At 46.2% G+C, this 106,758-nt stretch overlaps 1 long non-coding RNA gene across 1 annotated transcript; it reads left to right on the forward strand.

The window, feature by feature from the left end:
* Nucleotides 1–29,666: 29,666 nt before the first annotated feature.
* Nucleotides 29,667–88,234, forward strand: LOC115184142 (uncharacterized). The gene is made up of 2 exons (XR_003874202.1): nt 29,667–29,829; nt 87,622–88,234. It is a non-coding gene; the product is annotated as an uncharacterized LOC115184142 (long non-coding RNA).
* Nucleotides 88,235–106,758: the final 18,524 nt, after the last annotated feature.

A 106,758-nucleotide genomic window follows, 5' to 3' on the forward strand; every position in this document is an offset into this window, starting at 1 on the left:
CAATTTTAAATAAAATAAACTGCTGTTCCAATTGCGTCCACTGGATGGCGCAATAGCAATTGTGTTAAGCAAGCAAACTGTTTATACCAGAGCAGAGCAAGTAGGTCAAGCAAGTGCAGCCAGTCCGGATGAGCTACTTTGTTTTGCCCGCGATATTTATTACGGCTTCTACTTTTAACATTTTGTGCTTTGGCACCATCATTGCCCCAATATGTCTCTGGGACGCAGAGTGATCCAAGAAAAATGGTCATCCTCCTATTTATTAACGGAATTGAATGGGAAAGCTGTATGTTTGGTGTGTTCACAGCATGTTGCAGTGCTGAAAGAGTATAACCTTCGTCGCCACTATGTGAGTCTTCATGCCGACAAATATGACAACTTTCAAGGACAGCGGAGAAGAGAGAAGGTGAATGAACTGTTGGCGGGTCTGAAGAAACAGCAGTCTGTGTTTACTCACAGCCGAGACATCAGTGACGCTGCAGTGAAAGCTAGCTACCTCATTGCTAATGAAATCGCAGTGCCTTCAAAACCATTTATCGAGGGTGAATTTGTAAAAACATGCATGATGAAGGCAGCGGAGATTGTGTGCCCTGAAAAGCGCCAGGCTTTTGCAAATATCAGCCTGACAAGAAACACAGTTGCAGACAGGATTTCCGATTTTTCAGTGGATTTGGACAGCCAGTTGAAGCAAAAAGTAAAGTCATTTTATTGGGTTTTCAGTTGCAATTGATGAAAGCACGGACATTACAGATGTTGCACAACTGGCCATTTTCATCCACGGAGTTGATGACACATTGACCGTCACCAAGGAGTTCGTGGAGTTGGTGCCGATGACAGATTCAATGACAGCAGCTGATATTTTCACCGCACTTGTTGGCGCGCTGGACAGGGTCGGAGTGGACTGGTCCCGCGCTGTCAGCCTGGCTACAGATGGTGCGCCCTCAATGATCGGGAAAAAAGCAGGCGTTGTGACAAACTTCAGAGAAAGTGCAATCTGCAAATGGAGTGATTTTTGGACTTTTCACTGTATTTTGCACCAGGAGGCTTTGTGTTGCAAGTCATTAAAGATGGATAACGTCATGGTTCGAGCCCGGGTTGGGGTGAAGAGAGGGACGGAACCTACACTGTTACAGATGCAGGACCTTGCATTTATGGTGGATGTTACAGAGCACCTGAATAACTTGAACAAACAGCTGCAAGGGCGCAACAAAGTCGTCACGCAGTATTATGACAGCATACGTTCTTTCAAGTTGAAGCTGTCATTGTGGGAGACGCAACTCGCCGGTGGTGATGCAGCTCACTTCCCCTGTCTGAAAAATGTGTGCGCGACCCAACATGTGGCAGACATGAAGCGGTTCAAAGATAAAATAACGGGACTGTTACGGGAGTTTGAGCAACGCTTTTCAGATTTTTGGTGAACTGGAGAAAGACTTCAACGTTTTTTGCTCGCCATTCACCGTGAATCCCTCTGATCTGCCCGTCAGCATCCAACTTGAAATAATAGACTTGCAGTGTGACTCGGATATGAAGGGCAAATTTGCCGCAGCTGGCTTGGACACATTTTATCAGAATCCCTTGCCAGGTTACCCCAACTTGACAGCCCTCGCTGCAAAACTGTTGTGCATGTTTGGAACCACATGTCTTTGTGAGCAAGTTTTCTCTGTAATGAGCATAAATAAAACAAAGCTGCGCTCAAGGCTCACGCACAAGCACTTGAATCACATCCTGAAGTTGGCTGCCACTCAGGATGTGACGCCTGATATTGATGGCTGGTGAAAGCTAAAAGATGCCAGGTATCAGGAGTCAAATAAACTATGCAACCCAACTTAAAGTGCTGCATGAGACACCCTGATATAGTTCTGTGATCTGTGATATACTTCTGTGAATCACTGAGGCATTGTGTGTTCTTTTTCTTTAGAATTTTCAAATAAACTTGAGGTGTTTTATGATTAATAGTGATGTTGTGCTTGTACTATTGTGGACACACTGTCCTCAGGCTCCAGCTTTATGTTTTATGTTGATCGTATTAAAACAAAGAAAACAATCTGAAGTTGTTGTTTTTAAGTTATATATATACCATGATTTTACCGGTCCGGCCCACTTGGGAATAGATTTTCCTCCATGTGGCCCCTGAGCTAAAATGAGTTTGACACCCCTGACTTAGACCCTAAACCCACCTCCACTCAGACCCAGTCAGACCCAGTCAGACCCTAACCCACCTCCAGTCAGACCCAGAAAGACCCAGTCAGACCCTAAACCCTGCTCAGATCCCAGCAGCAGTCTTTCCCAGCTCAGAGGAACGACATAGCCTCCAGACCAGAGATTTGTATAGAATGGCTAGATTATCTCCACTGGGGTAGAGAGTTGCCAGGCTAGAGGATCCAAACCAATTCATGTATTTATACGGGTCGAAGATGCCTCCTCGTTTTGACCCAAAACACAGACCCTGAACAAATGTACTGTACACAGGAGAGGGATAATTAATTAATTCATTCATAATTATAACCCGTTCAAGTTTAGCTATAGATTTGACGAATGTAGTTACTCTTCAAAACAAAATATTCACAAATATTTTCTTCAAACTTTTTTTTGGTAGAAATATTTAATTGATATATAATACGTTAGGATTCTCAACAAACGTTCAGGTTTCTGCTTTTAGGAAGATGAAGGAAAAAAGGTTTCTTGCTTTTTAAACATGGGAACTTTTGAAGTAGCAACTAGGAGAACAAACAAACAAACATCAATTTGTTCGTTTACAATCAAAAAGGCGCCGTTTTTCTTCGAGAGACGAAGTCATCAAAAATGGACTCTGCTTTTTTTATTGTTTTTTTTCTTTTGATTAGTTTCTACTGAAGAGAAATTAGGTCACGTCCTGTTTCATTACCAGGTAAAGCTGCTTCATTACCAGGTAAAGCTGCTTCATTACCAGGTAAAGCTGCTTCATTACCAGGTAAAGCTGCTTTATTACCAGGTAAAGCTGCTTCATTACCAGGTAAAGCTGCTTCATTACCAGGTAAAGCTGCTTCATTACCAGGTAAAGCTGCTTTATTACCAGGTAAAGCTGTTTCATTACCAGGTAAAGCTGCTTCATTACCAGGTAAAGCTGCTTCATTACCAGGTAAAGCTGCTTCATTACCAGGTAAAGCTGTTTCATTACCAGGTAAAGCTGCTTCATTACCAGGTAAAGCTGCTTCATTACCAGGTAAAGCTGCTTCATTACCAGGTAAAGCTGCTTCATTACCAGGTAAAGCTGCTTCATTACCAGGTAAAGCTGCTTCATTACCAGGTAAAGCTGCTTCATTACCAGGTAAAGCTGCTTCATTACCAGGTAAAGCTGTTTCATTACCAGGTAAAGCTGCTTCATTACCAGGTAAAGCTGCTTCATTACCAGGTAAAGCTGCTTCATACTCATTACCAGGTAAAGCTGCTTCATACTCATTACCAGGTAAAGCTGCTTCATACTCATTACCAGGTAAAGCTGCTTCATTACCAGGTAAAGCTGCTTCATTACCAGGTAAAGCTGTTTCATTACCAGGTAAAGCTGCTTCATTACCAGGTAAAGCTGTTTCATTACCAGGTAAAGCTGCTTCATTACCAGGTAAAGCTGCTTCATTACCAGGTAAAGCTGCTTCATTACCAGGTAAAGCTGCTTCATTACCAGGTAAAGCTGCTTCATTACCAGGTAAAGCTGCTTCATTACCAGGTAAAGCTGCTTCATTACCAGGTAAAGCTGCTTCATTACCAGGTAAAGCTGTTTCATTACCAGGTAAAGCTGCTTCATTACCAGGTAAAGCTGTTTCATTACCAGGTAAAGCTGTTTCATTACCAGGTAAAGCTGCTTCATTACCAGGTATCAAATCAAATCAAATCAAATTTATTTATATAGCCCTTCGTACATCAGCTGAAATCTCAAAGTGCTGTACAGAAACCCAGCCTAAAACCCCAAACAGCAAGCAACGCATGTGAAAGAAGCACGGTGGCTGGGAAAAACTCCCTAGGAAAAACTCCTGAGAAAGGCCAAAAACCTAGGAAGAAACCTAGAGAGGTAAAGCTGCTTCATTACCAGGTAAAGCTGTTTCATTACCAGGTAAAGCTGTTTCATTACCAGGTAAAGCTGCTTCATTACCAGGTAAAGCTGCTTCATTACCAGGTAAAGCTGCTTCATTACCAGGTAAAGCTGCTTCATTACCAGGTAAAGCTGCTTTATTACCAGGTAAAGCTGCTTCATACTCATTACCAGGTAAAGCTGCTTCATTACCAGGTAAAGCTGTTTCATTACCAGGTAAAGCTGCTTCATTACCAGGTAAAGCTGCTTCATTACCAGGTAAAGCTGCTTCATTACCAGGTAAAGCTGCTTCATTATAAGGTAAAGCTGTTTCATTACCAGGTAAAGCTGTTTCATTACCAGGTAAAGCTGTTTCATTACCAGGTAAAGCTGCTTCATTACCAGGTAAAGCTGCTTCATTACCAGGTAAAGCTGCTTCATTACCAGGTAAAGCTGTTTCATTACCAGGTAAAGCTGTTTCATTACCAGGTAAAGCTGCTTCATTACCAGGTAAAGCTGCTTCATTACCAGGTAAAGCTGCTTCATTACCAGGTAAAGCTGCTTCATTACCAGGTAAAGCTGCTTCATTACCAGGTAAAGCTGCTTTATTACCAGGTAAAGCTGCTTCATACTCATTACCCGGTAAAGCTGCTTCATTACCAGGTAAAGCTGCTTCATTACCAGGTAAAGCTGCTTTATTACCAGGTAAAGCTGCTTCATACTCATTACCAGGTAAAGCTGCTTCATTACCAGGTAAAGCTGCTTCATTACCAGGTAAAGCTGCTTCATTACCAGGTAAAGCTGTTTCATTACCAGGTAAAGCTGCTTCATTACCAGGTAAAGCTGCTTCATTACCAGGTAAAGCTGCTTCATTACCAGGTAAAGCTGCTTCATTACCAGGTAAAGCTGCTTCATTACCAGGTAAAGCTGTTTCAGTGGTTCTCAGTACACGTCACCAGAGAACTTTCAGGGACTAAACAAATCAATTAATACATATTTACATACACGTGTTTGTGTATGGAGCCATATGTTTGGGTGTGGCACCGTTTGGCACCGTGTGTTTGTGTATGGCACCGTATGGCACCGTATGTTTGTGTATGGCACCGTATGGCACCGTGTGTTTGTGTATGGCACCGTGTGTTTGTGTATGGCACCGTGTGTTTGTGTATGGCACCGTATGTTTGTGTATGGCACCGTATGGCACCGTATGTTTGTGTATGGCACCGTGTGTTTGTGTATGGCACCGTGTGTTTGTGTATGGCACCGTATGGCACCGTATGTTTGTGTATGGCACCGTGTGTTTGTGTATGGCACTGTGTGTTTGTGTATGGCACCGTATGTTTGTGTATGGCACCGTGTGTTTGTGTATGGCACCGTGTGTTTGTGTATGGCACCGTATGGCACCGTATGTTTGTGTATGGCACCGTGTGTTTGTGAATGGCACCGTGTGTTTGTGTATGGTACCGTGTGTTTGTGTATGGTAATGTATGGCACTGTTTGTTTGTGTATGGCACTGTGTGTTTGTGTATGGCACCGTGTGTTTGTGTATGGTACCATGTGTTTGTGTATGGTACCATGTGTTTGTGTATGGCACCGTATGTTTGTGTATGGCACCGTATGTTTGTGTATGGCACCGCGTGTTTGTGTATGGCACCGCGTGTTTGTGTATGGCACCGTATGTTTGTGTATGGCACCGTGTGTTTGTGTATGGTACCGTATGGCACCGTGTGTTTGTGTATGGCACTGTATGGTACCGTGTGTTTGTGTATGGCACCGTATGTTTGTGTGTGGAGCCATATGTTTGTGTATGGCACCGTGTGTTTTGTGTATGGCACCGTGTGTTTGTGTTTTGTATGTACCGTATCAGTGTTGTTTACCATCATCCTTTGTCCCACTGGTTTTGTGCTGTTCGGGTTTATTGGTTTTATGTGAATGTATAATTAGATAATGTGAACGTATGGGAGGACTCGACTCTTAATTAGTTCTCCTGTAGCCTTGAGATCTCTGGAAAGGTCCCAGCCTTAATAATATCAGCTGTGTTATGATGCCCTGCTGAGGATGGACAGTTCTTCATGTCAGCTGTGTTATGATGCCCTGCTGAGGATGGACAGTTCTTCATATCAGCTGTGTTATGATGCCCTGCTGAGGATGGACAGTTCTTCATATCAGCTGTGTTATGATGCCCTGCTGAGGATGGACAGTTCTTCATATCAGCTGTGTTATGATGCCCTGCTGAGGATGGACAGTTCTTCATATCAGCTGTGTTATGATGCCCTGCTGAGGATGGACAGTTCTTCATATCAGCTGTGTTATGATGCCCTGCTGAGGATGGACAGTTCTTCATATCAGCTGTGTTATGATGCCCTGCTGAGGATGGACAGTTCTTCATGTCAGCTGTGTTATGATGCCCTGCTGAGGATGGACAGTTCTTCATGTCAGCTGTGTTATGATGCCCTGCTGAGGATGGACAGTTCTTCATATCAGCTGTGTTATGATGCCCTGCTGAGGATGGACAGTTCTTCATATCAGCTGTGTTATGATGTCCTGCTGAGGATGGACAGTTCTTCATATCAGCTGTGTTATGATGCCCTGCTGAGGATGGACAGTTCTTCATATCAGCTGTGTTATGATGCCCTGCTGAGGATGGACAGTTCTTCATATCAGCTGTGTTATGATGCCCTGCTGAGGATGGACAGTTCTTCATATCAGCTGTGTTATGATGCCCTGCTGAGGATGGACAGTTCTTCATATCAGCTGTGTTATGATGCCCTGCTACAAGCCATATGGGCCCTGGTTAAAGGTAGTGCTCTATGTAGGGAATAGGGCACAACGAGCCATATGGGCCCTGGTTAAAGGTAGTGCACTATGTAGGGAATAGGGCACAACAAGCCATATGGGCCCTGGTTAAAGGTAGTGCACTATGTAGGTAATAGGGCACAACGAGCCATATGGGCCCTGGTTAAAGGTAGTGCACTATGTAGGGAATAGGGCGCAACGAGCCATATGGGCCCTGGTTAAAGGTAGTGCTCTATGTAGGGAATAGGGTACAACGAGCCATATGGGCCCTGGTTAAAGGTAGTGCACTATGTAGGGAATAGGGCACAACAAGCCATATGGGCCCTGGTTAAAGGTAGTGCACTATGTAGGGAATAGGGCACAACGAGCCATATGGGCCCTGGTTAAAGGTAGTGCACTATGTAGGGAATAGGGCACAACAAGCCATATGGGCCCTGGTTAAAGGTAGTGCACTATGTAGGGAATAGGGCACAACGAGCCATATGGGCCCTGGTTAAAGGTAGTGCACTATGTAGGGAATAGGGTACAACGAGCCATATGGGCCCTGGTTAAAGGTAGTGCACTATGTAGGGAATAGGGCACAACGAGCCATATGGGCCCTGGTTAAAGGTAGTGCACTATGTAGGGAATAGGGCACAACGAGCCATATGGGCCCTGGTTAAAGGTAGTGCACTATGTAGGGAATAGGGCACAACGAGTCATATGGGCCCTGGTTAAAGGTAGTGAATAGGGTACAACGAGCCATATGGGCCCTGGTTAAAGGTAGGGAATAGGGTCCGAGAGAGAGAGCCTTTTGTTCTCCTGGATACACCCCCTCTCTATCACAACGCTGCATCCCAAACAGCACCCTCATCCCTAGATAACGGAACTACTTTTCACCAGATCCCTGTGGGTTGTCCCTATGGGGCCCTGGTCTAAAAGTAGTGCACTACACAGGGAATAGGGTGCCATTTGGGGACGCCAGCCTATCTGCTGTAATAACACGGATTACAGCAGTACAAAGAGGGACTGGTATCAGAGTCCCCCCCCACGGGAGTCCAAGGCCCCTGGAACTGCCTATCAGGAGATGACAGAGGTGGTTATGGGTAAACGACGGGCTGAAGGGTTTGATCAAGGGGAAAGGAGAATAGCGCGAATGACAGACGATTTGTTTAAAAAAATAAAATAAAATGAAACTAGGAATCTTGTGAAATGTGCTTCAGCGTTATCGCGCTGATAGGAGAGCGAGGGGGAAGAGACAAAGGGAGACTTTCTAAAAAAAAATTCCACTGTTCTCTAAGGGATTTAGGATAAATTAGCAGTCGTCTGTTCAGCAGCAGTGGACTCTATGTCTTGTGTCCCAAACGGCTCCCTTTATTCCCCCTTTATAGGGCACTACTTCCCATAGGGAATAGTTTGGGACACTGACTTCCCATTTAACAGATGTTATTGGTCCATATTTAACAGATGTTATTGGTCCATATTTAACAGATGTTATTGGTCCATATTTAACAGATGTTATTGGTCCATATTTAACAGATGTTATTGGTCCATATTTAACAGATGTTATTGGTCCGTATTTAACAGATGTTATTGGTCCATATTTAACAGATGTTATTGGTCCATATTTAACAGATGTTATTGGTCCATATTTAACAGATGTTATTGGTCCATATTTAACAGATGTTATTGGTCCATATTTAACAGATGTTATTGGTCCATATTTAACAGATGTTATTGGTCCATATTTAACAGATGTTATTGGTCCATATTTAACAGATGTTATTGGTCCATATTTAACAGATGTTATTGGTCCATATTTAACAGATGTTATTGGTCCATATTTAACAGATGTTATTGGTCCATATTTAACAGATGTGATTGGTCCATATTTAACAGATGTGATTGGTCCATATTTAACAAATGTGATTGGTCCATATTTAACAGATGTGATTGGTCTATATTTAACAGATGTTATTGGTCCATACACATATTTATCATATCTACCATCTCTACCATGTAATGTAGAGGCTGTTATCATGTAGCTAGACTGTTATCATGTAGCTAGACTGTTATCATGTAGCTAGACTGTTACCATGTAGCTAGACTGTTATCATGTAGCTAGGCTGTTATCATGTAGCTAGACTGTTATCATGTAGCTAGACTGTTACCATGTAGCTAGACTGTTATCATGTAGCTAGACTGTTATCATGTAGCTAGACAGTTATCATGTAGCTAGACTGTTACCTACTGCAGATCCATCTCTACCATGTAATCTAGAGGCTGTTATCATGTAGCTAGACTGTTATCATGTAGCTAGACTGTTATCATGTAGCTAGACTGTTATCATGTAGCTAGACTGTTACCTACTGCAGATCCATCTCTACCATGTAATGTAGAGGCTGTTATCATGTAGCTAGACTGTTATCATGTAGCTAGACTGTTATCATGTAGCTAGACTGTTATCATGTAGCTAGACAGTTACCACTGCAGATCCATCTCTACCATGTAATGTAGAGGCTGTTATCATGTAGCTAGACTGTTATCATGTAGCTAGACTGTTACCCACTGCAGATCCATCTCTACCATGAAACTGGCATTTCATAGCCAATACAGACAGACCTCAGCCTCCTAGCCAACACAGACAGACCTCGGCCTCCTAGCCAATACAGACAGACCTCAGCCTCCTAGCCAATACAGACCGACCTCGGCCTCCTAGCCGATACAGACAGACCTCGGCCTCCTAGCCAATACAGACAGACCTCGGCCTCCTAGCCAATACAGACAGACCTCGGCCTCCTAGCCAATACAGACAGACCTCAGCCTCCTAGCCGATACAGACAGATCTCAGCCTCCTAGCCGATACAGACAGACCTCAGCCTCCTAGCCAATACAGACAGATCTCGGCCTCCTAGCCAATACAGACAGATCTCGGCCTCCTAGCCAATACAGACAGACCTCGGCCTCCTAGCCGATACAGACAGACCTCAGCCTCCTAGCCGATACAGACAGACCTCAGCCTCCTAGCCAATACAGACAGACCTCAGCCTCCTAGCCAATACAGACAGACCTCAGCCTCCTAGCCGATACAGACAGACCTCGGCCTCCTAGCCAATACAGACAGACCTCGGCCTCCTAGCCAATACAGACAGACCTCGGCCTCCTAGCCAATACAGACAGACCTCAGCCTCCTAGCCAATACAGACAGACCTCGGCCTCCTAGCCAATACAGACAGATCTCGGCCTCCTAGCCAATGCAGACAGATCTCGGCCTCCTAGCCAATACAGACAGACCTCTGCCTCCTAGCCAATACAAACAGATCTCGGCCTCCTAGCCGATACAGACAGATCTCAGCCTCCTAGCCGATACAGACAGACCTCAGCCTCCTAGCCAACACAGACAGACCTCGGCCTCCTAGCCAATACAGACAGACCTCAGCCTCCTAGCCAATACAGACCGACCTCGGCCTCCTAGCCGATACAGACAGACCTCGGCCTCCTAGCCAATACAGACAGACCTCGGCCTCCTAGCCAATACAGACAGACCTCGGCCTCCTAGCCAATACAGACAGACCTCAGCCTCCTAGCCGATACAGACAGATCTCAGCCTCCTAGCCGATACAGACAGACCTCAGCCTCCTAGCCAATACAGACAGATCTCGGCCTCCTAGCCATACAGACAGATCTCGGCCTCCTAGCCAATACAGACAGACCTCGGCCTCCTAGCCGATACAGACAGACCTCAGCCTCCTAGCCGATACAGACAGACCTCAGCCTCCTAGCCAATACAGACAGACCTCAGCCTCCTAGCCAATACAGACAGACCTCAGCCTCCTAGCCGATACAGACAGACCTCGGCCTCCTAGCCAATACAGACAGACCTCGGCCTCCTAGCCAATACAGACAGACCTCGGCCTCCTAGCCAATACAGACAGACCTCAGCCTCCTAGCCAATACAGACAGACCTCGGCCTCCTAGCCAATACAGACAGATCTCGGCCTCCTAGCCAATGCAGACAGATCTCGGCCTCCTAGCCAATACAGACAGACCTCTGCCTCCTAGCCAATACAAACAGATCTCGGCCTCCTAGCCGATACAGACAGATCTCAGCCTCCTAGCCGATACAGACAGATCTCAGCCTCCTAGCCAATACAGACAGACCTCGGCCTCCTAGCCAATACAGACAGACCTCGGCCTCCTAGCCGATACAGACAGACCTCGGCCTCCTAGCCGATACAGACAGATCTCGGCCTCCTAGCCGATACAGACAGATCTCGGCCTCCTAGCCAATACTCCTAGCCAATACAGACAGACCTCAGCCTCCTAGCCGATACAGACAGATCTCAGCCTCCTAGCCAATACAGACAGATCTCAGCCTCCTAGCCAATACAGACAGACCTCGGCCTCCTAGCCAATACAGACAGACCTCAGCCTCCTAGCCGATACAGACAGACCTCAGCCTCCTAGCCGATACAGACAGATCTCAGCCTCCTAGCCAATACAGACAGATCTCGGCCTCCTAGCCAATACAGACAGATCTCGGCCTCCTAGCCAATACAGACAGATCTCGGCCTCCTAGCCAATACAGACAGACCTCGGCCTCCTAGCCAATACAGACAGACCTCGGTCTGCTAAGGGTAGACAGCAGGTCAGACAGACACCCACTAGACAGGCTGGTCTCTCTGGTCCCCCTGATCTCTCTGGTCCCCCTGGTCCCCCTGATCTCTCTGGTCCCCCTGATCTCTCTGGTCCCCCTGATCTCTCTGGTCCCCCTGATCTCTCTGGTCCCCCTGATCTCTCTGGTCCCCCTGATCTCTCTGGTCCCCCTGGTCTCTCTGGTCCCTCTGGTCCCTCTGATCCCCCTGATCTCTCTGGTCCCCCTGATCTCTCTGGTCCCCCTGATCTCTCTGGTCCCCCTGATCTCTCTGGTCCCTCTGATCTCTCTGGTCCCCCTGGTCCCCCTGGTCCCCCTGGTCCCTCTGGTCCCCCTGATCTCTCTGGTCCCCCTGATCTCTCTGGTCCCCCTGGTCTCTCTGGTCTCTCTGGTCCCCCTGGTCTCTCTGGTCCCCCTGGTCTCTCTGGTCCCCCTGATCTCTCTGGTCCCCCTGATCTCTCTGGTCCCCCTGGTCTCTCTGGTCCCCCTGGTCTCTCTGGTCCCCCTGATCTCTCTCGTCCCCCTGATCTCTCTGGTCCCCCTGATCTCTCTGGTCCCCCTGATCTCTCTGGTCCCCCTGATCTCTCTGATCCCCCTGGTCTCTCTGGTCCCCCTGGTCCCCCTGATCTCTCTGGTCCCCCTGGTCCCCCTGGTCCCTCTGGTCCCCCTGGTCCCCCTGGTCCCCCCTGGTCCCTCTGGTCCCCCTGGTCCCTCTGGTCCCCCTGATCCCCCTGGTCCCCCTGGTCCCCCTGGTCCCTCTGGTCCCCCTGATCTCTCTGGTCCCCCTGATCTCTCTGGTCCCCCTGATCTCTCTGGTCCCCCTGATCTCTCTGGTCCCCCTGGTCTCTCTGGTCCTCCTGGTCTCTCTGATCCCCCTGGTCTCTCTGATCCCCCTGGTCTCTCTGATCCCCCTGGTCTCTCTGATCCCCCTGGTCTCTCTGGTCTCTCTGGTCCCCCTGGTCTCTCTGGTCCCCCTGGTCTCTCTGGTCCCCCTGATCTCTCTGGTCCCCCTGATCTCTCTGGTCCCCCTGGTCTCTCTCGTCCCCCTGGTCTCTCTCGTCCCCCTGGTCTCTCTCGTCCCCCTGGTCTCTCTGGTCCCCCTGATATCTCTGGTCCCCCTGATCTCTCTGGTCCCCCTGATCTCTCTGGTCCCCCTGGTCCCCCTGGTCTCTCTGGTCCCCCTGGTCTCTCTGGTCCCCCTGGTCTCTCTGATCTCTCTGGTCCCCCTGGTCTCTCTCGTCCCCCTGGTCTCTCTGGTCCCCCTGGTCTCTCTGGTCCCCCTGGTCTCTCTGGTCCCCCTGATCTCTCTGGTCCCCCTGATCTCTCTGGTCCCCCTGATCTCTCTGATCCCCCTGGTCTCTCTGGTCCCCCTTGTCTCTCTTGTCCCCCTGGTCTCTCTGGTCCCCCTGGTCTCTCTGGTCCCCCTGGTCTCTCTGGTCCCCCTGGTCTCTCTGGTCCCCCTGATCCCTCTGATTCCCCTGATCCCTCTGATCCCCCTGATCTCTCTGGTCCCCCTGATCTCTTATCCCCCTGATCTCTCTGATCCCCCTGGTCTCTCTGGTCCCCCTGATCTCTCTGGTCCCCCTGATCTCTCTTCTCCCTGTTCTCTATTGTTTGGGTATTTATGTGCTAGAGAAGAGCGTTAGCGCAAAAGACAGATACAGTCATTTCTGATCAGTACCTCAGCCTTTATTTAAGACCTGAACCCCTTTTCAGAGTCACATTCAATTATCCATTCCAGGACTCAGCCATGGGCCCTTCTTACTGACAGGTGTGGATGCTTCGCGTGATGTATTGTTGTCTCTACCTGTCACGTCCTGACCATAGTAAGATGTTATTTTCTATGGTAGAATAGGTCAGGGCGTGACGGGGTGTTTTTCTATGTTTTGTATTTCTATGTTGGGGGTTTTGTTTGGGATGATCTCCAATTCGAGGCCGCTGGTCCTCGTTGTCTCTAATTGGAGGTCATACTTAAGTAGTTGTTTTTTCCACCTGGGGATTTGTGAGAGATTATTTTTGAGTGGTGTTTGTTTCACCTCTGCAACACGGTTTGTTGTTTTGTTTATTCAGTTTATTTATGTATTTGCATAGTTTCACAGAGTAAATAAAATGTGGAACGACAAACACGCTGCACTTTGGTCCTCTTCTCCTTTCGACAACCGTGACTCTACCTTCTCGCCCTTTGTGCTGTTGTCTGTGGCCAATAACGTTTAGTACCATGTGTTGTGCTCTTGTCTGTGGCCAATAATGTTTAGTACCATGTTTTGTGCTGTTGTCTGTGGCCAATAATGTTTAGTACCATGTTTTGTGCTCTTGTCTGTGGCCAATAATGTTTAGTACCATGTGTTGTGCTGTTGCCTGTGGCCAATAACGTTTAGTACCATGTGTTGTGCTGTTGTCTGTGGCCAATAATGTTTAGTACCATGTGTTGTGCTGTTGCCTGTGGCCAATAATGTTTAGTACCATGTGTTGTGCTGTTGTCTGTGGCCAATAATGTTTAGTACCATGTTTTGTGCTGTTGTCTGTGGCCAATAATGTTTAGTACCATGTTTTGTGCTGTTGCCTGTGGCCAATAATGTTTAGTACCATGTTTTGTGCTGTTGTCTGTGGCCAATAATGTTTAGTACCATGTGTTGTGCTGTTGCCTGTGGCCAATAATGTTTAGTACAATGTTTTGTGCTGTTGTCTGTGGCCAATAATGTTTAGTACCATGTTTTGTGCTGTTGTCTGTGGCCAATAATGTTTAGTACCATGTGTTGTGCTGTTGCCTGTGGCCAATAATGTTTAGTACCATGTTTTGTGCTGTTGTCTGTGGCCAATAATGTTTAGTACCATGTTTTGTGCTGTTGTCTGTGGCCAATAATGTTTAGTACCATGTGTTGTGCTGTTGCCTGTGGCCAATAATGTTTAGTACCATGTTTTGTGCTGTTGTCTGTGGCCAATAATGTTTCTACCATGTTTTGTGCTGCTACAATGTTGTTGTCATGTTGTGCTGCTGCCTTGCTATGTTGTTGTCTTAGGTCTCTCTTTATGTAGTGTCTCTCTTGTCGTGATGTGTGTTTTGTCGTCCTATATTTTAATTAAACAATTTTTATTTTTAATCCCAGTCCCCCCCCTGTCCCCCCCCGTCCCCGCAGGAGGCCTTTTGCCTTCTGGTAGGCCGTCATTGTAAATAACAATTTGTTCCCGACTTGCCTAGTTGAATAAAGGTTAAATAAAAATAAATGAAATCCACTGTAGCTGAGTCTCAAAAGACACCCTATTCTCTATACGGTCCAATAGGTTTGGACCAGGGCCCGTAAGGTACCATCTGGCATAACGGTTCTTCCAATAATTCAGTTAGCCCGAATTAACGGTGACAGTCAGGATGACGATGTATATGATTTCTATGACGGTTGTGTGTTCTCAGGGCTGAGAAGGAGGAGAGATTAGTAAACAGTTAATATCCAGGTGGCCTTTTAAACGTTGTTAATGAACAGCTCAGTGTTCCAACAGCCTGACAACATGGCCGCCATGGCGAGACATGAAGTGGCTGCAGCTTAGTTTTTTTTATTTTTTTTATTTTAGACAGATATAAAACCGATTTAACCGCGGAATAGTCAACCTTCAAGAAAATGGACGGATTTAACAACTTGTCACTTCATGCTTTTATAATCCGTTATGGTCTAAGGGTTTGTGTCTGTTTGTTAACGCTAAGATGGGATTTCTCCCAAGTAGCATCTAAATGTCTTCAAAATGTTGGATTGTGTTTGGAAATGTCACGCCTTGTTTGGTGGTTTAGTAGAGGTGTAGACCTTGTTAGATGGTTTAGTAGAGGTGTAGACCTTGTTAGATGGTTTAGTAGAGGTGTAGACCTTGTTAGATGGTTTAGTAGAGGTGTAGACCTTGTTAGATGGGTTAGTAGAGGTGTAGACCTTGTTAGATGGTTTAGTAGAGGTGTAGACCTTGTTAGATGGGTTAGTAGAGGTGTAGACCTTGTTAGATGGTCTAGTAGAGGTGTAGACCTTGTTAGATGGTCTAGTAGAGGTGTAGACCTTGTTAGATGGTCTAGTAGAGGTGTAGACCTTGTTAGATGGTCTAGTAGAGGTGTAGACCTTGTTAGATGGTCTAGTAGAGGTGTAGACCTTGTTAGATGGTTTAGTAGAGGTGTAGACCTTGTTTGGTGGTTTAGTAGAGGTGTAGACCTTGTTAGATGGTTTAGTAGAGGTGTAGACCTTGTTAGATGGTTTAGTAGAGGTGTAGACCTTGTTAGATGGTTTAGTAGAGGTGTAGACCTTGTTAGATGGGTTAGTAGAGGTGTAGACCTTGTTAGATGGTCTAGTAGAGGTGTAGACCTTGTTAGATGGTTTAGTAGAGGTGTAGACCTTGTTAGATGGGTTAGTAGAGGTGTAGACCTTGTTAGATGGTCTAGTAGAGGTGTAGACCTTGTTAGATGGTTTAGTAGAGGTGTAGACCTTGTTAGATGGTTTAGTAGAGGTGTAGACCTTGTTAGATGGGTTAGTAGAGGTAGAAGACCTTGTTAGATGGTTTAGTAGAGGTAGAAGACCTTGTTAGATGGTTTAGTAGAGGTGTAGACCTTGTTAGATGGTTTAGTAGAGGTAGAAGACCTCGTTAGATGGTTTAGTAGAGGACCTTGTTAGATGGTTTAGTAGAGGTAGAAGACCTCGTTAGATGGTTTAGTAGAGGTGTAGACCTTGTCATATGGTTTAGTAGAGGTGTAGACCTTGTTAGATGGTTTAGTAGAGGTGTAGACCTTGTTAGATGGTTTAGTAGAGGTGTAGACCTTGTTTGGTGGTTTAGTAGAGGTAGAAGACCTTGTTAGATGGTTTAGTAGAGGTGTAGACCTTGTTAGATGGTTTAGTAGAGGTGTAGACCTTGTTAGATGGTTTAGTAGAGGTGTAGACCTTGTTAGATGGGTTAGTAGAGGTGTAGACCTTGTTAGATGGTCTAGTAGAGGTGTAGACCTTGTTAGATGGTTTAGTAGAGGTGTAGACCTTGTTAGATGGTTTAGTAGAGGTGTAGACCTTGTTTGGTGGTTTAGTAGAGATAGAAGACCTTGTTAGATGGTCTAGTAGAGGTGTAGACCTTGTTAGATGGTCTAGTAGAGGTGTAGACCTTGTTAGATGGTCTAGTAGAGGTGTAGACCTTGTTAGATGGTCTAGTAGAGGTGTAGACCTTGTTAGATGGTCTAGTAGAGGTGTAGACCTTGTTAGATGGTCTAGTAGAGGTGTAGACCTTGTTAGATGGTTTAGTAGAGGTGTAGACCTTGTTTGGTGGTTTAGTAGAGGTGTAGACCTTGTTAGATGGTTTAGTAGAGGTGTAGACCTTGTTAGATGGTTTAGTAGAGGACCTTGTTAGATGGTTTAGTAGAGGACCTTGTTAGATGGTTTAGTAGAGGTGTAGACCTTGTTAGATGGTTTAGTAGAGGTGTAGACCTTGTTTGGTGGTTTAGTAGAGGTGGAAGACCTTGTTAGATGGTTTAGTAGAGGTGTAGACCTTGTTAGGTGGGTTAGTAGAGGTGTAGACCTTGTTAGATGGTTTAGTAGAGGTGTAGACCTTGTTAGGTGGGTTAGTAGAGGTGTAGACCTTGTTAGATGGTTTAGTAGAGGTGTAGACCTTGTTAGGTGGGTTAGTAGAGGTGTAGACCTTGTTAGATGGTTTAGTAAAGGTGTAGACCTTGTTAGATGGTTTAGTAGAGGTGTAGACCTTGTTAGATGGTCTAGTAGAGGTAGAAGACCTTGTTAGATGGTTTAGTAGAGGTGTAGACCTTGTTAGATGGTTTAGTAGAGGTAGAATACCTTGTTAGATGGTCTAGTAGAGGTGTAGAATACCTTGTTAGATGGTCTAGTAGAGGTGTAGACCTTGTTAGATGGTCTAGTAGAGGTGTAGACCTTGTTAGATGGTCTAGTAGAGGTGTAGACCTTGTTAGATGGTCTAGTAGAGGTGTAGACCTTGTTAGATGGTTTAGTAGAGGTGTAGACCTTGTTAGATGGTTTAGTAGAGGTGTAGACCTTGTTAGATGGTTTAGTAGAGGTGTAGACCTTGTTAGATGGTTTAGTAGAGGTGTAGACCTTGTTTGGTGGTTTAGTAGAGGTGGAAGACCTTGTTAGATGGTTGTTTCCTGTAGGGATTCAGTGCCTGTAGTCTCTGGTGCCATTTAAAGTCCTGATAATGTTATGTCCATTTATGTTACGCTAAAAGATTTACCAAGTGTTGTACCAGTCTAAATGTCTTCAAAATGTTGTTTCCTGTTTGGGAATGTCACTCTAGTTGCCTGCTTCCTGTAGGGTTTCAGTGCCTGTAGTCTCTGGTGCCATTTAGACTCCTGATAAACCTCAATCATCTTTGTTCAATGATGCTCTCAGCGTCATGCTGCGGTAATGTGATTATAATGTCTTTATGGTGACTGTCATTTTAGAAGGCTGGGCTCTGAACTGTTGTCAAAGACATTGGTCATGGTAGAATGAGGATGGGTATAATGGGCGGATGGATGCTGAGTTTAATCTCACACATTAACAATTTGCTCTCTCTCTCCTGCACCTTCTCAGCTGTGTTACTGAGCTCTCTCTGTCTCTCTCTCTCTCTCTCTGTCTCTCTCTGTCTCTGTCTCTCTCTGTCTCTCTCTCTCTGTCTCTGTCTCTGTCTCTGTCTCTCTCTGTCTCTGTCTCTCTCTGTCTCTCTCTCTGTCTGTCTCTCTCTGTCTCTGTCTCTCTCCCTCTGTCTCTCTCTCTCTCTCTCCCTCTGTCTCTCTGTCTCTCTGTCTGTCTCTGTCTGTCTCTCTCTGTCTCTCTCTGTCTCTCTCTGTCTCTCTGTCTGTCTCTCTCTGTCTCTCTCTCTCTCTGTCTCTCTCTCTCTCTCTCTCTCTCTCTCTCTCTGTCTCTCTCTCTGTCTCTCTCTGTCTCTCTCTCTCTCTCTCTCTCTGCCTCTCTCTCTCCCCCCTTCATCTGTACCCTCTCAGCCATGTTACAAATGTCAATTTAAGGGGCTTTATTGGCTTGAGAAACGTATGTTTATATTTCCAAAGCAAATGGACCTTTATTGGAACACAATCTCTCTCTCTCTCCTTCAACCTCTCAGCCATGTGACAGATCTCTCTCTCTTCTCCTTCAACCTCTCAGCCATGTGGCAGATCTCTCTTTCTACTCCTTCAAACTCTCAGCCATGTTACAGATCTCTCTCTCTCTCCTTCAACCTCTCAGCCATGTGGCAGATCTCTCTCTCTCTCTCCTTCAACCTCTCAGCCATGTGGCAGATCTCTCTCTCTTCTCCTTCAACCTCTCAGCCATGTGGCAGATCTCTCTCTCCTTCTGCCTCTCGGGCGTGTTACAGAACTCTGTATTTTGATGTCAAATTAAATTGTATTTGTCACATGCGCCGAATACAACAGGTGTAGTAGACCTTACAGTGAAATGCTGAATACAACAGGTGTAGTAGACCTCACAGTGAAATGCTGAATACAACAGGTGTAGTAGACCTTACAGTGAAATGCTGAATACAACAGGTGTAGTAGACCTTACAGTGAAATGCTGAATACAGCAGGTGTAGTAGACCTCACAGTGAAATGCTGAATACAACAGGTGTAGTAGACCTTACAGTGAAATGCTGAATACAACAGGTGTAGTAGACCTCACAGTGAAATGCTGAATACAACAGGTGTAGTAGACCTCACAGTGAAATGCTGAATAAAACAGGTGTAGTAGACCTCACAGTGAAATGCTGAATACAACAGGTGTAGTAGACCTCACAGTGAAATGCTGAATACAACAGGTGTAGTAGACCTCACAGTGAAATGCTGAGTACAACAGGTGTAGTAGACCTCACAGTGAAATGCTGAATACAACAGGTGTAGTAGACCTCACAGTGAAATGCTGAATACAACAGGTGTAGTAGACCTCACAGTGAAATGCTGAATACAACAGGTGTAGTAGACCTCACAGTGAAATGCTGAATACAACAGGTGTAGTAGACCTTACAGTGAAATGCTGAATACAACAGGTGTAGTAGACCTCACAGTGAAATGCTGAATACAACAGGTGTAGTAGACCTCACAGTGAAATGCTGAATACAACAGGTGTAGTAGACCTCACAGTGAAATGCTGAATACAACAGGTGTAGTAGACCTTACAGTGAAATGCTGAATACAACAGGTGTAGTAGACCTTACAGTGAAATGCTGAATACAACAGGTGTAGTAGACCTCACAGTGAAATGCTGAATACAACAGGTGTAGTAGACCTCACAGTGAAATGCTGAAGCCCTTAACCAACAATGCAGTTTTATGAAAATACCCCCCAAAAAGTACGAGATAAAAATAACAAATAATTAGAGAGCAGCAGTAAAATAACAATAGCGAAGCTATATACAGGGTATTACGGTACAGAGTCAATGTGGAGGCTATATACAGGGTATTACGGTACAGAGTCAATGTGGAGGCTATATACAGGGGGTACCGGTACAGAGTCAATGTGGAGGCTATATACAGGGGGTACCGGTACAGAGTCAATGTGGAGGCTATATACAGGGGGGTACCGGTACAGAGTCAATGTGGAGGCTATATACAGGGGGTACCGGCACAGAGTCAATGTGGAGGCTATATACAGGGGGTACCGGCACAGAGTCAATGTGGAGGCTATATACAGGGGGTACCGGTACAGAGTCAATGTGGAGGCTATATACAGGGGGTTACGGTACAGAGTCAATGTGGAGGCTATATACAGGGGGTACCGGCACAGAGTCAATGTGGAGGCTATATACAGGGGGTACCGGCACAGAGTCAATGTGGAGGCTATATACAGGGGGTTACGGTACAGAGTCAATGTGCGGGGGCACCGGTGTCGAGGTAATTGAGGTAGTATGTACATGTAGGTAGAGTTATTACAGTGACTGTGCATAGATAATAACAGAGAGTGGCAGCAGCGTAAAAGAGGAGGCGGGGGGGGGGGGACGACAATGCAAATAGTCTGGGTAGCCATTTGATTAGCTGTTCAGGAGTCTTATGGCTTGGGGTAGAAGCTGTTTAGAAGCCTCTTGGACCTAGACTTGGTGCTCCGGGTACCGCTTGCCGTGCGGTAGCAGAGAGAACAGTCTATGACTAGGGTGGCTGGAATCTTTGACAATTTTTAGGGCCTTCCTCTGACTCCGCCTGGTATAGAGGTCCTGGATGGCAGGAAGCTTGGCCCCAGTGGTGTACTGGGCCGTTCGCACTACCCTCTGTAGTGCCTTGCGGTCGGAGGCCCGAGCAGTTACCATACCAGGTGGTGATGCAACCGGTCAGGATGCTCTCGATGGTGCAGCTGTAAAACCTTTTGAGGATCTGAGGACCCATGCCAAATCTTTTCAGTCTCCTGAGGGGGAATAGGTTTTGTCGTGCCCTCTTCACGACTGTCTTGGTGTGTTTTGGATCATTGTAGTTTGTTGGTGATGTGGACACCAAGGAACTTGAAGCTCTCAACCTGCTCCACTGCAGCCCCGTCGATGAGAATGGGGGCGTGCTCGGTCCTCCTCTTCCTGTCGTCCACAATCACTTTCTAGATGTCTTTTCTATTTCCTCAATGAATTCTGATTTCAAGTCGAGTTGTTGTGATCAGAACTTTCTCCTGATTTAATCAGGAATTCAGCCGTTGTTGCTGTTTAACAGCTGGACTGGAGGATGTTACAGCCAGCTAGACTGGAGGATGTTACAGCCAGCTAGACTGGAGGATGTTACAGCCAGCTAGACTGGAGGATGTTACAGCCAGCTAGACTGGAGGATGTTACAGCCAGCTAGACTGGAGGATGTTACAGCCAGCTAGACTGGAGGATGTTAAAACCAGCTAGACTGGAGGATGTTACAGCCAGCTAGACTGGAGGATGTTACAGCCAGCTAGACTGGAGGATGTTACAGCCAGCTAGACTGGAGGATGTTACAGCCAGCTAGACTGGAGGATGTTAAAACCAGCTAGACTGGAGGATGTTACAGCCAGCTAGACTGGAGGATGTTACAACCAGCTAGACTGGAGGACGTTACAGCCAGCTAGACTGGAGGACGTTACAGCCAGCTAGGCTGGAGGACGTTACAGCCAGCTAGACTGGAGGACGTTACAGCCAGCTAGACTGGAGGACGTTACAGCCAGCTAGACTGGAGGACGTTACAGCCAGCTAGACTGGAGGACGTTACAGCCAGCTAGACTGGAGGACGTTACAGCCAGCTAGACTGGAGGCCGTTACAGCCAGCTAGACTGGAGGCCGTTACAGCCAGCTGGACTGGAGGATGTTACAGCCAGCTGGACTGGAGGATGTTACAGCCAGCTGGACTGGAGGATGTTACAGCCAGCTAGACTGGAGGATGTTACAGCCAGCTAGACTGGAGGATGTTACAGCCAGCTAGACTGGAGGATGTTACAGCCAGCTAGACTGGAGGATGTTACAGCCAGCTAGACTGGAGGATGTTACAGCCAGCTAGACTGGAGGATGTTACAGCCAGCTAGACTGGAGGATGTTACAGCCAGCTAGACTGGAGGATGTTAAAACCAGCTAGACTGGAGGCTGTTACAGCCAGCTAGACTGGAGGATGTTACAGCCAGCTAGACTGGAGGATGTTACAGCCAGCTAGACTGGAGGATGTTACAGCCAGCTAGACTGGAGGATGTTACAGCCAGCTAGACTGGAGGATGTTACAACCAGCTAGACTGGAGGATGTTACAGCCAGCTAGACTGGAGGATGTTACAACCAGCTAGACTGGAGGATGTTACAGCCAGCTAGACTGGAGGACGTTACAGCCAGCTAGACTGGAGGATGTTACAGCCAGCTAGACTGGAGGATGTTACAGCCAGCTAGACTGGAGGATAGACTGGAGGACGTTACAGCCAGCTAGACTGGAGGACGCTACAGCCAGCTAGACTGGTTATAATCATTACATAGTAAGACATTAATTTATGACAGCTGGTTATAATCATGACATAGGAATACATTAATTTATGACAGCTGGTTATAATCATGACATAGCAAGACATTAATTTATAACAACTTAATTATAATCATGACATAGCAAGACATTAATTTATGACAGCTGGTTATAATCATGACATAGCAAGACATTAATTTATAACAACTTAATTATAATCATGACATAGCAAGACATTAATTTATGACAACTTAGTTATCATGACATAGCAAGACATTAATTTATGGCAGCTGGTTATAATCATGACATAGCAAGACATTCATTTATGACAGCCGGTTATAATCATGACATAGCAATACATTAATTTATGTCAGCCGGTCAGCTGGTTATAATCATGACATAGCAATACATTAATTTATGACAGCTGCTTATAATCATGACATAGCAAGACATTAATTTATGACAGCTGGTTATAATCATGACATAGCAAGACATTAATTCATGACATCTGGTTATAATCATGACATAGCAAGACATTAATTTCTTATATTCCCGTCATGTCTTCTGGACATTTCATCTTTGTTTTCAACAAGAATACATGTCTTTTTTATCAAATGAATGTAATTATGGACTCAGATATCAGCGTGTCTTCAGAGTGCTGCTAATGTCCTCCACACTGCTAATGTCCTCCACACTGCTAATGTCCTCCACACTGCTAATGTCCTCCACACTGCTAATGTCCTCCACACTGCTAATGTCCTCCACACTGTCTCTCGTTGTCTGTTTTATATGGCTGTGAACCAAACACTATCGTGGCACATAAAGAAGCCCAAAAACAAACAACTCTCTCCATGTACCTTTCCCTGGTTAGCCAGAGATAGGCCTCTGCCAGTCCCATACCTGCCAGACCCATAGATTTAACTAGAACACTATAGTGTGTCCCACCTTTAGGAAATAGGATTCTATTTGAAAAAAAGCACTTAGCAAGTATAGTGGTGTAGTTTATTCTATGGATCTGACTGGTGTGGACTGGCAGCCTGTTATCATGTATCTCTAAGGCCAGCTCTATAGTGGGTATATCTCTCTCCCCCCTTTCTCTCTCTCTCCCCCTCCCTCCCTTTCTCTCTCTCTCTCCCCCCTTTCTCTCTCTCTCCCCCTCCCTCCCTCCCTGGTGTGGACTGGCAGCCTGTTATCATGTATCTCTAAGGCCAGCTCTATAGTGGGTATATCTCTCTCTCTCTCCCCCCTCCCTCCCTTTCTCTCTCTCTCCCCCTCCCTCCCTTTCTCTCTCTCTCTCCCCCTCCCTCCCTTTCTCTCTCTCTCTCTCTCTCTCTCTCTCTCTCTCCCCTCCCTCCCTCCCTTTCTCTCTCTCTCTCTCCCCCCTCCCTCCCTCCCTCCCTCCCTCCCTCCCTCCCTCCCTCCCTCCCTTTCACTCTCTCTCCCCCGTTCTCTCTCTCTCTCCCCCTCCCTCCCTTTCTCTCTCTCTCCCCCTCCCTCCCTTTCTCTCTCTCCCCCCTCCCTCCCTTTCGCTCTCTCTCCTCCCTTTCTCTCTCTCTCTCCCCCTCCCTCCCTCTCTCTATCTTCCCCTCTCAGCCTTGAGATAATATCCCGTTCTGCTACTTCATCTGAAAATATTTAACCACTACAGTAACTAATTAGCATAGACAATTACAGCAGCAGCTCACCCAACCAGCTCCTCTCCTCTCCCCTCCTCGCCCCTCCCCTCCCCTCTCCGCTCTACCTGTCTGATAAACACTAAGCACTAATCCTCTCTCTTTCTCTCTCTCTCTCTCTCTGGGGGTCTGTCTCTCTCTCTCTCTCTCTCTCTCTCTCTCTCTCTCTCTCTCTCTCTCTCTCTCTCTCTCTCTCTCTCTCTCTCTCTGTCTCTGTCTCTGTCTCTCTCTCTCTCTGTGTCTCTCTGTGTCTCTCTGTGTCTCTCTTGTCTGTCTTTCTCTGGATGTCTGTCTCTCTCTCTCTCTCTCTCTCTCTGGGTGTCTCTCTCTGGGTGTCTCTCTTGTCTCTCTCTGTCTCTCATCTCTCTCTCTCATCTCCATGCATTTAAATGATTCAGTTAAGTGGGATTTGTTTCCCCTGATACAGATGAAGTTCAAAGTTCTTTGATTGGGGCTCTACTGCAGAGGAATATATGCATTATACACTGGTGTAATGTACTTAAGGAAAAATACTTGAAAGTACTACTTAAATAGTTTTTTTGGAGTATCTGTACTTTATTTACTATTTATATTTTGGACAAATTTTACTTCACTACATTCCTAAAGACAATAATGTACTTTTTACTCCGTACATTTTCCCCTGACACCCAAAAGTACTCGTTCCATTTTTAATGTTTAGCAGGACAAGAAAATGGTTCAATTCACACACTTATCAAGAGAACATCCCTGGTCATCCCTACTGCCTCTGATCTGGAGGACTCACTAAACAGAGAACATCCCTGGTCATCCCTACTGCCTCTGATCTGGAGGACTCACTAAACAGAGAACATCCCTGGTCATCCCTACTGCCTCTGATCTGGAGGACTCACTAAACAGAGAACATCCCTGGTCATCCCTACTGCCTCTGATCTGTCAGACTCACTAAACAGAGAACATCCCTGGTCATCCCTACTGCCTCTGATCTGGAGGACTCACTAAACAGAGAACATCCCTGGTCATCCCTACTGCCTCTGATCTGGAGGACTCACTAAACAGAGAACATCCCTGGTCATCCCTACTGCCTCTGATCTGGAGGACTCACTAAACAGAGAACATCCCTGGTCATCCCTACTGCCTCTGATCTGGAGGACTCACTAAACAGAGAACATCCCTGGTCATCCCTACTGCCTCTGATCTGTCAGACTCACTAAACAGAGAACATCCCTGGTCATCCCTACTGCCTCTGATCTGGAGGACTCACTAAACAGAGAACATCCCTGGTCATCCCTACTGCCTCTGATCTGGAGGACTCACTAAACAGAGAACATCCCTGGTCATCCCTACTGTCTCTGATCTGGAGGACTCACTAAACAGAGAACATCCCTGGTCGTCCCTACTGCCTCTGATCTGGAGGACTCACTAAACAGAGAACATCCCTGGTCGTCTCTACTGCCTCTGATCTGGAGGACTCACTAAACAGAGAACAACCCTGGTCCTCCCTACTGCCTCTGATCTGGAGGACTCACTAAACAGAGAACATCCCTGGTCATCCCTACTGCCTCTGATCTGGAGGACTCACTAAACAGAGAACATCCCTGGTCATCCCTACTGCCTCTGATCTGGAGGACTCACTAAACAGAGAACATCCCTGGTCCTCCCTACTGCCTCTGATCTGGAGGACTCACTAAACAGAGAACATCCCTGGTCATCCCTACTGCCTCTGATCTGGAGGACTCACTAAACACGTGGTTTGTTTGTAAATTATGTCTTAGTGTTGGAGTCTCTATCCGTAAATAAAACATTTAAATATAAAAAGGTGCCGTCTGATTTGCTTAATATATTTACTATATAGGGAATAGGGTTCTATAGGGCCCTGGTCTAAAGTAGTGCACTATATAGGGAATAGGGTTCTATAGGGCCCTGGTCTAAAGTAGTGCACTATATAGGGAATAGGGTTCTATAGGGCCCTGGTCTAAAGTAGTGCACTATATAGGGAATAGGGTTCTATAGGGCCCTGGTCTAAAGTAGTGCACTATATAGGGAATAGGGTTCTATAGGGCCCTGGTCTAAAGTAGTGCACTACATAGGGAATAGGGTTCTATAGGGCCCTGGTCTAAAGTAGTGTACTATATAGGGAATAGGGTTCTATAGGGCCCTGGTCTAAAGTAGTGCACTATATAGGGAATAGGGTTCTATAGGGCCCTGGTCTAAAGTAGTGCACTATATAGGGAATAGGGTTCCATAGGGCCCTGGTCTAAAGTAGTGCACTATATAGGGAATAGGGTCCCATAGGGCCCTGGTCTAAAGTAGTGCACTATATAGGGAATAGGGTTCTATAGGGCCCTGGTCTAAAGTAGTGCACTATATAGGGAATAGGGTTCTATAGGGCCCTGGTCTAAAGTAGTGCACTATATAGGGAATAGGGTTATATAGGGCCCTGGTCTATAGTAGTGCACTATATAGGGAATAGGGGTCTATAGGGCCCTGGTCTAAAGTAGTGCACTATATAGGGAATAGGGTTCTATAGGGCCCTGGTCTATAGTAGTGCACTATATAGGGAATAGGGTTCTATAGGGCCCTGGTCTAAAGTAGTGCACTATATAGGGAATAGGGTTCTATAGGGCCCTGGTCTAAAGTAGTGCACTATATAGGGAATAGGGTTCTATAGGGCCCTGGTCTAAAGTAGTGCACTATATAGGGAATAGGGTTCTATAGGGCCCTGGTCTAAAGTAGTGCACTATATAGGGAATATGGTTCTATAGGGCCCTGGTCTAAAGTAGTACACTATATAGGGAATAGGGTTCTATAGGGCCCTGGTCTAAAGTAGTGCACTATATAGGGAATAGGGTTCTATAGGGCCCTGGTCTAAAGTAGTGTACTATATAGGGAATAGGGTTCTATAGGGCTCTGGTCTAAAGTAGTGCACTATATAGGGAATAGGGTTCTATAGGGCCCTGGTCTAAAGTAGTGCACTATATAGGGAATAGGGTTCTATAGGGCCCTGGTCTAAAGTAGTGCACTATATAGGGAATAGGGTTCTATAGGGCCCTGGTCTAAAGTAGTGCACTATATAGGGAATAGGGTTCTATAGGGCCCTGGTCTAAAGTAGTGCACTATATAGGGAATAGGGTTCCATAGGGCCCTGGTCTAAAGTAGTGCACTATATAGGGAATAGGGTCCCATAGGGCCCTGGTCTAAAGTAGTGCACTATATAGGGAATAGGGTTCTATAGGGCCCTGGTCTAAAGTAGTGCACTATATAGGGAATAGGGTTCTATAGGGCCCTGGTCTAAAGTAGTGCACTATATAGGGAATAGGGTTCTATAGGGCCCTGGTCTAAAGTAGTGCACTATATAGGGAATAGGGTTCTATAGGGCCCTGGTCTAAAGTAGTGCACTATATAGGGAATAGGGTTCTATAGGGCCCTGGTCTAAAGTAGTGCACTATATAGGGAATATGGTTCTATAGGGCCCTGGTCTAAAGTAGTACACTATATAGGGAATAGGGTTCTATAGGGCCCTGGTCTAAAGTAGTGCACTATATAGGGAATAGGGTTCTATAGGGCCCTGGTCTAAAGTAGTGTACTATATAGGGAATAGGGTTCTATAGGGCTCTGGTCTAAAGTAGTGCACTATATAGGGAATAGGGTTCTATAGGGCCCTGGTCTAAAGTAGTGCACTATATAGGGAATAGGGTTCTATAGGGCCCTGGTCTAAAGTAGTGCACTATATAGGGAATAGGGTTCTATAGGGCCCTGGTCTAAAGTAGTGCACTATATAGGGAATAGGGTTCTATAGGGCCCTGGTCTAAAGTAGTGCACTATATAGGGAATAGGGTTCCATAGGGCCCTGGTCTAAAGTAGTGCACTATATAGGGAATAGGGTTCTATAGGGCCCTGGTCTAAAGTAGTGCACTATATAGGGAATAGGGTTCTATAGGGCCCTGGTCTAAAGTAGTGCACTATATAGGGAATAGGGTTCTATAGGGCCCTGGTCTAAAGTAGTGCACTAAATAGGGAATAGGGTTCTATAGGGCCCTGGTCTAAAGTAGTGTACTATATAGGGAATAGGGTTCTATAGGGCCCTGGTCTAAAGTAGTGCACTATATAGGGAATAGGGTTCTATAGTGCCCTAGTCTAAAGTAGTGCACTATATAGGGAATAGGGCCTGGTCTAAAGTAGTGCACTATATAGGGAATAGGGTTCTATAGGGCCCTGGTCTAAAGTAGTGCACTATATAGGGAATAGGGTTCTATAGTGCCCTGGTCTAAAGTAGTGCACTATATAGGGAATAGGGTTCTATAGGGCTCTGGTCTAAAGTAGTGCACTATATAGGGAATAGGGTTCTATAGGGCCCTGGTCTAAAGTAGTGCACTATATAGGGAATAGGGTTCTATAGGGCCCTGGTCTAAAGTAGTGCACTATATAGGGAATAGGGTTCTATAGGGCCCTGGTCTAAAGTAGTGCACTACATAGGGAATAGGGTTCTATAGGGCCCTGGTCTAAAGTAGTGCACTATATAGGGAATAGGGTTCAATAGTGCCCTGGTCTAAAGTAGTGCACTATATAGGGAATAGGGCTCTGGTCTAAAGTAGTGCACTATATAGGGAATAGGGTTCTATAGGGTCCTGGTCTAAAGTAGTACACTATATAGGGAATAGGGTTCTATAGGGTCCTGGTCTAAAGTAGTACACTATATAGGGAATAGGGTTCTATAGGGCCCTGGTCTATAGTAGTGCACTATATAGGGAATAGGGTTCTATAGGGCTCTGGTCTAAAGTAGTGCACTATATAGGGAATAGGGTTCTATAGGGCCCTGGTCTAAAGTAGTGCACTATATAGGGAATAGGGTTCTATAGGGCCCTGGTCTATAGTAGTGCACTATATAGGGAATAGGGTTCTATAGGGCCCTGGTCTAAAGTAGTGCCCTATATAGGGAATAGGGTTCTATAGGGCCCTGGTCTAAAGTAGTGCACTATATAGGGAATAGGGTTCTATAGGGCCTTGGTCTAAAGTAGTGCACTATATAGGGAATAGGGTTCTATAGGGCCCTGGTCTAAAGTAGTGCACTATATAGGGAATAGGGTTCTATAGTGCCCTGGTCTAAAGTAGTGCACTATATAGGGAATAGGGTTCTATAGGGCCCTGGTCTAAAGTAGTGCACTATATAGGGAATAGGGTTCTATAGGGCCCTGGTCTAAAGTAGTGCACTATATAGGGAATAGGGTTCCATAGGGCCCTGGTCTAAAGTAGTGCACTATATAGGGAATAGGGTTCTATAGGGCCCTGGTCTAAAGTAGTGCACTATATAGGGAATAGGGTTCTATTGGGCCCTGGTCTAAAGTAGTGCACTATATATAGTGAATATGGTTCTATAGGGCCCTGGTCTAAAGTAGTGCACTATATAGGGAATAGGGTTCTATAGGGCCCTGGTCTAAAGTAGTGTACTATATATAGGGAATAGGGTTCTATAGGGCCCTGGTCTATAGTAGTGTACTATATATAGGGAATAGGGTTCTATAGGGCCCTGGTCTATAGTAGTGTACTATATATAGTGAATATGGTTCTATAGGGCTCTGGTCTAAAGTAGTGCACTATATAGGGAATAGGGTGTTTTTTGGGGAGGCAGACTAAGTGTTCAGTCTCTTCCTGTTCCAGCTGCTGCAGGGGAAGTCCATCCCCAAGTTTGGAACGTTGGATCTGATCGAAACAGGAAGCGGCAATGGTGAGGGGCGTGGCTACAGCGGAGACTGTGACGACGAGGATGGGTGTGGCGGATCAGGGGGTGGAGAGGTCAAGAGGAAGGTCATGACGGCCTCTAAACGTAAGTCTCCTCTGACCTTCCACTACTACAGGTTTCAGCCTCGTTCATTCACTTGTCTGTTTACGGCAACCCTCTGTCTCTCTCTGTTTCCTCCCTCACGTCCTCTGTCTCTCTCTGTTTCCTCCCTCACGTCCTCTGTCTCTCTCTCTGTTTCCTCCCTCACGTCCTCTGTCTCTCTCTGTTTCCTTCCTCACGTCCTCTGTCTGTCTGTCTCTCTCTGTAACAGCTAATCTCAGGTCAGATTACAGAAGACAACTTGACAGATAGATATCTCAGCTGTCTCAGCTGATCTCAGGTCAGATTACAGAAGACCGTTATAACAGCGTAGCTCTTGTAGCTGTGGAACGATCATCAGAGACGATTTGAAGGCTGAATGTGATTTAACGAGGATCGCTGATGCAGTGCAGAAGAAGAACGTCCCCTTGTAAATATCAGCCCCTTCCCAGCAGTCCGTGCGGCAATAATCTCTTTCTCTCTCAGGGAGTCTCCGGTATGTCAACATCCGTCCGTCGCTACAATCACACGCTTTGTCGCGCTTTGTCAACCTCCGTCCCAAACGGTATCCTATCCTACGTAGTGCCCTACTTCGACCAGGGGCCCGTTGGGGACACAGCCTCTGTCACACTAAACAGACCAGGCTGGTGGCCTTCCTTCCTCTCTATCTGTCCTGGTGTATATCTATCTGCCCTGGTGTATATCTATCTGTCATGGTGTATATCTATCTGTCATGGTGTATATCTATCTGCCCTGGTGTATATCTATCTGCCCTGGTGTATATCTATCTGTCCTGGTGTATATCTATCTGCCCTGGTTCACTGTATATCTATCTGCCCTGGTTCACTGTATATCTATCTGCCCTGGTGTATATCTATCTGTCCTGGTTCACTGTATATCTGTCTGTCCTGGTGTATATCTATCTGCCCTGGTGTATATCTATCTGTCCTGGTTCACTGTATATCTGTCTGTCCTGGTTCACTGTATATCTATCTGTCCTGGTGTATATCTATCTGTCCTGGTTCACTGTATATCTATCTGCCCTGGTGTATATATATCTGCCCTGGTGTATATCTATCTGTCCTGGTGTATATCTATCTGTCCTGGTTCACTGTATATCTATCTGTCCTGGTTCACTGTATATCTGTCTGTCCTGGTTCACTGTATATCTATCTGTCCTGGTGTATATCTATCTGTCCTGGTTCACTGTATATCTATCTGTCCTGGTTCACTGTATATCTATCTGCCCTGGTTCACTGTATATCTATCTGTCCTGGTGTATATCTATCTGTCCTGGTGTATATCTATCTGCCAGTGTGTATATCTATCTGTCCTGGTGTAAATCTATCTGTCCTGGTTCACTGTATATCTATCTGCAGTGTGTATATCTATCTGTCCTGGTGTATATCTATCTGTCCTGGTTCACTGTATATCTATCTGCCAGTGTGTATATCTATCTGCCCTGGTTCACTGTATATCTATCTGCAGTGTGTATATCTATCTGCCCTGGTTCACTGTATATCTATCTGTCCTGGTGTATATCTATCTGCCAGTGTGAATATCTATCTGTCCTGGTTCACTGTATATCTATCTGGTTCACTGTATATCTATCTGCCCTGGTTCACTGTATATCTATCTGCCCTGGTGTATATCTATCTGTCCTGGTTCACTGTATATCTATCTGGTTCACTGTATATCTATCTGTCCTGGTGTATATCTATCTGTCCTGGTTCACTGTATATCTATCTGCAGTGTGTATATCTATCTGTCCTGGTGCATATCTATCTGTCCTGGTTCACTGTATATCTCTCTGCCCTGGTTCACTGTATATCTATCTGCAGTGTGTATATCTATCTGTCCTGGTTCACTCTATCTGCCAGTGAGTGTGATGTCTGTCTGTGTGACAGACAGTAGCTTCAATCACCCCCCCCCCCCCATTCTGATCCCAAACCAATAAGACCCACTGCAGTGTATTCAATCTAACTGTGCTGTGGGGAAAATATGTTACTGTGACAGAAACATGGAAGTGTTAAGGGTTCCTATTGGTTAGGCTTTGTTTCCTGGTTCCTATTGGTTAGGCCATGTTTCCTGGTTCCTATTGGTTAGGCCGTGTTTCCTGGTTTCAATTGGTTAGGCCGTGTTTCCTGGTTCCTATTGGTTAGGCCGTGTTTCCTGGTTCCTATTGGTTAGGCCGTGTTTCCTGGTTCCTATTGGTTAGGCCGTGTTTCCTGGTTCCTATTGGTTAGGCCGTGTTTCCTGGTTCCTATTGGTTAGGCCGTGTTTCCTGGTTCCTATTGGTTAGGCCGTGTTTCCTGGTTCCTATTGGTTCGGCCGTGTTTCCTGGTTCCTATTGGTTCGGCCGTGTTTCCTGGTTCCTATTGGTTCGGCCGTGTTTCCTGGTTCCTATTAGTTAGGCCATGTTTCCTGGTTCCTATTGGTTAGGACGTGTTTCCTGGTTCCTATTGGTTAGGCCATGTTTCTTGGTGAAAATCCTGATTCGATCTCAAAGCATCATAATCACATATAGAAATATTCCTTTTGTGTTTTTCTCTTCTTTCTTCCTTAATCCTCCCAATCATGTCCTGATGCTCTCAGATCAGAGTTAATAGGATGAGATTACCATAGATTATAGATCACGTTGTTGGGGAAAGATTAAGATATGGTTTTAACACACGTCCTAAGGGAATCGGATCTTATCAGCCCTCCTCTGAATCTGAAACAGGGTTTAACAGGATTATGTTTTGGTACAATACAAGGATATCTGCCCAGTGATTGTTGTGGTGATAGGATCATTACCTCTGTGTCGGTTGAAATTGCGAGTCCTCTTTTTGGTGCTGTGGTTGAGGAGGCAGTTTTATCCCTTAACGTTGAAGGGATTTAACTGTTTTATGCGGAAATACATTTACATTTTACATTTTAGTCATTTAGCAGACGCTCTTATCCAGAGCGATTTACAGTAGTGAATGCATACATTTCATTTCATGCATTATTTTTTATTTTATTTTTTATTTTTTTATTTTTTTGTACTGACCCCCCGTGGGAATCGAACCCACAACCCTGGCGTTGCAAACACCATGCTCTACCAACTGAACCACAGGGAAGGCCAAATACTGCGGTGATTGGTCAAATTTGCAAGCCCCCGCATAATATGAAGGGAATTTTGCAATACAAAAATCCTAGAGGCACTGCCTATTCCCTATATAGGGTCCATAGGGTCCTGGTTAAATGTAGTGCACTACGTAGGGAATAGGGGGCAATTTGGGACGCATCCTCTGTCAGTTTTGCACAGAAACTGATGTTCCATACGTTCTGTGTTGTGATGGGAAGCCATACGTTCTGTGTTGTGATGGGAAGCCATACGTTCTGTGTTGTGATGGGGAAGCCATACGTTCTGTGTTGTGATGGCAGGCCATACGTTCTGTGTTGTGATGGGAAGCCATACGTTCTGTGTTGTGATGGCAGGCCATACGTTCTGTGTTGTGATGGGAAGCCATACGTTCTGTGTTGTGATGGGAAGCCATACGTTCTGTGTTGTGATGGCAGGCCATACGTTCTGTGTTGTGATGGGAAGCCATACGTTCTGTGTTGTGATGGCAGGCCATACGTTCTGTGTTGTGATGGGAAGCCATACGTTCTGTGTTGTGATGGCAGGCCATACGTTCTGTGTTGTGATGGGAAGCCATACGTTCTGTGTTGTGATGGGAAGCCATACGTTCTGTGTTGTGATGGGAAGCCATACGTTCTGTGTTGTGATGGCAAGCCATACGTTCTGTGTTGTGATGGCAGGCCATACGTTCTGTGTTGTGATGGCAGGCCATACGTTCTGTGTTGTGATGGCAAGCCATACGTTCCGTGTTGTGATGGGAAGCCATACGTTCTGTGTTGTGATGGGAAGCCATACGTTCTGTGTTGTGATGGGAAGCCATACGTTCTGTGTTGTGATGGGGAAGCCATATGTTCTGTGTTGTGATGGGAAGCCATATGTTCTGTGTTGTGATGGGAAGCCATACGTTCTGTGTTGTGATGGGTGTTGTGATGGGAAGCCATACGTTCTATGTTGTGATGGGGAAGCCATACGTTCTGTGTTGTGATGGGAAACCATATGTTCTGTGTTGTGATGGGAAGCCATACGTTCTGTGTTGTGATGGGAAGCCATACGTTCTGTGTTGTGATGGGAAGCCATACGTTCTGTGTTGTGATGGGAGGCCATACGTTCTGTGTTGTGATGGTAGGCCATACGTTCTGTGTTGTGATGGGAAGCCATACGTTCTGTGTTGTGATGGGAAGCCATACATTCTGTGATGTGATGGGAAGCCATACGTTCTGTGTTGTGATGGGAAGCCATACGTTCTGTGTTGTGATGGGAAGCCATACGTTCTGTGTTGTGATGGGAAGCCATACGTTCTGTGTTGTGATGGGAAGCCATACGTTCTGTGTTGTGATGGGAAGCCATACGTTCTGTGTTGTGATGGTAGGCCATACGTTCTGTGTTGTGATGGCAGGCCATACGTTCTGTGTTGTGATGGGAAGCCATACGTTCTGTGTTGTGATGGGGAAGCCATACATTCTGTGTTGTGATGGGGAAGCCATACGTTCTGTGTTGTGATGGGAAGCCATACGTTCTGTGTTGTGATGGGAAGCCATACGTTCTGTGTTGTGATGGGAAGCCATACGTTCTGTGTTGTGATGGGAAGCCATACGTTCTGTGTTGTGATGGGAAGCCATACGTTCTGTGTTGTGATGGGAAGCCATACGTTCTGTGTTGTGATGGCAGGCCATACGTTCTGTGTTGTGATGGGAAGCCATGCAAATCATCATTAGATATTTTTCGTACCTTGGCTTGTATCTCTCATTGTCTTTTAACAGTATAATGTGATTGTGATCATTTGTCCCTCTACGACGGGTTCTAAAAGGAGTTTAGTAGCAGAGACGGGTTCTAAAAGGAGTTTAGTAGCAGAGACGGGTTCTAAAAGGAGTTTAGTAACAGACACAGAGACGGGTTCTAAAAGGAGTTTAGTAGCAGAGACAGGTTCTAAAAGGAGTTTAGTAGAAGACAGAGAGACGGGTTCCAATAGGAGTTTAGTAGCAGAGACAGAGACTGGTTCTAAAAGGAGTTTAGTAGCAGAGACGGGTTCTAAAAGGAGTTTAGTAACAGAGATGGGTTCTGAAAGGAGTTTAGAAGCAGAGACGGGTTCTAAAAGGAGTTTAGTAACAGAGATGGGTTCTAAAAGGAGTTTAGAAGCAGAGAAGGGTTCTAAAAAGAGTTTAGTAGCAGACACAGAGACGGGTTCTAAAAGGCATTTTGGCAGCAGGAAAGATACATCGATTTCCTGCGAGGAAGGAAGCAGAACGAGGAGAGGAAGTGGAGGAGAGGTGGGACCCCGTTAGCATCAAGCTCTTATTAATTAATAGTGTGTCTCTGGAGGAGGAGATTACAGGATATGATTCCCTGGGTGGCAGTCAGGAGGGCCCCAGGCTGATGAAGGATAACGGGGGAGATGTTCTTCCTGGACTCTTCTAAACTGGCTAGATTGGACCTAGTTGCTGAAAGATGTTGGACCGTAGATCTTTATATTGTAACATCACCCACAATAGAGGTAATCCTAAAGATCTCTTTATGCAGTCTACTAGAATCGAAGGTGAGGAAGATGGGGCCGACAGATATGGCAGTTCTACGTCTAGCTCCTAATAAGCAAGTCTTCGAAAGCCAAGTGAACAAACCGATCACTGACCATTTTCGAATCCCACCGTACCTTCTCCGCTGTGCAATCTGGTTTCCGAGCTGGTCACGGGTGTACCTCAGCCACGCTCAAGGTACTAAACGATATCATAACCCGCCATCGATGAAAGACAGTACTGTGCAGCCGTCTTCATCGACCTGGCCAAGGCTTTCGACTCTGTCAATCACCATATTCTTATCTGCAGACTTTCCTTCCAGTTCTCTGCTGCCAAGGACTGGAACGAATTGCAAAAATCACTAAAGTTGGAGACTTATTTCTCCCTCACTAACTTTAAGCATCACCTGTCAGAGCAGCTTACCGATCGCTGCAGCTGTACACAGCCCATCTGTAAACAGCCCATCCAACCAACTACCTACCTCATCCCCATATTTGTATTTGTTTTTCTGCTCTTTTGCACACCAGTATTTCTACTTGCACATCATCATCTGCACATATATCACTCCAGTGTAAATTGCTAAATTGTAATTACTTCGCCACGATTGGGCGATTTATTGCCTTACCTCCTTACTTCATTTGCACACACTGTATACAGATTTTCCTATTGGGTTATTGACTGTACGTTTGTTTATTCCATGTGTAACTCTGTTTTGTTTTTGTCGCACTGCTTTGCTTTATCTTGGCCAGGTCGCAGTTGTAAACGAGAACTTGTTCTCAACTGGCCTACCTGGTTAAATAAAGGACTTGTTCTCAACTAGCCTACCTGGTTAAATAAAGGACTTGTTCTCATCTGGCCTAGCTGGTTAATTAAATATAGGTGAAGTAAAAAATAATAATAATTAAACTTTGCAGTAATTCTTTGGGGTGTTATTTTTTATTAGCCCAGAATGTTTTTTATGTTATTATGTACAGCCGGAAATAACTTGTGGATATCAGAGCGGAGGTAACTCACCAGCATTCCCACCAGAAGTACAACTTTCCTGAAGTGGATTTTGTGTTCGTACCCCCCCAAGGTAATTTAACTTATCCCAGAGGCTGCTCTAAGACGCCGCCGGTAGAGAAGAGGTATTCGGAGTGGACTTCTAGTCCGAATCAGGAGGCGCACACACCATCCACTGCTTCCGAGTACATTACTCGCTAATGTTCAGTCCCTGGACAATAAAGTAGATGAGCTCAGGGCGAGGAACCCACGCAGACAGTGTGGTGAAGAAGGCACAACAGCGCCTCTTCAACCTCAGATGGCTGAAGAGAATTCAGCTTGGCCCCCTAAGATGCACCATTGAGAGCATCCTGTCATCAACCACCCGAGCCACGGGCCTGTCCACCCCGCTATCATCCAGAAGGCGAGGAAAGTACATGTGCATCAAAGCTGTGACCGAGAGACTGAAAATCCAGCTTCTGTCTCAAGGCCATCTGACTGTTCAATAGCCATCACTAGCCAGACCTTCACCCAGTACCCTGTCCTGAAGTTAGATACTGTCACTAGGCAGACCTCCACCCAGTACCCTGTCCTGAAGTTAGATACTGTTACTAGCCAGACCTTCACCCAGTACCCTGTCCTGAAGTTAGATACTGTTACTAGCCAGACCTCCACCCAGTACCCTGTCCTGAAGTTAGATACTGTTACTAGCCAGACCTCCACCCAGTACCCTGTCCTGAAGTTAGATACTGTTACTAGCCAGACCTCCACCCAGTACCCTGTCCTGAAGTTAGATACTGTTACTAGCCAGACCTCCACCCAGTACCCTGTCCTGAAGTTAGATACTGTTACTAGCCAGACCTCCACCCAGTACCCTGTCCTGAAGTTAGATACTGTTACTAGCCAGACCTCCACCCAGTACCCTGTCCTGAAGTTAGATACTGTTACTAGCCAGACCTCCACCCAGTACCCTGTCCTGAAGTTAGATACTGTTACTAGCCAGACCTCCACCCAGTACCCTGTCCTGAAGTTAGATACTGTTACTAGCCAGACCTCCACCCAGTACCCTGTCCTGAAGTTAGATACTGTTACTAGCCAGACCTCCACCCAGTACCCTGTCCTGAAGTTAGATACTGTTACTAGCCAGACCTTCACCCAGTACCCTGTCCTGAAGTTAGATACTGTTACTAGCCAGACCTCCACCCAGTACCCTGTCCTGAAGTTAGATACTGTTACTAGCCAGACCTTCACCCAGTACCCTGTCCTGAAGTTAGATACTGTTACTAGCCAGACCTCCACCCAGTACCCTGTCCTGAAGTTAGATACTGTTACTAGCCAGACCTCCACCCAGTACCCTGTCCTGAAGTTAGATACTGTTACTAGCCAGACCTCCACCCAGTACCCTGTCCTGAAGTTAGATACTGTTACTAGCCAGACCTCCACCCAGTACCCTGTCCTGAAGTTAGATACTGTTACTAGCCAGACCTCCACCCAGTACCCTGTCCTGAAGTTAGATACTGTTACTAGCCAGACCTTCACCCAGTACCCTGTCCTGAAGTTAGATACTGTTACTAGCCAGACCTTCACCTGGTTACTCAACCCTGCACCTTAGAGGCTGCTGCCCCTATATACATAGACACGGAATAACTGGTCACTTGAATAATGTTTACATACAGTATATACATATGAAATGAGTAAAGCAGTATCACTGTATTCTAGTCGTTGCTCGTCCTAATATTTATATATTTCTTAATTCCATTCTTTTACTTTTAGATTTGTGTGTGTTGTTGTGAATTGTTAGATATTACTGCACTGTTGGAGCTGGGAACACAAGCATTTAGTTAGATATTACTGCACTGTTGGAGCTGGGAACACAAGCATTTAGTTAGATATTACTGCACTGTTGGAGCTGGGAACACAAGCATTTAGTTAGATATTACTGTTGGAGCTGGGAACACAAGCATTTAGTTAGATATTACTGTTGGAGCTAGGAACACAAGCATTTAGTTAGATATTACTGCACTGTTGGAGCTGGGAACACAAGCATTTAGTTAGATATTACTGTTGGAGCTGGGAACACAAGCATTTAGTTAGATATTACTGTTGGAGCTAGGAACACAAGCATTTAGTTAGATACTACTGTTGGAGCTGGGAACACAAGCATTTAGTTAGATATTACTGTTGGAGCTAGGAACACAAGCATTTCGCTACACTCGCAATAACATCTGCTAAATATGTGTATGTGACCAATAAAATTTGGTTTGGTTTGTAGAGTGCACTACTTTTGATGGGAGCCCGTAGGGAATAGGGTGCACTACTTTTGATGGGAGCCCGTAGGGAATAGGGTGCACTACTTTTGATGGGAGCCCGTAGGGAATAGTGTGCACTACTTTTGATGGGAGCCCGTAGGGAATAGTGTGCACTACTTTTGATGGGAGCCCGTAGGGAATAGGGTGCACTACTTTTGATGGGAGCCCGTAGGGAATAGGGTGCACTACTTTTGATGGGAGCCCGTAGGGAATAGGGTGCACTACTTTTGATGGGAGCCCGTAGGGAATAGGGTGCACTACTTTTGATGGGAGCCCGTAGGGAATAGGGTGCACTACTTTGATGGGAGCCCGTAGGGAATAGGGTGCACTACTTTTGATGGGAGCCCGTAGGGAATAGGGTGCACTACTTTTGATGGGAGCCCGTAGGGAATAGGGTGCACTACTTTTGATGGGAGCCCATAGGAAATAGTGTGCACTACTTTTGATGGGAGCCCATAGGAAATAGTGTGCACTACTTTTGATGGGAGCCCATAGGAAATAGTGTGCACTACTTTTGACGGGGCCCGTAGGGAATAGGGTGCACTACTTTTGACGGGGCCCGTAGGATGCATATGCTCTGTGATGTCAGATCGGGGAGGTGAACCAGTCCTCTCAGTGTGGCAGACTGGGAGGAATCAGGGGGTAATTATCCTGAATCAGGGGGTCATTATCCTGAATCAGGGGGTCATTATCCTGAATCAGGGGGTAATTATTCCTGAATCAGGGGGTAATTATCCTGAATCAGGGGTAATTATCCTGAATCAGGGGGTAATTATCCTGAATCAGGGGGTAATTATTCCTGAATCAGGGGGTAATTATCCTGAATCAGGGGGTAATTATCCTGAATCAGGGGGTAATTATTCCTGAATCAGGGGGTAATTATTCCTGAATTAGGGGGTAATTATCCTGAATCAGGGGGTAATTATCCTGAATCAGGGGGTAATTATCCTGAATCAGGGGGTAATTATCCTGAATCAGGGGGTAATTATCCTGAATCAGGGGGTAATTATCCTGAATCAGGGGGTAATTATCCTGAATCAGGGGGTAATTATCCTGAATTATCCTGAATCAGGAGGTAATTATCCTGAATCAGGGGGTAATTATCCTGAATCAGGGGGTAATTATCCTGAATCAGGGGGTAATTATCCTGAATCAGGGGGGTAATTATCCTGAATCAGGGGGTAATTATCCTGAATCGGGGGGGGGGGGCTGTTGTTGTTGTGAAGGCTGGTCTCTATGAGCCTGGGGGGGGGGGCTGTTGTGAATGCTGGTCTCTATGGGGGGGGCTGTTGTTGTAGTGAAGGCTGGTCTCTATGAGCCTGGGGGGGGGGCTGTTGTGAATGCTGGTCTCTATGGGGGGGGCTGTTGTTGTAGTGAAGGCTGATCTCTATGGGGGGCTCTGTTGTTGTAGTGAAGGCTGGTCTCTATGAGCCTGGGGGGGGGGGGCTGTTGTTGTTGTGAAGGCTGGTCCTATGGGGGGGGGCTGTTGTTGTTGTGAAGGCTGGTCTCTATGGGGGGGGCTGTTGTTGTAGTGAAGGCTGGTCTCTATGGGGGGGGCTGTTGTTGTTGTGAAGGCTGGTCTCTATGAGCCTGGGGGGGGGGGGGGGGGGCTGTTGTTGTAGTGAAGGCTGGTCTCTATGGGGGGGGGCTGTTGTTGTTGTGAAGGCTGGTCTCTATGAGCCTGGGGGGGGGGGGGCTGTTGTTGTAGTGAAGGCTGGTCTCTATGGGGGGGGCTGTTGTTGTTGTGAAGGCTGGTCTCTATGAGCCTGGGGGGGGGGGGGGGGGGGCTGTTGTTGTAGTGAAGGCTGGTCTCTATGGGGGGGGCTGTTGTTGTTGTGAAGGCTGGTCTCTATGAGCCTGGGGGGGGGGGGGGGGGGGGGGGGGGCTGTTGTTGTAGTGAAGGCTGGTCTCTATGGGGGGGCTGTTGTTGTTGTGAAGGCTGGTCTCTATGAGCCTTGTTGTGTTAATGAACCATGAAAAGGCTCTGTCGTTCTACAAAGAGCTGTTCTGATCAGCCTGGTGTCAGAAATCCTTCAGCCCCTCCATCGGCCAAGTGGAGAGAGAGCTGGGGGAGGTCCCATTTAACATCCAAGGCTGTGTGTCCCAAATGGAACCTTATTCCCTACATAGTGCACTATTTTAGACCAAATAGCACCCTATTCCCTACATAGTGCACTACTTTAGACCAAATGGAACCCTATTCCCTACATAGTGCACTACTTTAGACCAAATGGAACCCTATTCCCTACATAGTGCACTACTTTAGACCAAATGGCACCCTATTCCCTACATAGTGCGTTACGTTTCCATAGGGAACAGGGTGCCATTTGGGAAGGCTGTAATATTGCTGTTAGCTGTATTTCTTGGCAATTGATTTCATTTTTCAATAAAGATTCATTTTGTCCGGTGGGTATTTGACGTTGGACAGCTTCTGTGAGGGCTTGTTGTAACCTTTGGCGACTTCCTGTATGATTTATGATTTCCGGTAATCGATGTCCTCTCTTGTCGTAGCAGCCCGACCCCGACCCTGTCTGACAAACTCTCCTTCAATGTAGTTTAAAGATACTGTTTGTTCCCTTCTCTCTGTCTCTCTCTCTCTCTGTCTCTCTCTCTCTCTCCCTCTCTGTCTCTGTCTCTCTCTCTCTCTCTCCCTCTCTCTCTCTGTCTCTCTCTCTCTCTCTCTCCCTCTCTGTCTCTGTCTCTCTCTCTCTCTCTCTCCCTCTCTCTCTCTGTCTCTCTCTCTCTCTCCCTGTGTAACTTCAGCCATTGACTTCTTCTTCTCCAAGGTCGTCCTTGGATGTGCATCGGTAGCGTGGGCCTTGGATGTGCATCGGTAGCGTGGGCCTTGGATGTGCATCGGTAGCGTGGGCCTTGGATGTGCATCGGTAGCGTGGGCAGACCTTAATGACTTTCTACCTCCTCCCATCATCCTCCTCTTCTCCTTTGTCTTCTGCTCTCCTTGGGTTGTGTCCCAAAATGGCACTCTCGTTCCCTACATAGTGCTAACTACAGCCCTATGGGCCCTTGTCAAAAAGTAGTACTATATATAGGGAATAGGGTGCCGTTTGGGATTGTAGTCCTTGCCTCGCCACCCAGACAGAAAATGTTAAGTCTTCTGTGAAAAGCACTGTGTTCACTCAGACGGGACCATCGCTTCACTAGCCCCGATCTGCTGAACCAGGGAATATTCACTCTGCCCAATGGGAGCTCGGGTTGGGGCCCAAATGGGAGCTAGGGTTGGGGCCCAAATGGGAGCTAGGGTTGGGGCCCAAATGGGAGCTAGGGATGGGGCCCAATGGGAGCTAGGGATGGGGCCCAATGGGAGCTAGGGTTGGGGCCCAATGGGAGCTAGGGTTGGGGCCCAATGGGAGCTAGGGTTGGGGCCCAATGGGAGCTAGGGTTGGGGCCCAATGGGAGCTAGGGTTGGGGCCCAATGGGAGCTAGGGTCGGGGCCCAAATGGGAGCTAGGGTCGGGGCCCAATGGGAGCTAGGGTCGGGGCCCAATGGGAGCTAGGGTCGGGGCCCAATGGGAGCTAGGGTCGGGGCCCAATGGGAGCTAGGGTCGGGGCCCAATGGGAGCTAGGGTCGGGGCCCAATGGGAGCTAGGGTTGGGGCCCAAATGGGCCCCTGTTCACAATACGGTATAGTGCAGCACAGGGCTCTGGTCAAAGGTAGTGCACTATATATAGGGAATAGGGTACCAATTGGGACGTATCCTAGAAGCCAGACGTTATAAAAAGCCCCGGACGTCGTTCACCTTTAACCTTAATTAGGTGTCAACAGGTGGGAGTGAACCACACAGCTAATCAAACTGCTGCTCGCTCCATCTCTCCCTTCGTTACCGCATCCCTCTCTCCATCTCCCTACATCTCCTCCATCCCTCCCTCCCTCCCTCCATCTCTCCCTTCCTCCATCAATCCCTCCATCTCTCCCTCCCTCCCTCCATCTCTTCCATCCCTCCCATCTCCCTCCATCCCTCCCTCCGTCTCTATCCCTCCATCCCTCCCCCATCTCCCTCCATCTCTCCCTTCCTCCATCAATCCCTCCATCTCCCTACATCTCCTCCATCCCTCCCTCCCTCCATCTCTCCCTTCGTCCATCAATCCCTCATCTCCTCCATCAATCCCTCCATCTCTCCCTCCCTCCCTCCCTCCCTCGATCTCTTCCATCCCTCCCATCTCCCTCCATCCCTCCCTCCGTCTCTATCCCTCCATCCCTCCCCCATCTCCCTCCATCTCTCCCTTCCTCCATCAATCCCTCCATTTCCCTACATCTCCTCCATCCCTCCCTCCCTCCATCTCTCCCTCCCTCCATCAATCCCTCCATCTCCTCCATCAATCCCTCCATCTCTCCCTCCCTCCCTCCCTCCCTCCCTCCCTCCCTCCCTCCATCTCTTCCATCCCTCCCATCTCCCTCCATCCCTCCCTCCGTCTCTCCCTCCATCCCTCCCCCATCTCCCTCCATCCTGCCCCATCTCCATCTCCTCCATCCCTCCCTCCCTCCATCCATCCCTCCCTCCATCTCCCTCTGTCTCTCTCCCTTCATCTCCCTCCATCCCTCCCTCCCCATCCATCCCTCCCTCCATTTCCCTCCCTCCCTCCCTCCATCCCTCCCTTCATCTCCCTCCATCCCTCCCCCCATCCATCCCTCCATCTCCGTCCATCCCTCCATCTATAACAGTCCAGTGGTTTAAACTGTAGATCTCCCTCTATAACAGTCCAGTGGTTTAAACTGTAGATCTCCCTCTAGAGGAACAGCCAGTGGTTTAAACTGTAGATCTCCCTCTATAACAGTCCAGTGGTTTAAACTGTAGATCTCCCTCTAGAGGAACAGCCAGTGGTTTAAACTGTAGATCTCCCACTATAACAGTCCAGTGGTTTAAACTGTAGATCTCCCTCTAGAGGAACAGCCAGTGGTTTAAACTGTAGATCTCCCTCTAGAGGAACAGCCAGTGGTTTAAACTGTAGATCTCCCTCTAGAGGAACAGCCAGTGGTTTAAACTGTAGATCTCCCTCTAGAGGAACAGCCAGTGGTTTAAACTGTAGATCTCCCTCTAGAGGAACAGCCAGTGGTTTAAACTGTAGATCTCCCTCTAGAGGAACAGCCAGTGGTTTAAACTGTAGATCTCCCTGTAGAGGAACAGCCAGTGGTTTAAACTGTAGATCTCCCTCTAGAGGTACAGCCAGTGGTTTAAACTGTAGATCTCCCTCTAGAGGACCAGCCAGTGGTTTAAACTGTAGATCTCCCTCTTGAGTAACAGCCAGTGGTTTAAACTGTAGATCGCCCTGTAGAGGAACAGCCAGTGGTTTAAACTGTAGATCTCCCTGTAGAGGAACAGCCAGTGGTTTAAACTGTATATCTCCCTCTAGAGGAACAGCCAGTGGTTTAAACTGTAGATCTCCCTCTAGAGCAACAGCCAGTGGTTTAAACGTTAGATCTCCCTCTAGAGGAACAGCCAGTTATATATCAGTCCAGTGTTTTAAACTGTAGATCTCCCTCTAGAGGAACAGCCAGTGGTTTAAACTGTAGATCTCCCTCTAGAGGAACAGCCAGTGGTTTAAACTGTAGATCTCCCTCTAGAGGAACAGCCAGTGGTTTAAACTGTAGATCTCCCTGTAGAGGAACAGCCAGTGGTTTAAACTGTAGATCTCCCTCTTGAGTAACAGCCAGTGGTTTAAACTGTAGATCTCCCTCTAGAGGAACAGCCAGTGGTTTAAACTGTAGATCTCCCTCTAGAGGAACAGCCAGTGGTTTAAACTGTAGATCTCCCTCTAGAGGAACAGCCAGTGGTTTAAACTGTAGATCTCCCTGTAGAGGAACAGCCAGTGGTTTAAACTGTAGATCTCCCTCTTGAGTAACAGCCAGTGGTTTAAACTGTAGATCTCCCTCTAGAGGAACAGTCCAGTGGTTTAAACTGTAGATCTCCCTCTAGAGGAACAGCCAGATGTATATCAGTCCAGTGGTTTAAACTGTAGATCTCCCTGTAGAGGAACAGCCAGTGGTTTAAACTGTAGATCTCCCTCGACAGGAACAGTACCGCTGGTTTAAACTGTAGATCTCCCTCTAGAGGAACAGCCAGTTTATAATACTCCAGTGGTTTAAACTGTAGATCTCCCTCTAGAGGAACAGCCAGTGGTTTAAACTGTAGATCTCCCTCTAGAGGAACAGCCAGTTATATATCAGTCCAGTGGTTTAAACTGTAGATCTCCCTCTAGAGGAACAGCCAGTGGTTTAAACTGTAGATCTCCCTCTAGAGGAACAGCCAGTGGTTTAAACTGTAGATCTCCCTGTAGAGGAACAGCCAGTGGTTTAAACTGTAGATCTCCCTCTTGAGTAACAGCCATTGGTTTAAACTGTAGATCTCCCTCTAGAGGAACAGTCCAGTGGTTTAAACTGTAGATCTCCCTCTAGAGGAACAGCCAGATGTATATCAGTCCAGTGGTTTAAACTGTAGATCTCCCTCTAGAGGAACAGTCCAGCTGGTTTAAACTGTAGATCTCCCTCTAGAGGAACAGCCAGTTTATAATACTCCAGTGGTTTAAACTGTAGATCTCCCTCTAGAGGAACAGCCAGTGGTTTAAACTGTAGATCTCCCTCTAGAGGAACAGCCAGTGGTTTAAACTGTAGATCTCCCTCTAGAGCAGTGCTTCTCAATTATTTTCTGTTACGCCCCCCCTAGGAAGAAGTAAACATTTCGCGCCCCCCCAACTCTCCGCCGCGACTGTAAATAGTATCATTTGTCTATAAAATTGTTATAAGTACACCTCTGCATAACATTATATGCTTATTAACATTAAAGAAAAATAAAAAATCAATAAATATAGATCAACTTACAACAAAGAATAAGTTTATTAACATTGTTTTTTTTAGTTTGTAACAGAAAAGACTTCAAGTGCATCAATTTGGCTGAAATTTAAAAAAAATTAAACCCTTATTTAAACTGTAAACATTTTTTGACCATTTGATACTGAAAAATTAAATATAATCAATAAATAATAATAAATTCAAATTGATCAGCAACATTAACTCAGGAGCACAATATATGAAACATTTTGACCTATAAAACAAAAATGAATAAAACAATTTGTGCTGATTTTTTTTTTTTATCAAAATGAGGAAGTCAGGATTAATGGCTACAATGAGCACGTTTTGCAGAGCACAGCTTTTCGAAGCGGGGTTTGAAGCATGATACTGCAACTCTCAGCTCCTGCTCAATGTTTAGCTGGGACCTGTACTTGGTCTTCAGTGCAGCAACAGCAGAGAAGCCAGTCTCACAAAGATAAGATGTTGCAAAAGGAAGAAGAATGGCCCTCTGCCCTAAGAGTGGATACTGCCTCTCTACACTCAGCCAGAATTCACTCAGTGTCTGTGATGTGAACCTCAGTCTGAATGTGGAGTCAGACGTCATATCAATGAACTGGTCCTCCTCTGCAGAGCTGAAACCAGTTGGAGCTGGTGCATTGAAAGGATCTCTCACCCAGTCATATTGGGAACTGTTTTCAGGGAAGTACTTTTTAAAGAATCCCATCAGTGATGAAATATGCTCCTTAATATATGGAATCACTGAGGTGGCATCATAGTCAGTAGTGTCAACAAATTCATGCAGGTTCTGGAATGAATCAGTATTTCCTTCATCAAGTCGCCTGCCCCACATTGCAAGCTTTCGAGTGAAAGAGCTGATTTTGTCTGTGACCTGAGGGAGGTGTTTATCTTTCCCTTGAAGCTGTAGATTTAGTTCATTTAGCTTTCCAAATATGTCACTCAGGTAGGCCAGTTTTGCCAGGAAGTTCTCATCACTAAATTTTTTTGTGATGTCATACTTGTGCTCCTGCTCCAAAAACATTCTTATCTGCTCTCTGAGCTCAAAAACTCGGGACAAGACTTTTCCTCGTGAACAGCCACCTTGCTTCACTGTGAAACAGCACAGCTTGATGTTCAGCTCCCATCTCCTCACAGATAGCAGAGAAGACTCTTGTTTTTAGTGGTCTGGTCTTTATACAATTGACTACACCTACAATGTCAGTCATAACCTTACTTAATTCAGAGGAAAGGTGCCTTGATGCCAGTGCTTCTCTGTGTATAACACAGTGTGTCCACTCAGCATTAGGTGAGGCCTTCTTGATGAGTGCCCAAAGTCCTTTTCTCATCCCTGCCATGGTCTGTGCACCATCACTGCAAACACCAATGCAGTTCTCCCACTTTAGCCCATTCTCAGTCAGGAAGCAGTCCAGCATTTTGAATAGCTCTTCAGCTGTGGCTCTGTCTCTGACATATTTACAAAAAAGTAGATCCTCACACAGGGACTTTGTCATGTCAAAACGTACATAAGCGATAAACAAACAGTCTTTGTTGCTGTCAGTTGCTTCATCGAACTGTAAGGCAAAACGTTTGTCTTTGAGTTTATCTACCAGCTGTTCTTTAATATCGTTAGCAATGTCATTTATACGTCTGGCGACAGTGTCATTGGACAGAGGGATAGTTTTTATTTTTGCAGCACTTGCGTCATCCAGCATGACAGAGACCATGTCTAATGCTGCAGGCAGTATCAGCTCCTCTGCTATGGAGTGGGGGTTTTGCACTGAGCAATTTGGTACGCCACCTTATATGATGCTAACAGTGCTCGCTGGTTTACTGAAGTAGCATTCACAAAGCGGGACGATTGTTGACAATATTCGGCACGTTTTCGCTGAAAAAACTCAAGTGGCTTATCAGCGTGATTGGGGTGTAATGTCTTTAAGTGACGCCTTAATTTATTTGTCTTCATGCTGTCCGCTGCCAACATTTTTAGACACAGTAAACATACCGGTCTTTCCTCGTCTCCCACCGTAGTCACAGTGAAGCCAAGCGCTACATACACTTCGTCATATTTCCTCGTCTTAGCTTTCGGGAGACTTACGTTTGTCTCATTATCTCCGTCTCTCTCCGCCTTTCTTTTCATCCCTGTTAAATATTTTTCCATGGTGTCTCTTAAGGGTTTGTTATCTGCACTTCATATCTCCTGCTCTGTGCTCTGTGCTCTTGTTCGGTTAAAAAAAAAACTACTACGGGGCAAAAAAAAGCATGTTCCCCGGGGTCACGCGCCCCCCCTGGCATCGCTCCGAGCCCCCCCAGGGGGGCGCGCCCCACTATTTGAGAAGGACTGGGCTAGAGGAACAGCCAGTGGTTTAAACTGTAGATCTCCCTCTAGAGGAACAGGTACCCCCTGTATATAGCCTCCACATTGACTCTGTACCGGTACCCCCTGTATATAGCCTCCACATTGACTCTGTACCGGTACCCCCCTGTATATAGCCTCCACATTGACTCTGTACCGGTACCCCCTGTATATAGCCTCCACATTGACTCTGTACCGGTACCCCCTGTATATAGCCTCCACATTGACTCTTTACCGGTACCCCCCTCTATATAGCCTCCACATTGACTCTGTACCGGTACCCCCTGTATATAGCCTCCACATTGACTCTGTACCGGACCCTGTTTATAGCCTCCACATTGACTCTGTACCGGCACCCCCTGTATATAGCCTCCACATTGACTCTGTACCGGTACCCCCTGTATATAGCCTCCACATTGACTCTGTACCGGTACCCCCTGTATATAGCCTCCACATTGACTCTGTACCGGTACCCCCTGTATATAGCCTCCACATTGACTCTTACCGGTACCCCCTCTATATAGCCTCCACATTGACTCTGTACCGGTACCCCCTGTATATAGCCTCCACATTGACTCTGTACCGGTACCCCTGTTTATAGCCTCCACATTGACTCTGTACCGGCACCCCCTGTATATAGCCTCCACATTGACTCTGTACCGGTACTCCCTGTTTATAGCCTCCACATTGACTCTGTACCGGTACCCCCTGTATATAGCCTCCACATTGACTCTGTACCGGTACCCCCTGTTTATAGCCTCCACATTGACTCTGTACCCCCCCTGTATATAGCCTCCACATTGACTCTGTACCGGCACCCCCTGTATATAGCCTCCACATTGACTCTGTACCGGTACCCCCTGTATATAGCCTCCACATTGACTCTGTACCGGTACCCCCTGTATATAGCCTCCACATTGACTCTGTACCGGTACCCCCTGTATATAGCCTCCACATTGACTCTGTACCCCCCCTGTATATAGCCTCCACATTGACTCTGTACCGTAATACCCTGTATATAGCCTCCACATTGACTCTGTACCGGTACCCCCTGTATATAGCCTCCAATTGACTCTGTACCGGTACCCCCTGTATATAGCCTCCACATTGACTCTGTACCGGTACCCCCTGTATATAGCCTCCACATTGACTCTTTACCGGTACCCCCCTCTATATAGCCTCCACATTGACTCTGTACCGGTACCCCCTGTATATAGCCTCCACATTGACTCTGTACCGGTACCCCCTGTTTATAGCCTCCACATTGACTCTGTACCGGCACCCCCTGTATATAGCCTCCACATTGACTCTGTACCGGTACTCCCTGTTTATAGCCTCCACATTGACTCTGTACCGGTACCCCCTGTATATAGCCTCCACATTGACTCTGTACCGGTACCCCCTGTTTATAGCCTCCACATTGACTCTGTACCGGCACCCCCTGTATATAGCCTCCACATTGACTCTGTACCGGCACCCCCTGTATATAGCCTCCACATTGACTCTGTACCGGTACCCCCTGTATATAGCCTCCACATTGACTCTGTACCGGTACCCCCTGTATATAGCCTCCACATTGACTCTGTACCGGTACCCCCTGTATATAGCCTCCACATTGACTCTGTACCGGTACCCCCTGTATATAGCCTCCACATTGACTCTGTACCGGTACCCCCTGTATATAGCCTCCACATTGACTCTGTACCGGTACCCCCCTGTATATAGCCTCCACATTGACTCTGTACCGTAACACCCTGTATATAGCCTCCACATTGACTCTGTACCGGTACCCCCTGTATATAGCCTCCACATTGACTCTGTACCGGTACCCCCCCTGTATATAGCCTCCACATTGACTCTGTACCGGTACCCCCTGTATATAGCCTCCACATTGACTCTGTCCCGGTACCCCCTGTATATAGCCTCCACATTGACTCTGTACCGGTACCCCCTGTATATAGCCTCCACATTGACTCTGTACCGTAATACCCTGTATATAGCCTCCACATTGACTCTGTACCGGTACCCCCTGTATATAGCCTCCACATTGACTCTGTACCGGTACCCCCTGTATATAGCCTCCACATTAACTCTGTACCGGTACCCCCTGTTTATAGCCTCCACATTGACTCTGTACCGGTACCCCCTGTATATAGCCTCCACATTGACTCTGTACCGGTACCCCCTGTATATAGCCTCCACATTGACTCTGTACCGGTACCCCCCTGTATATAGCCTCCACATTGACTCTGTACCGGTACCCCCCTGTATATAGCCTCCACATTGACTCTGTACCGGTACCCCCTGTATATAGCCTCCACATTGACTCTGTACCCCCCCTGTATATAGCCTCCACATTGACTCTGTACCGGTACCCCCTGTATATAGCCTCCACATTGACTCTGTACCGGTACCCCCTGTATATAGCCTCCACATTGACTCTGTACCGGTACCCCCTGTATATAGCCTCCACATTGACTCTGTACCGGTACCCCCTGTATATAGCCTCCACATTGACTCTGTCCCGGTACCCCCCTGTTTATAGTCTCACTATTGTTATTTTACTGCTGCTCTTTAATTATTTGTTACTTTTATTTATTGTATTTTTCAAGGTATTTTTCTTAACTGCATTGTTGGTTAAGGGCTTGTAAGTAAGCATTTCACTGTCAGGTCTACACCTGTTGTATTCGGCTCATGTGACAAATGCAATTTATTTTGTATTTAGTGTTTGAGACTTATCTAAAAGCCCTCTGTTTTTTTTCCCACCTAGTTTACAGCTTTAAAGCAGCGAGATCTCCTCCCTCTTTCCTGACAATCTCCTCTGAGAGTAATTATGGGTATAATCATAGGTCCTGGCACATTGTGTTGCAGCTCTCTGTTGCGTTCAGCAGACTAATTCGGCTTCATTTGTTTGCGGTTACATAATCCTGAAGAATCACACCCCTCACTGAACCAGAACTGATTGTCTTGCTATGTGGTGAACGTTGATGCAGACGTTATACTGCAGCCTACCCTGAGTATACTACACATTATACTGTTTATACCCTGAGTATACTTCACATTATACTGTAGTCTACCCTGAATATACTACACATTATACTGTTAATACCCTGAGTATACCACAGATTATACTGTTTATACCCTGAGTATACTACACATTATACTGTTGATACCCTGAGTATACCACACATTATACTGTTAATACCCTGAGTATACCACACATTATACTGTTATACCCTGAGTATACCACACATTATACTGTTAATACCCTGAGTATACCACACATTATACTGTTAATACCCTGAGTATACTACACATTATACTGTTAATACCCTGAGTATACTACACATTATACTGTTAATACCCTGAGTATACCACACATTATACTGTTTATACCCTGAGTATACCACACATTATACTGTTAATACCCTGAGTATACCACACATTATACTGTTAATACCCTGAGTATACCACACATTGTACTGTTAATACCCTGAGTATACCACACATTATACTGTTATACCCTGAGTATACCACACATTATACTGTTAATACCCTGAGTATACCACACATTATACTGTTAATACCCTGAGTATACCACACATTATACTGTTTATACCCTGAGTATACCACACATTATACTGTTAATACCCTGAGTATACTACACATTATACTGTTAATACCCTGAGTATACCACACATTATACTGTTTATACCCTGAGTATACCACACATTATACTGTTTATACCCTGAGTATACTACACATTATACTGTTAATACCCTGAGTATACCACACATTATACTGTTTATACCCTGAGTATACCACACATTATACTGTTAATACCCTGAGTATACCACACATTATACTGTTTATACCCTGAGTATACCACACATTATACTGTTAATACCCTGAGTATACCACACATTATACTGTTTATACCCTGAGTATACCACACATTATACTGTTTATACCCTGAGTATACTACAAGAAGTTACCCTTCTTTCTGTTAGCAGTGTGAGAGTAGGATTAGGATTAGGGTTAGCTAGATACCTGTGTCTGTTAGCAGTGTGATTAGGATTAGCTAGATACCTGTGTCTGTTAGCAGTGTGTCTGTTAGCAGTGTGATTAGGGTTAGCTAGATACCGGTGTCTGTTAGCAGTGTGAGTAAAGTTAAATAAAATAAAATCTAAATGTATTTCTCACATGTGCCGAATACAACCTTAGCGTGAAATGCTTGCTTACAGGCCCTTAACCAACAATGCAGTTTGCGGTGTAAGTTAGCTAGATACTTGTGGAATGTTTACAGTCTAAATAGCTTTTTCCCACCTGACCTCCTACAAAAGCCCAGTGACCAGAGTGCACACAGGGGCCAGCCAGAGGCCAGCCAGGGGCCACACAGGGGCCAGCCAGAGGCCACACAGGGGCCAGCCAGAGGCCACACAGGGGCCAGCCAGAGGCCACACAGGGGCCAGCCAGAGGCCACACAGGGGCCAGCCAGAGGCCACACAGGGGCCAGCCAGAGGCCACACAGGGGCCAGCCAGAGGCCAGGGTAAGAGTGGTGTCTGCTGCCACACCAGTGTGATCTACCTTCAGACACACATACAGCTTGCTCCAGGTGGTCTACCTTCTGGCTCCAGGTGGTCTACCTTCTGGCTCCAGGTGGTTTACCTTCTGGCTCCAGGTGGTCTACCTTCTGGCTCCAGGTGGTCTACCTTCTGGCTCCAGGTGATCTACCTTCTTGCTCCAGGTGATCTACCTTCTGGCTCCAGGTGGTCTTCCTTCTGGCTCCAGGTGATCTACCTTCTGGCTCCAGGTGGTCTACCTTCTGGCTCCAGGTGGTCTACTTTCTGGCTCCAGGTGGTCTACCTTCTGGCTCCAGGTGGTCTACCTTCTGGCTCCAGGTGATCTACCTTCTGGCTCCAGGTGATCTACCTTCTGGCTCCAGGTGATCTACCTTCTGGCTCCAGGTCACACTGCGTTAATCATGTCCCGTCAATCGTCCTGTCGTTCTGACACTTTCTATGGCAGGACGAGGAGCGAGGGAGGGTTCTGTGTTCTGGGTTCTGTGTTCTGGGTTCTGTGTTCTGGGTTCTGGGTTCTGGGTTCTGTGTTCTGGGTTCTGGGTTCTGGGTTCTGTGTTGTGTTGTGTGTTCTGTGTTGTGTTCTGTGTTTGTGTTCTGTGTTTGTGTTCTGTGTTTGTGTTCTGTGTTGTGTTCTGTGTTCTGTGTGTTCAGTTGTTCTGTGTTCTGTGTTCTGTGTTGTGTGTTCTGTTCTGTGTTCTGTGTTCTGTGTTCTGTGTTGTATGTTGTGTGTTCTGTGTTCTGTGTTCTGTGTTCTGTTGTGTGTTGTGTGTTCTGTGTGTTGTGTTCTGTGTGTTGTGTTCTGTGTGTTGTGTTCTGTGTTCTGTTGTTCTGTGTTCCACAAGCAGTTGTGTTATTTGTTATCCAGATCATGTCGTCTGTCTCCGTCTGTCTCGTGGGAACCCAGCTCGCTGAGGACTGGAGCAGTAGGGACGGCCTGTAAACATTACTCCATATTATTGGACTTGCCTGGTTAAATATAAATATATATATTTTTTAAAAACACCCACAATCCATTTCACACTACGTCCTTGTGGCCCAGATGTAACTGTTTCTATGGAGAATGACTTCCTGCCATATTTTTTTTAGGACTGTATGGTTTCTATTTAGTGTCTGCTATTCTGTTGGTGAGAATCAAACCTTGGCTCGTCCCAGTTTCCTTCAAGGTGTTTTGCTTTGGGCTGTTCTGAGCCAGGGGATGAGCGGCTGGGTTGAAGACAAGATGGCCGTAAAGCCAGCAGCTGTATTGTATTGGGATTCTGTGTCGTGCTATGCAGGAGATGCCGAGGCACCATTTGTGTTATTGGTGTTGAGTCACGGGGTTTGTGTCCCAAATTACACCATATTTCCTACATGGTGCACTATATAGGGCTCTGGTCAAAAGTAGTGCACTATGTAGGGAATAGGGTTCTATAGGGCCCTGGTCTAAAGTAGTGCACTATATAGGGAATAGGGTTCTATAGGGCCCTGGTCTAATGTAGTGCACTATATAGGGAATAGGGTTCTATAGGACCCTGGTCTAAAGTAGTGCACTATATAGGGAATAGGGTTCTATAGGGCTCTGGTCTAAAGTAGTGCACTATATAGGGAATAGGGTTCTATAGGGCTCTGGTCTAATGTAGTGCACTATGTAGGGAATAGGGTGCCATTTGGGACACGGCACAGTGAATAGGCTGTGTAGGACATCCTCCTCTCCTCTCTGAAGCTCTCTGTTTGGTTATTGGCTGGATAAAGCTCTCTGTTTGGTTATTGGCTGGATAAAGCTCTCTGTTTGGTTATTGGCTGGATAAAGCTCTCTGTTTGGTTATTGGCTGGATGAAGCTCTCTGTTTGGTTATTGGCTGGATAAAGCTCTCTGTTTGGTTATTGGCTGGATAAAGCTCTCTGTTTGGTTATTGGCTGGATAAAGCTCTCTGTTTGGTTATTGGCTAGATAAAGCTCTCTGTTTGGTTATTGGCTGGATAAAGCTCTCTGTTTGGTTATTGGCTGGATAAAGCTCTCTGTTTGGTTATTGGCTGGATAAAGCTCTCTGTTTGGTTATTGGCTGGATAAAGCTCTCTGTTTGGTTATTGGCTGGATAAAGCTCTCTGTTTGGTTATTGGTTGGATAAAGCTCTCTGTTTGGTTATTGGTTGGATAAAGCTCTGGTTATTGGCTGGATAAAGCTTTCTGTTTGGTTATTGGCTGGATAAAGCTCTCTTGTTATTGGCTGGATAAAGCTCTCTGTTTGGTTATTGGCTGGATAAAGCTCTCTGTTTGGTTATTGGCTGGATAAAGCTCTCTGTTTGGTTATTGGCTGGATAAAGCTCTCTGTTTGGTTATTGGCTGGATAAAGCTCTCTGTTTGGTTATTGGCTGGATAAAGCTCTCTGTTTGGTTATTGGCTGGATAAAGCTCTCTGTTTGGTTATTGGCTGGATAAAGACAGATCTTATGCCTTTAAAGTCTCCCTGCCAAAGACAGGAGTGAAGTAGGGTTAGGATTATTTTAATTTGTGGGTTTTACATCTGTGTGATTTTAGTTTACAGTGATTAGCGAAGGGAACGTGGTGGAGATTTTACAGCTGAAGTACATGGCAGTTATAACAAAGCTTTAAAGTAGGTATTTATTTTAAAAACATTAACACTTCCTGGTACATCACTACATCTGTTAATAAACATTAGTAACACTTCCTGGTACATCACATCTGTTATAAAACATTAGTAACACTTCCTGGTACATCACATCTGTTATAAAACATTAGTAACACTTCCTGGTACATCACATCTGTTATAAAACATTAGTAACACTTCCTGGTACATCACTACATCTGTTAATAAACATTAGTAACACTTCCTGGTACATCACATCTGTTATAAAACATTAGTAACACTTCCTGGTACATCACTACATCTGTTATAAAACATTAATAACACTTCCTGGCATCCCTGTTCTATTAGCTAGATGTATCAGAGTCTGGCATCCCTGTTCTATTAGCTAGCTGTATCAGAGTCTGGCATCCCTGCTCTATTAGCTAGCTGTATCAGAGTCTGGCATCCCTGTTCTATTAGCTAGCTGTATCAGTCTGACATCCCTGCTCAATTAGCTAGCTGTATCAGAGTCTGGCATCCCTGTTCTATTAGCTAGCTGTATCAGTCTGACATCCCTGCTCTATTAGCTAGCTGTATCAGAGTCTGGCATCCCTGGTCTATTAGCTAGCTGTATCAGAGTCTGGCATCCCTGTTCTATTAGCTAGCTGTATCAGTCTGGCATCCCTGCTCTATTAGCTCGCTGTATCAGTCTGGCATCCCTGCTCTATTAGCTCGCTGTATCAGTCTGGCATCCCTGTTCCATTAGCTCGCTGTATCTGCAGCTCTTCCTCCATCCCCTTCTTGTCATCTCTAATTAACGGAGGCTGGTAATTATCCAATCACACAGTATTAAGTGTCCTATCTGTGTAAATGAATAGACAAAGAGGACCAGAGGACCAGAGGACTGGGACACAGGACCAGAGGACTGGGACACAGGACCAGAGGACTGGGACACAGACCCAGAGGACTGGGACACAGACCCAGAGGACCAGAGGACTGGGACACAGACCCAGAGGTCCAGAGGACTGGGACACAGACCCAGAGGACCAGAGGACTGGGACACAGGACCAGAGGACTGGGACACAGACAAAGAGGACCAGAGGACTGGGACACAGACCCAGAGGACCAGATGACTGGGACAACATATCCTGTAGCTCAACATTCCTGAAGCCAACCATGACTCAACATTCCTGAAGCCAACCATGACTCAACATTCCTGTAGCTAACCATGACTCAACATTCCTGAAGCCAATCATGACTCAACATTCCTGAAGCCAACCATGACTCAACATTCCTGTAGCCAACCACGACTCAACATTCCTTTAGCCAACCACGACTCAACATTCCTGAAGCCAACCACGACTCAACATTCCTAAAGCCAACCATGACTCAACATTCCTGTAGCCAACCACGACTCAACATTCCTGTAGCCAACCACAACTCAACATTCCTTTAGCCAACCACGACTCAACATTCCTGACGCCAACCACGACTCAACATTCCTGTAGCCAACCACGACTCAACATTCCTTTAGCCAACCACGACTCAACATTCCTTTAGCCAACCACGACTCAACATTCCTATAGCCAACCACGACTCAACATTCCTATAGCCAACCATGACTCAACATTCCTATAGCCAACCATGACTCCACATTCCTGTAGCCAACCACGACTCAACATTCCTAAAGCCAACCATGACTCAACATTCCTAAAGCCAACCATGACTCAACATTCCTGTAGCCAACCACGACTCAACATTCCTGTAGCCAACCACGACTCAACATTCCTGTAGCCAACCACGACTCAACATACCTAAAGCTAACCACATGACTGTGTATAGATTATTTATGTATATATTCATGGAATCAGTGTTTATATTCATTGATTCATTGAATCACATTCTGATGTGATCATTATAACCTGGTTGTGACATCATTCAGGAAGACCAGCTTACAGACAGGATGTGATCGAGACAGTGCTTCAGGACTTGGTCCTTATCCAGCTGTGTGTAGTAGGGTCCTTATCCAGCTGTGTGTAGTAGGGGTCCTTATCCAGCTGTGTGTAGTAGGGTCCTTATCCAGCTGTGTGTAGTAGGGGTCTTTATCCAGCTGTGTGTAGTAGGGTCCTTATCCAGCTGTGTGTAGTAGGGTCCTTATCCAGCTGTGTGTAGTAGGGGTCCTTATCCAGCTGTGTGTAGTAGGGTCCTTATCCAGCTGTGTGTAGTAGGGGTCCTTATCCAGCTGTGTGTGGTAGGGTTCTTATCCAGCTGTGTGTAGTAGGGGTCTTTATCCAGCTGTGTGTAGTAGGGGTCCTTATCTAGCTGTGTGTAGTAGGGGTCCTTATCCAGCTGTGTGTAGTAAGGGTCCTTATCCAGCTGTGTGTAGGAGGGTCCTTATCCAGCTGTGTGTAGGAGGGTCCTTATCCAGCTGTGTGTATTAGGGGTCCTTATCCAGCTGTGTGTAGTAGGGGTCCTTATCCAGCTGTGTGTAGTAGGGGTCCTTATCCAGCTGTGTGTAGTAGGGTCCTTATCCAGCTGTGTGTAATAGGGTCCTTATCCAGCTGTGTGTAGTAGGGGTCCTTATCCAGCTGTGTGTAGTAGGGGTCCTTATCCAGCTGTGTGTAGTAGGGTCCTTATCCAGCTGTGTGTAGTAGGGGTCCTTATCCAGCTGTGTGTAGTAGGGGTCCTTATCCAGCTGTGTGTAGTAGGGGTCCTTATCCAGCTGTGTGTAGTAGGGGTCCTTATCCAGCTGTGTGTAGTAGGGTCCTTATCCAGCTGTGTGTAGTAGGGTCCTTATCCAGCTGTGTGTAGTAGGGGTCCTTATCCAGCTGTGTGTAGTAGGGGTCCTTATCCAGCTGTGTGTAGTAGGGGTCCTTATCCAGCTGTGTGTAGTAGGGGTCCTTATCCAGCTGTGTGTAGTAGGGGTCCTTATCCAGCTGTGTGTAGTAGGGGTCCTTATCCAGCTGTGTGTAGTAGGGGTCCTTATCCAGCTGTGTGTAGTAGGGTCCTTATCCAGCTGTGTGTAGTAGGGGTCCTTATCCAGCTGTGTGTAGTAGGGTCCTTATCCAGCTGTGTGTAGTAGGGGTCCTTATCCAGCTGTGTGTAGTAGGGTCCTTATCCAGCTGTGTGGAGTAGGGGTCCTTATCCAGCTGTGTGGAGTAGGGGTCCTTATCCAGCTGTGTGGAGTAGGGGTCCTTATCCAGCTGTGTGGAGTAGGGTCCTTATCCAGCTGTGTGTAGTAGGGTCCTTATCCAGCTGTGTGTAGTAGGGGTCCTTATCCAGCTGTGTGTAGTAGGGGTCCTTATCCAGGCTGTGTGTAGTAGGGGTCCTTATCCAGCTGTGTGTAGTAGGGGTCCTTATCCAGCTGTGTGTAGTAGGGTCCTTATCCAGCTGTGTAGTAGGGGTCCTTATCCAGCTGTGTGTAGTAGGGGTCCTTATCCAGCTGTGTGTAGTAGGGTCCTTATCCAGCTGTGTGTAGTAGGGTCCTTATCCAGCTGTGTGTAGTAGGGGTCCTTATCCAGCTGTGTGTAGTAGGGGTCCTTATCCAGCTGTGTGTAGTAGGGGTCCTTATCCAGCTGTGTGTAGTAGGGGTCCTTATCCAGCTGTGTGTAGTAGGGGTCCTTATCCAGCTGTGTGTAGTATGGGTCCTTATCCAGCTGTGTGTAGTAGGGGTCCTTATCCAGCTGTGTGTAGTAGGGGTCCTTATCCAGCTGTGTGTAGTAGGGGTCCTTATCCAGCTGTGTGTAGTAGGGGTCCTTATCCAGCTGTGTGTAGTAGGGTCCTTATCCAGCTGTGTGTAGTAGGGGTCCTTATCCAGCTGTGTGTAGTAGGGGTCCTTATCCAGCTGTGGTGTAGTAGGGTCCTTATCCAGCTGTGTGTAGTATGGGTCCTTATCCAGCTGTGTGTAGTAGGGGTCCTTATCCAGCTGTGTGTAGTAGGGGTCCTTATCCAGCTGTGTGTAGTAGGGTCCTTATCCAGCTGTGTGTAGTGGGGTCCTTATCCAGCTGTGTGTAGTGGGGTCCTTATCCAGCTGTGTGTAGTAGGGGTCCTTATCCAGCTGTGTGTAGTAGGGTCCTTATCCAGCTGTGTGTAGTGGGGTCCTTATCCAGCTGTGTGTAGTAGGGGTCCTTATCCAGCTGTGTGTAGTAGGGGTCCTTATCCAGCTGTGTGTAGTAGGGGTCCTTATCCAGCTGTGTGTCGTAGGGGTCCTTATCCAGCTGTGTGTCGTAGGGTCCTTATCCAGCTGTGTGTAGTAGGGTCCTTATCCAGCTGTGTGTAGTAGGGGTCCTTATCCAGCTGTGTGTAGTAGGGGTCCTTATCCAGCTGTGTGTAGTAGGGGTCCTTATCCAGCTGTGTGTAGTAGGGGTCCTTATCCAGCTGTGTGTAGTAGGGGTCCTTATCCAGCTGTGTGTAGTAGGGGTCCTTATCCAGCTGTGTGTAGTAGGGGTCCTTATCCAGCTGTGTGTAGTAGGGTCCTTATCCAGCTGTGTGTAGTAGGGGTCCTTATCCAGCTGTGTGGATTAGGGGTCCTATCTCTCCTCTCGTTGGGGGTCTAAGGGCTGCAGCCCAAATGTCACCCTATCTGGTGCACTACTTGGCCCTGGTAGTGCACTCTGAAGGGAATGGGGTTCCATTTGGGCAGGGGCCTATATTCTTTGGAGACGTATCCTTGGTAACACAGGTAGACAGGTAAATAACACAGGATTGGCTCATTTATTTAATGGAACACAAGACACCATTAGAGTCTGACAGGAAGTCTGGTGGAGAGAAATCACCTGGATGACATGCAGCCCTTCTACACACACACACTCCACACACACACACACACACACACACACACACACACACACACACACACACACACACACACACACACACACACACACATACACACACACATACTCAAACACACACACACACCACACACACACGCACGCACGCGCGCACACACTCACACTCACACTCACACTCACACAACACACTCTTTCACAAACACACACACACACCACAAACACTCTCTCACACACACACACCACACCACATACACACACACGCACACACACACGCACACGCACGCACGCAAGTGCGCGCTCACACACTCACACTCACTCACACACACACACACACACTCACACACACACACACTCACACATAGATATACTGCTGTCTACCACCACCACCACAGGACCATTATACTACCAGACAGACAGACAGATATACTGCTGTCTACCACCACACAGGACCACTATACTACCAGACAGACAGACAGATATACTGCTGTCTACCACCACCACCACAGGACCACTATACTACCAGACAGACAGACAGATATACTGCTGTCTACCACCACCACACAGGACCATTATACTACCAGACAGACAGACAGATATACTGCTGTCTACCACCACACAGGACCATTATACTACCAGACAGACAGACAGATATACTGCTGTCTACCACCACCACCACAGGACCATTATACTACCAGACAGACAGACAGATATACTGCTGTCTACCACCACAGGACCATTATACTACCAGACAGACAGACAGATATACTGCTGTCTACCACCACCACCACCACAGGACCATTATACTACCAGACAGACAGACAGATATACTGCTGTCTACCACCACAGGACCATTATACTACCAGACAGACAGACATATATACTGCTGTCTACCACCACCACCACAGGACCATTATACTACCAGACAGACAGACAGATATACTGCTGTCTACCACCACAGGACCATTATACTACCAGACAGACAGACAGATATACTGCTGTCTACCACCACAGGACCATTATACTACCAGACAGACAGACAGATATACTGCTGTCTACCACCACAGGACCATTATACTACCAGACAGACAGACAGATATACTGCTGTCTACCACCACAGGACCATTATACTACCAGACAGACAGACAGATATACTGCTGTCTACCACCACAGGACCATTATACTACCAGACAGACAGACAGATATACTGCTGTCTACCACCACCACAGGACCATTATACTACCAAACAGACAGACAGATATACTGCTGTCTACCACCACAGGACCATTATACTACCAAACAGACAGACAGATATACTGCTGTCTACCACCACCACCACAGGACCATTATACTACCAGACAGACAGACAGACAGACAGACAGACAGACAGACAGACAGACAGACAGACAGACAGACAGACAGACAGACAGACAGATATACTGCTGTCTACCACCTCTCTTCCTCCTCCTGCTCCTCCTCCTCCTCCTAGTGTGAAAAGTTATTTTAAGACGGTACGTCTTTTGTAAACATCTTCTCCATATTCACACCCAAAGCCCAACCCGGAGGAGTTCAGAGTTCTGTGTTTTTATTTGTACAGATTGTTTACTCCTGAACACCTCGACTCTTTGCCAAAGTGAGACATGTTTGTGTTGTATAAATATTTCATGGCCTACTGAACCTGAGGCCTTTTCAGCACCAACTCCTCACACAGATAAAGATATAAAGTCAAGTAAACACTCGCTGATGAGTCACTCTGACAAGACTGTTTCAGATTCCCTTCCTCCTCCTCCTCTTCTTCCTCCTCCTCTCCTCCCCTCTTCCTCCTCCTCCTCCTCCCCTCCCCCTCCTCCTCCTCCTCTTCCTCTTCCTCCTCCTCCCCTCCTCCTCCTCCTCCTCCTCCTCCTCCTCCTCTCCTCCTCCTCCTCCTCTCCTCCTCCTCTCCTCTTCTTCCTCCTCCTCTCCTCCCCTCTTCCTCCTCCTCCTCCTCCCCTCCCCCTCCTCCTCTTCCTCTTCCTCCTCCTCCCCTCCTCCTCCTCCTCCTCCTCCTCCTCCTCCTCCTCCTCCTCTCCTCCTCCTCTTCTTCCTCCTCCTCTCCTCCCCTCTTCCTCCTCCTCCTCCTCCCCTCCCCCTCCTCCTCCTCCTCTTCCTCTTCCTCCTCCTCCCCTCCTCCTCCTCCTCCTCTCCTCCTCCTCCTCCTCCTCATCCTCCTCCCCTCCTCCTCTCCTCCTCCTCCTCCTCCTCCTCCTCCTCCTCCTCCTCCCCCTCGCGTGTTAATTCAGTGTAGTTGTGGCAGAGAGGTCGTTATCGTGCGTCCCAAAGGACATCCCATGGGGTCGTGGTAATAAGCAGTGCAGTATAGGGATTATAGAGCACCATTTGGGATGCGAATCCCCATCCAGGACTTGAATCCTGCTGAATGAGCCAGACAGTAGATGAGCGTCCGGCTGGATGGACTCTACATGCAATAACCAGGTACAACAGCAACAACCCTCAGCTTCACAAACTCATTTCATGGCACATTCTCCTCCTCTCCTCCCCTCTTCCTCCTCCTCACTTCCTCCCCTCCTCCTCCTCTTCTCCTCCTCTCCTCCCCTCTTCCTCCTCCTCTCCTCCTCTCATCCTCCTCATCCTCCTCTCTCCTCCTCTTCCTCCTCCTCATCCTCCTCAGCTTCACAAACTCATTTCATGGCACATTCTCCTCCTCTCCTCCCCTCTTCCTCCTCCTCACTTCCTCCCCTCCTCCTCCTCTTCTCCTCCTCTCCTCCCCTCTTCCTCCTCCTCTCCTCCTCTCATCCTCCTCATCCTCCTCTCTCCTCCTCTTCCTCCTCCTCATCCTCCTCTCCTTCACAAACTCATTTCATGGCACATTTCTCCTCCTGTCTGACTGTATATCCCAATATGTCACCCTATTCCCTATTCCCTACTCGGCGCCCTATTCCCTACTCGGCGCCCTATTCCCTACTCGGCGCCCTATTCCCTACTCGGTGCCCTATTCCCTACAAGGTGCACTACTTTTGACCAGGCCCCCAATGCGCTATATAGGGAATAAGGTGACGTTTTGGGACGCCGACTGGTTTGTGAGACACCGTTGCCGTGCAACTAGTCTGAATCATAACGTTATATTACCACCCCTGGTCTGTTATAATCATAACGTTATATTACCACCCTGGTCTGTCAGAATCATAACGTTATATTACCACCCTGGTCTGTTAGAATCATAACGTTATATTACCACCCCTGGTCTGTTAGAATCATAACGTTATATTACCACCCCTGGTCTGTCAGAATCATAACGTTATATTACGACCCTGGTCTGTCAGAATCATAACGTTATATTACCACCCCTGGTCTGTCAGAATCATAACGTTATATTACCACCCCTGGTCTGTTAGAATCATAACGTTATATTACCACCCCTGGTCTGTCAGAATCATAACGTTATATTACCACCCCTGGTCTGTCAGAATCATAATGTTATATTACCACCCCTGGTCTGTCAGAATCATAACGTTATATTACCACCCCTGGTCTGTCAGAATCATAACGTTATATTACCACCCCTGGTCTGTCAGAATCATAACGTTATATTACCATACCACCCCTGGTCTGTCAGAATCATAACGTTATATTACCACCCTGGTCTGTCAGAATCATAACGTTATATTACCACCCTGGTCTGTCAGAATCATAACGTTATATTACCACCCTGGTCTGTCAGAATCACAACGTTATATTACCACCCTGGTCTGTTAGAATCATAACGTTATATTACCACCCTGGTCTGTTAGAATCATAACGTTATATTACCACCCTGGTCTGTTAGAATCATAACGTTATATTACCACCCTGGTCTGTTAGAATCATAACGTTATATTACCACCCCTGGTCTGTCAGAATCATAACGTTATATTACCACCCTGGTCTGTTAGAATCATAACGTTATATTACCACCCCTGGTCTGTTAGAATCATAACGTTATATTACCATACCACCCCTGGTCTGTCAGAATCATAACGTTATATTACGACCCTGGTCTGTTAGAATCATAACGTTATATTACCACCCTGGTCTGTTAGAATCATAACGTTATATTACCACCCTGGTCTGTTAGAATCATAACGTTATATTACCACCCTGGTCTGTTAGAATCATAACGTTATATTACCACCCCTGGTCTGTTAGAATCATAACGTTATATTACCACCCCTGGTCTGTCAGAATCATAACGTTATATTACCACCCTGGTCTGTTAGAATCATAACGTTATATTACCACCCATGGTCTGTCAGAATCATAACGTTATATTACCATACCACCCTGGTCTGTCAGAATCATAACGTTATATTACCACCCATGGTCTGTCAGAATCATAACGTTATATTACCATACCACCCTGGTCTGTTAGAATCATAACGTTATATTACAACCCCTGGTCTGTCAGAATCATAACGTTATATTACCACCCTGGTCTGTCAGAATCATAACGTTATATTACCACCCCTGGTCTGTCAGAATCATAACGTTATATATTACCACCCCTGGTCTGTCTGAATCATAACGTTATATTACCACCCTGGTCTGTCAAAATCACAACGTTATATTACCAGCCAATCCTGTGTCAGATCCTTTCCATGTAGTAGTTTGTACTCTAAGTTTCACAAAGACTCGACATTTTGAACCAAAAAAATCTCATATTTGGACTCATCAGACCGTAGGACAGATTTCCGCTGGTCTAATGTCCGTCGCTCGTGTTTTTTGGCCCAAGCAAGTCTCTTCTTCTTATCGGTGTCCTTTAGTAGTGGTTTCTCTGCAGCAATTCAACCATGAAGGCCTGATTCACACAGTCTCCTCTGAACAGATGATGTTGAGATGTCTGTTACTTGAACTCTGTGAAGCATTTATGTTGGCTGCAATTTCTGAGGCTGGTAACTCTAATGAACTGATCCTCTGCAGCAGAGGGAACTCTGGGTCTTCCTTTCCTGTGGCGGTCCTCATGAGGCTGGTAACTCTAATGAACTTATCCTCTGCAGCAGAGGGAACTCTGGGTCTTCCTTTCCTGTGGCGGTCCTCATGAGAGCCAGTTTCATCATAGCGGTTGATGGTTTTTGCGACTGCACTTGAAGAAACTTTCAAAGTTCTTGAAATGTTCCACATTGACTGACCTTCATGTCTGAAAGTAATGATGGACTGTCATTTGTCTTTGCTTATCTGAGCTCTTCTTGCCATAATATGGACTTGGTCTTTTACCAAATAGGGCTGTCTTCTGTATACCACCCCTACCTTGTCACAACACAACTGATTGGCTCAAACACATGAAGAAGGAAAGAAATTCCACACATTGACTTTTAATAAGGCACACCTGTTAATTGAAATGCATTCCAGGTGACTACCTCATGAAGCTGGTTGAGAGAATGCCAAGAGTGTGCAAAGCTGTCATCAAGGCAAAGGGTGGCTATTTTGAAGAATCTGAAATATAAAATATATTTTGGCCATGCAGTCGTGGGTGAACAGGAAGTACAGGAGTAGACTAAGTACACACCCCTGAAGGGCCCCAGTGTTGAGGATCAGTGTAGCAGATCACAATAAGTTACAAGCAACGCTAAAAATCAAACAAAATAGCACAGTTGGTTAGGAGCACGTAAAACGCCATCCTCTCTGGCGCCATGCTAATAATGCTAATGTCTTGCTGGTTGTGGGTTGGCTATGCTAATAATGCTAATTTCTTCCTGGTTGTGGATTGGCTATGCTAACAATAATGCTTATGTTTTCCTGGTTGCGGGTTGGCAATGCTAATAATGCTCATGTCTTGCTGGTTGTGGATTGGCTATGTTAATAATGCTAAAGTCTTGCTGGTTGTGGGTTGGCAATGCTAATAATGCTAATGTATTGCTGGTTGTGGATTGGCTATGCTAATAATGCTAATGTCTTGCTGGTTGTGGATTGGCTATGTTAATAATGCTAATGTCTTGCTGGTTGTGAATTGGCTATGTTAATAATGCTAATGTGTTGTGGGTTGGCTATGCTAATAATGCTAATGTGTTGTGGGTTAGCCATGCTAATAATGCTAATGTGTTGTGGGTTGGCCATGCTAATAATGCTAATGTGTTGCTGGTTGTGGGTTGGCTATGCTAATAATGCTAATGTGTTGTGGGTTGGCCATGCTAATAATGCTAATGTGTTGCTGGTTGTGGGTTGGCCATGCTAATAATGCTAATGTCTTGCTGGTTGTGGATTGGCTATGCTAATAATGCCAATGTATTGCTGGTTGTGGATTGGCTATGCTAATAATGCTAACGTGTTGCTGGTTTTGGGTTGGCCATGCTAATAATGCTAACGTGTTGCTGTTTGTGGGTTGGCCATGCTAATAATGCTAATGTCTTGCTGGTTGTGGGTTGGCCATGCTAATAATGCTAATGTGTTGCTGGTTTTGGGTTGGCCATGCTAATAATGCTAACGTGTTGTGGGTTGGCCATGCTAATAATGCTAACGTGTTGCTGTTTGTGGGTTGGCCATGCTAATAATGCTAACGAGGAGATTAGCTGAGCCCTGGCGAGAAAAAGGCCGCCGTGCCACCCAACATTTCTTTGATGTTTGATTTGATTTGAGGAGAAAACTCACTATCTGCTTTTTTGTTTTAATCTCTGTTAATCCAGAAGTAAAATCTTGCGTTATTTGATCAGCTGCACGATTAACGTCTGTGTTCATAATACGTGATAGAAATTGAGAGTTCCGGTGAAAAACAGTCTCCACCCTCGCGAAAGGAAACGCCCCCCACGTTGCTTTCCGATCCATTTGGGTACACGGGCCAAGAACTCGAGGGGAACACCTCCTTCGCCCCCTAATCCTGAGACGTCCAAATAACCGGTGATGAAAATCCCCCCCAAAAAACGTAACTAATGCTGCTCGGACCTCACGCATCCCCCCCCTCACGTTCAGTCCTGGCAGATTCTCTCTCGGTATACACTCAGAATCTGCCCACGGGAGATTAGCTTCGTTCGATAGTGATTATAATCTGGGGGGGATTAAACAAATCGGCAGTAAAACACTGAAATGTTTGTTTTGATCCCTCGGCAGTGACAGAAATGTCTGTTTTAAAACAGCTGTTTGACAAACCACCTGCTGCTAAATAACAGGTTGTGTTAAAGTCTGTTGACATACGCTGTCATGACTGTTGATGTCATGCTATGTCTTTACTATGACAGTGATATGTAGTGTTATGACATAATGCCACGGTATGTCTTTACTATGACAGTGATATGTAGTGTTATGACATAATGCCACGGTATGTCTTTACTATGACAATGATATGTAGTGTTATGACATAGTGTCATGGTATGTCTTTACTATGACAATGATATGTAGTGTTATGACTGTTGATGTCATGGTATGTATTTACTAGATATCTGACCGGGATATTACTCAGATATCCCAGTCAGATATCCCCGGTCAGATATCCCCGGTCAGATACCCCGGTCAGATATCCGTCAGATACCCCCCGTCAGATACCCCCCGTCAGATACCCCCGGCAGATACCCCCGGGCAGATACCCCCGGTCAGATACCCCCCCGGCAGATACCCCCCGGCAGATACCCCCGGTCAGATACCCCCGGTCAGATACCCCCGGTCAGATACCCCCGGCAGATACCCCCCGTCAGATACCCCCCGTCAGATACCCCCGGTCAGATACCCCCGGTCAGATATTCCTAGCGTGATACATAGTCTGATGGATGGATGGTCTCTCTGTTAGAGGAGGACAGACCTGTATCCCTTCGTGCAGGAAGCCCTGCGGCCTGATGGGTAGACGGGGCTGAGAACATGTCTGTCTCCTAAATTACACACTATTGCTTATGCATGCTTTGGTCAAAGGTAGTGCACTACGTAGGGAATAGGGAGCCATCTGAGACGTCCCTGGTCAAAGCTAGTGCACTACGTAGGGAATAGGGAGCCATCTGAGACGTCCCTGGTCAAAGCTAGTGCACTACGTAGGGAACAGGGAGCCATCTGAGACGTCCCTGGTCAAAGCTAGTGCACTACGTAGGGAATAGGGAGCCATCTGAGACGTCCCTGGTCAAAGCTAGTGCACTACGTAGGGAACAGGGAGCCATCTGAGACGTCCCTGGTCAAAGCTAGTGCACTACGTAGGGAACAGGGAGCCATCTGAGACGTCCCTGGTCAAAGCTAGTGCACTACGTAGGGAACAGGGAGCCATCTGAGACGTCCCTGGTCAAAGCTAGTGCACTACGTAGGGAATAGGGAGCCATCTGACATGTCCCTGGTCAAAGCTAGTGCACTACGTAGGGAATAGGGAGCCATCTGAGACGTCCCTGGTCAAAGCTAGTGCACTACGTAGGGAATAGGGAGCCATCTGAGACGTCCATGGTCAAAGGTAGCGCACTACGTAGGGAATAGGGAGCCATCTAAGACGTCCCTGGTCAAAGCTAGTGCACTACGTAGGGAATAGGGAGCCATCTGAGACGTCCATGGTCAAAGGTAGCGCACTACGTAGGGAATAGGGAGCCATCTGAGACGTCCCTGGTCAAAGCTAGTGCACTACGTAGGGAACAGGGAGCCATCTGAGACGTCCCTGGTCAAAGCTAGTGCACTACGTAGGGAATAGGGAGCCATCTGAGACGTCCCTGGTCAAAGCTAGTGCACTACGTAGGGAATAGGGAGCCATCTGAGACGTCCCTGGTCAAAGCTAGTGCACTACGTAGGGAACAGGGAGCCATCTGAGATGTCCCTGGTCAAAGCTAGTGCACTACGTAGGGAATAGGGAGCCATCTGAGACGTCCCTGGTCAAAGCTAGTGCACCAGGTAGGGAATAGGGAGCCATCTGAGACGTCCCTGGTCAAAGCTAGTGCACTACGTAGGGAATAGGGAGCCATTTGGGACGTCCCTGGTCAAAGCTAGTGCACTACGTAGGGAATAGGGAGCCATTTGGGATGCATGTTACAACATGAGTTTTGAATAGAGAGTACAGAGCTCTGTGACCTTGCTGTGTTTACCTGGAGGTCCAGGTTGTTAACCTGCTGTTCACTGAGCTGGCTTCAGCCATGATTAAACCCACATGGACACACACACACACACACACACCTCTGTTAAATGAATGAGAGAGGGCGGGGGAGGGTGAGGGAGGACGGGTGAGGAGGGGTGAGGGTTAGTGCTAAGTCCTGCTGTATCACACAGTCCAGTCTGATTTAACCTGGCCTGTTGCCTATACTGTAATAATATGTCTGATTTAACCTGGCCTGTTTCCTCTACTGTAATAATACGTCTGATTTAACCTGCTGTCAGACTGTATAATAACTCTACCTGGTGGAGGGAGAGAGAGGGGGTGCGGGAGGGAGAGAGGAGAGGGGGTGGAGGGAGAGAGAGGAGGGGGGAGAGAGAGGGGGTGCGGGAGGGGAGAGAATCCACCTGAGACCTTCTGGAGAGCAGGCTGGCTGCTCCCACTCAGAGACAGAACAACTGAAAGTTCCTCCCAGTCACACACAGACTCCCCTTTCAATTAGATTCACAGGCACACGGAAAAATCATCAATTAACAACACATTGGAGAAACCATATCATTCTGCACGCTCTCCGTTCGCTTTGTTGATGAATTACCAATTTAGCCTGAACAGCTTGATCCCAGTCGTCTCTCTGCTACAACCTCAGAGAGGAACAGGGGGAGGAGAGAGAGGAGAGGAACAGAGGAGAGGAACAGAGGAGAAGAACAGAGGAGGAGGAACAGAGGAGAGGAACAGAGGAGAGGAACAGAGGAGAGGAACAGAGGAGAGGAACAGAGGAGAGGAACAGAGGAGAGGAACAGAGGAGAGGAACAGAGGAGAGGAACAGAGGAGAGGAACAGAGGAGAGGAATAGAGAGGAACAGAGGAGAGGAACAGAGGAGAGGAACAGAGGAGAGGAACAGAGGAGAGGAACAGAGGAGAGGAACAGAGCAGAGGAACAGAGGAGAGGAACAGAGGAGAGGCACAGAGGAGAGGAGGAGAGGCACAGAGGAGAGGCACAGAGGAGAGGAACAGAGGAGAGGAACAGAGGAGAGGAACAGAGGAGAGGAACAGAGGAGAGGAACAGAGGAGAGGAACAGAGGAGAGGAACAGAGGAGAGGAACAGAGGAGAGGAACAGGAGAGGAGAGAGGAACAGAGGAGAGGAACAGAGGAGAGGAACAGAGGAGAGGAACAGAGGAGAGGAACAGAGGAGAGGAACAGAGGAGAGGAACAGAGGAGAGGAACAGAGGAGAGGAACAGAGGAGAGGAACAGAGGAGAGGAACAGAGGAGAGGAACAGAGGAGAGGAACAGAGCAGAGGAACAGAGCAGAGGAACAGAGGAGAGGAACAGAGGAGAGGAACAGAGGAGAGGAACAGAGGAGAGGAACAGAAAGGAATAATATTACGGTACAGAGTCAATGTGGAGGCTATATACAGGGGGTACCGGTACAGAGTCAATGTGGAGGCTATATACAGGGGGTACCGGTACAGAGTCAATGTGGAGGCTATATACAGGGGGTACCGGTACAGAGTCAATGTGGAGGCTGTATACAGGGGGTACCGGTACAGAGTCAATGTGGAGGCTATATACAGGGGGGTACCGGTACAGAGTCAATGTGGAGGCTATATACAGGGGGGTACCGGTACAGAGTCAATGTGGAGGCTATATACAGGGGGTACCGGTAAAGAGTCAATGTGGAGGCTATATACAGGGGGTACCGGTACAGAGTCAATGTGGAGGCTATATACAGGGGGTACCGGTACAGAGTCAATGTGGAGGCTATATACAGGGTATTACTGTACAGAGTCAATGTGGAGGCTATATACAGGGGGTACCGGTACAGAGTCAATGTGGAGGCTATATACAGGGGGTACCGGTACAGAGTCAAAGTGGAGGCTATATACAGGGTATTACTGTACAGAGTCAATGTGGAGGCTATATACAGGGTATTACTGTACAGAGTCAATGTGGAGGCTATATACAGGGGGGTACCGGTACAGAGTCAATGTGGAGGCTATATACAGGGGGTACCGGTACAGAGTCAATGTGGAGGCTATATACAGGGTATTACGGTACAGAGTCAATGTGGAGGCTATATACAGGGGGGTACCGGTACAGAGTCAATTGTGGAGGCTATATACAGGGGGGTACCGGTACATAGTCAATGTGGAGGCTATATACAGGGTATTACGGTACAGAGTCAATGTGGAGGCTATATACAGGGTATTACGGTACAGAGTCAATGTGGAGGCTATATACAGGGTATTACGGTACAGAGTCAATGTGGAGGCTATATACAGGGTGTTACGGTACAGAGTCAATGTGGAGGCTATATACAGGGGGTACCGGTACAGAGTCAATGTGGAGGCTATATACAGGGGGTACCGGTACAGAGTCAATGTGGAGGCTATATACAGGGGGTACCGGTACAGAGTCAATGTGGAGGCTATATACAGGGGGTACGGTACAGAGTCAATGTGGAGGCTATATACAGGGGTGTACGGTACAGAGTCAATGTGGAGGCTATATACAGGGGGGGGTACCGGTACAGAGTCAATGTGGAGGCTATATACAGGGTATTACGGTACAGAGTCAATGTGGAGGCTATATACAGGGGGTACCGGTACAGAGTCAATGTGGAGGCTATATACAAGGGGTACCGGTTACAGAGTCACTGTGGAAGGCTTATACAGGGGGTACGATACAGAGTCAATTGTGGAGGCCTATATACCAGGGGGTACCGGTACAGAGTCAATGTGGAGGCTATATACAGGGGGTACCGGTACAGAGTCAATGTGGAGGATATATACAGGGGGGTACCGGTACAGAGTCAATGTGGAGGCTATATACAGGGGGTACCAGTACAGAGTCAATGTGGAGGCTATATACAGGGGTACGGGGGTACCGGTACAGAGTCAATGTGGAGGCTATATACAGGGGGGGGGCGCGGGGGGGTAGGGTACGGTACAGAGTCAAGTGGAGGTATATACAGGGGTACCGGTACAGAGTCAATGTGGAGGCTATATACAGGGGGTACCGGTACAGAGTCAATGTGGAGGCTATATACAGGGTATTACGGTACAGAGTCAATGTGGAGGCTATATACAGGGGTACCGGTACAGAGTCAATGTGGAGGCTATATACAGGGGGTACCGGTACAGAGTCAATGTTGGAGGCTATATACAGGGGGGTACCGGTACAGAGTCAATGTGGATGGCTATATACAGGGGGTACCGGTACAGAGTCAATGTGGAGGCTATATACAGGGGGTACCGGTACAGAGTCAATGTGGAGGCTATATACAGGGGGGTACCGGTACAGAGTCAATGTGGAGGCTATATACAGGGGGTACCGGTACAGAGTCAATGTGGAGGCTATATACAGGGGGTACCGGTACAGAGTCAATGTGGAGGCTATATACAGGGGGGTACCGGTACAGAGTCAATGTGGAGGCTATATACAGGGTATTACTGTACAGGTCAATGTGGAGGCTATATACAGGGTATTACTGTACAGAGTCAATGTGGAGGCTATATACAGGGTATTACGGTACAGAGTCAATGTGGAGGCTATATACAGGGTATTACTGTACAGAGTCAATGTGGAGGCTATATACAGGGTATTACGGTACAGAGTCAATGTGGAGACTATATACAGGGGGGTACCGGTACAGAGTCAATGTGGAGGCTATATACAGGGTATTACGGTACAGAGTCAATGTGGAGGCTATATACAGGGGGGGTACCGGTACAGAGTCAATGTGGAGGCTATATACAGGGGGTACCGGTACAGAGTCAATGTGGAGGCTATATACAGGGGGGTACCGGTACAGAGTCAATGTGGAGGCTATATACAGGGGGGTACCGGTACAGAGTCAATGTGGAGGCTATATACAGGGGGGTACCGGTACAGAGTCAATGTGGAGGCTATATACAGGGGGTACCGGTACAGAGTCAATGTGGAGGCTATATACAGGGGGGTACCGGTACAGAGTCAATGTGGAGGCTATATACAGGGTATTACTGTACAGAGTCAATGTGGAGGCTATATACAGGGTATTACTGTACAGAGTCAATGTGGAGGCTATATACAGGGTATTACGGTACAGAGTCAATGTGGAGGCTATATACAGGGTATTACTGTACAGAGTCAATGTGGAGGCTATATACAGGGTATTACGGTACAGAGTCAATGTGGAGACTATATACAGGGGGGGTACCGGTACAGAGTCAATGTGGAGGCTATATACAGGGTATTACGGTACAGAGTCAATGTGGAGGCTATATACAGGGGGTACCGGTACAGAGTCAATGTGGAGGCTATATACAGGGGGTACCGGTACAGAGTCAATGTGGAGGCTATATACAGGGGGTACCGGTACAGAGTCAATGTGGAGGCTATATACAGGGGGTACCGGTACAGAGTCAATGTGGAGGCTATATACAGGGGGTACAGGTTAGTTGAGGTAATTTGTACATGTTGGATGGGGTGCAGTGACTATGCATAGATAATAAACAGCGAGTAGCAGCAGTGTACAAAAGGGAGGGGGGGGGGGGTCAATGTAAATAGTCCGGTGGCCATTTTATGAATTGTTCAGCAGTCTAATGGCTTTGGGGTAGAAGCTGTTGAGGAGCCTTTTGGTCGTAGACTGGGCCCTCCGGTACCGCTTGCCGTGCAGTAGCAGAGAAAACAGTCTATAACTTTGGTGACTGGAGTCTCTGACAATTTTATGGTCTTTCCTCTGACACCGCCTGGTATAGAGGTCCTGGATGGCAGGAAGGTTGGCCCCAGTGATGTACTGGGTCGTACGCACTACCCTCTGTAGCGCATCGTTGGTGATGTGGACTACAAGGAACTTGAAACCCTCGACCCGCTCCACTACAGCCCTGTCGATGTTAATGGGGGCCGGTTCGGCCCACCTTTTCCTGTAGTCCATGATCAGCTCCTTTGTCTCGCTCACATTGAGGGAGAGGTTGTTGTCCTGGCACCACACTGCCAGGTCTCTGACCTCCTCCCTATAGGCTGTCTCATCGTTGTCGGTGATCAGGCCTACCACTGTTGTGTCGTCAGCAATTATGAATCCCCATTAGTTCCTGCCAAGGCAGCAGCTACTCTTCCTGGGGTTTATTATGGATCCCCATTAGTTCCTGCCAAGGCAGCAGCTACTCTTCCTGGGGTTTATTATGGATCCCCATTAGTTCCTGCCAAGGCAGCAGCTACTCTTCCTGGGGTTTATTATGGATCCCCATTAGTTCCTGTCAAGGCAGCAGCTACTCTTCCTGGGGTTTATTATGGATCCCCATTAGTTCCTGCCAAGGCAGCAGCTACTCTTCCTGGGGTTTATTATGGATCCCCATTAGTTCCTGCCAAGGCAGCAGCTACTCTTCCTGGGGTTTATTATGGATCCCCATTAGTTCCTGCCAAGGCAGCAGCTACTCTTCCTGGGGTTTATTATGGATCCCCATTAGTTCCTGCCAAGGCAGCAGCTACTCTTCCTGGGGTTTATTATGGATCCCCATTAGTTCCTGCCAAGGCAGCAGCTACTCTTCCTGGGGTTTATTATGGATCCCCATTAGTTCCTGTCAAGGCAGCAGCTACTCTTCCTGGGGTTTATTATGGATCCCCATTAGTTCCTGTCAAGGCAGCAGCTACTCTTCCTGGGGTTTATTATGGATCCTCATTAGTTCCTGCCAAGGCAGCAGCTACTCTTCCTGGGGTTTATTATGGATCCCCATTAGTTCCTGTCAAGGCAGCAGCTACTCTTCCTGGGGTTTATTATGGATCCCCATTAGTTCCTGCCATGGCAGCAGCTACTCTTCCTGGGGTTTATTATGGATCCCCATTAGTTCCTGGCCAAGGCAGCAGCTACTCTTCCTGGGGTTTATTATGGATCCTCATTAGTTCCTGCCAAGGCAGCAGCTACTCTTCCTGGGGTTTATTATGTACAGGGTAGTTAAACAGGGCAGTTATACAGGGCAGTTATACAGGGCAGTTACACAGGGCAGTTAAACAGGGCAGTTAAACAGGGCAGTTATACAGGGCAGTCAGGGCAGTTATACAGGGCAGTCATACAGGGCAGTCATACAGGGCAGTCATACAGGGCAGTCATACAGGGCAGTCATACAGGGCAGTTATACAGGGCAGTTACACAGGGCAGTTAAACAGGGCAGTCATACAGGGCAGTTACACAGGGCAGTTACACAGGGCAGTTACACAGGGCAGTTACACAGGGCAGTTACACAGGGCAGTTATACAGGGCAGTTACACAGGGCAGTTACACAGGGCAGTTATACAGGGCAGTTACACAGGGCAGTTAAACAGGGCAGTCATACAGGGCAGTCACACAGGGCAGTTACACAGGGCAGTTACACAGGGCAGTTACACAGGGCAGTTACACAGGGCAGTTAAACAGGGCAGTTAAACAGGGCAGTTAAACAGGGCAGTTACACAGGGCAGTTACACAGGGCAGTTACACAGGGCAGTTACACAGGGCAGTCATACAGGGCAGTCACACAGGGCAGTTATACAGGGCAGTCATACAGGGCAGTCATACAGGGCAGTCATACAGGGCAGTCATACAGGGCAGTCATACAGGGCAGTTATACAGGGCAGTCATACAGGGCAGTTACACAGGGCAGTTAAACAGGGCAGTCATTCAGGGCAGTCATTCAGGGCAGTCACACAGGGCAGTCACACAGGGCAGTCATACAGGGCAGTCACACAGGGCAGTTACACAGGGCAGTTATACAGGGCAGTCATACAGGGCAGTTACACAGGGCAGTTACACAGGGCAGTTACACAGGGCAGTTATACAGGGCAGTTACACAGGGCAGTTACACAGGGCAGTTACACAGGGCAGTCATTCAGGGCAGTCACACAGGGCAGTTATACAGGGCAGTTACACAGGGCAGTTAAACAGGGCAGTCATACAGGGCAGTTATACAGGGCAGTTATACAGGGCAGTTAAACAGGGCAGTCATACAGGGCAGTTACACAGGGCAGTTAAACAGGGCAGTCATACAGGGCAGTTACACAGGGCAGTTATACAGGGCAGTTGCCTCTTTTTGCCGCGTTATTGAGGAAACATGTACTGACTATGCCTGAGATACTGTATGTGGTTGTCCCTCCAAGCTGTGATGACTTTAAACTGTGTTGGATCAGAGCGTGTGCTAAAATTACTCCAAACGTAAACAGACTCTGAACAAAACACAGTGACAGCAGGGAGACGAGACGCCGCGGCGCCTCTCTAGACGTTTAATTCCTCTCTGCTCGCGTCGTTTTATCCACGTTAGCACCTGTCAATAAAGAGCCGCGTCCGTCGAGACCCAGATTCCGTGTCTTCGACGTTTTTGTGTTTCTGTAAAAACACGATTAATCATGTAGATTTTCTGTATTGGTATGGTTAGTAGTCTGCTACTCATGTAGTTGGATTGATCTACTGAAACTAGTAAAGATATGGTTAGTAGTCTGGTTAGCAGACTGGTTAGCAGGCTGGTTAGCAGACTGGTTAGCAGACTGGTTAGCAGACTGGTAGTCATGGATTTATCTACTGTAACTAGTAAAGATATGGTTAGCAGGCTGGTTAGCAGGCTGGTTAGCAGGCTGGTTAGCATTCTGCTAGTCATGTAGTTGGATTTATCTACTGTAACTAGTAAAGATATGGTTAGCAGGCTGGTTAGCAGGCTGGTTAGCATTCTGCTACTCATGTAGTTGGATTTATCTACTGTAATTAGTAAAGATATGGTTAGTAGTCTGGTTAGCAGGCTGGTTAGCAGACTGGTTAGCAGACTGGTTAGCAGACTGGTTAGCAGACTGCTAGTCGTGGATTTATCTACTGTAACTAGTAAAGATATGGTTAGCAGACTGGTTAGCAGGCTGGTTAGCAGGCTGGTTAGCAGGCTGGTTAGCAGGCTGGTTAGCAGACTGGTTAGCAGACTGGTTAGTAGTCTGCTAGTCATGGATTTATCTACTGTAACTAGTAAAGATATGGTTAGTAGTCTGGTTAGCAGACTGGTTAGCAGGCTGGTTAGCAGACTGGTTAGCAGACTGCTAGTCGTGGATTTATCTACTGTAACTAGTAAAGATATGGTTAGCAGGCTGGTTAGCAGACTGGTTAGTCATGGATTTATCTACTGTAACTAGTAAAGATATGGTTAGCAGGCTGGTTAGCAGACTGGTTAGTCATGGATTTATCTACTGTAACTAGTAAAGATATGGTTAGCAGACTGGTTAGCAGACTGCTAGTCATGGATTTATCTACTGTAACTAGTAAAGATATGGTTAGCAGACTGGTTAGCAGGCTGGTTAGCAGACTGCTAGTCGTGGATTTATTTACTGTAACTAGTAAAGATATGGTTAGCAGACTGGTTAGCAGACTGCTAGTCATGGATTTATCTACTGTAACTGGTAAAGATATGGTTAGCAGGCTGGTTAGCAGACTGGTTAGCAGGCTGGTTAGCAAACTGCTAGTCGTGGATTTATCTACTGTAACTAGTAAAGATATGGTTAGCAGACTGGTTAGCAGACTGGTTAGCAGACTGCTAGTTGTGGATTTATCTACTGTAACTAGTAAAGATATGGTTAGCAGACTGGTTAGCAGACTGGTTAGCAGACTGGTTAGCAGACTGCTAGTCATGGATTTATCTACTGTAACTAGTAAAGATATGGTTAGCAGGCTGGTTAGCAGACTGGTTAGCAGGCTGGTTAGCAGACTGGTTAGCAGACTGCTAGTCATGGATTTATCTACTGTAACTAGTAAAGAAATGGTTAGCAGACTGCTAGTCATGGATTTATCTACTGTAACTAGTAAAGATATGGTTAGCAGGCTGGTTAGCAGACTGGTTAGCAGACTGCTAGTCATGGATTTATCTACTGTAACTAGTAAAGATATGGTTAATAAGGTAGTATAGATACAGCAGACTATTATAATAAGGTAGTATAGATACAGCAGACTATTATAATAAGGTAGTATAGATACAGCAGACTATTATAATAAGGTAGTATAGATACAGCAGACTATTATAATAAGGTAGTATAGATACAGCAGACTATTATAATAAGGTAGTATAGATACAGCAGACTATTATAATAAGGTAGTATAGATACAGCAGACTATTATAATAAGGTAGTATAGATACAGCAGACTATTATAATAAGGTAGTATAGATACAGCAGACTATTATAATAAGGTAGTATAGATACAGCAGACTATTATAATAAGGTAGTATAGATACAGCAGATGAAAGGAGAGCCTGGAAGAACAGCTAGCCAGCTAGCTAAAGGAGAGCCTGGAAGAACAGCTAGCCAGCTAGCTAAAGGAGAGCCTGGAAGAACAGCTAGCTAGCTAGTAAAGGAGAGCCTGGAAGAACAGCTAGCCAGCTAAAGGAGAGCCTAGAAGAACAGCTAGTTAGCTAGCTAAAGGAGAGCCTGGAAGAACAGCTAGCTAACTAGCTAAAGGAGAGCCTGGAAGAACAGCTAGCTAGCTAGCTAAAGGAGAGCCTGGAAGAACAGCTAGCTAGCTAGCTAAAGGGGAGCCTGGAAGAACAGATAACCAGCTAGCTAAAGGAGAGCCTGGAAGAACAGCTAGCTAGCTAGCTAAAGGAGAGCCTGGAAGAACAGCTAGCTAGCTAGCTAAAGGAGAGCTTGGAAGAACCGCTAGCTAGCCAGCTAACTAAAGGAGAGCCTGGAAGAACAGCTAGCCAGCTAGCTAAAGGAGAGCCTGGAAGAACAGCTAGCTAGCTAAAGGAGAGCCTAGAAGAACAGCTAGCCAGCTAGCTAAAGGAGAGCCTGGAAGAACAGCTAGCTAGCTAAAGGAGAGCCTGGAAGAACAGCTAGCCAGCTAGCTAAAGGAGAGCCTGGAAGAACAGCTAGCCAGCTAGCTAAAGGAGAGCCTGGAAGAACAGCTAGCCAGCTAAAGGAGAGCCTAGAAGAACAGCTAGCTAGCTAAAGGAGAGCCTGGAAGAACAGCTAGCCAGCTAGCTAAAGGAGAGCCTGGAAGAACAGCCAGCTAGCCAGCTAAAGGAGAGCCTAGAAGAACAGCTAGTTAGCTAGCTAAAGGAGAGCCTGGAAGAACAGCTAGCTAGCTAAAGGAGAGCCTGGAAGAACAGCTAGCTAGCTAGCTAAAGGAGAGCCTGGAAGAACAGCTAGCCAGCTAGCTAAAGGAGAGCTTGGAAGAACAGCCAGCTAGCTAGCTAAAGGAGAGCCTGGAAGAACAGCCAGCCAGCTAGCTAAAGGAGAACCTGGAAGAACAGCCAGCTAGCTAGCTAAAGGAGAGCCTGGAAGAACAGCCAGCCAGCTAGCTAAAGGAGAGCCTGGAAGAACAGCTAGCCAGCTAGCTAAAGGAGAGCCTGGAAGAACAGCCAGCCAGCTAGCTAAAGGAGAGCCTGGAAGAACAGCTAGTTAGCTAGCTAAAGGAGAGCCTGGAAGAACAGCTAGCCAGCTAGCTAAAGGAGAACCTGGAAGAACAGCCAGCTAGCTAGCTAAAGGAGAGCCTGGAAGAACAGCCAGCCAGCTAGCTAAAGGAGAGCCTGGAAGAACAGCTAGCTAGCTAAAGGAGAGCCTGGAAGAACAGCTAGCTAGCTAAAGGAGAGCCTGGAAGAACAGCCAGCTAGCTAGCTAAAGGAGAGCCTGGAAGAACAGCCAGCTTGCTAGCTAAAGGAGAGCCTGGAAGAACAGCCAGCTAGCTAGCTAAAGGAGAGCCTGGAAGAACAGCTAGCTAGCTAAAGGAGAGCCTGGAAGAACAGCTAGCTAGCTAAAGGAGAACCTGGAAGAACAGCCAGCTAGCTAGCTAAAGGAGAGCCTGGAAGAACAGCCAGCCAGCTAGCTAAAGGAGAGCCTGGAAGAACAGCTAGCTAGCTAAAGGAGAGCCTGGAAGAACAGCTAGCTAGCTAAAGGAGAGCCTGGAAGAACAGCCAGCTAGCTAGCTAAAGGAGAGCCTGGAAGAACAGCCAGCTTGCTAGCTAAAGGAGAGCCTGGAAGAACAGCCAGCTAGCTAGCTAAAGGAGAGCCTGGAAGAACAGCTAGCTAGCTAAAGGAGAGCCTGGAAGAACAGCTAGCCAGCTAAAGGAGAGCCTGGAAGAACAGCTAGCTAGCTAAAGGAGAACCTGGAAGAACAGCTAGCTAGCTAAAGGAGAGCCTGGAAGAACAGCTAGCTAGCTAAAGGAGAGCCTGGAAGAACAGCTAGCTAGCTAAAGGAGAGCCTGGAAGAACAGCTAGCCAGCTAGCTAAAGGAGAGCCTAGAAGAACAGCTAGCTAGCTAAAGGGGAGCCTGGAAGAACAGCTAGCCAGCTAAAGGAGAGCCTGGAAGAACAGCTAGCCAGCTAAAGGAGAGCCTGGAAGAACAGCTAGCCAGCTAAAGGAGAACCTAGAAGAATAGCTAGCCAGCTAGCTAAAGGAGAGCCTGGAAGAACAGCCAGCTAGCTAAAGGAGAGCCTGGAAGAACAGCTAGCTAGCTAAAGGAGAGCCTGGAAGAACAGCTAGCCAGCTAGCTAAAGGAGAGCCTGGAAGAACAGCTAGCCAGCTAAAGGAGAGCCTGGAAGAACAGCTAGCTAGCTAAAGGGGAGCCTGGAAGAACAGCTAGCTAGCTAGAGAGCCTGGAAGAACAGCTAGCTACTTGTTGATTGTCTTCTTGTTTGTTTTCTTCCTCTGAAGGATTTGGACCTGTAATTGTATCCCACTAACGCAGGTGTAACAGAGACCTCGGGCTCTATTCAGTCCGTATCGTGGAAGTTCAGCCCTCAACCCCAATTCACATTTAAAGGCAATGTTCCTGCGTTGGCAGAGACCGAATTCACAGAAAATACTGCATATGTGGACTGAATCTGGAAAGGACCTTTCTCTAGTTTCAGCGATACAGACTGAAGAGGGCCACTCATTTGGTAGCCTGATTTAACTTCAGACAGGGGAAGGGAATGAGATGTTTAATGTTAGCTTGTTTATTCCTTCAGTGTAGTTTTATTAGAGTGAATGATTGAATGGCTTTGTAATAAAAGCCCCCCTCCATGTCTTTAGTGTACTATATAGGGCTCTGGTCTAAAGTAGTGCACTATATAGGGTCTGGTCTAAAGTAGTGCACTACATAGGGTCCTGGGCTAAAGTAGTGTACTATATAGTACTATATAGGTCTCTGGTCTAAAGTAGTGCACTATATAGGGAATAGGGCTCTGGTCTAAAGTAGTGCACTATATAGGGAATAGGGCTCTGGTCTAATGTAGTGCACTATATAGGGAATAGGGCTCTGGTCTAATGTAGTGCACTAGATAGGGAATAGGGCTCTGGTCACTAGTAGTTCACTATATAGGGAATAGGGCTCTGGTCTAAAGTAGTGCACTACATAGGTCTCTGGTCTAAAGTAGTGCACTATATAGGGAATAGGGTTCTATAGGGCCCTGGTCTAAAGTAGTGCACTATATAGGGAATAGGGTTCTATAGGGCCCTGGTCTAAAGTAGTGCACTATATAGGGAATAGGGTTCTATAGGGCCCTGGTCTAAAGTAGTGCACTATATAGGGAATAGGGTTCTATAGGGCCCTGGTCTAAAGTAGTGCACTATATAGGGAATAGGGTTCTATAGGGCCCTGGTCTAAAGTAGTGCACTATATAGGGAATAGGGTTCTATAGGGCCCTGGTCTAAAGTAGTGCACTATATAGGGAATAGGGTTCTATAGGGTCCTGGTCTAAAGTAGTGCACTACATAGGGAATAGGGTTCTATAGGGCCCTGGTCTATAGTAGTGCCCTATATAGGGAATAGGGTTCTATAGGGCCCTGGTCTAAAGTAGTGCACTATATAGGGAATAGGGTTCTATAGGGCTCTGGTCTAAAGTAGTGCACTATATAGGGAATAGGGTCCCATAGGGCCCTGGTCTAAAGTAGTGCACTATATGGGGCTCTGGTCTAAAGTAGTGTACCATGTAGGGCATAGGGTGCCATTTGGGATTCAGTAACAGTGTCTCCCTCTAGTTGTTGACGTGATCGTCCTGGCGCATGCTGGGGGTATTGATCATGTTTCCACTCAGGTCTCCCTGATCTAACTACTATTGATTAACAGCGTCATCTTTAGATCTCTCATCTAGCGGCTCTGTTTTCAGACTGTTTCACTCATTTTGACCTCTGAAAACGGCTTGTTGTTGTTGTCGTTATGTGTCCTAAAACCATTACCCTATAAATAGTCTGCGTTTAAAGACCAGGTTACCTGGAAATTACGCAAATCATTTCCGGCACTCAGCAGCCATGGCAACAACAGTGGAGCAGAGAGAGAATTTTGGTTGAACAGAGAATGATGTTTGGCTTTTCACCAGCTGTTCCTCCGTACCAAGTCATGCCTTTATTATGGACGTAAAGGCAGACTTGTGTTTCTAGCTCCAACAGTACAGTAATAACCAGCAATATGCTTGTGTTTCTAGCTCCAACAGTAATACCTAGCAATATGCTTGTGTTTCTAGCTCCAACAGTAATACCCAGCAATATGCTTGTGTTTCTAGCTCCAACAGTAATACCCAGCAATATGCTTGTGTTTCTAGCTCCAACAGTAATACCTAGCAATATGCTTGTGTTTCTATCTCCAACAGTAATACCTAGCAATATGCTTGTGTTTCTAGCTCCAACAGTAATACCTAGCAATATGCTTGTGTTTCTAGCTCCAACAGTAATACCTAGCAATATGCTTGTGTTTCTAGCTCCAACAGTAATACCTAGCAATATGCTTGTGTTTCTAGCTCCAACAGTAATACCTAGCAATATGCTTGTGTTTCTAGCTCCAACAGTAATACCCAGCAATATGCTTGTGTTTCTAGCTCCAACAGTAATACCCAGCAATATGCTTGTGTTTCTAGCTCCAACAGTAATACCCAGCAATATGCTTGTGTTTCTAGCTCCAACAGTAATACCTAGCAATATGCTTGTGTTTCTAGCTCCAACAGTAATACCCAGCAATATGCTTGTGTTTCTAGCTCCAACAGTAATACCCAGCAATATGCTTGTGTTTCTAGCTCCAACAGTAATACCTAGCAATATGCTTGTGTTTCTAGCTCCAACAGTAATACCTAGCAATATGCTTGTGTTTCTATCTCCAACAGTAATACCTAGCAATATGCTTGTGTTTCTAGCTCCAACAGTAATACCTAGCAATATGCTTGTGTTTCTAGCTCCAACAGTAATACCTAGCAATATGCTTGTGTTTCTAGCTCCAACAGTAATACCTAGCAATATGCTTGTGTTTCTAGCTCCAACAGTAATACCTAGCAATATGCTTGTGTTTCTAGCTCCAACAGTAATACCCAGCAATATGCTTGTGTTTCTAGCTCCAACAGTAATACCCAGCAATATGCTTGTGTTTCTAGCTCCAACAGTAATACCCAGCAATATGCTTGTGTTTCTAGCTCCAACAGTAATACCTAGCAATATGCTTGTGTTTCTAGCTCCAACAGTAATACCCAGCAATATGCTTGTGTTTCTAGCTCCAACAGTAATACCCAGCAATATGCTTGTGTTTCTAGCTCCAACAGTAATACCTAGCAATATGCTTGTGTTTCTAGCTCCAACAGTAATACCCAGCAATATGCTTGTGTTTCTAGCTCCGTCAGTAATACCTAGCAATATGCTTGTGTTTCTAGCTCCAACAGTAATACCCAGCAATAGGCTTGTGTTTCTAGCTCCAACAGTAATACCTAGTAATATGCTTGTGTTTCTAGCTCCAACAGTACAGTAATACCCAGCAATATGCTTGTGTTTCTAGCTCCAACAGTAATACCCAGCAATATGCTTGTGTTTCTGGCTCCAACAGTAATACCTAGCAATATGCTTGTGTTTCTAGCTCCAACAGTACAGTAATACCTAGCAATATGCTTGTGTTTCTAGCTCCAACAGTAATACCTAGCAATATGCTTGTGTTTCTAGCTCCAACAGTAATACCTAGCAATATGCTTGTGTTTCTAGCTCCAACAGTAATACCTAGCAATATGCTTGTGTTTCTAGCTCCAACAGTAATACCTAGCAATATGCTTGTGTTTCTAGCTCCAACAGTAATACTTAGCAATATGCTTGTGTTTCTAGCTCCAACAGTAATACCTAGCAATATGCTTGTGTTTCTAGCTCCAACAGTAATACCTAGCAATATGCTTGTGTTTCTCGCTCCAACAGTAATACCTAGCAATATGCTTGTGTTTCTAGCTCCAACAGTGCAGTAATACCTAGCAATATGCTTGTGTTTCTAGCTCCAACAGTAATACCTAGCAATATGCTTGTGTTTCTAGCTCCAACAGTAATACCTAGCAATATGCTTGTGTTTCTAGCTCCAACAGTAATACTTAGCAATATGCTTGTGTTTCTAGCTCCAACAGTAATACCTAGCAATATGCTTGTGTTTCTAGCTCCAACAGTAATACCTAGCAATATGCTTGTGTTTCTAGCTCCAACAGTAATACCTAGCAATATGCTTGTGTTTCTAGCTCCAACAGTAATACCCAGCAATATGCTTGTGTTTCTAGCTCCAACAGTGCAGTAATACCTAGCAATATGCTTGTGTTTCTAGCTCCAACAGTAATACCTAGCAATATGCTTGTGTTTCTAGCTCCAACAGTACAGTAATACCTAGCAATATGCTTGTGTTTCTAGCTCTAACAGTAATACCTAGCAATATGCTTGTGTTTCTAGCTCCAACAGTAATACCTAGCAATATGCTTGTGTTTCTAGCTCCAACAGTACAGTAATACCCAGCAATATGCTTGTGTTTCTAGCTCCAACAGTAATACCTAGCAATATGCTTGTGTTTCTATCTCCAACAGTAATACCTAGCAATATGCTTGTGTTTCTAGCTCCAACAGTAATACCTAGCAATATGCTTGTGTTTCTAGCTCCAACAGTAATACCTAGCAATATGCTTGTGTTTCTAGCTCCAACAGTAATACTTAGCAATATGCTTGTGTTTCTAGCTCCAACAGTAATACCTAGCAATATGCTTGTGTTTCTAGCTCCAACAGTAATACCTAGCAATATGCTTGTGTTTCTAGCTCCAACAGTAATACCCAGCAATATGCTTGTGTTTCTAGCTCCAACAGTGCAGTAATACCTAGCAATATGCTTGTGTTTCTAGCTCCAACAGTAATACCTAGCAATATGCTTGTGTTTCTGGCTCCAACAGTACAGTAATACCTAGCAATATGCTTGTGTTTCTAGCTCTAACAGTAATACCTAGCAATATGCTTGTGTTTCTAGCTCCAACAGTAATACCTAGCAATATGCTTGTGTTTCTAGCTCCAACAGTACAGTAATACCCAGCAATATGCTTGTGTTTCTAGCTCCAACAGTAATACCTAGCAATATGCTTGTGTTTCTAGCTCCAACAGTAATACCTAGCAATATGCTTGTGTTTCTAGCTCCAACAGTAATACCCAGCAATATGCTTGTGTTTCTAGCTCCAACAGTAATACCTAGCAATATGCTTGTGTTTCTAGCTCCATCAGTAATACCTAGCAATATGCTTGTGTTTCTAGCTCCAACAGTAATACCCAGCAATATGCTTGTGTTTCTAGCTCCATCAGTAATACCTAGCAATATGCTTGTGTTTCTAGCTCCAACAGTAATACCTAGCAATATGCTTGTGTTTCTAGCTCCAACAGTAATACCTAGCAATATGCTTGTGTTTCTAGCTCCAACAGTAATACCTAGCAATATGCTTGTGTTTCTAGCAATAGATAACAATACACACGTAATCCACAAAACAAAAAATATATAGAGTTTAAGTCGGAAGTTTACATCCACTGAGGTTGGAGTCATTAAAACTCGTTTTTCAACCACTCCACAAATTTCTTGTTAACAAACTATAGTTTTGGCAAGTCGGTTAGGACATCTACTTTGTACATGACTCAAGTAATTTTTCCAACAATTGTTTACAGACAGATTATTTCACTTATAATCACAATTCCAGTGATTCAGAAGTTTACATACATTAAGTTGACTGTGTCTTTAAACAGCTTGGAAAATTCCAGAAAATGATGTCATGGCTTTAGAAGTTTCTGATAGGCCAATTGACATAATTTGAGTCAATTGGAGGTGTACCTGTGGATGTATTTCAAGGCCTACCTTCAAACTCAGTGCCTCTGCTTGACATCATGGGAAAATCAAAAGAAATCAGCCAAGACCTCAGAAAAAAAAATTGTAGACCTCCACAAGTCTGGTTCAACCTTGGGAGCAATTTCCAAATGCCTGAAGGGACCACGTTCATCTGTACAAACAATAGTACGCAAGTATAAACACCATGGGACCACGCAGCCGTCATACCGCTCAGGACGGAGATGCGTTCTGTCTCCTAGAGATGAACATACTTTGGTGCGAAAAGTGCAAATCAATCCCAGAACAACAGCAAAGAACCTTGTAAAGATGCTGGAGGAAACAGGTACAAAAGGATCCACACTAAAACGAGTCCTATATCGACATAACCTGAAAGGTCGCTCAGCAAGGAAGAAGCCACTGCTCCAAAACCGCCATAAAAAAAGCCAGACTACGGTTTGCAACTGCACATGGGGACAAAGATCGTACTTTTTGGAGAAGTGTCCTCTGGTCTGATGAAACAAAAATATAACTGTTTGTCCATAATGACCATCGTTATGTTTGGAGGAGAAATCGGGGAGGCTTGCAAGCCCGAATAACACCATCCCAACCGCGAAGCACAGGGGTGGCAGCATCATGTTGTGGGGTGCTTTGCTGTAGGAGGGACTGGTTCACTTCACAAAATAGATGGTATCATGAGGCAGGAAAAGTATGTGGATATTTTGAAGCAACATCTCAAGACATCAGTCACGAAGTTAAAGCTCCAAATGGACAATGACCCCAAGCATACTTCCAAAGTTGTGTATACCATCAGTATTAGGGCTGATGGTTACAGTGGGTTACAGTATTAGGGCTGATGCTAACAGTGGATTACAGTATTAGGGCAGATGGTATCAGTGGGTTACAGTATTAGGGCTGATGGTGATAGTGGGTTACAGTATTAGGGCTGATGGTTACCGTGGGTTACAGTATTAGGGCTGATGATGACAGTGGGTTTCAGTATTAGGGCTGATGGTGACAGTGGGTTACAGTATTAGGGCTGATGGTGGCAGTGGGTTACAGTATTAGGGCTGATGGTTCCGTGGGTTACAGTATTAGGGCTGATGGTGACAGTGGGTTACAGTATTAGGGCTGATGATGACAGTGGGTTACAGTATTAGGGCTGATGGTGACAGTGGGTTACAGTATTAGGGCTGATGGTTCCGTGGGTTACAGTATTAGGGCTGATGGTGACAGTGGGTTACAGTATTAGGGCTGATGGTGACAGTGGGTTACAGTATTAGGGCTGATGATGACAGTGGGTTACAGTATTAGGGCTGATGGTGATAGTGGGTTACAGTATTAGGGCTGATGGTGACAGTGGGTTACAGTATTAGGGCTGATGGTGACAGTGGGTTACAGTATCAGGGCTGATGGTGATAGTGGGTTACAGTATTAGGGCTGATGGTGGCAGTGGGTTACAGTATTAGGGCTGATGGTGATAGTGGGTTACAGTATTAGGGCTGATGGTAACAGTGGGTTACAGTATTAGGGCTGATGTTGACAGTGGGTTACAGTATTAGGGCTGATGGTAAAATATGCCCGATGTTTTTGAAGGTGCTCAGCCACAGTTTAACTACTCCAGCCTTTCTGTCTATTGTCTCAGAGTTTGTCTTAGTCGCCCTAAACCAAGCCAACAGTGTTTACAGTCACCAAAAGACGCCTATGTTGTCCTGACTGTAGTCTTCTCTTTGTCTCTTCTCTCTCTCTCTCTCTCTCTCTCTCTCAGTGGCTCCAGGGAGCGACCGCCGTCACCACCCCCAGGGAGAGGACTCTGAAACGGGGGACAGATCCAGCTCACAGGCCCTCAGATCACAAGCAGCCACACGTCTACTGGCCTTGGTGTTGACTTCGCTACTAACGACACTTTACATGTACCGACCTAGCTGTTAACGTCATCCCTTCCAAACGCTTTCATTTCCTGTTATCTGTGGAAAGGAAAGGAAATGAAGAGGGACCCGTCTGAGGGGAAGAGGAGGGTAAAGAGAACCTCTAGACGTTCTAGAACTAGAACAGAACTGTGTCTGATGTTCTAGAAGGAGACGGGATGATGTCAGACAGGAAGAGGATATGACAATCATATATATACCTGACTATACCTGCCATTAAGTTTCACTAACAACCTAATACTGAGATATTTAACAAAGGCTAAAGTCTCTGGCCTGAAATACTCTCCTCCTCTTAAAACATTTTTTTATCATATAAAAAAGGGGAAAATAATGTCATTGTATTTCATTGATAATATAAACTACCGTTCAAAAAGTTTGGGGTCACTTAGAAATGTCCTTGTTTTTGAAAAAAAATAACAAAAAAAATTGTTCATTAAAGTAACATCAAATTTATTAGAAATACAGTGTAGACATTTGTTAATGTTGTAAATGACTATTGTAGCTGGAAACGGCTGATTTTTTATGGAATATCTACATAGGCGTTCAGAGGCCCATTATCAGCAACCATCACTCCTGTGTTCCAATGGCCCGTTGTGTTAGCTAATCCACGTTTATCATTTTAAAAGGATAATTGATCATTAGAAAACCCTTTTGCAATTATGTTAGCTCAGCTGAAAACTGTTGTTCTGATTAAAGAAGCAATAAAACTGGCCTTCTTTAGACTAGTTGAGTATCTGGAGCATCAGCATTTGTGGGTTCGATTACAGACTCAAAATGGCCAGAAACAAAGACCTTTCTTCTGAAACTCGTCAGTCTATTCTTATTCCATTCGAGAAATTGGCAAGAAACTGAAAATCTCGTACAACGCTGTGTACTACTCCCTTCACAGAACAGCGCAAACTGGCTCTAACCAGAATAGAAAGAGGAGTGGGAGGCCCCGGTGCACAACTGATCAAGAGGACAAGTACATTAGAGTGATTAGTTTGAGAAACAGACGCCTCACAAGTCCTCAACTGGCAGCGTCATTAAATAGTACCCACAAAACACCAGTCTCAACGTCAACAGTGAAGAGGCGACTCCGGGATGCTGGCCTTCATCATGTGGTGGTACCATGAACCCTGAGGTTCTCAATACACACACCTAGTCAATGGGTACGGTAGGTGGAAAACATTAACATTACAGTCAATGGGTACGGTAGGTGGAAAACATTAACATTACAGTCAATGGGTACGGTAGGTGGAAAACATTAACATTACAGTCAATGGGTACGGTAGGTGGAAAACATTAACATTACAGTCAATGGGTACGGTAGGTGGAAAACATTAACATTACAGTCAATGGGTACGGTAGGTGGAAAACATTAACATTACAGTCAATGGGTACGGTAGGTGGAAAACATTAACATTACAGTCAATGGGTACGGTAGGTGGAAAACATTAACATTACAGTCAATGGGTACGGTAGGTGGAAAACATTAACATTACAGTCAATGGGTACGGTAGGTGGAAAACATTAACATTACAGTCAATGGGTACGGTAGGTGGAAAACATTAACATTACAGTCAATGGGTACGGTAGGTGGAAAACATGAACATTACAGTCAATGGGTACGGTAGGTGGAAAACATTAACATTACAGTCAATGGGTACGGTAGGTGGAAAACAAAGTTGTGGGGTCCGGGCGTCCACTACAGAGGACATAGTTGTGGTGTCCACTACAGAGGACATAGTTGTGGGGTCCAGGTGTCCACTACAGAGGACATAGTTGTGGTGTCCAGGTGTCCACTACAGAGGACATAGTTGTGGCGTCCACTACAGAGGACATAGTTGTGGGGTCCAGGTGTCCACTACAGAGGACATAGTTGTGGTGTCCACTACAGAGGACATAGTTGTGGGGTCCAGGTGTCCACTACAGAGGACATAGTTGTGGGGTCCAGGCGTCCACTACAGAGGACATAGTTGTGGTGTCCACTACAGAGGACATAGTTGTGGTGTCCACTACAGAGGACATAGTTGTGGTGTCCAGGCGTCCACTACAGAGGACATAGTTGTGGTGTCTACTACAGAGGACATAGTTGTGGCGTCCACTACAGAGGACATAGTTGTGGCGTCCAGGTGTCCACTACGGAGGACATAGTTGTGGTGTCCACTACAGAGGACATAGTTGTGGCGTCCAGGTGTCCACTACAGAGGACATAGTTGTGGCGTCCAGGTGTCCACTACGGAGGACATAGTTGTGGCGTCCAGGTGTCCACTACAGAGGACATAGTTGTGGCGTTCCAGGTGTCCACTACAGAGGACATAGTTGTGGCGTCCAGGTGTCCACTACAGAGGACATAGTTGTGGCGTCCAGGTGTCCACTACGGAGGACATAGTTGTGGCGTCCAGGTGTCCACTACGGAGGACATAGTTGTGGCGTCCAGGTGTCCACTACGGAGGACATAGTTGTGGCGTCCAGGTGTCCACTACGGAGGACATAGTTGTGGCGTCCAGGTGTCCACTACGGAGGACATAGTTGTGGCGTCCAGGTGTCCACTACGGAGGACATTTCTTGATAAGTTCCTATTTGTTCCTGTTTCTTACAGTCCTGACAACTCACCAAACTATTCCTGAGATATTCACTTACTAGAAAACGTTTGAATATAAAACTCACTGAAATTATCATTAATAAATATATATATTTTTTTAAAGAACCAGGAAGATGAAGTTGTCAAAAGCCACACCCCCACACATATGAGATCATTGAAAAGCCCAGGATGTCCTCTCGAAGGGACAACAGGACTTAATACAGTGGCTCGTACGGCCTCAGAGATACGGACCAGGAACTGATGTCCTCTCGAATGGACAACAGGACTTAATACAGTGGCTCGTATGGCCTCAGAGATACGGACCAGGAACTGATGTCATCTCGAAGGGACAACAGGACTTAATACAGTGGCTTGTACGGCCTCAGAGCTACGGACCAGGAACTGATGTCCTCTCGAAGGGACAACAGGACTTAATACAGTGGCTCGTACGGCCTCAGAGCTACGGACCAGGAACTGATGTCCTCTCGAAGGGACAACAGGACTTAATACAGTGGCTCGTACGGCCTCAGAGATACGGACCAGGAACTGATGTCATCTCGAAGGGACAACAGGACTTAATACAGTGGCTCGTACGGCCTCAGAGCTACGGACCAGGAACTGATGTCATCTCGAAGGGACAACAGGACTTAATACAGTGGCTCGTATGGCCTCAGAGATACGGACCAGGAACTGATGTCATCTCGAAGGGACAACAGGACTTAATACAGTGGCTCGTACGGCCTCAGAGATACGGACCAGGAACTGATGTCATCTCGAAGGGACAACAATGAAATGGTCTCAGGAGGATATGAGAACAACATGAAGAAGGTGAAGTGGATTAGAGAGGAGGAGGGAGAGGAGGAGGGGGAGGAGGAGGGAGAGGAGGAGGGGGAGGAGGAGGGGGAGGAGGAGGAGGGTGAGGAGGGGGAGGAGGAGGAGGGGGAGGAGGAGGGGTAGAGAGGAGGAGGAGAAGGGAGGGGTAGAGAGGAGGAGGGGGAGGAGGAGGGAGAGGAGGAGGGGGAGGAGGAGGAGGAGGGTGAGGAGGGGGAGGAGGAGGGGGTGGAGGAGGGAGAGGAGGAGGGGGAGGAGGAGGGGTAGAGAGGAGGAGGAGAAGGGAGGGGTAGAGAGGAGGAGGGGGAGGAGGAGGAGGAGGGGTAGAGAGGAGGAGGGGGGAGGAGGAGGAGGAGGGGGGGGGAGGAGGAGGGAGGAGGAGGAGGGAGAGGAGGAGGGGGAGGAGGAGGAGGAGGAGGAGGGGGTAGAGACGAGGAAGAGGAGGGGGAGGAGGAGGGAGAGGAGGAGGGGGAGGAGGAGGAGGGGGAGGAGGAGGGAGAGGAGGAGGAGGGTGAGGAGGGAGAGGAGGAGGGGGAGGAGGAGGGGTAGGGTGAGGAGGGGGAGGAGGAGGGAGAGGAGGAGGGGGAGGAGGAGGGGTAGAGAGGAGGAGGAGAAGGGAGGGGTAGAGAGGAGGAGGGGGAGGAGGAGGAGGAGGGGTAGAGAGGAGGAGGGGGAGGAGGAGGAGGAGGGGGGGGAGGAGGAGGGAGGAGGAAGAGGAGGAGGGGGAGGAGGAGGAGGAGGAGGAGGGGGGGGGTAGAGACGAGGAAGAGGAGGGGGAGGAGGAGGGAGAGGAGGAGGGGGAGGAGGAGGAGGAGGAGGAGGGGGAGGGGTAGAGAGGAGGAAGGGAGAGGAGGAGGGGTAGAGAGGAGGAGGTGAGGAGGAGGGAGAGGAGGAGGGGTAGAGAGGGGAGGAGGAGGGGGAGGAGGAGGAGGTGAGGAGGAGGGAGAGGAGGGAGGGGTTAGAGAGGAGGAGGGGGAGGAGGAGGGGTTAGAGAGGAGGAAGGGAGTGGAGGAGGGGTAGAGAGGAGGAGGAGGTGAGGAGGAGGGGGAGGGGTAGAGAGGAGGGGGAGAGAGGAGGAGGGGGAGATTGGAAGGGAGAGAGGAGGGGTAGAGGAGGAAGAGGGGAGAGGAGGGGGAGGGGTAGAGAGGAGGGGGGAGAGGAGGAGGCGTAGAGGAGGGAAGATAGATGAGGTGGTAGGAGGGAGATAGGAGGTGGTAGGAGAGAGAGAGAGAGAGAGAGAGAGAGACAGAGAGAGAGACAGAGAGAGAGAGACAGAGAGAGAGAGAGAGAGAGGAGAGAGACGAGAGAAGAGAGAAGCAGAGAGATAGAGACAGAGACAGAGAGAGAGAGAGAGAGAGAGAGAGAGACAGAGAGAGAGAGAGAGAGAGAGAGAGACAGACAGACAGAGAGAGAGTGTGTGTGTGTGTGTGTGTGTGTGTGTGTGAGTGGGTCAGTGAATTCAGTCTCTCCCCTCCCATCCCCAGATTAGTTTCCCCAGGAGTCCATTATCTCCTTTCTAACTCAATCCATCACTCCCCCTCTGCTTCTCTCTTCCACTTCACAGGGTGCTGTGAGGATGTGTGTGTGTGTGTGTGTGTGTGTGTGTGTGAGTGATTTGGGACCTCTCCAATGCAGAGTCCAGATGAGCTCAGGTGTGATACAGTCTCTCCTCTTCCCACACTACAGGTTTCATCCAATCCGTATTGCGTAAGATCTGCTTTAGGATTTAAAGGTAATTTCCGTTTGAGCCGTCATATAAACGTTTACGGTGAAATGCAGTCGCCACCAACGCGGGAACATTGCCTTTTAATTCTCAATCAAACTAGAACACAGATCTTCCTCTACTTCTGTGATGAGGATCAGCCCGAACATCCCTATGGGCCCGATTCAGACTTAGGACATGTAGGCCTTTCCTACCTGCCTTTCCTACCTGCCTTTCCTAACTGCCTTTCCTACCTGCCTTTCCTACCTGCCTTTCCTAACTGCCTTTCCTACCTGCCTTTCCTACCTGCCTTTCCTACAGGCCTTTCCTAACTGCCTTTCCTACAGGCCTTTCCTACCTGCCTATCCTACCTGCCTTTCCTACAGGCCTTTCCTACCTGCCTTTCTTACCTGTTTTTCCAACAGGCCTTTCCTACAGGCCTTTCCTACCTGCCTTTCTTACCTGATTTTCCTACAGGCCTTTCCTACCTGCCTTTCCTACCTGCCTTTCCTACCTGCCTTTCTTACCTGTTTTTCCTACAGGCCTTTCCTACCTGCTTTTCCTACCTGCCTTTCCTACCTGCCTTTCTTACCTGTTTTTCCTACAGGCCTCTCCTACCTACCTTTCCTACCTGCCTTTCCTACCTGCCTTTCCTACCTGCCTTTCCTACAGGCCTTTCCTACCTGCCTTTCCTACAGGCCTTCCTACCTGCCTTTCCTACCCTGCTTTCCTACCTGCCTTTCCTACCTGCCTTTCCTACCTGCCTTTCCTACCTGCCTTTCCTACCTGCCTTTCCTACCTGCCTTTCCTACAGGCCTTTCCTACCTGCCTTTCCTACCTGCTTTTCCTACCTGCCTTTCCTACCTGCCTTTCCTACAGGCCTTTACTACCTGCCTTTCCTACCTGCCTTTCCTACAGGCCTTTTGACAGGTGAATAGTGAGGAGTCTGAATACATGAATGAATTTGAATCACCTGAAGAATCAAGTCCCAGCGGCTTCAGCAAACCTCCCAAAAACCTGAAGAACCAAGTCCCAGCGGCTTGTGTGTGTGTGTGTGTGTGTGTGTGTGTGTGTGTGTGTGTGTGTGTGTGTGTGTGTGTGTGTGTGTGTGTGGTGTGTGTGTATTAACTCAGGCACAGCAGCCTTAGCCTGGAAGATAATATCGTCAGAGTCACAACAACAACAACAACAAAAAGTCACATCTTTCATGTTTATCTGCAATAACAGAACGCCAGGCTGGGTGCCATGGAAACAAGGCCCCTGTCTGCAACATAGACCCGGATTCAAAACAAAGTGGCTCTGTAGACTTTACATTACTCTTCTTGAAAGCGTTTACGAGATGAGCACAGTGAAATTCATAAAACCTGCACAGCCGAAGTTATAATCTGTCTCCGTATTAGTGGCCTTTCCTACCTGCCTTTCCTACCTGCCTTTCCTACAGGCCTTTCCTACCTGCCTTTCCTACCTGCCTTTCCTACCTGCCTTTCCTACAGGCCTTTCCTACAGGCCTTTCCTACCTGCCTTTCCTACCTGCCTTTCCTACCTGCCTTTCCTACAGGCCTTTCCTACAGGCCTTCCTACCTGCCTTTCCTACCTGCCTTTCCTACAGGCCTTTCCTACAGGCCTTTCCTACAGGCCTTTCCTACAGGCCTTTCCTACCTGCCTTTCCTACCTGCCTTTCCTACAGGCCTTTCCTACAGGCCTTTCCTGCAGGCCTCTCCTACCTGCCTTTCCTACCTGCCTTTCCTACAGGCCTTTCCTACCTGCCTTTCCTACCTGCCTTTCATACAGGCCTTTCCTATCAGCTCTGGTGTCAGGGACAGCGGAGAGTGGCAGTTCAAACAGTGGATCCTCTACATGTCTTAATGCTGGGTCCTCAAGCTGGAATATTATTATATATAACAGTATAACTGAGAGGGATATATAGTTAGGGATGATACCGGTGTTATTTTGGGGGTGTTGAACTGAGAGGGATGATACCGGTGTTATTTTGGGGGTGTTGAACTGAGAGGGATGATACCGGTGTTATTTTGTGGGGTGTTGAACTGAGAGGGATGATCTGGGTGTTATTTTGTGGGGTGTTGAACTGAGAGGGATGATACCGGTGTTATTTTGTGGGGTGTTGAACTGAGAGGGATGATACCGGTGTTATTTTGTGGGGTGTTGAACTGAGAGGGATGATACCGGTGTTATTTTGTGGAGGTGTTGAACTGAGAGGGATGATACCGGTGTTATTTTGTGGGGTGTTGAACTGAGAGGGATGATACCGGTGTTTTTTTGGGGGTGTTGAATTGAGAGGGTGATCTGGGTGTTTTTATGGGGGTGTTGAACTGAGAGGGATGATCTGGGTGTTATTTTGGGGGTGTTGAACTGAGAGGGATGATACCGGTGTTATTTTATGGGGTGTTGAACTGAGAGGGATGATACCGGTGTTATTTTGGGGGTGTTGAACTGAGAGGGATTGTCCAGGTGTTATTTTGTGGGGTGTTGAACTGAGAGGGATGATACGGGTGTTATTTTGGGGGTGTTGAACTGAGAGGGATGATCTGGGTGTTATTTTGGGGTTGTTGAACTGAGAGGGATGATACAGGTGTTATTTTGGGGGGTGTTGAACTGAGAGGGATGATCTGGGTGTTATTTTCGGAGTGTTGAACTGAGAGGGATGATACCGGTGTTATTTTGGGGGTGTTGAACTGAGAGGGATGATACCGGTGTTATTTTGGGGGTGTTGAACTGAGAGGGATGATACCGGTGTTATTTTGTGGGGTGTTGAACTGAGAAGGATGATACCGGTGTTATTTTGGGGGGTGTTGAACTGAGAGGGATGATCTGAGTGTTATTTTGGGGGTGTTGAACTGAGAGGGATGATACCGGTGTTATTTTATGGGGTGTTGAACTGAGAGGGATGATACCGGTGTTATTTTGGGGGTGTTGAACTGAGAGGGATGATACCAGTGTTATTTTGTGGGGTGTTGAACTGAGAGGAATGATACCAGTGTTGTTTTGGGGTGTTGAACTGAGAGGGATGATCTGGGTGTTATTTTGGCGGTGTTGAACTGAGAGGGATGATCTGGGTGTTATTTTGGGGTTGTTGAACTGAGAGCGATGATACCGGTGTTATTTTATGGGGTGTTGAACTGAGAGGGATGATCTGGGTGTTATTTTGGGGGTGTTGAACTGAGAGGGATGATCTGGGTGTTATTTTGGGGGTGTTGAATTGAGAGGGATGATACCGGTGTTATTTTGGGGGTGTTGAACTGAGAGGGATGATCTGGGTGTTATTTTGGGGGTGTTGAACTGAGAGGGATGATACCGGTGTTATTTTGGGGGGTTTTGAACTGATAGGGATGATCTGGGTGTTATTTTCGGGGTGTTGAACTGAGAGGGATGATACCGGTGTTTTTTTGGGGGTGTTGAATTGAGAGGGTGATCTGGGTGTTTTTATGGGGGTGTTGAACTGAGAGGGATGATACCAGTGTTATTTTGTGGGGTGTTGAACTGAGAGGAATGATACCAGTGTTGTTTTGGGGGTGTTGAACTGAGAGGGATGATCTGGGTGTTATTTTGGCGGTGTTGAACTGAGAGGGATGATCTGGGTGTTATTTTGGGGTTGTTGAACTGAGAGCGATGATACCGGTGTTATTTTATGGGGTGTTGAACTGAGAGGGATGATCTGGGTGTTATTTTGGGGGTGTTGAACTGAGAGGGATGATCTGGGTGTTATTTTGGGGGTGTTGAATTGAGAGGGATGATACCGGTGTTATTTTGGGGGTGTTGAACTGAGAGGGATTATACCGGTGTTATTTTGGGGGTGTTGAACTGAGAGGGATGATACCGGTGTTATTGTGGGGGTGTTGAACTGAGAGGGATGATCTGGGTGTTATTTTGGAGGTGTTGAACTGAGAGGGATGATACCGGTGTTATTTTGTGGGGTGTTGAACTGAGAGGGATGATACTGGTGTTATTTTGTGGGGTGTTGAACTGAGAGGGATGATACCGGTGTTATTTTGGGGGGTGTTGAACTGAGAGGGATGATCTGGGTGTTATTTTGGGGGTGTTGAACTGAGAGGGATGATACCGGTGTTATTTTGGGGGGTGTTGAACTGAGAGGGATGATCTGGGTGTTATTTTCGGGGTGTTGAACTGAGAGGGATGATCTGGGTGTTATTTTGTGGGTGTTGAACTGAGAGGGATGATACCGGTGTTATTTTTGGGGTGTTGAACTGAGAGGGATGATCTGGGTGTTATTTTGGGGGTGTTGAACTGAGAGGGATGATACCGGTGTTATTTTGGGGGGTGTTGAACTGAGAGGGATGATCTGGGTGTTATTTGGGGGGTGTTGAACTGAGAGTGATTGTCTGGGTGTTATTTTGGGGGTGTTGAAAGTGATAAAGAATTTTTAATCTGTTTGCTACACAGGCAGGAGGTTAATTGGTGTTAAGCCAGTCTGGCCGTCAACCAATAGAGATCCAAAGTTAAGTCCCTCAGCAATGTTTATGACAGGGCTCGCGGATTGGCCAACAGGAGAGCTGGGAGCTGGGGCTCAGCCAATCAGAACACAGCAGAGAGAAGCGTCGGGTTTTTTTTGACTCTCCAAAATAAATATGTTGTTATTATAACGTCTCGATCGAAATGACAAAAAAACGACCCTTCAGGAAGCTTCGTGTGGACTTGTTTGTGGTGATTGTTTTATGAAACCTCCTGCTGTTTTTTTTAGAGAGGTTAGTGTAATGTCCTGTACATCACCATCTCTGTTTCCTGTATAATGGCAGGAACGGAAGAGATATTAGCTCAAACTAAAACAACAATCTCCAATCCTCTTGTTTATCGCGTCCTCCCCCTCAGGACTCCAGCTGATGTGTGAGGAAGGAGAAAACAGTCACATCAATATTGGGTTTTTCCTGCTGTCTCTCCTCCCACGGAGATAAGTGCCTCAATTCACCCCCAGTACTGCTTCCACCTATCACACAGTGGCTGGTGCTGGGAACAGCTTTCACAATAAACTCTCTCTCTCTCTCTCTGTCACGATTTCTCCTCTCTCTCTTTTGCTCTCTCTCTGACTGACTCTCTCTTAATCACGATCTCTCGCTCTCTCTCGCTGTCTCTCTCTCTCTCGCTGTCTCTCCCTCTCTCTCTGTCTCTCTCTCTCTCGCTGTCTCTCTCGCTGTCTCTCTCTCGCTCTGTCTCTCGCTCTCTGTCTCTCCCTCTCTCGCTGTCTCTCTCTCTCGCTGTCTCTCCCTCGCTCTCTGTCTCTCCCTCTCTCGCTGTCTCTCTCTCTCGCTGTCTCTCCCTCGCTCTCTGTCTCTCTCTCGCTCTCTGTCTCTCCCTCTCGCTCTCTGTCTCTCTCTCTCGCTGTCTCTCTCTCTCGCTGTCTCTCTCTCTCTCAGCAGTGCTGTGATGTAGGAGTGAACAGTAGGGTACATCTGTCTGCTATTTTATTTGATGGAAGATAGATGGACATTCGCTAATGCAGACACAAATACATAGGGTTTTGAATCTACTGAAAGAGAGAGAGAGAGAAATTCAACAGCTTTTATTGTATTATGTATTATGAAAGGCAGGAATCAACAGCTTGTATTGTATAATGACAGGCAGGAATCAACAGCTTGTATTGTGTTATGACAGGCAGGAATCAACAGCTTGTATTGTATTATGACAGGCAGGAATCAACAGCTTGTATTGTATTATGACAGGCAAGAATCAACAGCTTGTATTGTATCATGAATTATAACAGGCAGGAATCAACAGCTTGTATTGTATTATGACAGGCAGGAATCAAACGCTTGTATTGTATTATAACAGGCAGAAATCAACAGCTTGTATTGTATTATAACAGGCAGGAATCAACAGCTTGTATTGTATCATGTATTATAACAGGCAGGAATCAACAGCTTGTATTGTATTGTATTGTATTATAACAGGCAGGAATCAACAGCTTGTATTGTTTTGTATTATAACAGGCAGGAATCAACAGCTTGTATTGTATTATGACAGGCAGGAATCAACAGCTTGTATTGTATTATGACAGGCAGGAATCAACAGCTTGTATTGTGTTATGACAGGCAGAAATCAACAGCTTGTATTGTATTATGACAGGCAGGAATCAACAGCTTGTATTGTATTATGACAGGCAGGAATCAACAGCTTGTATTGTATTATAACAGGCAGGAATCAACAGCTTGTATTGTATTATGACAGGCAGGAATCAACAGCTTGTATTGTATTATGTATTAAAACAGGCAAGAATCAACAGCTTGTATTGTATAATGACAGGCAGGAATCAACAGCTTGTATTGTATTATGACAGGCAGGAATCAACAGCTTGTATTGTATTATAACAGGCAGGAATCAACAGCTTGTATTGTATTATGACAGGCAGGAATCAACAGCTTGTATTGTATTATAACAGGCAGTAATCAACAGCTTGTATTGTATTATGACAGGCAGGAATCAACAGCTTGTATTGTATTATGACAGGCAGGAATCACCAGCTTGTATTGTATTATGACAGGCAGGAATCAACAGCTTGTATTGTGTTATGACAGGCAGGAATCAACAGCTTGTATTGTATTATGACAGGCAGGAATCAACAGCTTGTATTGTGTTATGACAGGCAGGAATCAACAGCTTGTATTGTATTATGACAGGCAGGAATCAACAGCTTGTATTGTATTATAACAGGCAGGAATCAACAGCTTGTATTGTATTATAACAGGCAGGAATCAACAGCTTGTATTGTATTATAACAGGCAGGAAACAACAGCTTGTATTGTATTATAACAGGCAGGAATCAACAGCTTGTATTGTATTATGACAGGCAGGAATCAACAGCTTGTATTGTATTATAACAGGCAAGAATCAACAGCTTGTATTGTATTATGACAGGCAGGAATCAACAGCTTGTATTGATTATGTATTATAACAGGCAATAATCAACAGCTTGTATTGTATATGACAGGCAGGTAGTCAACAGCTTGTATTGTATTATGACAGGCAGGATACAACAGCTTGTATTGTATTATGACCGGCAGGAATCATCAGCTTGTATTGTATTATGACAGGCAGGAATCAACAGCTTGTATTGTATTATGACAGGCAGGAATCAACAGCTTGTAATGTATTATGACAGGCAGGAATCACCAGCTTGTATTGTATTATGACAGGCAGGAATCAACAGCTTGTATTGTATTATGACAGGCAGGAATCAACAGCTTGTATTGTATTATGACAGGCAGGAATCAACAGCTTGTATTGTATTATAACAGGCAGGAATCAACAGCTTGTATTGTATTATAACAGGCAGGAATCAACAGCTTGTATTGTATTATGACAGGCAGGAATCAACAGCTTGTATTGTATTATGTATTAAAACAGGCAAGAATCAACAGCTTGTATCGTATAATGACAGGCAGGAATCAACAGCTTGTATTGTATTATGACAGGCAGGAATCAACAGCTTGTATTGTATTATAACAGGCAGTAATCAACAGCTTGTATTGTATTATGACAGGCAGGAATCAACAGCTTGTATTGTATTATAACAGGCAGGAATCAACAGCTTGTATTGTATTATGACAGGCAGGAATCAACAGCTTGTATTGTATTATGTCAGGCAGGAATCAACAGCTTGTATTGTATTATGTATTATAACAGGCAAATAATCAACAGCTTGTATTGTATTATGACAGGCAGGAGTCAACAGCTTGTATTGTATTATGACAGGCAGGAATCAACAGCTTGTATTGTATTATGACCGGCAGGAATCATCAGCTTGTATTGTATTATGACAGGCAGGAATCAACAGCTTGTATTGTATTATGACAGGCAGGAATCAACAGCTTGTATTGTGTTATGAAGGCAGAATCAACAGCTGTATTGTATTATGACAGGCTGTAATCAACAGCTTGTATTGTATTATGACAGGCAGGAATCAACAGCTTGTATTGTATTATGACAGGCAGGAATCAACAGCTTGTATTGTATTATGACAGGCAGGAATCAACAGCTTGTATTGTATTATGACACGCAGGATCAACAGCTTGTATTTATTATGACAGGCAGGAATCAAACAGTTTGTATTTATTATGACAGGCAAGGAATCAACAGCTTGGTATTGTGTTATGACAGGCAGGAATCAACAGCTTGTATTGTATTATGACAGGCAGGAATCAACAGCTTGTATTGTATTATGACACGCAGGAATCAACAGCTTGTATTGTATTATGACAGGCAGGAATCAACAGCTTGTATGTGTTATGACAGGCAGGAATCAACAGCTTGTATTGTATTATGACAGGCAGGAATCAACAGCTTGTATTGTATTATGACAGGCAGGAATCAACAGCTTGTATTGTGTTATGACAGGCAGGAATCAACAGCTTGTATTGTATTATGACAGGCAGGAATCAACAGCTTGTATTGTATTATGACAGGCAGGAATCAACAGCTTGTATTGTGTTATGACAGGCAGGAATCAACAGCTTGTATTGTATTATGACAGGCAGGAATCAACAGCTTGTATTGTATTATGACAGGCAGGAATCAACAGCTTGAATTGTATTATAACAGGCAGGAATCAACAGCTTGTATTGTATTATAACAGGCAGGAATCAACAGCTTGTATTGTATTATGTATTATAACAGGCAAATAATCAACAGCTTGTATTGTATTATGACAGGCAGGAGTCAACAGCTTGTATTGTATTATGACAGGCAGGAATCAACAGCTTGTATTGTATTATGACCGGCAGGAATCATCAGCTTGTATTGTATTATGACAGGCAGGAATCAACAGCTTGTATTGTATTATGACAGGCAGGAATCAACAGCTTGTATTGTATTATGACAGGCAGGAATCAACAGCTTGTATTGTATTATGACAGGCTGTAATCAACAGCTTGTATTGTATTATGACAGGCAGGAATCAACAGCTTGTATTGTATTATGACAGGCAGGAATCAACAGCTTGTATTGTATTATGACAGGCAGGAATCACCAGCTTGTATTGTATTATGACAGGCAGGAATCAACAGCTTGTATTGTATTATAACAGGCAAGAATCAACAGCTTGTATTGTATTATGTCAGGCAGGAATCAACAGCTTGTATTGTATTATGTATTATAAACAGGCAAATAATCAACAGCTTGTATTGTATTATGACAGGCAGGAGTCAACAGCTTGTATTGTATTATGACAGGCAGGAATCAACAGCTTGTATTGTATTATGACCGGCAGGAATCATCAGCTTGTATTGTATTATGACAGGCAGGAATCAACAGCTTGTATTGTATTATGACAGGCAGGAATCAACAGCTTGTATTGTATTATTACAGGCAGGAATCAACAGCTTGTATTGTATTATGACAGGCTGTAATCAACAGCTTGTATTGTATTATGACAGGCAGGAATCAACAGCTTGTATTGTATTATGACAGGCAGGAATCAACAGCTTGTATTGTATTATGACAGGCAGGAATCAACAGCTTGTATTGTATTATGACACGCAGGAATCAACAGCTTGTATTGTATTATGACAGGCAGGAATCAACAGCTTGTATTGTATTATGACAGGCAGGAATCAACAGCTTGTATTGTATTATGACAGGCAGACATAACAGCTTGTATTGTGTATGACAGGCAGGAATCAACAGCTTGTATTGTATTATGACAGGCAGGAATCAACAGCTTGTATTTTATTATGACAGGCAGGAATCAACAGCTTGTATTGTGTTATGACAGGCAGGAATCAACAGCTTGTATTGTATTATGACAGGCAGGAATCAACAGCTTGTATTGTGTTATGACAGGCAGGAATCAACAGCGTGTATTGTATTATGACAGGCAGGAATCAACAGCTTGTATTTTATTATGACAGGCAGGAATCAACAGCTTGTATTGTATTATGTATTATAACAGGCAAATAATCAACAGCTTGTATTGTATTATGACAGGCAGGAGTCAACAGCTTGTATTGTATTATGACAGGCAGGAATCAACAGCTTGTATTGTATTATGACCGGCAGGAATCATCAGCTTGTATTGTATTATGACAGGCAGGAATCAACAGCTTGTATTGTATTATGACAGGCAGGAATCAACGCTTGTATTGTATTATGACAGGCAGGAATCAACAGCTTGTTTGTATTATGACAGGCTGTAATCAACCAGCTTGTGATTGTATTATGACAGGCAGGAATCAACAGCTTGTATTGTATATGACAGGCAGGAATCAAACAGCTTGTATGTATTATGACAGGCAGGAATCAACAGCTTGTATTGTATTATGACACGCAGGAATCAACAGCTTGTATTTTATTATGACAGGCAGGAATCAACAGCTTGTATTGTATTATGACAGGCAGGAATCAACAGCTTTGTATTGTATTATGACAGGCAGGATCAACAGCTTGTATTGTGTTATGACAGGCAAGGAATCAACAGCTTGTATTGTATTATGACAGGCAGGAATCAACAGCTTGTATTTTATTATGACAGGCAGGAAATCAACAGCTTGTATTGTGTTAGGACAGGCAGGAATCAACAGCTTGTATTGTATTATGACAGGCAGGAATCAACAGCTTGTATTGTGTTAATGACAGGCAGGAATCAACAGCTTGTATTGTATTATGACAGGCAGGAATCAACAGCTTGTATTTTATTATGACAGGCAGGAAATCAACAGCTTGTATTGTGTTATGACAGGCAGGAATCAACAGCTTGTATTGTATTATGACAGGCAGGAATCAACAAGCTTGTATTGTATTATGACAGGCAGGAATCAACAGCTTGTATTGTATTATGACAGGCTGTAATCAAGCAGCTTGTATTGTATTTATGACAGGCAAGAATCAACAGCTTGTATTGTATTATAACAGGCAGGAATCAACAGCTTGTATTGTTATTATGACATGGCAGGAATCAACAGCTTGTATTGTGTTATGACAGGCAGGAATCAACAGCTTGTATTGTGTTATAACAGGCAGGAATCAACAGCTTTTATTGTGGTTATAACAGGCAGGAATCAACAGCTTGTATTGTTTATAACAGGGGCAGGAATCAACAGCTTGTATTGTGTTATAACAGGCAGGAATCAACAGCTTGTATTGTATTATAACAGGCAGGAATCAACAGCTTGTATTGTATTATAACAGGCAGGAATCAACAGCTTGTATTGTATTATAACAGGCAGGAATCAACAGCTTGTATTGTATTATAAACAGGCAGGAATCAACAGCTTGTATTGTGTTAGAACAGGCAGAATCAACAGCTTGTATTGTGTTATAACAGGCATTAACCTTGTCCAGACCGCGAGTTAAATGGCAGTATTTATGGACAACAGAAAGAGAACACTGTCTGTTCTATAATAATACCTACTTTTCTAACCAAGCAGTGAGGCCCGAGGCGGTGTTGTATATGGCCAATGGCTAACGGTTGTTGGCAGTACGACACAACGCTGAGTGCCTGGAAAACAGTCCTTAGCCGTGGTATATTGGCCAGGTACCGCAAACCCCCGCGGTGCCTTATTGCCGTTATTAACAGGTTACCAACGTAATTAGAGCAGTAAACAACACCTTATATTGTCTGATATACCACGGCTTTCAGCCAATCAGCAACCAGGAGCCAAACTATCCGATTTCTAAAAAATTAGGTAAGAACATTAGATAAGTAATTAGATAAGTACATTAGGTGAGTACATTAGATGAGTACATTAGATGAGTACATTAGATGAGTACATTAGATGAGTACATTAGATGAGTACATTAGGTGAGAACATTAGATGAGTACATTAGGTGAGTACATTAGATGAGTACATTAGATGAGTACATTAGATGAGTACATTAGATGAGTACATTAGGTGAGAACATTAGATGAGTACATTAGATGAGTACATTAGATAAGTACATTAGATGAGTACATTAGATGAGTACATTAGATGAGTACATTAGGTGAGTACATTAGATGAGTACATTAGATAAGTACATTAGATGAGTACATTAGGTGAGTACATTAGATGAGTACATTAGATGAGTACATTAGATGAGTACATTAGGTGAGAACATTAGATGAGTACATTAGATGAGTACATTAGATAAGTACATTAGATGAGTACATTAGATGAGTACATTAGATGAGTACATTAGGTGAGTACATTAGATGAGTACATTAGATGAGTACATTAGGTGAGTACATTAGATGAGTACATTAGGTAAGTACATTAGGTGAGTACATAAGATGAGTACATTAGATGAGTACATTAGGTGAGTGCATAGATAAGTACATTAGATAAGTCGCATTAGATAAGTACATTAGATGAGTACATTAGATGAGTACATTAGGTGAGTACATTAGATGAGTACATTCAGGTGAGTACATTAGATGAGTACATTAGATAAGTACATTAGATAAGTACATTAGGTAAGTAATATCTAAATAATGGTAACTTTTTGATTGCTAACAGAACCTTCTCCTCCTCTTATAAGGCAAGAGGGCTAGATTAAAGATTTATACCCTCCTCTCTCTCTCCCCCTTCCCCTACCCTCCTCCTCCTCTCTCTCCCCCTTCCCTCCTCCTCTCTCCCCCTTCCCTCCTCCTCTCTCTCCCCTCTCCCCTCCTCCCTCCTCTCCCCCTTCCCTACCCTCCCTCCCTCCTCTCCCCTTCCCTCCTCCTCTCTCCCCTTCCCTACCCTTCTCCTCTCTCTCTCCCCCTTCCCTACCCTCCTCCTCCTCTCTCTCCCCCCTTCCCTACCCTCCTCCTCTCTCTCCCCCCTTCCCCTCCTCCTCTCTCTCGCCCCCCTTCCCTCCTCCTCCTCCTCTCTCCCCCTTCCCTTCCCTCCTCCTCCTCTCTCTCTCCCCTTCCCTCCTCCTCTCTCTCTCCCCCTACCCCTCCTCCTCCTCTCTCCCCCCCTCTACCCTACCCTCCTCCTCTCTCTCTCCCCCCTACCCTACCCTCCTCCTCCTCTCTCTCCCTACCCTCCTCCTCTCTCCCCCTACCCCTCCTCCCTCTCTCTCCCCCCTTCCCTCCTCCTCCTCCTCCTCCTCCATGATCAGTAGGGTCTCTCAGTATTTTCCTGGTCCCCCCTGAGGGAGGGATAGGCACCAGAGTCTTCTTGTCTTTAGAAAGATCAGGGAGTTAAATCTCTCTGTATCCAGGATTGATCTGCAGTGTGATTCCCTTCTTTATTCTGACGGAGAAGGTGTCAAAGCCCTGTCCATGTGAGCAGGTCAGGGAGAATAGACTAAACACTTTGACAGTTCACCTGAATAGAGAGACAGGGACAGAGAGGATAGAGAGACGAGAGGATAGAGAGACAGAGAGGATAGAGAGACAGAGAGGGAGAGAGACCGGGACGAGGATAGAGAGACAGAGAGAATATGAGAGACAGAGAGGATAGAGAGACAGAGAGGAGACAGAGAGGATAGAGACAAGGAAGGAGACAGAGAGGATAGAGGAGGGATACAGAGGAGACAGAGAGGATAGAGAGGACAGAGGGATACAGAGGAGACAGAGAGGATAGAGAGAGAGGAGACAGAGAGGATAGAGAGACAGAGACAGAGAGGATAGAGAGACAGAGACAGAGAGGATAGGAGAGACAGAGAGGATAGAGAGATCAGAGAGGATAGAGAGACAGAGACAGAGAGGATAGAGAGACAGAGACAGAGAGGATAGAGAGACAGAGACAGAGAGGATAGAGAGACAGAGACAGAGAGGATAGAGAGACAGAGACAGAGAGGATAGAGAGACAGAGGAAGAGACAGAGAGGATAGAGAGACAGAGAGGATAGAGAGACAGAGAGGATAGAGAGACAGAGAGGATAGAGAGACAGAGAGGATAGACAGAGACAGAGAGGATAGAGAGACAGAGACAGAGAGGATAGAGAG

The sequence above is a fragment of the Salmo trutta genome, unplaced genomic scaffold (genome assembly GCF_901001165.1).
Source record: "Salmo trutta unplaced genomic scaffold, fSalTru1.1, whole genome shotgun sequence".
Taxonomy (NCBI): Eukaryota; Metazoa; Chordata; class Actinopteri; order Salmoniformes; family Salmonidae; genus Salmo; species Salmo trutta.